Source organism: Copadichromis virginalis, linkage group LG19 (assembly GCF_057382275.1).
Source record: "Copadichromis virginalis isolate Kocher_CV1m ecotype Utaka linkage group LG19, C_Virginalis_male_GT1.1, whole genome shotgun sequence".
Classification (NCBI taxonomy): Eukaryota; Metazoa; Chordata; class Actinopteri; order Cichliformes; family Cichlidae; genus Copadichromis; species Copadichromis virginalis.
The window spans coordinates 10443402-10549032 of record NC_140636.1 but is presented as its reverse complement, the minus strand read 5'-3'; the positions used below and the strand labels follow the sequence as shown (position 1 = coordinate 10549032).

The following is a 105631-nucleotide window of genomic DNA, read 5'->3' as shown; positions in this document are numbered from 1 at the left end:
TAACTGCAGGACGTGGGATGTCGCCTAGTCAGGGGGGAGGAGGTCACAGTAAAAAATTTCCCAATGAGAGGCAGAGGGAGTAAAGGAAAGCGAACTCATTAAAGGATCTAGTGATGAATTTGACTGGGAATAACCAGGCTGATAAGAAACTCCATGGTGCTTTCCTGCTATGACACTCTGACCTCCACAGTCTGTCAGTTTATTGTTTTATCAATATCTTTTGACCTTTTAACTTTTTCTGTTAAAAGGGCAAGATTTTTGAAAAAATAGAAGAGCGAGGGGGGATTTTTTTGCCCATGAAAATTAAGCAGGAACCTGCATGGGTCAATATACTCTGAAGCCTGTTACGGCCTGGGACAACAGCCTTGGTCCACAGCAGTTCGTGCTGTAAGATGCCGAAATAGAAGCTTCAGCTCTCGCCTTTGCAGGTGATGTAGATGATCAGGTATGATGGCTGACACTCAGTAAGAAGATGACCTGTTATGCTTTACTTATTTCTTAATCTTTCCCTCCTTTTTTTGTGGTCTTCTCTTTTCTTCTTGCTAATCTGCCCCTCTCTGCCTGTGAGTTCTGGCACTGTTACACTGCAGCACATCTGGAAAGTATTCACAGCCTTATGATTTCGTCACAGCCTTATTCCAAAATGGATGAATTCTACACACACTATCCAATAATGACAAAGTGAAATAAGTTTGCTTGAAATTTAGGGTTTGATTAATAAAATAGCCCGATATCCTTCATCACCTGTACATGTTCCTGTCTGTCATCATCTCCAAATCTGGACCTGTATGCCTGCATGGACAGTATACACATGGCTTTAAAGGGCTGGGTTTATAGCTGAAGAAGAGAAATATCCATAGTGTTGCAAAACATAATAAACTTACTGTTTGTTTTGTCTAAAGATTCGTCAGATTTTTCTCCCTATGAAAACTAGAACATGGGACCAGCTAGTCTCATTTTACCATGGTGATGTTGGTCTCCATCTAGTGGTGTTTGCTGGTGGCGCAAAGACTATACTGCCATTTGTTTTTAAATTGAAGTTTATTCATCACAGTCAGTCTTTAGCAACAGAACGATCGTGGGAATGTACAGAATCATTTCTTTCACGAAGAAAAGTCATTGAACAGAGAGGCTTAAAACGAAAAACCATAAACCAGAGCTGATGGAGGAGGTTCACGCAAAGTAGCAGGTAAAGATTAAAGCAATTTCAGAACGTTGAGATTTTGTGTAGAAGGCACATAATCTGAAGAACAGTACACAGTTCAAAGAAAATTCAGAATTACTAAGGACAACAAAAGTCAGGTTTCTTCAACAGAAATAGAACAAAGAAACTGCATCAAAACCATACATTCCCATGTCCTGGAAACAGTATAAGACACATTTGAGACATTACAGGAACCTATCAGCTAGTCTGCTGACTGCTTACTCTATGGATCATGGCTTTCTAGCAACAGACTCAGGTATTTCCTTGGAGATTGTTTTTCCATCGTGTCTGTCAGAGAAGCCAGGGTCAAAGGTTACAACTGAAAGAAAGCTACAATTTTTCTAGATGCCCAAAGATTACATCTAAGCAACACGTTCGTTTAAGGGAATAACACAGCTGCAGTTATGCCTTCACTGTTCCATTAACCTGCACATGCACACTCTTACAGCTTTGTGGTAACTTTACTTCACAGCCTGGACTGTAGCAACTGTGTTGCATTCAGCCTGTGTTATATTTTTACACTCATCATATCTATTTTTAATTATTCCTTGTTTTTCTTGTTCAAAATTAGCAGTTTAGGAAGTGTGTGTGTGTGTGTTGTAAGTAGTTGTCAACAGCAGAAAAATGAGGCCAAAGCTGAAGTGGCAAAAATTGCAGTTCAGGCTGGGGAAGTGAGTCCCCATCAGGGGGCAGTGATGACTTACACAGGCAGCTCATGCTCATCTGACTCATCTGCTACTTCGGGTCATTAAACGGGACCTGTGTGTGAGCATTTGTCGCCTTTTTTGAGAATTTTTAATGGAATTTGTAATATTACAGCTTGCTAGGCAGTAGAAATAATCCCAGGAGCTTGTGCTTCATTATCAGACAATGAGGTTTTGCATGTTTATTAACAAGGCAGGAGCAGTCTCAGTGTAGATAACGGAATAATAGGTGGGCTTTTAAATCGCCTCACTCTGTAGAAATGTATGTTTGTACCTTCATAAATAAAATGTAATAAATATTAAAATATTTTTTAAAAACATGATCTAAACATTTCTTTCACTAACTTCAGTAAACAAAGCAAATTCAAGTACATAAACAACCATTACTGTTGTTTACTGTAATACAGAGTAAGAGTAAAAAACACACATTTTGCTGCTACTAAATGTCACTAAAAAGCTCTTTCACCAAAACTTTTTTGTGCCATTTGAAATTGCACAGCTTATAATGCTCCCGCAGCCAAACTCCACCTGCTGTCTTTTTTATGTTTCATAAACAAACATGTAACAATCAGCATTGATCTTTTTGTTGCGCTTCATCCCGTGTTGCCCAACTAAGCCGTCACCAGCAGGTAAGGCAGGAGAAACAGGACCTGCAAATAGGTCTGGATTCACTGCCGGGAAGAGCGTCCAGCACCTCGTTGACATCGCCATTAGAAAGACCCTTCCACTTCAGCAACTTGTTCAGGAACTTGAAGTCCTCACTGTAGTCAAAGAAGAAACCCCACAGAGTTAGTAACACATAAATTATTCTGTTAGACAGGTCTATTCATTTAAAAGAGTTTTTCTTTTCTTTTATACAGCGAAGAACAATATTTACAAGATTAAAAGTATAAAATAAGGCATCTAGAAAAGATGTTTTCCTTGATGACCTCTTTGCACACTGTCATCTGGAAGGATGAGCTAAACTGCGCACAACTGTTTTGTGCCAAGTGTTTGCATCCAGAAAATAGACATGAGGGATGTTTGACGAATTGAGAATATAGCTGCTCTGCTGGGGAAGTGTGTTTTACACGTGCAAGCTGGTAAGACGTTACTAAAAACGACTGAATGAAGCACAAATTTGTGTGCATTTTCAAGGGGAGTGTAGCAATGAGACTGTTGACTGCTCGATCAAATAGGTTATCTATGGAAGCTCCTAATTATGATCTATAGTTATATTTACATTTGTTTTACAGCAGTGAAATAGTCATATCAAGAAAAATCCTTAGGGCTCTTAGTGATCCCATGGTCTCTTGGTGAAAATGGGTTTCACAACCAGTTGGTCAGGGATGTTGCTTCCTGTCCTTGCAATTGCTTTGGTTGCAAGCAGATTGCTGTGGTTGCCCATAGTTTGCTCATAACATGGAAGAAGCGTACTTTGACTTACATTTCCAGCATGTGTCAAATTGCACTACAGTTTGAAAATAAGTCTGTGTCTCTGAAGGAAACTACAGAAATCTGCTGGTCAGAGCAGTCAGAAGGAGGCTATCGATGCAGCACCCTCTTTCCTATCAGCGAGAGGCTGAGGCCTTTACTGAGAAGGTGTGTAAACATGTTTGTATTGATACAGGTAAGAGATCATTTTACCTCTTTCTGAAATAGTCCTGCTGTAGACGTGCCATTATTATCTTCAGTGCATCAATGGATGTGCAGTCCAACACCTCTTGGATGCCCAGCATCATCTTGCGCCACTCGTGGACACCGGGAGCCTGATAAATCACAAAAAAGTATGACAGGAATTCATGTCAAGGTTAAGATTTTTTTCCAGTTGCTCTTTTGGTAAAACGTCATTCACATAACAATAAGCAGACTGTTTGCAACTTGTTGATCTCACCAAGAGTGAAATGCTCTTGTGAAGATGGTTTGCATCTTCATGTATTTGTTCACCAATATTAGGAGCCCATCGGCCCTTCAGGGTTCTCCGCTTGTTTGTTATAAGATGTTCGACATAAGTGCGGGCGATGATCTTATAGGCCTCATCCACCACCTCCTGAGACACATAAAGACAATATGAATGCAGTTTGACTGAATCGGTTTAAAAAAACAACTACAGGTAAATTTGTGTATATTTGACATCTGGGAATTTTCTTACTTTTTTCTCATCCATAACATAGGGCAGTGTGGGGAAATGACTGTAAACACTGTAAACAAAGTGGTTCAAGTTGCTGCCCGATCTGAAGAAATCTTTAAAGTGGTTCTGCCGGACAGAAAATGTCGTATTAATAGAAGAAAATATATTTACCTATATATATATTTTTTAATCTGTGGTTAGGATGGATAGATACCTCTGCAATAACAGTTATAATTTCCATCAGGAATGTTAAAGTAGACTGCTCCAGGTTCTCCAGTGTTTCCACAGTTTCTTTGACAAGAGAAGGTGTGACTCCCGTACCAATCGTCTGAGCATACTTCCTGAAAGAAACAGCATAAAATATTTATAAAACAGGCATCAGCTTTGATCATCATGTTCTACAGCATGTTAAGCCTTCAAGTAGATATCCAGTAGTGAATAAGTATTTTGATTCAATTATAGGGCTCAAAGAAACTGAATTAACATTTGCCACAGAAACACAGAAACCACTCACCTGAGTTCCTTACATGTTTTCAGTGTTTTGAGGAAGTGTATTGTTTCTGGGTTGTCAGTTTGTGCCCGTTTTTTAAGATCGACATACTGCTCTTCACTGTACCTACAAACCAAAGAGAATACACAGTGAAAAAAAAACATGAGTTTCATCAAATCTCAAAATCTCAGACGTGATGAATCACCTATTTCTGAAGAAAAGATAAAGACTCACCTCTTGACAAATGTTCGAAACTCTTGGAAACAAATTTCTTGCACTTCATCGTGCAGTTCTGGAAGGAGTTTTTGTGCTTCTCTGGGTACGGCATTAATACACTTCAAGAGGGACAAATGATATGATAGGTCACTAACAGTTTTTCACTATTTACAACAGAAATTTCAAATAAACTTTCTTTGCAATGATCTACCAGAACATTTTCTATAATTTCACAGAAAACTTTTAGCATTCCTGTCATTTACTACAACAGCATTTCTCTGTCATGCAGAAAAACTGAGACATACTGTTAACATTGTATTTTCAGCTAACTCATGGACTAAATGCATAAACTTCATTAGACTGACAAAAAGTGCCCTGTATGTGACCTATGATATAAAACTCATCTGACGCTCCTGCTGAAGAGCATTTTTCCTACCTGAATAGTGTCCACATAAAGTTTAACATAATCTTCTTCTATGCAGTTTGGAGCTATACCGGTCTCATTCTGCAGGATTTTGTCCAGCGACTCTCTGATCTCTTTCTGTGGACAAAAACGACACAGAAGTAGACTGTAAGCTTACTTTCTATCAGGCATACAATCTGAGATTCTACCGGGGAAACTCCATGTCCCAAACTAGAAATGTAACTTTGCATATTTTTAATGAAGTGAGCCCTGAGGCCAATTTTGCTCATGTCAGTTGAGGTTAACTCTAGTGGCCATTTTGGTTCAGAGTAGTTTGGTTTCTATTTTGTACATTTGTACTGCTGAGAGGATGGACGTTGTTGCTTTCATTTAAATGTGTCATTGAGGGATCTGACAGACTTACTGAGTGACACTTTCTCCCAGCAGGCTGTTGATATCAGATTACTGTCTGGCCTGTTTTTCTTACAGATGATTGTAACAGTGTTTCTGTTCCTTTTCTTCTTGTGACATCTGATTGGGCTGAAGTTTCAGAAAGTCAAGTCAACTTTGAGCACTTTTAGTACCTGCATGACTCCTACAGATACTTAAAATGTATAAACCACTTTGCTTACTAACTCATATTCAAAGAAGACTCAATGAAGTAATGCAAATACTGCGTTTAGAAACATTTTCATTTCCAGTTCATTTATATGGCGATCATGAGCCAGTCTACTTGTGAACAGGGGCTGAGATTGTGGCTTTTTTTTTTCTCAACTACTTCTATGCATCTGTTCTTTGATCTGGTTAAGGCCTGAGGTTGATCACACCTTTCAAACCAAAGAGCAACACTGCCACCAAAGGGATTGTGGGGAAAGTGTTACACTTCCAGGAAATAACTTGGTCCCACAGCTGTGGTTTACACTGGCACACAATAACAACCTCTGCGTGAGAAGTGTTGAGAGAGGTGGGACAGATAGAGACTGAAGTCCCACTGGCTTACCTCTCACTACATCTGAGAAAAGGCTAAACATCCGGAAACAGAGTTTGTGTGCGTTTGCTAATCATCATTATTTTTAATCAAACATAACTCAAAATACAAGTTGGGTCAATATGTTAAATGAGAAATGTGATTTGTGTAGTGAAAAGGTTTTGATTTTGTGTCTGTAGACATGATCTAGCTTTGACCTTGGCATAATAGTGTCAGGAATGTGAAGCATTAGAAATGTGTCACCAACACATGATTATACATGTTTTTGAACAAGACTTGGAAAAACACAAAATCATAATTTATTTGTGATTTTGCTGATGGTTAATTATGCTTAATGCTGATGCTTATATTGAATATACCTGATATTTGGGTATTTTAAAAAAAACAAAAAAAACAAATAGTATTTGTAAAGACACACCTAACTACACAGAGGCTGTGTAGAAAACAACCTTGAATGATATCAGTGTGTGTGTGTGTGTGTGTATGTGTGTGTGTGTGTGTGTGTGTGTGTGTGTGTGTGTGTGTGTGTGTGTGTGTGTGTGTGTGTGTGTGTGTGTGTGTCACCAAAGATTGTCTGGCTCATAAAATGTATGATAAGTTATATTGGTATTCTTACCTGCACACTTTGAAGCAGCTTCTCCTTTGCCTTGTCTTTCCATTCACAGAACAGCTTTTGGTCAGACTCCCTGCTTGGAAAGTACCAGAAAATACCCACATCAGAAGTGAGCACCAGCATGTGTTAACAGCTAACATTCAGACAAGAGACAAATGCTTTCAATCCTAATTCCCTATTGATATGATGAAACCTGCTTTAACATTTTAATTCCCTGTTTTTGAAATAACAGGTTGAAGATATTGTGAATAACAATGAATAAAAGCAGACTGAACCAGTTTGCTATATGCCAGGATTTTATAGCAAATCTCTGTATTTATGCTTAAATTTTGAACACATAAAACAGAAATAACACACTGAATTAATCCGAGAGCTCTAGACGTGATGATCATAGTTCATATTTTTTCTTACCTTTTGTGCTTAACTATAAATTTGAACGCTAGTTTTCATAGATGTATGTGAATGGTGACTAGATTGGTTGTTATATAGTTACTTAGGTCTTACTGACCATTCAAAATGCTCATTTGGGCTGGAAGACACACCCAACAACCAGCTTAACATCCAAGTGCGTCATTGGTTTGATCTTCACCAAATCTATATTTAAAGGTACAAATGCACACAACAGCACTGAGCTGATGTGGCTAGTTAAACAAAAAAAGGTAAGCTGGCACATAAATACCTCGGATATTTATGTTGGACCCAGTCCATCAGTTGCAGGCATTGCTTGACAGATTTGATCTCCTGGAGCATTTTGTTCAGGATATTGAATGTCTGAGGGTTGGACCATTCAATGACACTCTGTTGTCCCAAATTAGCCTCTATGAGGTTGTAAAGGCTTTCAGAGGACACCCCAAGACACTGAATGAGATCCATAAGTGAGCTGCTTTGTTGTCTCTGCATGGATTGCTCCTCTGCAGAGTTAAAGGAGTTCTGGGCCAAAGGGTTCTCACACCCATGACCTGCACAGTCATGTCCTATGAAAGAGCCAGAAAGAACAAACAAACATGTGAACTCTACATTTGTTTCATGTTTTGACTTGATCCAAGCCAAATGAAGGGGTTATATTTTATTTATTTTTTTTCTGATAAAAAGGGGCGATGTAAAATTCTTGCTGTGACTCGGCCAAGATCTGTGACAATGAGCCTGTCAGAGTTTGCCAGCTTCTAAAAGCCTGGGTGATGTAATTGTGAATGAATGAAATGCCAGAGACTAAGCAATTTATCAAGCTCATCCTTACTCCTGATGCTCTTTCCATTTGAGCTCAGGTGATTTTTTTTTTCCATCAAGACAACAGTGTCTACCACTGAGTTGGTCCCTTTGAGAAGGACTAATAGGTGTCAGTTTTAACCCTCTCAGGCTCAAATTAAGTTTTTTGTTGCTGATGCACAACCAAGTCCTGCAGTGGTACTTCTGAGTAAAAAAAACTCATAAAATATTTATGTGGGGTAATCAGGTTGTTAGTTTTTAACTGTCGCAAATCGGCAACGCCTGCCTCAAGAGTGTTAACATTGGTGATAGTCACCTGATGCCATTGGTTATGAGTCTTATTGTCTACTTCTTTTAATCTTGACATTCCACTTGTAGCTTGTGGCTAGTTTCTGGCTACAGTGCATGTTTTTTCACTTAATCATATCCAAACATAAAATTCGCTTTGTTTTCGGATAGGAGGAAGTAAAACCAGCACTTATGATGAAATTTAAGTGTGCACTTGGAAGCCTCGACACTTATCGATATTAACTTGGGAATGCATGTTGGGACATATTTGTTCTGGTTTGTTTGGGAATACCCTGCATACCTGAGGCTAAGCTGCGCTGATGTGCAAATATTGCAACGTTACTTTGTTGCCGCTTCAGCAACAGCTTGTGCTGCTCGTGTGTTAAACTAGTTTTTATTTCTGAGTTAATGGCCTATCAGTAACAATCAATCAATAAATAGCAATTATTTCAAACAAATATAAAATAGCCAGTCCGTGGATGATTCCAGTTATTATTCCTTGCTACATATAAACTATACAGATGAAGGATTCCCACAGTAATAATAGTAAAGCGCTCTTACCGTCTTGTATGTTGTTGTTATTTTCTATTAAGGGTTTCTTGCCCTCACTCATCCGAATCTTCTTCTTTCTGCTGAAAATCTTCTTCATATCGACTTTTAACTGCTCGCTCTTTTAGCAAAGACGATGCTTGAACACATGCAGTGTCACGTTTCAGTAATGCACTCCTGGCAGCGCTGTGTGGTGTGGAGCTTATAAAGCAGTCGAAGGGATTTTCCCGTAGCATCACTGCGACTGTACAAAATGCTTTCGTTTCTGCATCATTTGACATCATCCTAACAGCAATGATGCAATGTGTAATAATAATAACAACAATAATACCTACAACTCGCCGAAGAAAGCCTGTTGTCCTAACTTTTGTGAAATTTGTGAAAACATCCTAACATTTAAATAATATATCGCTTTGGGGGGTTAAAGTGTGAACACTGTGGTTACACATTGCTGAATGAGTCGTTGTACTACAGTGTAAAACGAGTCCCACTTTAACTTGCACACATGAAAACTACATGAAATCTGTTCATTAAGAATCAGTCAAAGAATACTGTGTGTACTTATTACATATGCAACCTACAATTATGTAGTAACCTTAAAAAAGCAACAGCAGGAAAGTGAGTTGGAGACATTCTTTGGCTCTGCCCTTAGGACTTTGTCTATAAATAACTATCAATGCCAATGTAATGAGTCAGAGTGAAAAGAAAAAAAAGAAATGTGTGTATGTGTAGGCATGCAAAGTAAAGTAAAACTGCAGTACTGATTTATGTTGAACATAACAGACATTTTTAATCTGTAAAGTAGCTGACAAAATATGGCAACAGGTACACTATATGTACAAAAGTACTGGGTCACACCTCTTTGAATTCAGGTGTTTTTGGCCCTAAAACTGTATAAAATCACCTGGCTTGCAATCTGCTTTTACAAATATTTGTGAAAGACTATAGAGCTCAGTGAATTTGAGTGCGTTCTATAATGTGTCACCATTACAACAAGTGAGTTTGTGAAATTTCTGTGGGTGATATTATTGCAAACGTGGAAGTTTTTGGGAACCACAGCAAATGGCAGTCCACACAAAGCTACAGATAAATTGCTTAGTGCGTCTGGCATTAACATCAGCATGAAAACGGTGCACCAATAGCTTCTTCCCACACCGGGTCATCCCGGGACACTTCCTCACTTTTAAGCCGAACAACGTACACGAAATACATACATACATACATACGTACGTACGTACATACGTACGTACACGGAATTTACATGTAACGTCAACAAGGTAAGTGCACCTGTAATGTAGACATAACATAGACATAATGTACACTTAGATGAAATATACATACATGTACATGTAACATACAGGTAGAAGATAATGTACATGTAATGTCAACGAGATACACGAAAGTGCAACGAAGACATGTCACTGTTCAATTTCAAAATAAAATAAAAACTTAAATCAATTGTTAAGTGGTAACTGTAGCCCTGTCTCAGATCTTTATTTTCTCAGCATTCAAAGGTTTCATGATTTAGTTGGTTTAACAGATCAGGTTCTTAACTGATTTTTATCACAATGAGGATAGATGTGTTTGTATTTCAGTAGTTTTAGATCTGCAGAAATCAAAATTCGAACAGTGGATCCTTGAGGATGTGTTCTTTGTTACTCTTTACCTATCTTTAATACAAATGCAGCTCTTTTAAACCAGAATTAGTGCATTGGTGCTTTCAGTTACTGTGCTTCTGTCCTTTGGAACGAGCTGTCTGCTGACGTGAGGTCAAACAGAGCCGTGTCTACATTCAAAAGCAAACTCAGAACCTCTTTATTCTCACAGGCTGATATTTAATCACTGTGTGCCTTTTGTTGATTCCATTGCCTTGAGGCATAGTAGACCTACATAGGTTTTTAGGTTTTATGTTAAGTGTAATGAAATGCGCTATATTAAAAAATTACTGTTGTCACTGTCATTGTTTGCAACAAAGTACAACTCCTCAGTGCTGTATCTCATTTTGACGATGAATTGAAAGTCAGCAACTGGATGAGAGGTGTGTGAGAGAGAGACTAGGAGTGGACTTGGGAGTGGAATTTCCCCAGGAAAACCGTCTCCCAACAGTACAACAAATACAACAGTTTTAACTAGTTGTTGTGAGTCAAAGGAACATCCACAGGAATGGTTTCCAAAAGAACAATGCCTGTTAACGAGATGATCAGTGTTATTTTTAATATTCGCTAAAAATTGCTTTGAAAGGGCTTAATTATGAATCAATAAAGGAATTCAATTTATAGAGAAGCAGTAGTTATAGTTAATCATATCAGTCTTGCATGAATATAGGTATTTTAAAAGGTATTTTATTTACTTTATACATACCATACATTATTTACTTTCTTTATGGCAGCCCTCCTTGTCCAGGAGGATATTTAATGTGTTTACTCTGTATCTACATTGGACACGAGGCTGAATTTTCTTTAGCTTACTCTATAATGTGCAAATAATCTTGTAAAATATTAGCTCCCTTTATTTATTTTTCAGTCACCCAATTGATGGTGCTCAGTCTTTCTGTTACGCCATCACACTTTACAGTTGCCTCTGTGAGCCAATGAAACTGCCTGCATTCAAATTTTAAAATTTTCCTGCAGTTGTTGATGCTGCTTGCTGCAAACCGTTTACCTCAACTAATTACAGTCGGCGTGTCTAATTCTGCAAACCTTGAGGAAATTTCCATTACAAATATTTTATGGAGAGAAAGCTGTTATGAACATGGCGGGGATTATCCCTACATGGGCGTGCACAACAGCAAGCAGACGATCTGGATAATCCCCTCACTGCCGGCAAACTTGAAAGGTAAATGGTAAAACAGTCACAAGTAGTCTGCATTTTTATTTGATGCATGCTTTAATAGAATCAATCTGATTGTTTGGGTAAAAGATTATTGCATGGACTGAAAATACAATTTAACACCCACTGACTCTCTGGAGTATGAGGTGTATTTTTACAACTTGAAATTTGTTTACACAAATATCTAACTAGGAGCTGAGTCGTCAAGAGATAAAAGAGCTCCAATAGTTACATGAAAGTACCGAAAATACTGTACAAAGCTTCGCTGTGGGGACAAGAGCTCACCTTATTTATGGCCCTCTCAGAGTCTGATAGCTTCAAATGTATGCAGAAGATTTTATTTTTCAAAAGAATTATGATTGTTTAAAAATGTTGGATCTTTCCAGGAAAGAAAACTGCAAAAACAGGACAAATGAACAAACAAAGAAATCATTAAACATAGACATACAAAGGGGGGAGGCCCTGAGAGTACCATGGGAGTGATTCACAGGGACTGATTTGCTTTTAGAGCAAGCCTCCAGTAGCCACTAGAGTAGTGCATGCGTAAAACAATATAATAACCACAGCCCAACGCGGCTGCTTTTTTCCAAGGATCTCAGTGTACTCTTTGTCCATGTTGAGCATTACAGGACATCTTTAAGTTAACGTTACCAATATTAATTTAAACATATCTTTCTTTCAGTTTATAATTGCAACATCTTTGAAAGGACACGCCCACTGTTCAAAGTCCTTAGATCAGACCGCCTCTTTTCTTTAATTATCTAGACTGGCCTCAGCGTGGACGATATGTGTTAAAGGTAAGGTAAACTGGCTGCTGCTGCTTGTGCACGGACTATTTGGCTTTGTGTGCCGTTTCATACTGAAAAAGCAAGTGAAATCTGCAGAAAACCAGGTGTTGCATGGGATCAATCATAATGAGGCTATGCCAAGGTAAAGTAATGTTTGAAATTTAATCCATGCCAAAGTGAACATGCCATCTTTATTGCATTTATTTTATTTTTATGTTAATATAACTCATACATTTCTGTTGCAGGTTTATTTTGATGCATCAGTGAAAATGGGTATGTGTAAATTTTTGCATATCATTAAAAATGAACACGTGAGCAGTAAAGTAAAAAAAAATGAGCAGATTTATGAAGAAACTCACACGGTGACGCCACTCTACTGAACCCTTCTGCATATTGAATCCATTGTATCGTGTCTATTTCAGTCTTTTTCCTTGGGTTAGATTTCAGATATGCATGTGCTACTTCCATGGTTAAATAAACCAAACATCTTACATCTTGTCTGCACTGAAACTTGAGAGGAAGGTTTTTGTTATTGAGGACAAGTGGAAACCAGGTGAAATCCCACACCTGAATCTGACCAGGGTCAGGCCTGATAGGTAACAGGAAGAAAGCTCACTTGTGCTGATTTTTAATTAGAAGTCCTTTTGGTTTGACAGTGTAACTGAGCCCATGTGCAAATCTCTGGGTTCTTGCAGACTATATAGACTATATTCCAGATGACCTAATATGACCCTGGTCAATTTGACCTACTGCAAAAATTTCCCTTAATTAATGTTCATATCAAATTTTGAACTACAGATCTATTTAGAATGTATAAATACCTGACATTAATACATGGATGAAGAATGCTTAATTAATAAGAATTAATGAGGTTTCTCTTTACTATAAACCACTTTATAATCTTATAGTAAATGTATTTTGGGTCACTTAAGGAAAAGTCATCAAATTTCAGGTTAAAAAAAGAAAATTTATGTCATTTTTACAGCTGTCAAACATCAAAATGGGTCAAATTTGTGTGCAAGAATTCCAGAAAACTCCAGAAGTCTTTGAGTGGATTTTAAGCTTTTAAAATCTTTTATTTATTTGAGAGTCCTTCATGGCACAAAATCCAACAGGAAATCATCTGAAGAACCGAACCCAACATCCATTAGTTAACCAGTGTTACATTAGTTAAATAAGTCAATATGGCATAAAAATTGTCATCTTTTTGTCTTCCGTTTTAAATTTTCATTTTTGAAATTACAGACACGATTATTTTGCATCTCCTATTGGTCAATGTGGAGTCGCTTTGAGTATCTTTGTAGCTATTTTGCATCTCTTTGTGGTAACGTTGCCTTTTGTCACAGTCACAGAGGGGCGGGTCAGTACCTGTGCATTATTTCCTGCTTGATTTATTCAGTCTCTCTGTTTCACCTGAAGCTCCATAGTTCCTCACATCCTGCCTCTAAGTAAAAATGTCAATTAGCCTCAAATGCAAGTTTTTCCAAATGTCTGTTTTCTATTTACTAACAGAATTTCAAAATAGTGCTGGAAACGTCAACAGCGGTTTGAAAATCAGCAGACCAGCTGATCAACGCCTAACAGCTATACAAATCCCCACAAGTGTGACTACAGCCTCATTTCTGAAGGTAAACTGTTGATCGTATGGGCTATAGACCATTTTTGTCCACTATCATCAGCAAATAATGTGCCCTCATCATAGTCAGAGGACTTTAGAAGCACTGGCAAAAGCATACATTTCTGTTTCTTCTGTAACTTCTGTAACATCCACACCTAAATGTGTTTGCACGTGTGGATTCATATGTTCGGTGTGGATCCCAGTGAAAAGTGATCTCTGCCTGCCTCTTAGCATGCAGCACTAACACCAGCTCAGAGGAAGTATCTGTACAGCATTGCAGCTTCCTATAGCACTGAGCATGTCCGGCGCCTCGTCACCCAGCACTACATGAACGTGCAGTACAGGTGTATACGAGCAGGTGAGAAGAACCAAAACAAAATAAAATAAATACAATTCAGATGTAACTTGTTGTTGTGTGCTATCTCTCTGTTTTTCTAAACTGTTTGTAAACCACTTTCACTGATAAGCATCTGACTTATCCTGTTACAGTCCTTTACAGTGAGTCATTGAGCAACGGCTGAGTAACGGCTTTCACACTGTGGTTTGTTTTGTATATTTGTTTTGTCTTTGTGTAGTCATAGACTACAACCACAAAAGAGACATACTTTTTGAGGCTTCTGTGGCCTCACCTGAGAATGACAGAGAGGATCATCTATCAAAAACACAATCGGAAGTTTCTTCAGGGTCAAAAAACAAGAGCAAGACCAGTGCAAAACATTCTAGAAAACCGTCCCAAAGAACAGAGAAGCCAGGTGAGACGTGAGCTATCAAGTGATAGCTGAAGTTACAATATTTTAAATATCCTAAGGATCATCGCTTTATTTTATCCCACCTTATTTCCCTTTTTAATATGTCCTTCTAACACCCTTACGCCTTACGCATCTGAACTAGTCTGCACATGTAGATAATTATAGTTGTCACGTATGGAGATTTTGAAAGCACTTAACGAGCAGCTCATTTCCATGTTTACTTTTCAGACTTGCAAAGAGTTAAAATGAAAACTTTTTGCCACAATATTTAGCTCATCTTTATATTTTTTAAAATGTAAAATATAAGAACCATCATTTCATGGTAATTTATACTGTAAAGTTCCCAATACATTATAGATAGGAACTCGAGAATCCCAAGCAAACAACTGGCAACAGTGTGGAGAAGAAAAAAAAGAAAATTCCCCTTGGGTTGGAAAGTACCGACTAAGGAAAGCAAAGAGAGAAAAACACTGAGAAAGGGAAAACAAAAAAAGAAAAAACTATTAATTTAAAAAAACATAAATAATATTATTTAATGATAAAGAATTCTCAATTCAATTCAGTTTTATTTATATGGTGCAAAATCACAACAGCAGTTGCATCAAAGTGCTTCATATTGTAAGGTTAAGATCTTACAATACAGAGAACTTAAGAAGACTTTATTCAAAATGAGAACATTGAAAATGTTTTTTAAAAAGAAAGAGAAGTCAAAACTTTTAATGTAACATATTTGAAATTGCAGGTCCTTTAATGCATCTGCATCAACACATAGAAAGGCTAAGAAGTGCACATGGTCACAAACACAGAGAAGGAAAAGTCCGAGGAGCAAGTCAGCAAAACATTTGGAATTATTTGGAACTTTCTTCAAAAATGTTATATTTTAGTTTAATTACACCTGTTCAACTGCTCATAAACACAAATACATGGGAATATGCACGCATAAACACGCAAACGGTGCCAAGTCACTGCATTAAGGCACATGGTTAAATAACCTGCTGAAGTTCACACTGAGGCTCAGAATGAGGAAGGAAGGATACTTTTGTAACTTTGAACATGGCATAGTTGTTGGTGACAGATAGGCTGGTATTTCAGAAATGGCTGATCTACTGGGATTTTCCCACACAGGCATCTCTAGGCTTTACAGAGAACGTTTGAAAACGAAAGTCTTCAGTGAGAGGCAAAATGAAAATGCCTTGTTAATGTCAGAGGAGAATGGCCAGACCGATTTAAGCTGATAGGAAGGCAACAGTAACTCACAAATCAGCTTATTTCAATCCAGATATGCAGAAGAGCATCTCTAAATATACAACACATCAAACTTTGAGGCACATGGGCTACAGCAGCAGACTGGGTGACACTCCTGTAGCTAAGAACGGGAAACTGATGGCTCACCAAAATTGGACAATAGAAGACTGACAGATTTTGGAGTATTCAACATGAAAGCATGGCTCCATTCTGCCTTGGATCAACAGTACAGGTAGATGCTAGTGCGAGGATATCATTTTTTCATGTTTTTCTTGGCACACTTTTGGTCTTTAGTACTAGCCAAGCATTGTGTAAATGCCACAGCCTACCTGGGTGCTGCGCATGTCTGACCCTTTATGAGCGCTACATCTCCATGATAGGGTATCATGTTATAAATCATGTCAAACTGGTTTCTTGAACATGAAGATGAGTTCACTCTACTCAAACGGCCTTCACAGTCACCAGATCTCAGTCAAGTAGAGCAATTTTTGTAGTGAGATGGGAGATTTACATCATGGATGTTTAGCAACATGAACCAAAGCTTCTGAGCAATGTTTCCTGCACTTTGTTGAATCTTTGCCACAGAGAATCAACATAATAAGGCAGCCAGTGAGAGTATGCCAGTTACCAAGAATATTATCAACTATCTTATAAATATTCACTTTCTTCTGTAGAGTTAAACATTTCATTTTTCGCCAGGAGCCAGGATCAGACTGTCGGATGAGGAAGAAGAGCAGGGAGGACCAAATGATTCTCTGAGTGAATGTCTGAGCTCCCTCTCTGTGGGAGGATGGGACGGTGACAGCTTATCTGATTTGTGATTCTTTTATAATAATATAGTGACGCTTTCTGCTACTTAAATGCCACAAAATGCAGTTTCCAGTATATATACTGTATATACTGATCAGACACTACTGGTGTTTAAAGGAAAGCTTCAGGAATTTTGAATTGAGATTTTCACTTGCATCTAGAAATTGTTTACAGTTATCTGGATCATGCATTATTTGTATTTGTTGAAATAAATACTCTGTATGTGAGCTTCTAAATGTACAGCTGTGTCTTAGTTTTGTGTTAAGTTAGAATTCCTCCTTATCAGAATGTGTAACTGTTTTTCTTTTTTCTTTTTTTTAAAGCCTATTTAAGCTTTAAACGATGTTTTATGCATCTGCAAGATCAGTTTTTGTAAGACGTAAAGATGAAGTTAATGTAGCGCCCTCTGTGACTGGGGGAAATCCTTTGGAAGACTTGATTTCCATGAAGTCACGTGATCGCTACCGTTAAAGAGAGGAATAATGGGAAGTGCGTGCCTGTGCTGGCGTGCTTAGCGCTTGGTGCTGGCCACAGGCTCATCACGAGCAGATACTGTTTCTTTGGCTGCTTTAAAGAAGAGTTTGCTTTCATTTTTCATTTCCTTGGCTAAATGAAGCCGACTTGGATGTTTTTTTCTTAGTGTTAACGGAAAAAGTAAAGCCTTTTTCCCCCCTTTTTTGCTGCTAACACAGGTTTCCCATTGTTGATATGAAACAGATGTTTTGGGATGCATTAGTTGCATAAGTACCTCTGGAATTCAGGAAAGTTTAAAATCTTCAAATTCTTCACGTGAACTAGTATGGATGAAAACTCTCTGAGAGAGGCATTGATGATATGCTGAGGTCTGATAACTGTATTATTTTTTTTATTTTCACTTAGAATAAAGTCATTGACATCTATGTTCTGCATGTGCAATTCTTAAATGTATATGTTTATAGTTGTGTGTGACTGTCTCTTTTGTTTTATCTGTTTAGGAACTTGTATTTTCACTTTAATAGTCACTGCTATTAATTTCTACTCATCTGTTTTACAGTCCTGTGCAAAAGTCTTTAGCCACCCCATCATTTCTTGATATTTTGCAAGAAAAGGCAGCTTTCCTGTCATTTCTTTGGTGTTCAGGAATAGTTCTCCGGGCTTCTTCAAGGACATTCAACTCTCGTCTTTGGATGTTGGCTGTTGTTTCTTCTGTTCTCTGCCAAGATGATCTCACACTGCTTCAGTAATGTTCTGGTCTGGGGTTTGGGAAAGGCCAGTCAATGACTGATGGGGGTTTTCTGTCCGGGTATGCTTTTACTGAATTGGCAGCGTTTAGGATTATTGTCCTGCTGAAAAATGAAAGTGCTGCCAATCAGATGCTTTCTAGATTGTTTTAAATGGTGGATTAAAGTCTGATGATACTTTTCTGCTTTCACATTTCTGTTAATTTTCACAAGCGGCTGATTAGAACCAAAAATTTCAGATTTCGACTCACCACACCTTAAGACCTGTTGCCACTGATTTTCAGTCCACTTATTCATCAACTGAAGAGTCTCTAGCCCCGTGTCAGGTCTTTGCTGGATTTTTTTTTTTTTTTAATTTCTAAAAGATGAGTCATATCCAAAAAATGTATGCTGTAAATAGATTTTTTTAGACCTGCCACTTCTTCTTTTGTCCTCTACTGGTCCAGTTTCCCCAAATTTGTGAAGGCCACACTGCACACTGTGCTGAGATATGCCAAGTTTTTAGCTGATAGCTTTTTACGAATCACATTCTTTCGTGCAAAAATACTATTTCATGTCTGTCAGACTGCTTTCTTGGGCATTTTTCATAGATTTGCCAAGTTGTCTGTTATGTGCAGAGACAACACTGGTTCATCACTTGAGTTAGGGGCCTTTTTTAAACTATTATTTAAGGTAACCTGAAACCTAATGTATCCTGCTTATGTTTGCCATGGCCCCGCCAATAATGTTATTATGTGGTTCAAAGACATTTTAATAATCATTTCCACCTTTTTGTAATCATGATTTGTACCAGGTGTGTTATTTAATGGGGGCATAACTATTTTTATTTAGACAATACTATAATATATGCAAAGATGATCATAATTCCCTCATGGCAAAAAATCAATGCTTTGCAATTTTCAGAGAAGCAAACAGCTTTGAGTATAAAAGAGCGATGTACACCAAGTCAGACCGAGGCTTAAACATTTCAGTAGCCTGAAATCAGGAACAGGGAGGCTTTTTCTGTCTGTGTGGTATCACAAAGCTCCAGTATTATGTGCATTGATACTTAGGGGGATTTCTTTTTCAAATAAGCACGTTGCGTTATCCTCAAATTTTTCAAGACAGAAGAGTAAAAGTATAAATAAATTTGAATTTCCCAAATGAAATATCAAAACACTATTTACGCACAGCTATTACTGCTGTCAATATAATTTAACACACAGCAACAGATGGAGTGAAATTACATCTTTATTGTGGGAAAGAAATGAATAAAAGGAGGCTAACTACAGGAAGCAATGGCCTGTTACATGTACAGGATGTGAGGAGGGTGTTTATTAAAACAACAACAAAAAAACCCAAAGGAAAAAAAAATGGCACCCAATATTATTGCATTCTCTACAGTTACCAAAAGACAGCTCAGGTATAAGCAAATGCTGATGACATATAAACAATATAATACACAGGTCTTTTAGAGTTAACTTACAGAAGTCATAGCATTAACACTGTGGTGACTCTGAGGGAGCTGTCACCCCCTGGTGGACAGGAATGAAATATAATCTGAGGCTTGTTAATGCAAATTTTTCTCCATCTCTTTGTGCTCTCCTTTAAGATTTCTTGTACTCAATTCGCTCCACCTTGACGTCATCGCCGATCAGCTGATAAACGTACGTGACCACTGTAGATGCCTGGATGTCCATTAATACAAAAGAGGGGATGATGTTGCTGTGAGAGAGAAAAAAAACAGATGCATTTCTTTAATTACACCCAGTTTAATGAAAAAACCTTTAACTGCAAACACCTCAGTATTAAAAACATCCACAACAGTGTTTCTTTCCTAGAAGATCTGTGTTAAACGTAAATGCTTTGAGCGGGATTTACAGAATTTCAGTTGCTGCCATTACGTCTGTGTGGATGAGAAAATTCAGAGACAAATATCTAAAGACCTCAAACATCAATCCAGAACTATCTGCATGGAGATCTATTATGCGACATGAGCAAAAATCTGTTTTTGTTATAATGTGGGAAAACTAGTTCATGTTAAAAGATGCCATAATTTGGCTTGAAGCAATCAGTTTTCTTAGTTGCTGATGATCAGTTCTCCAATTAGAATCAGTTATCAAAATATGAAATTGTTCCAAATATTCTACTACTTTGTCTATAAGTGTATCTTATACAGTGCTCTTTTACTCTACTTGAGCACTCAAGTAGAAATGTAACTGCTTTCTATCTAATATTCACATTTCAATAAGAGAAACTCTGGGTTCAGTATCTTGCACCTAGATACTGATACTTTCGCTGAAGCAGCCAGGGTTCAAACCACCAACCTTCCAATGTCAAAATCATGAAAACATGGCTAACTCGCCTCCTAAATAGAGCTCAATTCATGGTTTATATTGGCTCCCACCTTTCCAGGGCGCTGTAGGCTCCAGTTGCAGAACCAGGGTTTATGTAAAACTTATTTTCATTCTCAAATGCCTCAAACTTGTGTGTGTGCCCAGAGATAAGGATGTCAACGTCAAGTTGTCTCTGGAGGAGTGCCAGGCTGGCCATGTCGCCCCAGGGGATCACTTGATGGCCGTGGATGAGTCCAATCTTAAACTGGCCCACTGTGACCACCTTCTGCTCTGGGTAGTTCAGGTTCTGAGAAAATATCAGGAGGACAAATGAGAGATGGGAAAAACATGGAGTAAAGTAAGTTTTATACACTGCTTTTATCTGACAAGTCCAATTATGGAATAAAGTACTAATTATACACACATTTAAAACAGACAGCAAATGGCAGAATGAGCTATATTTAAAAGATGTCGTGTCCTCAATGGGATCATTTTTGAAAATCATGATCTACATGGATAAATCTCAGTTTGAGAGAACAGCAATTACAATTTAATTACAGAGCAATCAGTCTTTAGGAACAGCAAATGATGTTCTTCATCAGTGCTATTAATATGCAGAAACACAATTTGTAGACATAATTTGAACCCTGTTTTTGAACATTCTTTGAAATAAAATTGTTTTATGGTGATTAGTATGTTCTACGTGGTTTATTTTATTGTTCACACACACAGACGCAAACCTCATCAAAGTCTCCTCTGACGATGTGGACGTCCCCAGCGAGGGTTTTCAGGTAGTCATAGCTCTCCTTGGTGCAGAGGTTCCCTGTGCAGAGAATGTGCTGGATCTTCCCCGGCACTAACAGTTTTTTGAACTTGGCTGGCAACGTGTTGCATCGGTGAGGGATGTGCAGGTCACCTAACACCAGGACCAACTGATATCATCGCACAGACACACACAGACAGGTTAGTTACCCACCGATGAGCTCTCTGCCATAGCTGAGCATTTCATTTTCCCAGTGGGCCAGATTAGAAAATGGGACAGCTGAGAAGGGGCGCACCAATAAGCTTATAAAGAGATAAAATTCATATTGAGCAGAGCCGAGTTCAGCTTATTGGTGTGGCACAACAATCCCAATTTCTCATGTGGTCCCTTGAAAAGAAATTTATGCCCCATCCCTGCTACAGCCTGCATGCTGCAGCATAAGAATACAGAAAGGGGAAGTGGGCCGAGGACAGAGCCCTGCGGGACGCCACTGGTCAATTCTGCAGGAGAGAATAATGCAAACAGATTCCACCATAACCGCTACACTCCTCTGTTAGTTATTGTTAAATTCTCCTGTACTTTTTTCAGAACAGTTTAATATTATTGCACAGATTAATTTAGTACAGTGGATAAACAGGTTTCACTCAAAAAGCTCAAATCTGGGGAAAAAAAGCAACAGTTGTGAGTAAAGATCTGACTAAATTGAGTGTCTGAGTCCAAACTGGGCATTGTCCAGATTGAAAACCTATTTTTATTCCCTGGCTTTTAACTCTGTAGGAAACTGACACCTTCTTATTTATTTTATTGTATGTAATGATTTTAAGGTATTTTTAATTTGGTAGTTGTTTTGATCTGTGTTGTTCAGCACTTTGGTCTGCCTGGTGTGTTCTTAAAGTGCTATACAAATAAACGACGATGATGATGATGATTGTGAAAGTAACTTTCGACACAACTGGAAGACAGCCCACGGCAGAAAAATATGGTTTGAATTGGCACAGCTGGATTTCAGACGCTCAATGGCAGATAAAAGAGGTAGTTATGTTTTTACACTGCACCAAGAGTCTATGAGAAACAAACACCATTAAAACCGGGAGTTTATATTAAACATTAAACCTACAAATATTTTTAACTACTAGCCAGCACAGAAATTCTGAGCAATGGCTGTGATCGTATGTGATGACTTGGGTAGAAAAAAAAGAAAAGTCTGAATTCAACTGGTGAACATTAAGACAAACCAGGACTGATGCACAAAAGTATGTTAGACCATGTTCAAAATTTTATATTACAATATAACACTTGATCTGAATTTGTGCAATCATGTTATCTTCTGTCCTAGTAAAGACCAGTTTACCCTCTCTAAAAACAGATGAATCCCCCCCCCCCCCCCCCCCCCGCCCAAAAAAAGAAAAGATAATATAATTTAGTAGTTTAGACTTTGAAACATCTTTAGCTTCCTGCTGTGTTACGTTTAGTGGATTTCTTGTAACTGATTAGTGTCTTATTAATATTGCTTAGGCAACAGTTCAGTGCACTGCAGTTGCTATAGGAGCAGCAGCTACTTGTGCAAGAGATGCAGAAACAGCAGACCTCTGGGGCCGTGCAATCCCAGTCCCATGTTAGTGAGCCAGGCAGAGGAGCGATCAGAAAACAGGGATCCAGGACAGAGCGGGAACACTTACCCGGTGACCAGCCTGGTTGTTTGGAGACAGGCAAAAAAGGCAGAGTGCGGTGGTGGGGTGAGATAGAGAGGAAGGCATGATGTGCGTGGAGAGATCAACATGAGGCGTGATCAGAGATTGGGGTAAAGAAATACAAAAACAAAATTTTAAAAATGAAAATAAAGACAAGAAACAGTGGGGACAAGAAGGGGAAACTGAAATTAGAAATTAAAAAGTGAATGGATTAAGTAGACAGATATTAATCATTCAAACAAACCAAAAAAAAAAAAAGGTTAAAACAACAATGTGGTTGAAACAGTTGTTAATGGTCGATGGTTAGTGATAATCATTAAGCAAAACATATTGTAGTCGCCTGACAGTGAGCAAATGAAAAATAATGCGGTGAAGCAAATTAAATAGATGGCTGCAATTAAGCTCTGATGAATCGTCTAGTGTCGAAGTATTTGTGTTTATAAATATGTCGAACTACAGAACCTGGAAATTATAAAACATAACAAAATGAATGTAGTCCTATGAGTTGTAGTTCCAAAGTAGCAACAGTCTTGTTTAGCTGGGTTATTAAATAAATAAATTTTAAAAATGACTGCTCATGTGCGGGCTGCTAGCTGGATGATAAACATTAAAGCAGACCAGGAAAGTGCTTCGTAAAATCGTAAGATGAAGTGCTAGCTCTATTAGCTCCGGAAGCTAACTCATTGACAAAAAGGGAAAAGTAAAAGAAGTCGTTATATCCATCAAACACATAACAAAATGATTCACGAACAAGCAAGACACACTGGGAGCCCGCTGTGCAATGGAAATGTGTGACTTTATGGGTGTTTGCAGTTTGTTCCGGTGAATTTTGGAGACTAAATTGCTCAACTGTCATGTGATCCGTTGATCCATCTCGGAACTGAGCTTTAATGCAACACAGCCTGAAACTGAAGCCATGATCACGGTCCCTTTACGTCGACAGCTAGTTTCATAAAAAGTCGAGCGCTCGATACACCGAATGAAAACGTGAGAACCCGTGGCCTTTTCGCCATTTCATACTCACCATCTTCAATGTTTCGGCTTGCAGGCAGTCAAGTTGAGGAAGCGCCTACGCACGTACAGCGTCACGACGTCAGCCAATGGGGAACGAGGATGTGTCAATAGAAGCTTATTGTTTCCTTTTCCTTTCAAAATAAAACAGCTAAAGTATGGAGGAATTGAGAGAAGTAACAGTTGCAGTCTGGCATTGAAAGAAAAATCAGGTGGCTAAAACGATTTTATGCCTCTATTTCTAATTCGTTTGTTTAAAACCTAATGGATGGGGTTTTCCCCTAAATTTTCTAAGTTCATGTTTCGCATACACATGGAGTGCGACTTCAGCAGACTTTTAATTTAAAATTAATGCTGAGACCCGGATATTGCTAAACTTATTGCAGCTGTTAGCTTGACGTTCGTTGGTAAAAGCGACGAGTGTAGCAGCATTTCGCAGAACATTCGAGAGGTAGGTCCGAAATTATTTCATCACATTTACATGGTCTCATCCTAACGACGATTTCACAGCGATGACTGTAATTTTACAAAGAAATAGCTGCTAGCTACCACCGAGGACAATTTTAATCACGTTATCTTCCGTCAACCGCGTTGATTGGACTTGGCTAATAACTGCGTTAGCTGTGTGACGTCCACTCGTTTCATTTTAACGCATGGGATCTGACTATTTACTGGCCCTCAAGCTACTGTTTTCGCATCGGATAATGCTAACAATGAAGGTCAATTTGAAGGTACAAATTAGTGGATTAACTCTAATTGTCCCGCTTTCATTGTTATATCTATAAGATAATTTATGGGGAATTTTACTGCGTAACACGTGCAATGTTAACCATAGCCAGTTAGCTGGCTGACGTTATCTTTTCACGGTGTGGCACTATCGCTAACGGGGGTAATGGAGCGTTTAATCCTCGTGGCAGTTATGCTGTACGTGACTATTCAAATACCCACCCAGTGAACACAGATGGCTGTCTCGCTCGACATAAACAGTTTACTTCGCAGTTTGTGTGAATAACGAAACTATCTCCCCCCCACCCCCCACCCACAGGTCCCCAAAGCCCGAGGACGTTCCAGATAACCTCCTTCTGCCTGTAAGGAAGAGCAGCCGCACTTTGGATATTTATGGTCTTTAATCGTGCCTCTTTGAGAGCATCAAAATCATTAAGAAACCCTGTTGCAGTCAATAACATCAACCAGCACCAGGCATCGACCACCGTTCACTGCGGCTCTTGGAAGATCAGCGTTGTGTTTATGTCTTTGTTTTGCGAAAACGGTAAGTTTTTGGACGCAATCTACGATTTATTTCAACTTTCTTGCGCGATATTTGGTGTCGTGTTATGTGTTTGTCAAAGCTAACGCTTTAGTCAGCGTTATTGAGCAATATGACACGATTTCTGTGCCACTGTATCAAAATGGCGTCTTCCAGTCCGTCACTCGTGTGCAGTGACTGTATGACGCACTCTGCACCAAGCTGCTAAGCTAGTTAGCTAGCCTCCTCCTGAAATAGGCTCGACCTCTGCCCTTCTCAAAGATCTTAAAATCGGACACCACTGTGTCAGTCGCAAACAAGTTGGGAGGCATTTCATTGAGACTCGCACTTGCGTGTGTGAGACAATAACTGCTGCAGACTTTGTTGTTGATATTAAAACCATCAGCGGGGGGAGTTGTTTGGCAGCTGCTAGGCCTCCCTGTTTGTGACCTAGTAAAAAAGTGCCTTATATGACTAAAGCCAGGGGCCCTCATGTAAGACAAAGGGTGTCCACAAAGCTCTTTTTTTGTGCATTATATGGCAACAAAAGGTGGGAGAAACATCCAGATTTGTGGCAGAGCTTTTATTTTTCTTTGGGCCCACGTCATGCTTGCTCACTGTTGGATCACATGATTATGATTTGGATTTGCTGGGATATTTTCAGTCTTGACCCATTTTTGTGGGAATTCCTGTTAAATTGAGAAAATGATTTGAATAAGTCGTCTCTGGGAGCCACTGGGTCCTCGATTGCCTCTCCCTCTGGCTTGGATCTGTGTCGTAATGGAGTCTGGTCTTTCTTAATAGTGGCAGTCACTCAAGAGCAGGCCTGCACCACAGGAATCTTTAACTGTTTTCTTGTGGATTAGATGCTACCAAGGCTACAAACCACTGGGTTCACAAAATGAACTAGGCTGCATCTTATTGTTGTCATCATGGTACCTTTTCTCAGTTGGATGGTATATAAACTGACAGTGGTGAAAAGATGTTTATTTTACATGATAAGTCATCTGAAATGTAATATTTGCACTGCTGTCTTTATGCAATTGCAGCAGTCATCAAGTTGTTACTTTGTAGAACTAGAATATAAACAAACTCCTCCAGAGACTAGATGGTTAACCAAGTTCTGTAAAGACAGACTAGAAGTGTAACATGAGTGCATGTCTACAAATCTGGGGGGGGGGGGGGCAAAACCCTGTATTTGCACCCAATGTAGGATTGCAACACCCACATGAACTGTGGGGTTTCCTTATTAAATATTGATGTTTGTCCCTCTCGTCTTTCAGAGCTGTTGCGCAGCCGTTGGAACCTGTGTGGTGGAAATCTAGACTTCAAGCAAGGAGCTTGCAGCCACAGCGGCACAGCGTTTTTCATGTCAGAGACCGAGCACGCTTGCAGTCGTTTATGTCATCCCCTCTTTTCCAGACAGAAGATCCCGAAAAATCCCCAACCAAGATCCTTTTATCTTACTGATAGTGCTAACATCCAGCCAAAATGTCTGTCAACGTCAACCGCAGCGTGTCAGACCAGTTCTATCGCTACAAGATGCCCCGTCTGATTGCCAAGGTAACCACTCATTATTGTTTTTTTTAGATTTGTCCATTGGGGAGAGAAAAACAGCATCAGAATAGTGGTTGGAATTGGTCTAAAGTTTCCTGAGTCCTGTAGGAAGAAATGTTTGGGTGTGAATATAACATGTGGGTTTTTCCTTTCAATCCAGGTTGAAGGCAAAGGGAATGGAATCAAGACGGTCATTGTCAACATGGTTGATGTTGCAAAGGCTCTGAACAGGCCTCCAACATGTGAGTAACAACATGTAAATCTTAGTGTTTAGCTGGAATTGAACTAGAGCTTGTTAAAGTCTGTTTATTTTCACAATGACATTTTTGACGTTTTGACTGTCACTTTTATATTCTCTCATTTTTCTCTTTTGAATTCATCGTTGTAATATTCACCCCAGGTGAAGGAGAGATGTTTTGTTTATAGAATTCTTTAAACATGATGATGTGGCAATTACTCAAATGAAATGACCCCGTTCGATTGAGACTGTAAGATGTGCCGGCACGTTAGGGGGGGGAAAGGCTGTTTGGCTTGGTCGACAAGTTTGTGTACTCTTGACATTTTTCGTTTACACAATTTTGTAGTTGGAGTATTTGATGATCAAGCTTAAATGTCTGTCATGTTCATTACCAGTTTCAAAGCAAACAAACACCTAATGTTTAACATCTTCCTTTAAAGATAAAAAAACAGTAACGTTCTTCAAAATCAATAATTACCAGGGCAAAGTCTCCTCGTTTTGTTTTTTTTTTTTGCTGGGTCATGGTGGCCTCATGTGCTGCTTTTCCTCTCCTCCGCAGACCCGACCAAGTTTTTTGGTTGTGAACTCGGCGCTCAGACCCAGTTTGATACCAAAAACGATCGTTACATCGTCAACGGATCCCACGAGGCGAACAAGTTGCAGGACATGCTTGATGGGTTCATCAGAAAATTTGTGCTGTGTGCCGAGTGTGACAACCCTGAAACTGATCTGGTAAATATTTCACAGCATCTCCGGGGCAGGTGCAGAGTATTTATTTGTTTTTTTGTGGGTGGGCGACAGAAAGGGAAAGAACAAAGTAATAATTTAATACAACTATATGACTTAATGATGATAATGTGTCCCCTTTTATTGGCTATTATGACCCGAAATTTTTTTCATTTATTTCCTTTGTGTTTACAGCACCTTGTGACTATGAAAATCACGTGGTTAATAAATAAATATTAAATTACTAAATAAAGATACTTCCCACTTTAGATTCAGTATAAGAAAAGTTGCCTGTGTAAAGAAGAGTACTAGATTGTGTGGCAGTTTTTTAGGTACAAAATAATTTATTTTTTTGTCCTTGCAGCATGTCAATCCCAAGAAACAAACTATTGGTACTTCCTGTAAGGCCTGTGGATACCGCGGCATGCTAGACACCAGACACAAACTCTGCACATTCATCCTCAAAAACCCACCTGGTGAGACTTTTTTTTTTGTTTTGTTTTTTTTTTTCTCTGTGGTGAATCCAGAAAAGGGAACTGCAGCCAAAACCCCAAGACAGACTTGCTAATGAAGACTTTTGTCTTTCCTAACACAGAGAGCAATGATAGTGGATCTGCATCTGTGAAGAAAGAGAAGGAGAAGAAGAACCGCAAGAAGGACAAGGAGAACGGCTCTGGCAGTGGCGAGGCTGGAAACCATGACAACTTTGATGCTCCCGAGGCTGTGGTGCGTCTGCTGTGCTCCCAGACACCCGCTGGGCTTCTACAGCCACGGGACACTAGCACAAAACGTTTCTCTTCACTTCACACACGGTTTTCTCAGACACCATTGAAGTCAGTAGTAGTCAGCAAAGTGCCAGCTTTTATTTTAGACACTAATGCCACACAGTCTAGTGGCTTTTGAGTAGAGATTCAGGGGTCTTCTCGTGCTCGTATGCTGTTTTTATTTTGGTGTAAATTGTAACTTTTCCCCGATGACCCTTACTCTGAAAAGTTCTCAGCAACCAACCCCGTCAAAATAAGAAGCTCAGAGTTGACAGTTTGCTCAGGTTTGATGCTTGGTAGTGATTTGTGGTGCAGATTTCCTAGTGAAGCATCAGTGTTGTAGAACTGTTCAAACTCCTTAGTATTCACAATTCATGATATGTATCCCACATTTCCCCCTTCACAGGAATGGTAATAATGATTAAGGTCCACACTGACACATGTGTTGTGAAACATTCTTTGTAATGGATTTTTCACTGAAAGGGTGGGGCCGTCACCCAAAGACCTCCAAAAAGAGTTTGCGTTTGCATAAAAAGGGAGTCTAGCAACTTCCACGTTTGCAGTATACGTGTCCTCGAAGCTCTCAACCGGAACCACTTCCTCCAGTTCAAATGAAAGAGTTTCTCTTTAGACTGAGTTTACATCAGCAATTTCTTTTTTTTTTTTCTTTTTTTTTTTTTAATGCAATTTTTTTTTGGGGGGGGGGGTGTTCTGGTTGAATTTAATTTTCTTTTTCTATTATTATTATTATTACTATTATTGGCTGCACAGCCCTCTTTTGCATTTCACCATAATATGACCCACTAAGATGCAAAATCCAAGCAAGCCCGAGTGTTTCTGCACCATCTCGCTTTGCCTGAATCCTCTGTGGTTTCCTGTTTAGGATCGAGATGACGATGATGAAGACTGGGCAGAGGAGACTACAGAGGAGGCACAGAGGCGGAGGATGGAGGAGATCAGCGATCACGCCAAGAACCTGACGCTCAGCGAGGACCTGGAGAAACCCCTGGAGGATAGGGTCAACCTCTTCTACAGCTTTGTGAAAGTAAGGGTCCCCCGATTGTCCTGAATTTTTCTCGGCAGGAGTTTGTGAAACATCAAAAGTACACTTTAAAAATGAAGAACCGGTGTTCGGTGCTTGGCCTTTACGCATAGATTTTATTTGCACACACAAGAATTGGAGATACTTTAGTTCCTCCCCTGTAACCATTTGTTCTTTAAATGTGCAGAACAAAAAGGAAAGTGGAACGATTGACGCAGCTGATAAAGAGATCTTGGCGGAGGCAGAGCGCCTGGATGTGAAGGCCATGGGCCCGCTCATCCTGAGCGAACTGCTGTTCAACGAAAACATCCGTGACCAGATCAAGAAGTACAAACGTCACTTCCTGCGTGTAAGTCATTTTCAAGTCTGTGCTGCGTGTCCTTATGGTGCTGTCTTGTCCTCTTCCTCACATTAGGGTGTGTTTCACATGTCTCATGGCTTTCCTAACCTTTTCCTTAGTTCTGCCACAACAACAAGAAAGCCCAGAAGTATCTGCTGGGAGGTTTTGAGTGTGTCGTGAAGCTGCATCAGGTCCAGCTCCTGCCACGTGTTCCCATCATCCTCAAAGACCTGTACGACGCTGACCTGCTGGAGGAGGATGTGATTTTCGCCTGGGCAGAGAAGGTGAGGGACTTAACTACTAATGTCAAGTTAAACTCTGTGTTCTGAATCACAAAAAGAAATGCCTGCTGAACTTGATCCCATTTTGCCCAGAAATTAAAAGCCTAAAGGTGATCTGGGAGCAGATGGTAGTTAATCGTTACCCCATGAATCGGTTATGAGCACTCACTGATAGATCTTTAAAAGGGAAATGGCAAATTAAATTAGATTTAGGCTTATTCTTTGCAGCACAGAGCCTTCATTAGAGTAACAAACAATAAAAATCTAAACTGTATTCTACTGAAAGCTGGTATTTGTTAAATTGGTGAAATTAGAGCTTGTCTTATACCCTGACTCTGAAAGACTGAAATGCTTCAAGGGACACTTGGATAAACCTCCAACCTCAGAAACTGTAGCACTGAGCCACTAAAAACACCTAACAGACTGCAGTATGCAGAGGTGTCAGTCGTCATATCAAACCTCTCTGGTAATATTGATGATTGGAGTAGCGTGAGGAAGAGGTGGTTGGAATCTGTTTGAACAGATTCATTCTGCAAATGAAACAACATGAGCTCTAATATGTGTCTGGTTCCAGGTCCTTAGCTGCAGGAGTACAACTATATTAAGCTGAAAGTATAATGCTGCCAAAAAGTTGAGGTCAAGAGCTTTTAGGACATTAATACATCAAACAGCAGGAAGTGCAGTGGACTAGGGCCGCCTTTGACAAAGAATGAATTCACACTTCCCGTGTGTGTGTGTGTGTGTGTGTGTGTGTGTGTGAGCCCAAACTAGTCTGTTTTGTTACACCAGTCTGACCATACATTGACTCCCCATCTCCCACCACAAGTGGGGAGTGAGAGTGACACACCTAACCTGCACTGCTTAACAAAAGCAGAGTGTTGGGCTCAACACATCCTTTCAGACAGTGTTACACCAAAGAAAGCCTAAAAAGGCCACTAACAAAGAAATGTAAGACCTGGTCTTTTTAAAGGGGCTTTGTGTGTGGGCTGAGATTCGGGTGCACTATTGAGGCCCCTAATAGTTGTAAGTTTTGTGTGTGGCATATTTTAAATGCAATCAAGCTGGTTTAGGAATGAATAGACACAGCTGAGAGCAAATTGAATTGTAATCAATTCAAAATGTGTGAATTAAATATATTAAACAAAGAAGTGGAGGAATAGGTATAAAGATAAAAAGTGCTATTAATAAATACAGAATTACTTGAGTTTTGCTAAGTCTTTACGTCCTGAAAATTTGAGCTAGATTTCCCTTAACTGTGACTTTTGTTACGGTATTTTATTTACTTTGGATACACATTAACTGTTAGATGCTAAATACTGCAACAGCAGCATGAAGACTACAGTTCAAATAACCCCAAGGGCTTGTTTATTTGAGGTCTTTTACACTGAAATCAGTCATTGCATTAAATCCATTTTCTTCTTCATCAGGTTTCTAAGAAGTACGTCTCCAAGGAACTTGCCAAAGAGATCCATGCCAAGGCCGCTCCTTTTGTCAAATGGCTGAAGGAGGCAGAGGAGGAGAGCGAGGGTAGCGAAGAAGAGGAGGAGGAAGATGATGAGAATGTTGAGGTAGAGTTATCTGAAGTGGTCACTTGGCTGTGTGCCGTGAAGGACAGTTAAAAAAAAAAAAACAGCTGTAGTTCAGGAGTTACTGAGAACGTCCAGATTAAAGCAAAAATTAATCGCGTCATTGTCACAACTGCTTCCAGCTGCCACATGTAGTCAGAGTGTGCATTATGGATATAGGTGTGTATATAAGTGAGTGCATTTACTTGTATACTTATATCCATATATGCATGCATGCACTCACACCAGTCTGTCAGCCTGCTCAGGTGTGCTGCATCATTAACTGGGTCAGCTCCACCCACTAGTTCCTGGAAGAATTAGGAATAACATTTCTAACAAGGAAGCTGCACCCCGAAAGGAGGAAGCACAAAGAGGCCAGTCCTGTGACTATTGCGTCACTCAGTTTAAAATGGATGCCGACTTTTAGTGGCTTTTTGTTTGTTTTTTGTTTTGCTCCGTACGAATATAAAAACTGCAATTTAGTATGAAAATCAAATCACTTTAATACCTGTAGACTATACTTGGAGACTGAGTATGAAACCTGCATAAAATTCCAATATTCCGTTTCACCGGCTGACCACCGGGTGACTCCGGTCTACTGACACCTCGCTCGTTAGCAGCTTGAAAGTCAATTTTTAAAAATGACAGTAAGCATGAAGGTTAGAGTTGCACTAATTTTTAAAATGCGACAGATTTGTTTCTGTTGTGAGAGGACTGATGCTGATGCAGTCGGGTGTTTATTGAGCAGCTGCATGTTTTCCTGTCCTCAGGTGGTGTACTCGTCCTCTGCCCGCGAGCTCAAAGTGGAGACTGTGAAACCAGACACGCCAGAGAAAGAAGAGGACGACATTGACATCGATGCGATCTGAGAGACTCGAGTGATGATGCTTTTCCTGACTTGCGGCTTTGACTCACGATGCCCTGCACTAGCTAAATGGCTGGCCTTTTCCCTCCTTTACTACCTGTCCCACCACCAGCCCTCTCTGCGATCCCTTCTCCGCTTAGTGGCATGATTTAACATAGCGCTTTATCTGCTGCACATTAACGCTGTCATTTTGAAGTGTATTCAGTTGATGAAATGAAGTCTCTTTTGGGGGTTTTAATCACGGGTGATTTGGGAATTTTGTTTTGACTGCACTTTTTTTTTTTTTTTTTTTTTCTTTTGGTCCTTGTATTTTTCCAGTCAATAAAGAATGAATGTTTTGCTATCCAGCACATTTGACTGTTTCATCTGTGAGATTGGACAGTTTTTCTCTGGTAGGTGATTAACAGAGAATCTGAGGGGAAACCTCTTCCCTTAAATGTTGTGCTGTGAAGCCAGATGTTTTCTATATCATAAATAAAATAACATAATTGTTAAATCATTAAAAAAAAAAAAAAAGGTGATCAGATTCATCTTCAGAGCATGATGGTGTGTTTTTAAAAATCTGCACTGCAGCTCTGTGAGGGAGGGAAAATATGCATGTGTCCATGTTTTGTAATAGGAAACCAAAGTTCAAACAACACTAGATCAACTATCTGTAACGCCACTGGTCGTACTAAACTAAACATACACGTTCGCCTCATGTTACAGAAAGAGACCTGGAAACTGACTGAGAATTAATTTGCAAAGTAAGGAACCCAAATGGCAGTTTCACATAAAACTTAGTCTATTTTTGAGATAAAAAGCCAGAATGTAACTAATGTGGTTTTTAATCCAGTTATACTGAGCTTTGTTTTATACCACTCTTCCTCATCTCACATTGAAATAGAACTTTGAATAAGGTGACATTGGTGATGGTGTTATATTTGCGACTGGTTTACTTAAAACACTGGTAAGAACAACTGTTGCTAGGCTGAAAAACCTGCAGACGGATGCTTTGTAAAACGAAAACTCCTTCATTACACTTGGCAGCTCTACTGTTTATTCAGTTTTACTGATTTAGAGCTGCATGTCACGGACAAACTTATTATATTGCACTTTTCCAGCAGTGGAAACGGTGAACTTATTAGCTCAAACTTAAACTGTGGTGTAGAAATTCACAGCCTAGAAATCCAAAAGGTATATCTACGACCTGTAAATGTTGTATCCTGTATGAAACCTATAAGACTTTGTGTTTAAAAAAAAAACAAAAAACAAAAAGATACTAGCGACCTTTAAAGCTCTCATTTATTCGAATTGAATTCGAAGAATAAAAGGATGGTGTTGATATTCTTTTCTGTCTCGCTAATATTTGACAAAGGCGCACAACTGTTTTCCTTTGAAGCTCACTAAATTCCCATTTCCTCCCGACTGATGACAGGCCTCTCTGTACTTGTGGTCCTGTGGGACTGAGGTCAGTCGGTTTCCTCACTTCCTCCACCCGTTCAACTGGACACAGTCGTGCTGCCTTCAGGTGCTTTGGGAAATAAGATACTCACATTCCATCACAAACAAATCTCTGAATTCGACATTAAACCCAAAACGGGGAACTTGGCGTCGTCTTAGTGTATGGAATCAAACATGAAAATAAGCAAGGCTTAGAAAAACAACTCCTTATTGTCTAAGGCATTTAACCCTAAATCCCTCCGCAGTTTAGTTTTGAAACATCCAGTCCGACCTACAAAAATATAACTAAGCAGTAACACCTACCATATGTAATGTGTCTATTTGTAGAATGTAAACTGATTCTAATGTTTTTAAACTACCACACACACAAACACGTCAGAAACATTTATAAATGTAGCTGTTATATAACTTTATCCCACACTGTTATGGTTTTAATTTAATTCAGATAATGTGGGGTTTAAAAAACAACAACTAGTATTTGTAACGCAATTTCTGATTGCTACAGTTGAGTTGTAGTACTAGAAAACACACTGTGTTTTATAAGGATAATTAATACATTTTGATGTTGGTCAAATAATAATAACTTTGCAGAGAGACTGAAAATAATCAACAAAATATTCATTAATAAAAGCAATTTAACTGCAGGCTAAATCCTATGACAATCTCTTACTTTTTATTAAGGTTGTTAAGTAGTATATTGCACACAAAAGCTTCAATCTTATTCCTAAGAGAAAAAATATTTTCTTTGATCTTTCTTGAATCACCCAGTCGAACAAAGAAATGCCATTATTAGGTCGGTTGACCGACATTTTAGAATAATTTCTAATGTCGGAGCTCAGTTGGTGTCCGTGAAGGCAGCATAATCCAGCCCAGCCGCTGAGTAGCCATTTTGGTCCCACCTAAAACAGACAGACCCGCTTCACTTTGGGCCGCCGGAGATGGAAGAAACCGAGCCGACGACGAGTATTTCAGCTACCTGAATCTTTTGAATCACTCCGAGAATTATCCAGAGGTGACACTCGACGCCATGGCACGGTTCTAGACAGAGTGGTTTTGTGGAAGAAAAGCCTGTGGCGATTTTTGGAAGTGGCGACCGACAGCGCCTTAACGTTATTATAGTTAGCTCCAGTGACTCAAACCTAAACGGACAGACGGACACTGATTTCGTTTCCCTGCCGAGTTTAGCACAGGCCATGCACGGTTTGTACACGCCGTGTAAATGCTGTAAGAGGGATTGTTATGCTCTTTAGTGAGGGTTTTTCCTGCCCATAGCTGTTCAGGTGCTCGACTCTAACACGTCCGGTCTCGTTTGAAAATTGTCACGATCCATGCTGAGACTGTTTCTCCGGAGGAAGCCGAAAAGCAAAGCAATAATTTCATTCTTCGGCTGTCGGGCTGAAGACTGTGTATTTTGGACTTAAAACGGCGACTGGCTGAGGAAGAAGGAATAAAAGATGTCAACAAAAACTCCTTTACCTACAGTCAACGAGAAGGTGACGGAAAGTGTAAGTAGAAGGGGGCTGTTTTTTCTTGGGTTGTTTTCTTTAAGTACATGTAAAAATATCACGGGATTGCCAAAAAAACGTAATCCTCAATAGCTTTTTGCTGCCTTGTTAGACCGGATGATAGATGGTTGTTTCACACTTGGTTGGTAAATCGTAAACAAGCATATCTTCTACGTCAAACACGCCTCTGTTAATGAGTGTTAGTAATGGGCTTTATTTGCGCCTTGGTGTGTATTTTTTGTTGGTGTGTGAGAAGTATCGATATGACTGTAGGTAATTAGACTGTACTAAGAATATTCAGGCCCAACGGTGAACAAAACTACAGTACTTTGCTTGCTGGTTCTGGCAGGCAACAGTAGTTTGTCTTCAGCCTGTCTATTGGCTCCCCCAGCTGTCGCTCAGAGGTTTCACCCGTTCAGCTTCCAAATAAGGGCCTCGTGAGTCCGCCCCTCGTGACTAACAGAACCTCCGGTGTGAAGGTAGTGACAATGTAGCCATTTGAGCTTCCGGTCGGGATTTTCAAAATTAGAATTGAACTAAAATGGAGAACTTAAGCGTACTTAATCATAAAAGCTGCAAAATGAGCATAATGTATATGCAGGATTGGTCAATTTGACTCTCCGCTATTTTTCTTAATTTCAAATTTATTTATATAGTACATTTAAATAAACAGAAATCACCAAAGGGCTGTTTTTTTTTTGTTTTTGTTTTTTTTTGTTTTTTGTTTTGTTTTTTTTTTTGTTTTGTTTGTTTGTTGTTGTTTTTTTTTTAAAGTATACCTATAGTTCTCTCCTTTTTAAAGTGGAAGTGACTATAGTGGAAATTTTTAGGCACTCTTTAATAGACCTCAAGCCTTGTTCCACTGAAAATCAAATCTTTACTACAAAATTTAATGTCCTGAATATTTTAGCTGCAAAGTTTTTATTTGTATTTATTCATTTTATTTTATTTTTTTTATGGAAGACTGTGTGTATCCTGGAGGTCTTTTGCAACTTATCTCCCCTACGCTTTTTCTCTGTCACACATTTACCCCCCATATTCCATGGGTACAAATATGCAAGAACTACCACCAGATTCTTATGACTCATCTGAGTTGCAGTATAGAGCGGGATGGTGATAAGGGTTATACTGCACGAGAGAAGCATGTGGGTGATAAGACGCCAGAGAATTCTGGTGATCTATTACTGACCAGCAGGCACTGAAATACTAAATCAGTAGAGGCAACAGTAAATACAAGGGCTCATTTCACGTCACAGGGATTAAAAGGGAATTAATCAGCATTTTACAACATTTTTGTTGTAAAGTGCTGATAATTTGTTTTTGTTTTTTTTGGGGGGGGGGGGTCTAAGACCTTTTTTTTAATATTTGTATATGTGGACAGAAATAAACACCTCATATCATTTGTACTATGTGGTACTGTGATTGGCATTTTTCTAATATCTTCATAGGCGCTGACGTTGATTGGCAAAAGATTAAGCAGTACCAAATAAAGTGTTAGGGGCAGCTCTGGAAGCGTTAAAGGTTTGTACGAAATTCGATACTGGCGTTTTCCTCCGTTTTGGCAACAATGAGAACGGAGCCGACAGGAAGCCTTTATTATGAAAGCCTATCGTCTGGTTTCCGGTTTGGGTGTGTCTGGCTGTCGCAGGCTTGACTGGGATCAGTGGCTTCCCCCTCCTGCCGTCTCCCTCTCTGTGTCTCTGCGGTTATCGGGGCTCTGAGTTGGGAAAAATCTGGTGTTGTGGGAATCTCTGTGGGCATCGTCAGCGGGGCGCAGTGCTTTCCTGTCGAAACATGACTGGCTCCCAGGCAGCCAGGAGACACCGCAGCTTTGTGAGTAACCAATAAAAAGGGACTTTTTGTTGTTGTTGTTGTTCTTGTTTTAATTCTTACAAGTTGTTAGCTGGAAAAATAACACGATGGTAACACAGGTGGATGTTTTCTGTGTGGTTCAAAGATAATGAAAACTTCATCTGAGTGTTTCCACTGCATTTGTTCCCAGTCTGTCTCTGGTATCCAACAGTGACCTTATCCTAGTTGATGGTATTTTTATCTCCTCTGCTATCGCTGTAGAAGTCCTAAAATATTCCTGTAGTGACTTAAAAGTATGTCTGTGCTGTTAAAGTGACCTTATAGACTAGAATAGAATAGCACTTTATTGTCATTGTACATGTATAACCAAATTATGGGTTTCTTACTGAGAGTTGCTGTGTTGTAACTGCTCTGATACTTTTTAATACTCTGCAGTGTTAATTAAGTTTTAACTGACCTTGCCTTGATATGAGGTGCAATCTGTGCACAGTTTCTTAAATGTTTAATTTTGCAGCAACTACACGTCTGTTTAATTTCCCACTTTATCAGTGTCTCTTTCTTTTGTCTGCTTAGTGAATGGGGTCAGCCAGGTTAGGGACTGTAGGGGATGGGGAGAACCGGGTGGGGCAGAGTGCATCACTACCCTTAATGAGGCTTTGGTAAGGTGGTCGATACTGAGGCCACACTTAGTATCTGCCAGATTGTTGTTCCAGTTTTTGGGCACAGCACCCAAGAATTGATCCATCTATCAGCTGTGCTGTCAGAGTACACCACCTCAAAATCACAAGGCTGTGCAGTTTCTCTTTGATTACATGATAACGATGCGGGGGAGAGTGTGTTAGGTTTTCTGTTTGTTTGCTGCGTTCCAGAAGTATCCCGAGCAGAAATGTGGTTATCCAAAGTTTTACTGTTGCAAAATCTTAAAAGCTTGGTGCAGTGTAGTCCAGTTAGCCACTACATGCTACTACAACCTGAATAATTAAAACAAAGTTTAATCTGCCAATCTCAACAAAAACAGGAAGTCACCGCTTCATAAAAGCAGAATTTCGATTTGGCTAGATTATTTTATATTTCACAAGTGTACCTTATAAAGTGGCCTGTGATTACTTATTCCTGCAAGACTGATGAGATTATTTTGTTTAAAAAGTATTGTAGAATTTTTTTAAATTGCTGTCATAACATTGTCTGTTTGTGATACATACAGCGGCTCTGCTTTAAAATGAGCAATGTGAATAAAATAATTTAAATTTTCTTTTTCATTAAGACTATAAATTGTTTGTGGAACACTTACAATTTGCCCTGTAATCCTAATGCTTACAGGGCACACATCATGATGCTGCCGCATGTGTAATCTGGTGTAGCCTCTAACCAAGGAGAAGGTCCCATCTCTGCAATTAATGTCATTATTGTGTTTTATCACCACTTTTTTTTAAATCTAACACTGAACCCCTCTCCACTTTGTACTCGACAGCTCAGCGTGCTCATACAGAATCAGGAAATGTGTGTAGAGGCACGTTTCTCCATCACCTCACTTCTGTTTTTAAAGTGGCAGTTCGCAGGTTTGAGATGGCACCTTGTTAACCCAAAACATTTATTAGAATGAAAATGTATGAAGAAAGAAGTCGACTGGAATTAAATGACTAGTTGATCAATTGCGCTCAGAGCATATGCAGAGCTTTGTGTGGTTGTTGTATGTAATCGCCAGCAGACTGAGCGGTAGAAACCACCATTGTTGCCTCCCCCCACCCACATGTGCTGTGTTTTCCATGACATCTCTCTTTTGCTAGCCTCAAAGTCCTGACATGAAACTTTGACCAGGTGAAAACATTGGCAAGAAAAAGGAACACTTTTCAAGGTATCAAGGGTTAGCTTCAGCTAGTTAGCAGAAAACGCCAAATATTGGTGTGCATATTGTTTAAACTGTTTTAAAAAGAAGTTGCAAGGAGACGTTGTTGGTTTGCAGATTCCTCTCTGTAGTTTCTACCACTGGTGCTGTGGTAGCACTGTGAGAAAGACCCTTATGTTAATGGAACTGTTGTATGCCCATCAAAGGATATGCTACTTTTTTCAGTTTTAGTTGATTGATAAGGACATTCTGTAAGCATGTGACAAAGCACTGCATTGGAACAATATCTCTAACAGTGAATTAATGGGTAGTTTAGCAGCTTCTACCCCTTGCCCACCCTCCCCAAAACAATAACAAATAAATCTGTGTCCAAGGACTTGATTAAGTGGCCCTGAAATTCTTGGCCACATAAACAAGAAGCCAAGTGACTGTTATGTTCATCTCTTAATACCAAATTATAACTAACAGCCTTGTCATGCTCACAATTTACAAACTTTACATGAATCTAATTATGATTTCAACATATTCTATCCATATTGACATTATTTAAAACTGATCATGATGTTCATATTTCATAGTTTTGGAGAAAATGCAATAATTAAGTTGGTTTAAAGAAGCATCTAAAAGGAAAGCAAGTAGTGGTGTTTGCTATGCACCAGTGGAAAAATGTGGGGGAAGGCAGGTTTGCTGCAACCAGAAAATGAAAATAGGCTTTTCGAATAAACGTAGCATGCAAGCACTCAAACATGGTGATGCATAAACCTGTTCAGTGCACTTATGTGGACTTAAACCTGTAAGGAGAGACCGTTAGTGGTGCTGGCATTATCCACATTTGGCTTTGTGCATGGTCCATAATATTACACATTTCAGTGACGGTTGAAATTGATTTCTTTTTTGAAAAATGCGATTAATGGGTTCTAATGTCACTTCAATATAAACAGTATTTAGTGGGACAATATTTGACTAACATTATTTAGCTGGATCTTGTTCAGCTAATATAATAATAATAATAATAATAATAATAATAATAATAATAATAATAATAATAATATTATTCATGGGAATATCTGTACTTTTGGATGTTTGGTTGATGAAACTCTGAAACTGCTGGGATAAGCACAGAGTTTATCAGCCATCTGTGGCCGCTGGAAGAAAAGCTTACTTTCTTTGTGTGCATCAGAACTATAAATATCAGTAGTGTTTTTTTCCTGCTGAGCCGAGGTGCCACAGCAGGTCAACATGAGTCACCATTGATTACAAGTAGATGTTGCAACACATAAGAGCCATTCAACAGCCAGTGCTTGTCTAACATTGTGCCTTTTCCACAGCACACCTCTCACAGCAATGGCCGTCAGGAGATCAGCACACGCTCAGGCCGGACGGGCGTGCGTCCGGCCCGCAGCTCCGAGGAGCCGCAGCAGCCCCACGTAGGCAACTACCGGCTGCTCAAAACCATTGGCAAGGGCAACTTTGCCAAGGTCAAACTGGCCCGACACATGCTCACCGGCAGAGAGGTAAGATGTACAGTGATGCTGACTATTTTTGTTCTCTCTCTTTAAGAAAGGATCCAAAACAGTACAAAGCTTTACAGATAAAAAAGTTTTTATCACTGTTTGCTTCTCCCTCACGCTGCGAAATAGCTGCGGTTAAGGAGCTGGATGTCTTTGCTGAGCTCACACCTAATTTGTATCTCAGTTCCTCTTTGATGGTGACCTGTGTGTGTGTTTGTGTGTGGCAGTGTCTCACAAACTGTCAAGCACTAACATTGAATGTCTGGTCAGATTTGTAATTTTGCTTGCCTGTTTTTCAGTTAGATTGATCCTGATTTATAATACTGCTTTTAGCTTTAGTTTTTACAATTTAGAGCCTTGAAATGCATTTTTCATAAATGTGTATGTTATTGGAACATAAAAACAGTGCTGCCAGCTTTGTACACCAACCCATTCATCGCTGTAAATCTTGTAGGCAGTAATGGTTGTTTTCAGTGCAGTGTGTAGCAGCTGAACATTTGATTTGTTCATAATTGATGAGGAGAAAGGGCAAGCGTCTTCTTAATGCAGCCTGTGACATTTAAGGAAAGGAAGCGTCTCTGCTGCCTTTGTCCTCTCTGTTCTGTAGATAATAATTTGGCAGGTGCATTTAGACATATTTTTAACTCAAAGAGGATGTTGAAACTATTTTATAACCCTCCCTGTTTAGTTTTCAAGTCTTAAAACGGCAGTTTGGAAAAACATCAGCATCACGTTCCTTTTCTCAGCTCTTTTCTTTCTCGTTTTTGTTTTCGGTGCCATGTTCCTCTTCCTCTGTGCCACACTTCTCCTCTGCTATTATTTGCCACTTAGCTAACTTTCTATTTTTTCCCTCTCTACAGGTGGCAATTAAAATAATAGACAAGACACAGCTGAACCCAAACAGCCTTCAGAAGGTAATTTACCCCTCCTTCCCTTTCTCTCTCTCTCTCTCTCCTGTTATAATGTGGCAGAACTCATTTACTAATTCATGAAGCACAACAGATTGCGTATTAATTGTGTAAATGGGAAGCAGGGCATTCTGAGACTGAGCTATGTTCTCCATAGAGCTTCCTGGGGTGAATTAGGAGCTTCTTTTTATGATTAGGTATAAGGCTTTTGCTGCAGTAAAGATCACTTTGTTCCAAGTTGCCTGATACATGTTTCAGACTGAGGCCTTTAAAAAGGATTGTATGGTTTGTTGAGGCTTGTTTTCTTTGATTTTGAATTTGCTTGAAGAATTCTTAGTGGAACTGTTTTAACAGGCTTATAAGATATAGCTGTAGATTTGTCCCATTTGAAGGTTTTTAGATGGTGGTTTTCCTGATGTGTTGGAAACAAAAATAGTTTGGTCTTTTTTGTTTGTTTGTTTGTTTGTTTTTTCCTCCCGCTACCTTTTCCCAGTTCATGTTGCATGGTTGTCATGGAACTTGGGAGCCACGGTTTGGTTTTCCTTGTTAAATCAACCAAATCAGGAAGTGGGCTTTCTTTTAAAATGCAAATTTCACAGACTGAGGGTGAATGCCTTTTTTTTTTTTTTTTTTTTTTTTTTTTTTTTTTTTTTTTTTGCAGTTTAGTGAATGGCAGTCTAACTTTACAGTTTGAAGTCAGCGAGTTGAGAGTGAGCTGCCCGTTGCAGTGTTTGTCCTTTTCCTTTTTTGTTTCTAATCGTTAGCAGTAGAAATGTGTGTGCGTGGTCGTTTTGATCTGTGCCGCCGTGAGTTTTGGTTCTGTCTCTGGGCCTGGAAGTGGTTTCGTGGAAGTCGGAACGATATCGACTCTGCTGCAGCTCCCGAGGCCCTTTTTTCTTTTTTCTCCCCCATCGTTAGACAGATAAGAGGGGATGAAGCGGAGCAATGCGGCTGCAGCTGGTGGTGACGCTTATGATGTCGTGTGTTGATGTTGAGCTGGACCCTGCTGCTCAGCTCCTCTCTCCCTCATCCCTCTCAGCAATCGGCCAGTGGTTTTCCATCAGTTTTTCCAAAGCTCCATTGATTGCGGCCTTTGTATCTCAGAGGCCCGGGCCCTTTGGCGTTGGCTGTGACACTACGTTGACAGAAAAACACTGAGTCATGACAGCGCTGTTCACAGAAACACAAAGCGTGAGGCTTTTGTTGGCAATCCTTGTTGTTTTTAGGTTACTGCTTTGTCACACTCAAGAATAAAAACTCTTTTAGGTGCTTGTCAAGTTATTTTTCCTACTGTTCCACAAGAGATTTAGATTTATTTATTTTTTTACTGTTTATTTTAAGCAATTGGAACGAGCTGGGAAAAGAAGCCACATTTAAAGGCTTTTTAAAGTCTTTTCATGACTGACACATTAAATGTTCTCATTCCTGTCACCTGATGCCATTTATAGGCCAACTATCTCTTTTTTCCCACTTTTTTTTGTTGTTGTTGATTTTGAGTTTTAGAGTTAAAGGAAATCCTGACTTGGCCTAGATAATTGGAGCAGTAATTGCGTGAGAAATGAATCCAGCAAGATTCATAATAAGGAGGACCACTCCTGTTAAAGGAGTCATTTTTGGCCTAACCCTAACTCTTTTGGCAAACTTGAAGCTCAGCCATTTATACAATAACTTAGCATAAAGAATGAGGATGGGGGAGATGCTGGTTCCTGCCAGCTCCATGCTAACAGGACCTTTTTTTTTTCTTTTAATGTATTAGACAATTAGAATATATTTAATTGAGCCATAGCAGGCCTGGTAGTTGCAAGGGTAGCTGTTTTCTCCTTTTGGTCCTTAAGCTAAACTAAGCCACTGTGTTGTAACCACACTTGTAAACCAGCTCACAACTGCATAAGATGAGGGCTTTGAAAAGGTAATTATTGTATTTTTTTTGTTTGTTTGTTTGTTTTAACCAATCCTTCAAAAACAGTAAAACCTAGTGGATCATTAGACTTAACACCACCTACAGAAACAGATGGCTGTTTCTTTGGCAGCAAGCGAGCAGGGATCTAGGTGAGCACTAAGAAACGCAGTACATGTTTATGTCACTGGCCAGTGTGTGTGTCATCAAGGTGTTATTGTTTTTTTTGTTTGTTTTGTTTTTTAATAAATATATCTGGCTTTCATAAGAGCCAGAATATCCTCTGTTGTATAGTCGTACTACACAACTAATTTGTTAACTTTAATTATAAGTACTGTGCTCTGTTGGAGGTTGCTGAAGTAGTTCATTTTTAGGAGCTAAAAGTCATCCTAGGCTGATGCCCAGATCTTCCTGTCAGACATGCCTGGGCTTGTCTGGTCATGTACTGTAGGGAGTGTAATTACATGCCATTGTTATGGTAATGATATTCACTATAACACTTTTATATCACACAAAAAAATCATACCGATGTTTTAAGGAACAACGCTGGGAAAAGGGTGGAAAAGGCACATGACCCTGACTTGTTTGGATTATTGCCTACACCATGGGTGTCGAACTCCAGACCTCAAGAGCCGGTGTCCTGCAGGTTTTAGATCTCACCCTGGATCACCACACCTGAATCAAATGATTAGTTCATTACCAGGCCTCTGGAGAACTTCAAGACATGTTGAGGAGGTAATTTAGCCTTTTAAATCAGCTGTGTTGGATGAAGGACACATCTAAAACCTGCAGGACACCGGCCCTTGAGGCCTGGAGTTGCCCACCCCTGCCCTGCACTGTGCCTGCATTTGCACAGAAGGACATCACAAAGAGTAGAATATGGTGTCAACTTTGTAGCTGATTTGTTGCACTTTGCTCCAGAAATTTGCATTTAAAATGCACCTCTGTTGGAGGTATCTGTAAAAGTTCACAGTGGTATTTCTTTAAAAATCCAGAGGATGATTTAAATGGAGCATCATCATTAATCTCAGAACTGACTCGGTCCATCTGACAGGAACCTGAAGACTATCCATCTAAAAGTACTGTTACATCCTCATCACCTGTGCTGTAGTCCAGCAGTTTTATTTCGCAGCTCCTTCTTTTCAGTAGATGAGTCATAAGTGAGTTTCTTTCAAGAACTGCTAACATCCGATAACTTAATCAAATACACGGACTGAAAAATAAAGTTCCTGAATGTGAGAGCATGTTATCAATGACATTACAAAATGCCACAAAGACGAATCCACTGCTAAAGAGATGCATTTTAGTTGTGAAAATGAGTGTTATTTAATGTCATTTGTTATGGTTTTTGTGGACTTGCTTATTAGAGTAAAGTTATGTGTTTTTTAAGTGTTTACTTCTGCAGTAGTAACCAATGGGCACAGAGCCACAGACAGCCTGGATGAAGATTAAAGGGGGTGGGTCTTTTCATTGGCTTTGTTGATCATGAGAAAAATATCCAAAAATGCCAGCTGAATCTCTTGAGTATTTTAACAGCCGACTGTCATCGCACAGCTCCAAGTTTGTCAATGTGATGACGTTTTTCGGTTCAGATGGGTTTTGAATGTCTGGATCTCTTCTATTTTTCTTTGCACAAGTCTTACCTTTGAGCTGGTGCTGGTGAAACAGCCAACCTGCATCAGAGCCAGCACCGCTGTGTCCTGACCTCTTATGTAACTGAAAGACTTGGCGAGAGGCTGATAGCGGTGGGGGTGGAGGGGGTGTATCGTCTCTGAAGCCTAAATGTTTATTTTCAGCCTCTGTTCTTAATAGTTTGGCGGAGATGAGTCGACATTCACATCTGTCACCGGCTCCTGGCAAACTGCTTCCAGCTTCCCGCTCTGTTCTTGTCTTTCTGTCCTGATTCAACCTGCTGTGGTGGTCTTGTTATCCTTGTCAGGGGTCAGGGTGGGAGTATGATGCTTGGAAGTCTTGATTAAATGTAAACAGTGTTGGTAAGAAGCTTAGTCTGTGACAACGTCCAGTGTCAGGTTTGTTTTTGCCTTTAGTGGTTGGAGGATTGTTATTAAAAGCTTTTAACATGACGTTTTTTCCATGAAATTTTTCCTGAGCTGTCAGTAAGACTTAGTTACTGGCACTGAAGAAGAATCAGTTGGATGTAAAAGAATTTGAGCCAAATGTATGAATCAAACTGGTTCACATAAGACATTGACAACAAAACCTCATAATATCAAAAAAGTAAGAAATGTCATTTTTTTAAGAGAAAGAAGTGCCTTCAAAAAGTTACTGGGGAGAAAGTTTTTTTTTTTTTTTCCCCAGTATTGTTTTATTTGTAGGTTTTCAATCCTCAAGAAAACTATCTTAGTCACTTAAGTGTTTACATAGTTTTAGATGTTGGGAGCTGTTAAAATGGGGCAATCGTGGCTCAAGAGTTGGCAGTTTGTCTTGTAATCGGAAGGTTTCTGGTTCCGGTCTTGTCCTTGGGCAGGACACTTCACCCGTTGCCTACTGGTGGTGGTCAGAGGGCCCGGTGGCGCCAGTGTCCGACAGCCTCGCCTCTGTCAGTGCGCCCCAGGGCAGCTGTGGCTACAATGTAGCTTGCCATCACCAGTGTGTGAATGTGTGGATGACTGAATGTAGTGTAAAGCACTTTGGGGTCATTTACCATTTAAAATGGAAACAAAAAGTAAAACAAAGTTTTTCAAAAGTAGCTCCAAAATTGAACCAAAAGACTCCCATGTTAAAACATAGTTTTAAGGGCGAAGCTAGACTTATCAACCATTTTTTTGTAGATCCAAACTTGATCTACAGATACAGCTCATTTTAATAATAACCTAACACTATACACTCATGTCCAAATATGGTCACACGTGGCTCCAGGAACCAACATGGTGACGACCAAAATGCTGACTTTAAATCTTTAAAAAATGGCACTTAGCCACCGCAACATAAGCCACTGGTTTGTTACGTCCTTCTTTTATATGGAGACTAAGGAAAGAGAATTGGAGAAGCCAGCGTTCAAGTTTGTTTTTACCACTGGTGACTTCTCTGAATCTCATAAACATGGTGTGATAGTAGCCATTAATTTGAACCATAGTGTTATTCCTTCAGGTTGATTTGTTTGCCCGGATGAAAACAATAACCGTGGAGCTTTGAAGGGACAAAATAAGCCCACTGAGGAGGTGAACTTAACAAAACACAGTAAAGTAAAACTGCCGTCGGGATATATTTTCTCTTAGCTGAAGTAAACAGCCGGGGTCGATTACCTCAAAAAGTGCACAGACATCCATCGTTCTTAGCTGAAGTTGCAGGGGCTGTAATCTGATTTGATATGACTCAGCTCAAAGCGTCTAACCTGGTGGGATGAGAGTTTATAAAGAAAACATCCAGTAAATGATCTAATGTAGCACCCGTGAGATTTTGTTTACAGGCCTCAGATCTGTTTTAATTGAGGCTGTTTCAATCTAAACAGAAAAATGCAGCAACTAAAAATGTAGTCTGACAAAAACTAGTTTTAGGTGTGACTTCACCCTCGAATTGTGTGTCATGTGGCCTAAAGGTTCCTTGTATAGATCATAAGATGGATTGCGTAATCAGGACAGCTGTGCATTATTGCAGCGGCATGACTGGATCACCAGCAGGTTTGAGTCCTCGACCCAATAGCTGTATTATGTGGTGAATCAGCCCTGTCTCTCCAGAGTTTTTCCACTAATTCTGTTTACTGCGTAACATACCTGACAAAGTATTCCCATGTACTTGTTGGCGTGTTGTGTTTAGAACCCACCCAAGTTTCAGAAGGCTTGTATATGCTATATAGGACAGCACAGTTTGTACCGAAGTCTTCACAAAGTTACACAGAAAAGATAAGGTTGTTCAAAGCTGCAGCAGCTTCTCTTCAGTAAGAAGGAAAGAGTTCCTCTCTGAGCTGCAGTGAAGAGGTTTCCACTGTCACACAGAAAACCAGCTTAGATTTATTCCCCTGTACTTTCAGAGAGCTCAGGAGAGTATTTTGAGTATAATGACGGGCAGATCAGGGTGTAATGACAGTGAGGAGACCTCAAGCTCACTCCAGTGCTCCTCTTCCTCTCGTCATCTTTGTCAGAGGCCAGACAACTCCTGCATCAGTTCGTTTTTCTGTCTTTTAATTTTTTTATTTTTGGGGGGCTTCTCAAAAAATAAAAAAACTCCTTAAGGCCTCACTAACTGGAGTTCATAATATTCCCTTCAGTCTCTGAGCAAGGAATTACATGAAACTTATTATCCAAGTCAACAACTGCCCACAGCTGGAATTCTCTACATGATCTGAACATTTAAAATTACTGTTAATCGTTTGTTTTTGTTTGTTTGTTTTGTTTTTAAGTATAGGGGATGCAGAGTTGATAATAGAATGTATTCTTTCTGAAATCTGACAAAAAAGAGTGAATCCTTTTAGATGTAAATAATTAGTGAACCTACTCTGTAGTCACCTGTGAGAAACCTTTATTAATATTTCAGATCTTATTATCCAAGGTATGAAAGGAAAACCAAGAAATCTTGTAGGGGAAGTTCTAACAAAGCCGTACTTGGAGCGTTTACATTTTCTGTGAACTAAGAGGATTAATAATAGTCAATTATTCAACAACTGGATAAATATTAGACTTGTGATGCAGAAGTGATCATCTGTGGCAGAAACTGTAATGACTGAATGATGTATTTTTACAGTCACAATTTCTGCTGCTGTGGGTAACTATGCAATAGGTGTCATTGATACAGTGCACCATGTTTTGCCACCTTACAGTTTTCAAACTGGACTTCCTGGTTCATATTTCATGTTTCATTGCCTCTCTGAATTTTCAGCAAAAGTGATGCTATAAAGGATCCTTTATGGTGCTGCTGAAACATTTCTTCATTTATGGAAAAGATGACAGTTTTATGTATTGAATGTTTTATAGGTTTCCACTTTTTAGCCAAAAAATCTAAACGCAGTGGATAAATCTTTCCTGAAACATGTACTTCTTCATTTGATTGAAGACTTTTTGTGTTTTCGGGCTGTCCAAGATCTGTTTGTCAGCAAGCGAACCAGCACATTGGGACTTCTCCTGCCTCATGAAAGATTGATACCTTGTTTTATATTTTTATGGAAGAGAAGAAAGTGAGGTGTAGTTTTCAGCAGCTCAATAATAAATCCCATGTGGTGCTCTTTATGCCTCCTAAAGCGAAACACTAAAAAGGATTTTTGGCCACTAAAGATCTCCTTGTCTGATCACTCTGAAGCATAATGAGGAAGCATGTCAGCTAAGTGTCTTCCTTTTCTGAGGGATGGAGATCTGACACCACATGTTGAACTTAGTTTAGATTACCTTTGCCCGTCAGTGGCTCTGAAACCACCACTATGTTGCAGAATTTCCTGTAATCCTGTCACTGTGTCAGCAGCAGCGACATAATGACCACATTTCTTTGACAAATATGCTGAGGATGTTTAGTAGAGACCAGAGCTTGAAATGCCATGTTAGCACTCAGGAAAGCAGTGTTAATAATAGTTTTAAAAAGTCTTAATATATTAAGAATGGTCACACATTTTGAGAATGTGTTCTTAAAAATGTATTAATGCACAGTTTGGGGGGGCTTTCGGAGTTTTTCACCCCTCACTATATGAACAAAACCAGTGAGCCACATCTCTTAAACCTATGCCCAAATAATCATGTAGTTGCACTAGTTTGTCGTCATGATTTAACTCTAATGCTGTTGTCGTGTGTGTGTGTGTGTGTGTGTGTGTGTGTGTGTGTGTGTGTCGGGGGGGTGGAGCATTGCACACAGCATAACGTTGAGTAAAGACTGGTAGAAGACAAGATGGCTTACTTGTGTTGTTGAGAACTCCTTAGCCTACTGCAAGTGTAGCAAAAGCTCCCAAACAAGTGCTACGCTCTCTGAAATAAGACAGGCAGTCTGTGACTGCAGTTGGACAGGTTGCATGGAAGCTTTTGATTGGTTCATGTAAAACCTCCTGCCTCCCCAAAGCAATCAGCCGAGGAAAAACATTGCAAATGTTTTTCAAAGTTTATTCAGAATGTGTTTATCTCCTGCGCCTGTGTAATGACATGGCATGTCTGTAGCCTGCTATCTAAAAATATTTCTTAAAAAAAGCATTTGCACTGAAACACTTTGACATGAAGCCTCTGTTTTCTTTGCTTTGAAGTTGTTTTGTCATGAAGAAAAGGGACAGGTTAACTCACACAGTCCACTGGGATAGTCTGACTTCATGCTGACTCCCTCATGAAAGTGCTCAGTGCTCAAAGACATACAGCAGCTTTTATTATTGTGGTTTTTATCTTCTGAGGTTGAATAATGTGCTTTGTTGCTCAGTAGACTATATGCTGAAGTCTAAACTCTGAATTTTTCTAATTTTCAGCTCTTCAGAGAAGTTAGAATAATGAAGATCTTGAATCATCCCAATATAGGTAAGTGCATCTTGTTTAGAAATAAGAATTTTAAGTATATGAGCTTTATAATGACGAGGACGACTGACATGCAGGTTCAACCTTTGGACCTTTCTGTTGGTGGACATGAAACAACAAGTTCCTGCTATGCATTTTGTCATTGCTTTAATTTCCCTTGTAGGATCAATAAAGTATCTATCTAACTAGATATGACTCGTTAAACTTTTTACTTCTACATGAACTGAAACATAAAAGAAGTCAGGAGATTTGAGCAGATGGATTTGTAGCATACATGTAACAAGCCATCTAAAGTACCAGGAACATTTTCAGTAACAAGGTCGAAGCCTGCATTCTTGGCATTTTATAAAATGCTTGTGAAAGAGAAACTATAAAACAGGAAGCTGTCCCAGATGACATTCAGACTTTACTACCTTCATCTGCTGTTAACTGCCGGTAATTGAGGCTGAAACTGGAGGACCGTTCGTCCCGCTTTGTTTTGGAATCGGAGTATGATCGGTAAACAAGAGAGCGCATGCTGCTCGGAGCCATAACGAACGCTGGAAACACTGAGTCGTCTGCGAGAGCCAAAAATGCCAACAAACGCCAAACCACAGCAACAACAAGGAACCTACATTACAAACAAACCTTAGCTGTGGAGCGCCTGACTATGGAATGTGTAGCCACAGGAAAGCTTTTGTGCTGAAATGAATAATTAATATTATATTTTATCTTCATGAATTATTATTCCAAAAAAATGTAAGAAAAATATTTTATCCTCAGGTATTATAAAGCTTACCAAAAGTCCTATTGATGATGACTTTATTTATATGTACGTTTTAGAGGAAATACAGATGTTGCCAGTGTAGCAGATGATTTTTAATGGGGGGAAATTTAAGTTTTTGGATTTCTTTTTTTTTTCTTTTCTTTTTTTTTTCCTTCCTCTCCTTTCTTTGTATTCCCCTCAACTCTGGTAATGTTTCTAGGCATGAAAGTGCACTTATATGTACTATGACCATATAAGTATATACTAGTAAAATCTGACAAATTTATTTGTCATGAAACAGATTAGAGAAGTCTGCCACAGTGCATTTTGTTCTTGAAATGTGAATTTCCTGTTTGTTTGGTTTTTTTGTTTTGTTTTTTCCCCATGTCCTCTCTGCTTGAGTTCCTCTACAAAAGTATAATAGTAATTATCAGAGTGATAGTAAATGCTATCACCAGCCCATAAACTCTCTCTCCCCTCCTGCATTCCCTTTGTTTTTCATCCCACCTTGTCTATATTTAGCAGTGCAGCTCTCAGCTGCTCGTCACAGTCCTTTATATCGGTGAGCTACTGCAGTAAAAGAAGGAAGGGAGGGGGAAAAAGAAAGAAAAAAGAATTTGGACTGTACAGTAAATACCGAGTGCTGCTCAGCTCAACTATGATGTGCTTACATGGTCACGACACGCACAGTTCCACGTGACTTCACTTTTTCTTCGACTCACTCGGGGTGTGTGTTTGGAAACAATTTTTCCGTGTTCATGAGCATGAATTCATTACTGCCTCTGTCTGGATCTCTTTCGTCTTTTGACATAATTGAATTTATAATTCCTCTCTCTCTCTCTCTTTCTCTCCCTCCTGCAGTCAAGCTTTTTGAAGTTATTGAGACCGAGAGGACGCTCTACCTGGTAATGGAGTACGCCAGTGGAGGTGAGACATAGATGCAGTGGTTAGCAAAGTATCTCCAACATGTCAAACTTGTGAATTACAACCATTAGGATTGTAACAGTAGCTGTAAGTGCAACATTTGGTTCAAGAGTTTGGCTGCAGAAGTCCCTTTATGTTGCCGTGCTCGAACTCCTGGATGATATTTGCCTGAAGTCGAGGTTCTGTCTTGACAGCTGGCAGATGCTGTGTGGTTTTTATTCTGCACGACACTTTAACTCACAACATGGTGAAATGGAAATGCCAGAACTTGCAAGTTCTGTGCTCACACTCTACGGCTCAGTCGACTGGTCGCCATGTGGTGCTCACTCTGAACACGAGCAACGAGCCCCCACTCACTTTGTCCACCGGCAATTCCAATAAAGTTTCTCTGTGATAGCGAAGAAAGTGCGAGGTCCTGTGACTTTGTGCTGTGTTAAAGCTGACATTGCAGTTCTGGTTTTAATGGATTCTTTGAAGTTGATTAAGAGTTTGTTATGGTTGTTGTAATTTATTTTATACTTCGAACTGGTCAGATTTGAACGCATCCTCAAAATGTAAGTAAATATGAACCATGTACTATTACACCCCCAGGCAGCCATTTAGTAAATATAATTGCATAATAAATTTTGGTTTTAAACAAATGTTATGGTTTTATAATGCCAAGAACTTTAAGAATTTCCTAGACCCCCATGAAAATAAATAATGTGAAAAACAACTCCACTAACAGCTGCTGCACTCAAGACCACATAGTTGGTAGAAATCTGCTCTCTGTGCTGCTCCCGAGAATAATTTATTAATGCCCAATGTGATAAATGTGCATGTTAATAATTAATATATCTTTGGAGCAGCATATCATCTGCAAACTGCACTTGTAGCTGAAAGGGGAAAAAAGGAACAAGATTACTTGTACAAAGAGCTCAACAACAGTTTTATACCATAGCCTGAGCTTTAACCTGACTTCTGCACGAAGTATACAGTAATGTGGAAAAAGTCTTGAACCCTCATTCATGTCTATATATTTTGCTTCCAAGGACTTTTTTTGTAATTTGTTTTAAAGGTTGTCTTCAGGAATAGTTCTCTAAGCTTTCTATTGGTCTTTTATTTTCAGGCACTTTGTTACTAGCAGCCTGTCACCAAAACACTCTTTTGCTGAATCTATGAAAAATGACAATCATAACACAGTTGGATCAGCATAAAATAGAGCTATCAGACAAATGTGGCATATCTCGGCATGGTGTGCATTGTGCCTTTTTTGTCATGTATAAAACACGGCGGAGGCTGTGTCATGATTTGGGGCTGCATTTCAGCCAGTGGTGTTAAGGATCTTGTAAAATTGATGTAATTATGAATTCAAAAGAATACTGTCAGATTTTAATCCACCACATAGTGCCATCTGGAAAGCATCTGATTGGCAATGGCTTCATTTTTTAGGATGACAGTGATCATAAGAACTGTGCCAGTGCAGTAAAAGCACATCTGGATAGAAAAACACACAGTGGGACACGATCAGTCATGGATTGGCCTCCCCAGAGCCAGAAAAGCAACATTTTTGAAGAATTGTGGCACAACAAAAAGGCAGCCAACATCTAAAGTAGAGCTTTGAATGTCCTTCAAGAAGCCTGAACACTACTTGATAAGAAAGCTGCCTTAGAGAGTTCAAGCTGTACTGAAGATTAAAGGTGTTCACACCAAATATTCACTTTCGAGCACATTGGAATTGTACAAACTCTGTTTTATATGTTTGCATGTTTTATTAACGCAATGAACCTATTTTCCTACCGCAATGTATAGAAATGAGCGGTGACTCAAGACTTTTGTGCAGCGCTGTATGATAGGCATTGACATATTTTTATTCTCAGAAAATTTACTATAATTTATAAACTACCAAATTTAAGTTAAACATAAGTTAATTAGACGTAGAGTTCAAACACATTCTTTTATACTTATTACCAAAATTACAAAATGCTTATATGAAAGCTCTCATGAAACTATTGCCACATTCTGAGACATTTGTATCCCACATGCAGTATATATGAAAAGGAATGTAAAGTTTAAAGCTACTCCCCAAACATTGAAACATAGTGACATAAGTATTAATCCATGCGGAAAATGAACAAATCCACTCAACACACAGGAGACGAGTCAGAGCAGGAAAAACATGTTGGTCAGCTACCATCAGCTCTGTGGGACACTGCATGTCTGAAAGTTCCTACAGTGTTGCATGTTTGCGATTTGAACATTTTGTCTTCCACTAAAGTAAACATTAGTTTCAGTTGTTCACTGGATAAATGACTTTGTTGGAAAAGCATCCTTTAAAAGCTAAGACTAACTTGCTCTTAGATTAGCTTCAGCTAAGACAAGAGAAAAAACCTTAGTGAACAAGATTTATCAAGAATGAAGGAGATTAAAATGTTTCTGTAGGTGAATTTGGGATTATGGTCTTGTTCACACGGTCAGCTGCTACAGTTCCTCATGCCTTACCTTATCAAAGTCTCAGTCATACTACCTTTTAGGGCGTGCAAACTGTCACTCAGAGCCTTGAAACAATCCTTCAATACATACTTTTGCGAACACTGACATCCAAATACATTTGCCTGTGGGTGCCGTGGTCACAGGATAGCTGAGGGTTTCTCTCCCAGTCTGCTTGAGGCAGCTTGTGAAAGAGGTGAGGTAGGTTTTGTGCTGCAGTAAATGAAGAGGAGTGAAGGGGAGCACGCAACAGCTACAATAAACTATGCCTACCCTCCAACTTGAGATATATGTAGCTGTAAGACCCCCAAAGAGTTTTCTCTTGGAAGTCTTCAGCTGGGGGAAATTTTCTTTTTCTGAATTCTCATTTCATGTCATGTCATGCCACATCTTTCCATCGATTGCTTGAGCTGTTCATTATTGGACTGCTGAGCTGAGCAGAGACGACAAATTGTGAAGACATGCTTGTTGGGTACCAAATCACATTATCACTGAGATGGGAACTCTGATCACTGGCCAATTGCATTAGCTCTTAGTGACGTAAATCGAATACTTGTTTCAGTTCGTCATTGATTTTTCTCAGAAGTCATGCAGGATCTTAAGGTGACCCTGTCAGGTTGCTTGAAAAAAAAGTGCAGCTTAACTAATGTTGTCATGATAGAATACCTGCTTAGTGTCAGAATATTAGTGTTACCATTGGCAGTAAGTTGCTGTGTGATGTTTAAGAGCAGAAAACTCGGTGCAAAGAGGTGGCGTGTAATAACTAACCAAACTGCCCACTCCAGTATATATGCACATGAGACTGTATTTAGGGCAGTGCAATTTCATACCTGGAATGCTGTTATTGCTGTGCAATATCATTATGTCCTGATATTTTGTACATTTTTTCCATAATGTATACAGCTCATTTCTCTTAGATTCTTACATGTGTATATCCTAGATCCTTTTTTTTATTTTTAGATTTATTAGTAAATTTGTAAAACTGTATGTGCTGAATGACAAAGTGACAAGTTTATTCTATTCGTCTTTTCTAACTGTGGCTGAGTCCGACTTGATAAGTTGCCCCAGGATTATTTGATAGTGCAGAAAAGTGATGGCAGAATTTAAGAAGCCTTACAGTCTTGTGCCTCAAATTAATTTAAGACAACAAAATTATAGTTTTGTTCTGCATGCAGTTTTTATTAAAGCTCATCTTTATGTACAACATACAACATGCTGTTTACCTCTGACATGCAGAGTTTCAGCACGCTCATTCTGTCTTTAGCGGTTGAGTCAGAGACCGCTGATGAATTGATGCTTATAAGTACAGAATCGCACACTCTGGCTGCCTCTGCAGGTCAGCGCCGAGAGCGCGGAAGGGTTTTGAGGATTCAAGAGAAGTGGGGGAGGTTTTTTCTGTTTTGTTTTGTTTTTTTTTTCTCTCTTTTTCCTATCACCCGAGTATGGGTGTGCACATGCACGCACCAGCAACTCGAGTTCAATTAACACACGAGGGAGTGTAGTCACGTTTTGGTTGTGCGTGTGGGCCGAGGGAAGGGTCTGCTGCTGTGGAGCTCAGCTCGGCGGCAGCTTTGTGCCTCCAGGAGAGGCTCAGTGTGGAGGAAGCGTTGCCGAGCTCAACTCAATATGGTCAAGAAACGCCCTCGAACCATGCACATGGGCGATGGTGCAGGCCAGCTGCGTATAAGTTATTTTTATCTGCAGATTTTTAGAAGCTGCGATTCACTTTGTGTTTGTCTACTTTTTTCGTATCCGTTTTCCTCACTGCTTATTCTCTACTTTTAGTGTTTTCCTCAATTTCTCTCTTTCTGCTCTTTTGCAGGAGAGGTGTTTGACTACCTGGTTGCACACGGAAGAATGAAGGAAAAAGAGGCCAGAGCTAAATTTAGACAGGTACCCAGCTTTCTCCCCCTGCAGTGTTCTGGTTTCACACCTCTGCTCCTGGCTGTGCTTCAGACAGGACGCTGTCCTCTGTGTGTCCTCGGAGGACAGAAGCGTCTCTGTTGTGTTGAGACTGATGAAATGTCTAAACCGACTTGCTTCCCCATCACTTACCTCTTCATGACTGTCACAAACAAGCCATCGACTGTTGTGTGAAGTGCTAAGAAGCTGGTCCAAAACACCTGGCTGTTATGTATTCATGTTCAACACTCAGACTCTCTGTATCTTTTTGCCCGTGTTGGTATTGGTTTAATTAGTAGTGAACGACAGTGATCTGGCATCATAAATGAAACAGCCTCTGGTGTGATCAGATTTTAGATTAAAACTATCTTAAATTGTGTAATGAGAAACAATCCCTTGATAATCAGATCTAGCTGCAATTTCAGTTGAAGAAGTTTATCCTGTTACCATTCTACTTTATGAACTGTTTTGATAATGCTCATAAAAGTGACACAACCTTGATGCAGTTTGAAAACATGCAAAAAACTCAGTTTGGTGGTGTTTTTTGCCAGTGTTTAAGTTATAAACTCTGTGCATCTGAGTTGGTGGATATACTAACATTTTGCGTTTTGTAGTGTTGGTTTCTCAAGACAACACAAATAAAATTCTGTGCAAATCTTGAAGCCTTAAAAATGAAGGGAACTGAAGACTCAAAAATGATCATTTTAAAAGCTCTAAAATGTGTCACTCAAAGGAACTCCTTGTGCCCTGATACTAGCAATACTCGTACGTGCCTCACGAGTCAGACGAATGTACGACAGAGCTACTGCACAAACCTGTTTTCTCACCGCTCTGGTGTCGTCAGCCCCACCTTAGCTGAGTTGTATCTTTCCTGTTAGTTTCAACCACATCTCCTCCTACACCACATCCTTTATCACAGTCTGAGAACATTTAACTAAGCTGTACTTGTGTTTCGTTCGGCACAGATTGTATCGGCGGTGCAGTACTGCCACCAGAAGCACATTGTTCACAGAGACCTCAAGGTGAGTGGTTAAAAATGCAAACACAGCAAATAAAAAAAGATCGAACTTGAATTTTCAGTATTTATCCAAAAGCCTTTATAGGTCACACTGTGGTGTGCATCATGCATCATTCAGTTGAAAGTCATTAATTCAGATTAAAAGGGATCACTGTTATTTTTGTATCCAGCTGGTATTTGTATTGTATGTATTTCTACTTCAACTTGAAGTATTTGAGGAACTTGATCCCCATCTGAACTCCTCTTTCTGTCCTCAGAATCTTCACATTTAAGAAGCTGATATACTGTACATATTATATTAGGGTCAGTAGATTTTAAAGAGTTTGCTGTCCATCATGAATTAAAGGTCACATCAGTCCCTGTTTTATGATTCCCGTCTTAACTCCCATGTTCCCACAGATGAATCCAACACACACACAGCTAGTGAGGCTCATCTTTTCCCTTTTCCGACAGTGTCCTTGGCCACTATGGCCACCATGAAACAAATCTTTGCACCATAGAGGTGGGAGGAGTGTTAAAAAAAAAAGAAAAAGTAGGTGGCCCTATAAATTGTCTACATGTTCTCCCGCCTCTTCTGTTTCACAGCCGTGATGCTCTCCATTTTAGTTCTCCAACTATAAATATTGATGCCTCTGTATTTTTATCTCGGCATCAGTGGGAGTAGCTAAGAGAAGAGAGGCCCGTGTATCTGCTCTGCCAGCAGCTGCACATCCAAAGTGTTTCCTCTGCGAAGCTTCATCAATGATCAATGAGTAGGGAGATGACAGAGCAGCACGGAGCTGCTCAGCGCGCGTCCAAATGTCACACTCGATGTAGAAGAGGTATACAAGCCACATTTTAACCAAACACTGTCCCTCGGGCTTGTAGGCCATTTTGTGCCTCTGAGGAATTCTGGGCTTTTTGTGGCTTCAGCAGCAACACCTGCTGAGATTTTGACGGTCAGACATGTTGTGATGAGTGCTGTTTGCATGCAGCTGCAAGCCTCTCAGGATGTCAGTTCAGTGTTTCAGCTGGAAGGATGAGTCCTCTGTGTACTCATCTCAGCTTTCTAATTAGTCTTTCGCCTACAGCTACATGTCAGCAAAGAGCAGATGGCTGGGTTGAAATCTTCATTCATTCACAAAGGAGAAATTATGTGTTTTTTAAAGCCTTATAATCCTGGATTTTTGGACTCATAAATAAATAAACAGGTTTTTTGATTTTTGGCACTTTTCTTGACACTTTATGGACAAAATGATTAATCAAGCGACTGCAGAAAAAGTGCTTATCGTGTTTGGCTTTGTCTAAAAAATAATCACTAATAAAGTCTATCAATAATATCATCAAAAACAAACTTCATGCTGCTGAATGACAGCAATACAGAAGAAATAATTATTTAAACATTTTGGCCTTCATGTGGCTGCCTCTCCAACACTGACCAGTGTTCAGTGCTCAGCAGATTGCCTAAAAGTTACTGGTTTGTCTGTTCAAAGGCTGAGAACCTGCTCCTCGACGCAGACATGAATATCAAGATCGCAGATTTCGGCTTCAGCAACGAGTTCACTCTGGGCAACAAGCTGGATACGTTTTGCGGCTCTCCGCCGTACGCAGCACCGGAGCTTTTCCAGGGAAAGAAGTACGACGGGCCAGAGGTGGACGTTTGGAGTCTGGGGGTGATACTGTACACGCTGGTCAGCGGCTCGCTGCCATTTGACGGACAGAATCTTAAGGTAGCGTGTGGATGACATGATGCTGCAGCTTCTTTCTCATAGCAGAAGGAGAGAGATGATGCTCTTTCTCCATATTTTCTATAAATAAAAGTGACTACCTTATTATATTGGATCCTAGGTTACACAATACAAGATGTTTTTACATTTAGCAGTCCAATTAGAGCAACTGAGAAAGCGATAATAAAAACAATCATAGTTGTCATTTAAATGCTGTTATATATAACTGTTGGTACTGTCTAGTGTCACATGTACCATGGGTTTATATGGTGCAAATCCTGTGGAAGCTGTTCCAGGTTCTCTTAAATGATTAAAGTAAAGCTTATGCACGATGTTACAGTCTACAAACCAGCCCCTACATTTCTTCTAGCAATGATCTGAGATCAGTCCGTTCATCCTTCTCTGCAGGAGCTGCGGGAGCGTGTGCTCAGAGGGAAGTACCGCATCCCTTTCTACATGTCCACAGACTGCGAGAACCTCCTCAAACGCTTCCTGGTGCTCAACCCGGCCAAGCGGGGTACTCTCGAGGTGAGGGAGGACGCAGAAAATGTAAATATACCTCTTAGTTCTTAACGCACTCCCAGAGCACGTCTGCACCATTGGAGAATGCCATCCATCCTCAAACCCCTCCTCTCAGTCCCTGCATCTCCCCACTGCATCATCTCCTCTGACGCCGACGGCGTCCTGTTTTGTGCGTGTGTGCCCGGCCCACGCTCTACTCCTCCTCTTATGATGTTGTAACCATGAATAATGCATCGACGTTTTTGTGTTTGTGCCAAAATTGGCTTCTGTGATCACTTCTCTGCCTTCATTTGTGCCTCGAGTATACATCAGTTTTCAAGAGGGTGCATATAACCTACTTATTTAAGTCTGCGTCATTATGAGCACAAAGTACAGCTGCGTTTTTAATGCATTTTATTTATCTCCCGGTTTTAGCAAGATCAAAACGTGCAGTGTGCTAGCGAACACTTCAGTTCGCTTTGAGTAGAAACAGCACACAGTCCTCACGAGTACATTTCATTTTGCTTTAACTTAACAGGAACATTGCTGAAAACAATCCATCTGTTATCAGTAAATCTGGTGTCCAGAAATGTGCTCACACCTAAAATCCATCGAGCATCATGGATGTGAGGATTAGCTGGTTAATAGATGACATGTGAAATATCTTTGGCTTTTAATCAGCACATGATTCTAAAGTGAACATAATAGGAGTTCAAAACTCTTCTGTTAGCAAAATATAATATGAAATTGCCCGTTTGACTGTAAATGAGTTTCATTACATTGTTTTTGTAATTGTGCATTGCCTTTTGAGCAGCATATAATGTTGTTTGATCAAATATTTGGGGTCCAAGAAATCCTCCAGTTATTGTTAAGGAAACATTTGTGCTTTTTGTCACAGTATTAAATAATAGATGAGCAGCAAAAGCTACAAAACTGTAAATGCAAACATGTTAAAAAAAAACATTCATGTATAAGTAGAAATGTGTCTGTAGTACATTTCAAAGTTCCAGCAGAAGTAGGAGGATAACGAACAGCGGTGTTGTACGATCAGACTTCAGCATGTTCTCTGATGAGCCAAATGAAATTTTGACCTCTTGACCAAAAGCATTAAAGGTCCTCAGAGTCCACATACTAAGTTAAATATTACTGGACAAAAATAAATCAGTTTTCCAAAGTTGATTGACAGAAAATGGCAGAAATACCTGGACTTTTTATTTCCGTCAGAACATCTGCGGTGGTTGGAATAATCCAAGTGTTAAATGTAAGAGGAAGAGAGGACAGAGAGAATTGTTCCACAGATCAATGTGTGAATGATCATCTTTTAGCTGTTCACACTCCGCAGTAAATCATTCACACAAAGAAAAATCATTCTTTTCACAGTTTATTTTTGGCATGTAAGCTCTGAACTTGCTATTTAATCTCAAAGCTGATTTTCGCCTTTCATTTCAAGGAAATGGCTTGATTGCATTTTGCTGAATTCTTTAGAGCAGACAGTACGTGAGTTAAAATAAATAGTGCTGGCTCGAATGTCGGGGTCACATCTGTTGGCGTTTGATGCCACACGATTGACCTGGATTATGGCAGCCACAGCAGAGCGTGATAATTAGTTTGGCTCTGTCCTCAGTAAAACCCCAGGGACCAATTGATCAGCTGATGATTGATTAGCGAAATAAAATAAGGGTGCACGCAAATGTGATGGAGCACAGTTCAATGTGTAGTGTTTCTGGGAAAGGACTGAATTGTAATTAAACCTGAGTGGAATGCCTCATGCACTCGACTTACTGTTTGATCTGTTATTACAGTGGATGTTAAATGCATTGTTAGAAATATAAATCTGTCAAGTTTAGACTTGAACTAAAATTTCATTTCAATATTGTTAAACTGTAACATCTGTCCACACCAGTTATTTTGGACTAAGCCTTTTCTGATAACACCAGATAATATTTGAAGATGCACCTTAAGAGCTACTAAAGGTTTAACCTCATGAGCTGTGGTGCCCCCAATATATGTTGATTTGATTCACTTTTTTTTTTTTTTTTTTTTAAAGCTGAGACAAAGGTTATAGTTCTAGTATCATAGAACTACTTAGCAATTTCAGTGGGAGTGACTTCCTCAGTCTCAGCTGACTGCAGGTTTCTACAACCTTAGAAACAGTACATTTGCATAATGACTGAAACCAGCCCACTGAATAACAATGGACTGTGGCCTCACAGCCCATTGTTCGCCAGTTTCTCCCATTGAAAAGGTGTCCAGATGAATGGATCACCTTTTTTGGGATTTCCTTACCTGGAGGATTGAGCACTCTCAAACGTTTCAAACTATTAGTTTCTCACAGTTTATTCAGGTTTGCCTGTTTTGCCTACAAAACCCTGTAAACTTCTGTGCTGGGAAAAAAGAAAAGGCCACTTTTTATTCGGTGGTATGCATGTGTGCCGTCGGCGTTTGTTTTTTGTTTGTTTCTCTTACGTATGTGTAGCCACATCTGTTCTAATTGTCTGTCTTTATTTTTACAGCAAATTATGAAGGATCGATGGATCAATGCAGGATTTGATGATGACGAGCTCAAACCTTACACTGAACCAGAGCTGGACATCACAGATCAGAAGAGAATAGGTAAGGCTGATGTTACTATTAATATCGTAACTGCTTTTTTGCTTGTTTGTTTTCCCCTTTTGAAGGATGGATTGCTTCATCATTGAAGTTCTTTTTAAGTCAGTTTTCTGACTTTCAGGCCTGTCATATACACTGTTCTATAATCAAAAGAAAAAAGTACACACCCCCTCCTTCTCCATTATTACTGTAAAAGCTCAGTCGGTAATTTTCGTCAGTAGTGAGGAGACGTGAGATGTCGAACGTTAGTGGGGTTACGGCTCCACAGTGCAGAGGCAGTCTCATTATTTCAGTGCTGAAGAGCTTGAAAAGGAAAAAAGATGAAACGTGACGATGAATAAATAAATTCGAGCAGCGCTGCTGCACGCAGAGAAGAGAACCAGAGAAGCCTCCCCATCATGCCCTGGATGAAAGCTCTTACATAACTGCAGCTGGGGTCGGCCGTTGGTGCACATGTGTCGGTGCGAACTCCCAATCACCCAGGAAAACGGAAAAAAGAAAGATGGAGGAGGGGAGAGAATGAGGTCTTGAAGTTGCCGACTAGTCTCTGGATTCTAAACAATGCCTGCAAAAGTTTACCTAAAATTATTACTGAATGAAAACAATGCATTGTGGAGCAGATGCTGTCTTACACAGGAAAAGGCTTCGAATTTTCAGTGTGGATGACATCTAATTTATCTAAAGGCTTCAGCAGCACAAGGGCCAATAGAGAGAGCATTTATTTTCTTAACACCAGGAAACACTGTGAACAGGCCAGCTTAAAGGTGAAACTATTAGCTGATCAATTTAAAGGAAATCCTCAACCTCGAAGGCCCCAAATCCTCAAATGCCTGTTACATTATTGAATTCATAACTGATATATTTATTTATTGGGGTAGGGGATGGGTGGACTCTTGGATAAACATTTTTCACCATTTAGTTTTTAAATGTCTGATTTTATGTGATGCGTGTAAGGAAGTAGTAGACCTGGAGGACATTCTCCATAATTCTTCCACAGTGACATGAGTCTTGATATTTTTAGTTTTGATTCATGCCAGCTGCATAGATGAATGAATGCATATGTGGCTTTAAACCTGAGCACATAAGAATTACATGCCTCTCTAGATTAATTTTCTGTGCTTGTAGTATACCGTGTTGATTAACTGTGAAAAGCAATGAGCTCAGTGGGAATTATTTAGGGGAAAAAAGGAAAAGCACAATCTATCACTGACAGCGTGATCAGCTCATAGCTAAATATCAGGAGGCAACCAAGGCGCTCTTATTCCTTTAAAGGTCCTGGTGTATCTGAATATAGCCACACAGAACTTTTACATAACTGACCTAACCTGTGTAGCCTATGTCAGAATAACTAAAAAAAAGTAGCGTTAACAGATGAATAAAGCCAGTAATGTTACATAATTCAAGCCTAGAAAGTAATCCTTTTTTCTTCTTAGGTAGAGTGTTACCAGATAAGTGTTAAAATGTCCTTTCTTCTTTCAGCTATGAGCATTTTGTCAAAGATTGCAGCCATAAACCATCTAATGAGCCGAGAATCAAAGAGGGAAACACAAGTGTTGGGACGCAGGAGTGTGAAAGTGAGAAAGATGAGCTTGATCCAACAAAGGACGGGAAAAGATGGCAGATCAGTGGTTCTGCCTGGTTACAGAGGCGCAGCTCGTTTTTTGCTCGCTTTCTCTCTTCCCACGCGTGAAACCTGGTGTTAGACTCAAAGTGTTCGTGCCCAGGTGAAGTAGATACTTAGCAATTAACAAAGGAATGAAGATATTTTAAAATTATTGTGCTGAGCTTTTTGTTTCAAAAACTAAAATCATTAAAGCACAAAGAAACCCTCGAGTGGTGCTGAAAATTATACATTTTAAGCCTTTAGAAGTGTAGTAGAAAGAGAAGCCATGAAAATATTTAGTAGTAATAGGTAACATTTTAAAATCGATTCATAAACCCCTGAGGTTGCCGGGTAAAGAGTCTGAAATGATGATGAAGCGGTCACACCTCTCTCTTGTTGTCAAGTCTGGCAGCTGAGTTTGTGGTTGAGAAATACATTTTTGGCTACGGCAGCACATCATCTGCACTAAAAAGAGTGTGATTTTAAAAAACGATCTCCTGTCGGACACAAACAGCCTGCACTGACAGAACGGTTACTGGCAGGAAGTCAGAGCCCATCACAGGTCACTGCGAAGCCGGTGACTCATTTCTACACCTTTCCTTGGAGACCAGACGCTCCATCTCTGAAGATGGAATCTGCATAAAAAAGCTCTCCAACGTGTCTCAGATAGAAGAGCGTTTTCAAAGATTTATAGACTGCACAGCGTGTAAAAAGCTTTCATGTGATGCATGGTACACACACAGCACAAATATATTTACAAATCATGTTGGATCTGTACAGCTTTACCTGGTGTGCTGCCACACATGTGACCTGGACAATGAGGAAGCTTAATGTCAAAGCTGTGCATGTCTTTCTCTGTAAATCTGTCTCCTGGGGACAAATTTGAGTTTCATACATTGCGAGTGGAGACAATTCTCTTGTGTCTTCGCTGCTTGACCAACATTGAAAGGGTAGGTAAGGGTTAGAAACAGATTCAAGTTTGGCTTAAGACTAGATCAAACTATACCCACAAATCACAGATGGACGATGATCTCTCCTTTGTTGGGACTCTTTTTCTCGTTTTTCACGCAGCTTTGATGTGTGGACATTCATTAAAAACTTGTTAGGTGTCTATTTGTTCAGATGAAACACAGCAGATTACATACCTGACTGCTCTGAACCCAACTACAGCTGTGATTTGGAATTTAAAAGTAGTCTGAGTTTAACTTTCGGATTAGACTTTCAGGAAAAAAATGTTGTCCTCCCACTCCAAACCCCTTTCCAGTCAGCATTGCTTTGCTTCAAAGGTGAACCAGAAAGGCAGGAAGTTGATTAGCTGAACTTCACTGCCTGAAGCTTCTGACATTGCGTGTCTAGCTTGACTAAATTACAAACTTCTAGTGTAATGTAGTCGATCCTGTGATATCCGCTGTAGCGCCACCGCATATCACGGGATCATAAACCTGCACGGCTCAGTCACCAGAATAAACACACACAATTCTTGAATGTGCAAAATCACATTAAGAGAAGTCAGTTTAATAACATAGATTTGACATAAAGTTGATAACCACATAACTTTAAAACAAGTTTTTTAAAAGAAATAGTCATGTTTTGGTTTTGTGCTGTAATCGCCAGAGATCACTGTGAAAGGGTCTAAAATTAAGCACTCTCTCACTCACTTTGTGGTGAATGTAGACCCCAATGAACTGTCAATGATCGCAGTTATCTACAGTGTCCCTTTTAGTTTCAGTGGTGTCGTGAAAAGTGGTTATTAAATTGAGCCTTTGATCATTTTTGCTTGTGCAGACGTGATGGTCGGGATGGGCTACAACTTGGAGGAAATCCAGGAGTCTCTGGCCAAGATGAAGTATGATGAGATCACAGCCACCTACCTGCTCTTGGGCAGGAAGGCCTCTGAGGTACAAACATAACAAACGTCTTAGTTCTTCAGTCGTTCAGCTATCAGTGGTTCGTAAACCAGTGTGTGACTCGGCTATTTATAGACTTCTACCTTGTTTGCAGACTCTCGCCACATATTAAAGTGCATTAAAATAATTGATTTGAAGCATTTGGGGGCTTTTTTCCGTTTGTTAAGCCTAATGGTTTTAAATTTGATCATGTGAAATAGTTCGTTGTCAAAGATTTGGCATTTGGGGCATTTTTTTCAGACGGCTAATTGAGCAGTCATGTAAGTCCCCTTACTGTCCATGAGGGCTTGGTTCTGATATAAATAAAGGTGCAGGAATTGAAACAAAGTGGGTCTGAAGTCGCCATCTGAAGCTCTAAGCTCACAAATGACAGCTTTCTCACTCATCAGAAATAATAGTTTTAAAATGATCCTTTGTACACAAAAATTCTTTTGATCGCGTATCATGTGCCCTAGATTTTTGGTCTGTCTTGACTCATAAATCACATTCACTGTAGTAAAACTGTAGAAACTGAGGGTTTTTGTATGTTCTGTATGTGTCCTTTGTCTCTCAGCTGGAGCCCGGCGACTCGGCCTCCAGCAGCAACTTGTCTCTGGCCAAACCGAGGCCAAGCAGTGAGCTCAACGGCCAGTCGCCCTCCCACCTCAAAGTCCAGAGGAGCGTCTCCTCCAACCACAAACAGAGACGTTACAGCGAGCAAGGTGTGTTGTTTTCTTCATTGTGTGAAACACAGTGTCGTGGTCCTAGCTTTCCTTTTCAATGTCACGTGAAAAGGAACAGACTTGAAACTCTGCTGTACGTCACCTCTAATAATAAAAGTACTTTTCTGTCAGTTGCTTGTTTTCAGCTGATAAAAGAAGCCAAATCGAAACCTGTCACATGGTAGAGGCACTTTAGCCTTTCCTTTGTTTGCACAGCTCTGTGTTGTCCACTGTGATATAATGCTTTGTCAGTAACCTCAGTTTGCGATGCTTCCTGTCTGTGAGATCTGCAGCTTAAGTGGCAACGCTGAGAACCTTTTTATACTCCAGCAGAAACCCAACATTCAAACATTGTTAACTGTGATTTCAAAAACTGCTGTGGCATTTTCAGCCTTGTGTTTCTGATATTTTGGGAATTTAAGAAGACGACTTTATTCATTTAGTAAATGGTGAAACCTGATTCAAGGCCACCATGGATTAAAAGAAAAACAAACATTAATGTGATGATGATTATATTGTAAATTGTAACTATAATTATGTTTGACTAAGTCTGGGTCATTTTTTTTTTTTTTTTTCAAAATGTAGGTTAGATAGAACTTCTTTAAAAATTGTATTTGCTGACAGAGGTAGACGTATTCTTGAGTCATCCCGCAAACGTTACTCTGATAATTATACTTTCTCTTTCTATAGTTGGTCAGAACCTCCCTCCAGGGATGGCTCATCCGAAGAGGAGTCAGACAACTACTGCTGAGAACAGCGTGAAAGAGGAAGGTGGAGTCCAGCTCCGTAAACCGAGCATCCCAGGAACCCGCGGGGCACCACCCTCCAGCCCTCTGCTGGGCAACGCCAACAACCCCAACAAGGCTGACATTCCTGACCGCAGGAAAGGAGCCACCACGGCCCCGAGCGTGAGTGTTTCAGCAGTTGGCTTAAAAGTTAAACTTGATTGTTTGCTCTGTTTTTGTATGAGAGTTTTGGGGAGGGGGAGTTAAGCTAAATGAGAGTGTTTAGTGACAGTGGCTGTCATGGTTACTTAAAAGGAAATTCCAATTTTACACATCAGTGTGTACTTCCTGGCGTTGGGGAAGTCCACTGCATTTAAGGGGAAATAATGGTGTAAAGACTTTATTGTGTTCAGATGCATCTGTGAGAAAATGATGCATAAATGGGTAAAGCTTCCTCTAACAGGTGACATCACATGTGATCCCACCTTGTAAGGAAAAAAAACAAAAGATCAAAGAAGTGAGCAATCGACTCCTGAGCTCTGGTTTTGTGTGTCGATGTAGTTGTCCAGATTTACACAACGAACAATGCCCGAGTATTGTTTAACAATGTGATTCAGTCTCATGGTCTGGAGATTAGGAAATGTTTTTAAGCTGCACTCTATCACTTTAAAGCCACCAAACCATGACGTGGCAGTCTCTGTGTGAGTCACTTCCGATTAATCCACCTGTCCACATCGACCACAGTGAGCCTCTGTGGCGATACAAAATGTGACAGACGAGTACTACTAATATACAATCGAGTAATGCAAATGTTTAAGAGATCAAAGACACGAGGGACATATCAGTACAGTACAAAGGAAACAAGTTTTACTTCTAAAGTCTGCCGCATTGTTTCCAAGTTTAAACAAAACTCATTCGAATTTGGTGAGATTGGCAGCATGATAGACTGAATTTAAGTGCACTGTGCTTTAATTGCTGTAACACATGTTTCTTTGAGCCTTTCATTTAAAAAAAAGGTCATCCACTGAAGCAATGCATTTGTCTGTTTGCAGAATAACACTGCATCTGCAGGTATGACCAGGAGGAACACGTATGTCTGCAGTGACAGAAACAACACAGACCGCCTCTCCGTCATTCCTAACGGGAAAGAGAACAGGTGAGAGGAGGATGATTGTACATCTTAATCAGTACAGGGAGCAGAATTTGAGTTTTCCCACTTGTCAGTAAACTGTTGTTAGTGAGATCATTGTTGTGGGTCCTGAAGTCTGTATGTAGTTCTTTAGATTTAGATAAATACTGTTTTAGAGACTCTTCTACTCAACCTGTGTGAAAATGTATATTTGTATGGTATTTCAAACTCACACTGGTCGAAGTTATTTAAACCCCTTTTTCTTGTTAATAGAGGAAAAAAGGACCTACATGGGATCCCTAGAAAAGATTTCCTTTGTCTCAGTCCCTGATTTTTCTACTCCTTTCTTTCTGTTTACTTCCCCTTTTCTCATCAACTTATCTTCCATTTCTGCCTGTGTGTTTGTGATTCGGGGTGGGGTTTTTGTTTTTTGTCCCCCCCCCTGTTACGGCATGACCAGCATGACTGAGATGGCTTGTGCCACTAGCCCCCCGTCTGCCTTTGCAGCCGCTGCATTCGGTGCCTCGTCCAGTTCGGTGCGGCTGAGGTATCAAACTGTCGGCCCTTTGTACGCTTGCCAGGCAGGCTGGGCCACACTGCCCCACTCCTACTACGCTCTGGACTACTGCTCGCCCAAGTAAGACGACAGGGTCTCCAAACCCCCCTGTCTGTCTCCTCTCATGTCTCAGCCCCTGTTTGGCCCCTTGCTAACCCACACATCCAGCCAGCTTCACACTCTGTAACCCTACAACTAAACCATGGACACCATTTCCTGCAACAAACAGTAAGCAAAGTGGTTTTTGGTGCCAGAGTCTGAAATGTATGCTCATCAGCAGGAGCAGGTAAAATGAATTGCTCTAATGACTGGTATACCTCAATAAAATATGTCCTCCTTCTTTTTATTGTTACTCTACCAAAGTCTAGCCGGTCTAACGTGCTGATTCATGGTCAGAATGAAGACCTTTTTAGATATAAACACGAGCCTTAGTGCTACTGTTTGGTTTACCTGATGTTTGGTAACACTGCTGAGGTGGTGTTGATAGGAAGAAGCATTTGTATACTCGGATCTGCAAAACACCTCAGTACGTATTATCTGTATGCTAGTGTTACTGAATCAAAAGAATCATTAGTTTTCCACAACATAAACAGACTTAAAAATGAGGCTTAGTCAAGGTGCTTGTAGTCAATCTGACATGTAACTGCACTGCTATAAAGTCAGACACATAGACTAGGACTAGCCACTTTCTTTTTCAGGAGGTGGCTAAATAAAGACATTTTTTTTCCAGATTTAATTTCCACAAAACTGTCCAAAATCCAGATGATAAATGAAGCAGGGAGACCAAGCAGGTCAGTTAGACAGATAAATTTCTGAGTGTTTATTTCAGACGCTGATCAAACCAGAGGAGAAGTGGAGAAAAATATGCATCTACACACTGAAATCGAGCGATAGGTTAAACTCAGTGTGTGATAATATTTTTCCATGTTTCCATCATCCCTCTGCCAGCCATAAACCAGAGGACCGCTTGGGCCCCCCCCCCTCCTTGCGACATTGCAGTAACGCACTCACACAGCTCTGCTCCTGATCTCTCCTCCATCCTCTGCTGTGAACTTTGACCCCTGATTTTCTCTGTCTGGGTCCTGCACCTGTTGGTCTCCGAAATGATGGAAAAGCCCCCACTGCTCACGGCTCCCCTGCTGTCCCAGCTTCCTCAGACCCTCGTCTGTTTCTGTTTAGACTCTTAAGTGATCAGGCTCACAACTCACTGTTTCATTGTACATATCAACAGCTTGACATCTGGGGTGTGAAATTAACAGCTCATTGCTGGTGAATTTTGGTTCCAGCTGCTTTATATACGTTTCCTGTTCTAAAATTGCTCCGAATTTAATGAAATAAATCTCACACACTGGCCTTAAATATTATCATAAAGATGTTTTGGTCATGTGACCTCACTTATACTATTTTTCTTGCCCTGCCGCCATTTTAATAGGTTAACCTAATTTTGTTTCTGCTCCCAGAAAGTCCCAACTCTTCAGTTTGGTCTCAAACAATGTAATGATCTTATAAAGATTTCTCCTGTTATTTTTCTGCTTTGAAGAATCTTCAAATGACTCACAGACACATGAGGACAGAAGTCCTTGTGGCGCATTAGTCGTTTAATCCAAAGGGAGGCACTAAAGCTGGGTTCTTAGACCAGATCTGTGCTGGAGCTCAGTTTGCACAAAATACTTGCACATCTGTGGGTATGAAATGCATAAAATTAATCTTCCAGCTGTATTTGTTTACTGATAATCTCTCTATCATAAATCTGCCTCTTGTTGGTACTACCAGACACTGCTTTATGGATTCAGTTTAAATAAACACTTATGCTCTAATCAAGGGGTCTCAAACATAAGGCCCAGGGGCTAGAAATGGCCCAGCAAAGATGCCAATCTGGCCCACTGGCGGTCTTTGGTAAATGTGAAGGAGGACCATACGTTTTAGACTTTTAACTGTATTTTCATAACTTTCACAGCTTGTCTTACTGATGAAAACCTCCCACAACCATCCATAATACACCAAAGTAATAGATAAACTAAGATTTCTTTCATTAAATAGAGCAACATTTCTTTATCACTTAGTAAAACTGAGATGTGCTGTTGAAATTGCACTTCTTCTTCTTGAGATACCTCAGAGATTAAATGTGCACTTCTTTAGACTGACAGAAAGGGGAGTTTCATTGGTCCGGTCCACTTAAGATCAAAGTGGGCTGTATGTGTCCCCTAAGGTAACGGACGTTTGACATCTCTGTTCTAATCTGTTAGTTATGGCTACAACTGCTCAGCAGTTTATAGGGAATGATGATCTTACTCTGTGCTACATGCAGCTTCTGCTTGTGGTTGGTCAGCTGTGTGAGGCCAGTGGTCGCAAGACTAAAACATTCGCTGTAATTTAAAAAAAATGTATTGCAAATTAGTTATTCACAGACTGGCTGTTGCGTCTAAATCCACCAGCTGATGTGCGGCTTTGTCCTGTTGTGATTTTAATTTCCTACCCTGCTGATGTCTAACCTGCAGTATTTGAAACCCATGGCAGTTTTAGAAGTCCACGTAGAATAACCAGACCACACATTTTAGGAATGCAGAGGCACGTGCAGTGACTCTGCACAAACATTTTTCCATTGCAGAAGTGTACTCGAGTATGTTGCACAGTCACAGCTTCTGTGACTGTGTATAATCTGGCTCCATCACACTCTACCTGCACAAATACGTGGAAATGTTCAGTGTGTTGAAGTACACGTCTGCTCTGGAAAAACGGAGTGTAAAACCTGCTTTAATTGTAACTTCCCCCTCCGTCCACTTCAGCAACGTTGCCGTGTCTCCCGGCAGTCAGAGGAACCCGGTGGCGTCCACCCACAGCGTCGCCAACACCACTACGCCCGACCGTCTCCGCTTCCCCCGAGGCACAGCCAGCCGCAGCACCTTCCACGGTGGCCAGCTGAGAGACCGCCGCACGGCCACGTACAACGGGCCGCCGGCCTCCCCTACTCTCTCCCACGATGCCACGCCTCTGTCTCAGACCCGGAGCCGTGGAACCAGCAACCTTTTCTCCAAACTCACCTCTAAACTCACCCGCAGGTAGGCGAGGAAAAGCGTCTGCGCACATTTTGTAGAGAAGTGTGACGGGTTGATGTTTAGCTCCTTTCTGTTCAGTCAGTTTAAAGGTTTAATTTGTTCTAAAGCAAATTTTTTTTTTTAAGTGATTAAAAACATTAAAGCTTGAATATAAAGAGGAAAGACTCCAGCGCTGCTCTGCTCTGTGCCTTATAATCTACTGTGACTCTGTTCAGATTTGAAGCCAATCAGCACAGTGCCATGTAGAGTTAAGATAAATAATTACATGCTGGAGGAACACTTCACTGTCCTGTACAATGTGATTTATGCTCAAGTCTACATTTGTTGTGTGTCGCTGCCTGGTTGCTGCCAGAAAACCTACAAACACCGTAAAGAAACTGATTGGATATTCAAACATTTTATTCATTACACACAGCAGACCATTTTAGATCATTTCACTTCCATGATTCTTTAAAGATCTTGGGTGGTAATGTTTTTATACGGTAATCATTTCCTGCACTATGCGTGCTTTAGGGCTGTATGTGTTACTATTATACTTGTAGTTTGATATAGTCCATTTAAAAACAAAACAAAGTGAAAGCATACATTTTGAATCGAGGTTAGTCTTGTATAGCTTTTCTTTAAATTGCATTTTCAGGGCTCCCTGAAATCTCGACATCAGATTCTTGTGCACTTCTTATTGTGGTTAATATTGTCACAGTGAGAGTCTCGAGTTCAGGTACTGAAAGCAGCAGCCAAGCCAGTGACATCCCACCTGCAATGACTGACCTAAAATGAGGAATTGAAATCATTTAATACTGAATTTTTAAAAAAAAATTACAAATGAATCTTTACCTTTCACTGTTAATGATTCCAATCACCCCATTTTTGTTCACTCATTCGATCTCCCCCTCCCCTTTCCTTCACTTCTCTTTCACCATTTTCACTGTTTCTTTGTCTGATTCTGTTGTAGAAACATGTCATTCAGGTTTACCAAAAGGTAGGACTCTTGTACTGCCTTTCACTCTGTACCAAAACAATGACAACAGTCTCACAGAACAACTTCCTCTGAAACTCTTTAGACGTGTGGGGCTGCTGGCACTGAACTAACACATTGCTTAGCAGAACAGTAACGCTCTCTGGGTGCATTTACACACACTGCTTACAATCAGATTAACGTGACAGATTTCTGTTCTCACATATTAGGTCTACTGACGTGACTCTAAGTAACCCACAGTAACATAATTTAATGTCTAGGTAAGATTGTCCTTAAAGGAATAGTTTGGTTTTATGTGTTATGTATTAGAGGACTTGTGCGTGCAGTCCTCCCTTCATGAAGGTTATACTTTTAGATGGTGGAGATGGATGATGATCTCATAGGTCAGTGATGGCGGTGATATTTCACTTCCTGATTACTAGATTCATTTTAAATGTAACCAGACTCACTGTTGTCTCATTATGTTTCACTATTGTAAATGACACTTAGGACGTGGGCTTGTTTTGTCATTTGTGTGCATGAGCACAAGTTCCTGTTCAGATTGAGAGGGTTTCTGTCTCTGGTTTGACTCTTCTTGGGTTTTTTTTGTCTTTTAAATTTGAGTTTAAGATAAGTGTGCGTATGTGGAAACAACCAAACTCATTTTACACACATACAAACAGCTTACATGAGTCAGCAGAACTGTTGGCTTAAAGCAGGGGAAGCAAAAAAGACCTGGGCAGACATTAGGTCTCAGTACTGTTTTAGCTGTTCGGCTGATATCCGCCCATTTATGGTCATTAAGTGCAGTCAGATGATTAGACTAAATCTGTCACCTTTTGTATGCGAAGGAGGCTGTGATGCAGGTGTAGCCCACTTTCTTTCTCTTAATCTTTCAAGTGGAAATTAAACTCCCCGTCCTGCCCTGGATACTGGATCGCCCAACGCTATCTGTGCTGTTTTGTGTATAAACAGTTTTATGGAGGTGTTTGTTCTGGAGGAGCTATGTTGTGGACCTTTTTAAGCTCCTCCTCCTCAAGCTCAACATCCTGCAGAACGAATATACAGAAGAATCAGAAGCTCTGAATTTTAAGCTTTCACGAGGACAGGAGGATTTACTGTGGGACGATTAGACTTCGTAGCCAGGTGTAGTAAAAAACTAGCAACTGAGTATTGGTGGTAGGTTGTATCAGTTAGCTTTTGTTGACAGCGTTGTCTGAGATGTGTTGGTTTTTTATTTTTAATACACGTATATATCTATTGTACATAAGGGAGCTGTCAATCATTTCATCTTTTTTTATTTAAAAAAGTGACTTAATTGAAATTTATCACAATGGCAAACTATTCCTTTAAGATGAATGCATTGCAATTTAAATAAAAATTGAAACTTCCTTTTGCTTTGATTGGGTTTTACCTGGTCTCTGTGTGTAAATGTGCTCGGGGTGGCCACGGTTGGTCTGGGTGGATAAAGGCTGATTGGGAAAGCAGACCGGACTCCTTGAACAATCAGTCAATTACCCATACAGCAAAAACAAAGCAGCTTGCTACTAATCAGTCGTCATTGCATGCATGAGGTTGCTTCTTACAGCTGCCATTGATTCTTGATTTTAATGACTGAACTCATCGTAGGTTATTCTGCTGCTGCATTATTCACCAAAATATATATTTTCTTACTTTCTTTGACCCAGTTGTGTCAGTAAGAAACCACCAAGGATTATATTTTTATCTGTTTCTAAGCCGTTTAGTACATTTATAAATGCAACTTTGTATACACTGATGTTTTTTGTAGACTTGGTTCATTCCCTTGGTGGGTACAAACATCATGTTCAGAGAAAGGGTCTTCTAAAAGGCACGTCGCTCAGCTTTTGTCTCGTTGCCCTTTATTTTCGCTTTGAAGGTTTTCTGGGCTTTAGTTTTTTACTTTCAGTTTAAGTCAGAAGAACAAAAAAAAGGGGGGGATCACACAGGTATATAATACAGCATTTATTTACTGACAATTTTTGGCTATTTTTATTAAATTTTTTGTAATGTACTAATTAGTGCTGTCAGCATGACGTTAACGTCATTCTAACGAGGTTAACACTGACAGCACTAGTACTAATACAAATCACAGATTAGGATTTTAACTTAGAAATCAACATAAAAACTCCACAGTTCCTAAACTTAACATGGAAATGACCTTATTTAAAATGCTCTGTTAAATATTTTCTAATTTTGTGATTCTTTTTAAATCAGCAAGGTTGTTTTTACTGAAGAAAATGAAAACTTCTTCTGTAACATGTTTTGCTTTCAGTGCACTTCATTTGTCTCACGGTTATCTGTCAGGCAAGCAAAAGCTGCAGAGAATGTTTGAAGACACAAAAATACTAATTCTCAAAGTATTTTTGTGTCTTCAGAAAGTTGTTTTAGACGCAGGTGCTGGAAATAGTCTCCCCTCGTTGCTTTCCGTTTAGTGTCTTCCAGCATTTGGGCCCATACTAAACAATGTGTAAGACTTTTTCACTACGACAAGGTGTTTTTTGTTTTAAAATGGGTGTGTGGTGACACGATAGTGTAAATGGGTCTCTTCAGACATTTTCTTAACTTTTCTTAATGTCCCACTTTATAAAAGGAGGCCTTATTTTGTTTGGACATGCTGATGGTTTCCTGCGGACGTTCCAAGTAGTCGGATCAGCCATTCCAATAGGGGTTGGGATTTAAGAGAGGAGGCTATTAAACACTGAATTCCTCAAACGGATCTTGTGAAACAGCATGGTAGCTGTGGCCAAACTGAACCAGTCATTGATGTACATATCAAAAGATCAGAGGAGCTTTGCGGCCTTCTCAGGGAGCTGTCTTGAGGCCCATGGCTCCCTCTGGTGGCTGATTTGTAAACTGTCATCTTCCTTTGGCAGCATCATCGTCATCCAGAGCCTCCTGTCGGTTCTGCTCAGGTGTCATCACCATCCTGCATTCCCACTCATGGCGTCTCACTAGGGTTTTTGTGTTTGTCCTCATTTCTGTGGAGCACTCACTGTGACAAAATAGAGCAAAAGACTATAAGATGAGTCGAAAATAAAACCGAATACAGTAATAAATTGTGTAGTTGGTTAAATGAATATAATGGAGTATTCAAATAAGAGTTGAGCTTAATTTCTTTTTAGTTTAAAGTTATCTTTATTGTCCTGTGAAATAGTGACTGCACCAGGGTTCAATCTTGGTCTGCGACATCAATTTTAAGATCTTGCTGTTAAGTAAAAATAACTGAAAATATCAATTGCAAAAGTTCACAACAAAGAGCAAAAATAGTAAGTTCACTAGCTTAAAAATGAGTCCAATTATATTAATTATCTAAATAAGGATTAATCAGAAAATGTGGAACAATTGCATGATTATTTTTTTTCATGCTACAAAGAACAGACATAAAAATAACAAACTGAAAAGTGGAGTTATTAAACTGTCTTATGTTCAATTTCCTCTGAAGATGAAAAGTCTTAGCTACACTTTTTTTAAAAAATCTCCATTTTAACCAACAATATTATTTATTTACTTGGTTCCATTTTTGACTCGTCTTATAGGCATTAACTTCATTTTGTCCGGTTTGGGCCGCCGTACATTTCTGCTAAAAACTCATCTCTGATCTTAACGAGTTTTCTTTATTTTCCTCGTCCTCGGGACATTTTAGGTTCACTCACATTCTCCTCCCGGTGTGTTTTTTTTGTCTTCCTTACCTTCTTGTGTCCTTTAACCTTGACCTCTTGCTGCTCTTCCTCTCTGCCTAGGGTCAGTATTGACCCGGCCAAACGGCAGTCGGCCAAAACAGGGCCTGCCAACCCTTCTACCCAGGGAGGAAAGACCCTTAGTAAGTCTTCTGCCCTCCAGTCTCTTTCAGCCTTTCCTTCTTTCCTTCCTTCTCATTATCTTCCATGTTTTTCTTTCTTTTCTTTTTTTTCTTTTCAGCCTGTCCTCATGCCATTCATTTAAATATTCTTTCCTTCTCTTTCTTTTCTTGTCATGAGTCCACTGAGATTTCCGGCACATCCTCAGATTCACGTTTTTTCTTTCAGATTCAGGAGCGGAAGATATAGAGAGTTGTAGGAAGATGAAGATCTAGAGTAAGGGGCTGTTTCCATCCCTCAATTTCTCCTGAGATTAAAGTCTGAGTTTCAGACTTCCCTTCCTACATTGCCTCACCCCGCCTTGCCTCACCCTCCCCCCTCGGTCTTGTGATTTTTCACAGCCTCTCTGGCCGACCCAGGACCTGCTGTCAGTCCTGTCTGTTCGCTCGTCTTCTTGTTGTCGAGTCCCTCAAGCTGTCAGGAGTTTGGACTCTGTCCCTCCTCCACAACCCCGTCCTGTTTTCTGTTCTGCAGGCTGCAATGCATGCTGGGAGCCTGACACAGTACACCCATCCTGTCCGAGAAACGGGGAGATTACTAACTATTCGCTTTTAATCTAATCTTGTCTTACAGTACAGACTTTTTTTTTCTTGTTTGTAGTCGTTCAGCATCCTCCCAAAAAGTCTTTTCTGGCAGTCAAGACTTTGAGCGAAAGATCTTGCAGGAGGTCTAAATTTTTATTGCAATCCAGTAAATTTTCCTGTGAAATCAACCTGGTTAGTAGGAAGGAATCCCCTGCTTTATCTCGAGTCTTTGTTTGAGTCTTTGTCTTGAGTCTAGTGAGGCTAGGAAATTAATTTTTCCTGTGTATAAGATGCACAGGAACAGTAAAGGATTCAGAATGAATCCAGCGGTAAGCCAAAGAGGTCATTTTTGCTTTATGGAGGGGAAAAACTGCACATGAAACACATTATGTAAAGAATTTTCTTCATTATGCCTGCCATAGAAATACTTGTACGAGGACAAACAAGGAAGGCAAATTACTTCTGACTAATGCAGAAGATTTCATCGTGCTTTCCTTAAAATGTCCCGCATGTCATCTCACTGCCCAGTTTGTCAGCTTGTCTTCTAGCTGGTAGGAGAGCCATTACAGAACTGCACATATACACAAAGTCCTGTCTACGGCTCACGTTTGTGACTTAAAAATAGTTGGTGAGCTTTTTGTTCTGTCGATCAGAGCGAGCGCGCTTCTGCAGCGCGGCTGAACGTGCTGCAGCTTCGGTCACAGGGACAAACTGTGAACATTTGGTTTGGTTTTTAGAGCCTGAGCTTCATGTTGGAGGGAGCTTTTCTCTAAACGGTGTCTGTTTTCATGTGCGTCACACACACGGCTCAAATCAGGATTTAATCATCAGTTGCCTTTTAAAAAAATAATAATAATTACTGTTAATATTAGGAAAGGTAAGCATTTCAGAAGCTGTTTTAAATGTAATATTTAAAGTGATCAAATAATTCTGATAATTAGTCCAAATGCAAGTAGACGTCTTTAAAATGTCACGTGTCAAATTGTTAAATAGAAAGAATAGATGGGTCACGTGTTCACTAACAGTGTATTTAAAAGGCTTAAACTGGGATTTTATATACATTTACTGTACGATACATCGTCAAAGGACGTGTTTGCAGAGCAATAATCAGCTTTCTTGTAATTTTTTACTTTTTTATTTTATTTTTTTACCCCCCTATTATCTCCTGTCATCCTATAGGCCAGTGGAAGGATCTGCTTTTTTATTATTTTAGCTGTGTGCTGTTCAGATGTAGATTAAAATCTTTTTTTCTTTTTGAGAGGCGATAAAGTCCAGTCAAGTAGCGCTGCATCACTGCCTTCACTTCCTACCTCACCTGAATGTGGCCTGCAGGCTGCATCTCCTCTTATTTTGCTGCTGTTTTGCGTCGACACACCGCTGTCAAGCTTTTCTTTGTGTGTGCTCCTGTTGGCTTCAGTCTGGGACATGAACAGTCATCACTTCTTTGTTTGATTTCTTTATTTATTCTCCTCTCTCTCTCTCACGACTCTTTGTTGATTTCAATGGAAGTCAAAGCTTCCATTTCTTTTTCTGTTTTTTGGTGGTGGCTCTCGTCGTCGTTCAAGTATTCGTCACGTTCTCTCATTTTTAAATATGATTTTTCACTGGAAATGATAAAAAAAAAATGATTGTCATGCAAGACCCACATCTTTTTTTTGTTTCTTCTTTTTTCCCCCCCGCCCTGACTCCTCCTCCCCGTCTGATCTTCTTGTACGCCCCAGAGTCTCCACCGAGTTTGAGAGAAACGGGAGACTTGAGGGCTCAAGGTGAGGTTACCTCCCCCACGTTCAGTGTGTCTTCCCTTCCGAACGTAGGCTTCAGTTTGTCTCCGTCTGCACCATCATCCAATTTGCTCAATCCCCTTCCCCCTGCATAGGAACCACTTTGTGCTTACTCCCTTCAGGGACGTTTGAATGTACTGTTGCATCTTTAAAGCCTCGTCTTTGAGTGTTTTTTGACATAATGTTTTTTTTGTTTGTTTTTTTTTTGCATGGCACTGTATTTGTGAGCTACTTTTGTTAGCATGGCATGCTTGTTTATTTTGTCACTCCTGAAGCTCAAAGACTGCCGCCATGTGTCTAGCTCCAGTTTACATACAAGTTAATTTCCAGAGAATAAAAATTTATATGTGGAAAAACCCAGAAACGTTTTAATCCTCTGAATGATCATATTGGTTACAATGTAAATGAATTTGAAACTAATGAACATAAGAAATGAAAATTAAATTCAAAATGAAGTGATGGGAGGAGCAAAAACAGGTCAAAATATAGACGAGGACTAGAACAGAACCATTTCTAATGCGTACTGGATAATTTTGCTTTTCATTGTTACCCAGTACTTACATTACTAACCCTAATATCTTTGAATTACAGATAATTTACAAGACTATGGTGGATGATGGTGATGGTCTTTTAATCACAGCTTCATCCAGTGATTACTGTCCTTTATTGCTTAATCTGTTCCACTAGAGTCTTTTAATTAATACTCTCAAAAATATTTGACTGCTGTAGTGTATAAATATCGTAGGGGCTTAATTTGTCCAATATGCCAGACTGGTTATCTTTTATATGATTATAAAACTAAATAAATGACATTCAGTCACAGTTTGCGCACCTCATCTTGACTCAATATTAAGTCAACACACTGGATATAAAACTGCAAAAAGATGGGATCCCAGATTTAGAAGTAATGTAAAGCGGACAAAAGTGTGACTAATCTAAGTGTCTAATATAATAAAAACAACGAGATGTAGGTCCTGAAGAAATGAGTCAAACGTGGGCTCAGATTTAAGTTGCTTGCAGAAAGTGCAGCGGTCTTCTGGGTTTTTCAGACTTGCTGCTCACTATCAAACAACTGACAAAATGTAGTAAACGTGAAATATTTGAGTTCAAAATGCAAACAAATGGTGAGTAAAGAATGATGATAAAAGTTGTGTAGAAAGAAATCTAAACCTTTGAGGTTTGCTTCTTTAAATAAAGTGCAATCTTAAGTTTTTACTGCATTTTGTCAGTTTCACTGCTTTTCAGCTTCATGCTGAGACTTAAATGATTTTTTTTTTTCATGTTGCTTGTTTCCCTCATATGAAAATAAACAAACTGGGGCTAGAAAATCTCATGTGGAAATGCATCAGAGCTGTGTAAAACATGATTTAATTCAAACTAATTCCTGCTGCTTCTGCCTGTTTAAAACATATTTTTTTTCAAAATAAAATGTTTTTCTTTCAAATATATTCACAGATCCTGCTTTGTAAAATGCAGGAGGAATACTGTGTGAGGCTAAAACCTCTCCTCCGTGTCTCTTTCTCCCAACAGTCGCCATGTACCTGGGGATCAAAAAGGGGAAAATAAAGACAGTAAACCCCGCTCCCTCAGATTCACTTGGAGTATGAGGACCACCAGCTCCATGGAGCCCTGTGATATCATGCGGGAGATTCGCAAGGTGCTTGACGCCAACAACTGCGACTACGAACAGCAAGAGAGTTTCCTGCTTCTTTGCGTCCATGGAGACGGGCGAGCTGAAAACCTGGTGCAGTGGGAGATGGAGGTTTGCAAGCTTCCCCGTCTCTCCCTCAATGGCGTCAGGTTCAAAAGGATATCCGGCTCATCCATCGCTTTCAAAAACATTGCTTCCAAAGTTGCCAATGAGTTAAAGCTATGAACAAAAGGGTTTAAAGTATACATATATATATATATATATATATATCTAGAAGTATTTAAGCTGTACAATCATCCAAGTAGCAGTTTCCAAATGTCTCCTTTTTCTAAACAAAACACAGAGTATGTATTGAATATTATAATGTATAGATTAAGGCTTTTGGCAATAATCACCGAATTACCTACTAATATCTCAGTCTGTTCTGACCGCACAGGGTCGACATTAATGAGTTGAATATGATTTGTCATGCTGTGAATGTGGACAAAAAAGCATTTCTGGTCTTATTTATTTCACCTTTATTTTTCTCTCTCCTGGAAAAAGGAAAATGACGTAGCGTTCTGTTTTCAGTGTAAATAATGTATCTTACTTTGAAGATGGCTTCTCTGCAATACTCATTTTGTTTTTTCTTCTCCTTTTGTATTTTGTTAAAAAGTAGAGATGGGGAGTCCATGTAAATGCCCACATGGTTAAGGGTCACTCATGTCTCAATTAAAGTGTCTGTCAACCTAAACCTCGAGTCTGATCAGTGTTGGGCTTTTGTTTCCAGCTTCATCTAAATTACATTTGATGTCAGTGCATGTTGGGACATCTGCTTGTTTATTCATTCAGGTCTCTTAAACAAAGTTTCCCAACTTTGCCTCAAAGGTTTGAGGGGAAAAAAAAAAAAAAAAAATTACCTGCAAGTTGCTTCTATCACCAACTTCACTGAATTCAACGGTGCTATCTGAGACATTTGCATCAGTGTTTCCCAAAACAAAGAGCAAAGTCTCATGATTCCAGTCTAATACTAGCTGAGGAGAGTCAGTGGAAACTTAGCTGTATTTAAGGACACTGGCTGATGCATAATGGGTGCTGGAGTTATTAGGAAATGCATTTAAGGAAATTTGCAGCTTGTTTAATGTCTTAAGTTCATTTTGTAGGGAGTAAGTGCAACCAGAGTCACTTGGAAGCTTCGGGCACCTAATCTTCCACTGCATTGATTTTTATTTTTTTTTCCCCTCATCTTGTGCAGCATTTAAAATGAATGTGGTGGTGGCTCTCGTCGTAGTTCAGACTGATGTAAAGAGATCAGCAGCTCCCCTTAAAATGTGGCATTTATCTGCATTTGCCTTAAATTAGCTACAGGCCTTTCCACAGCTACCAGGACTAGTATTAAATATTCCAAATATTTCATCAGTTTCACTGCAATGAATTACAAGCAGGCTTTGCTTTGAACAGAACAGTTTATTTGATGTCAGAACTTACAGGAACAGTTTCAACTTAAATACAAATCCCAGCTGTAATAGAGTGCATTCAAGGATGGAGTCAACCAGAGTAGACTGTGGGTGAGGAATGGAGGAGAATGGGAGTTTGGGAGGGATTTACTTCTGGGCGGGCATCAGGTCATCGATGGACTGTCCTTTCTCTAGCCTCTTTTCCATGTCCACCAGCAGTTTGACTCCGTCAACCACCATCTGCACCAGCTCCACCTCAGAGAAGCCCAGCCTGTCCGCATTGGAAATGTCAAAGACACCACCCACAGCAGCAGTGTCCACTCCACCTGATGGTAAAGCAAAAGGGTTTTTAAATGCAACTCAACACACCTCACAGAAACTGACATTTGGAGCATTTCTAAACAAGGCTTTGTCATGTACTGCTCAGGAAAATGCAACTAGTCGTGAAATATGAAAATGTGCTCAATGTAGTTTTAAATTTGGAGAACACTCAAACCAGTTCCAGCAGTAGGAACTAAAATAATAAAGCTCACCAGTTCCACGTTTCTGGAGCCTCAGCTTCTTGAGAACTTCCTCAAACTTGGTATTTTTGCTCAAGTTTGGCAGCTTCACATGTACACCTGCACGCAGGCCAGTGCCCAGGTTAGACGGGCAGGTGAGGACGTAACCCAGGTGCTCATTCCACATGAATTCATGGCTCCTCTCCTTGAACAGGCTCTCAATCTGCACAGATAAGAATATGCTCTTAGAGTCTTGCTAATGTGAACAGAAACTCTGCTAAAGATCAGTGATTAGAAACTTAAGGCTTTTCTAGCAACCTTTGTGAGCCCGGTACAGAAGCGGGTAAACACTTCCTTCATGTTGCCTCCTTTCTGCATCGAGATCACACGCAAGTGGTCCTCTTCATTCACCCACACCAGGAAGGTCTTGTTATCATTGTGCCTGTAGACAGGAAATACAATTTTAAGTCAAAATACCAGTGGAGAGATTTACATATACATATGTACAACGCATCCACTTAACACACTGTTTGCTGCTACAACTACACATGTTTCTTTTCCAAATATTTATTTATAAGTGACTTATGTATGTATGTATGTATGTATATATTGTACTATTCTTAGTTAGCGTATTGTCTGTCTTGTCTTAATGTTGGTTTAAAATGGAGCACTGTAACAAAAAATAATTTCCCCCAGGGATCAATAAAGTATTCTGATTCTGATATTCCTGGCAGACAAACTGCATTAAAGACTAGACATTACCAGATGCCTCTGGCATCGGGCCAGTCGCGGGCCATCCCTGAGGCCAGCAGCAGAGGAGACACTGGCTTGTCAAACAGGAAGTGGTCATCAATGAGCTGCTGCTGCTCTGCGTCAGTCATGTTCTTCAGGGCATAATATTTCCCCTTCAGATCTCCAGACAGAGAGGCCAGAGCTGCAGGGACAAGAGCCGTGATTTATGACAGATCTGAGACATGAAAAATCCACTATGACATTTGTGGACAAATTACTCTTAGGCTGCAGTTCCGGTCTGTGATGAACAGTTTGGGGGAAAAAAAATGCTGAACTGATCCAATTCCACACTGAGCTTTGGAAAATCAAATTAAGATAAAAAGATTTACTAGTGTTTTTAGCATCAGAATAAATTGGTCATAAGAGTCTAATCCACCTTTGTTTCTGTGCTGCATTTTAACAAACACTAGGGGGCATCTACTGCCTCACAAACGAGTCCACAAGCATGAGCAACGTGAATCACTGGTTTCAGGGCATAGAGTTGTGTTGCTTTTATATAACAATCATCTGGCGGCAGGCCGTCTCCATCTGTGTAGATCAGCTTAGTGATTTGCAGCAGAGTACAATCACTGTCACTAACCATCTTCTTTCAGTACAGAGGCCTCCTTACCTTCAATGGAAAGCTTTTCCACAGCGCGTCTCTCTCCTCTGCTGCAGTGTGGTGGCAGACTGAAGCCGCGGATGCTGCGGCCTGTTCGGACCCTGGAGCTGAGCACGTAGTTGGGATCGAGATCATCACCACCCTTAGAGAGCAGAGTCACATTAGGCTTGGCTGAGATTCCAGAGTTAAATTCGGCTTTGTTAAGCGATGGCAGAGCTGCGGTACCTTCAGGTTGCCTGAGTTGAGGTCAGTCTTGTGCTTGTCTGTGGGTTTGTATCCTCCATGTCGGTCCTCGATCACAGGGTCCAACAGGTCTTTGAAGACTTCGTATGTCTCCTCATCCCCAGCAACACAGCCCACAGTCATAATGAAGGGGTGGCCTGCACGTGAAGCCAACAGGGTCACAAGAGACCGCGGACAGCAATATACAAACAAACATCCTCACAAATTAAATGTGCTCTGTGTCGTCAGGGCTCAGACTGGGACTGTTACTGTACCAGGATTGTCAACCCCTGTCTGAATGACACCATCTATGGTGAAGCCGCTGGGTGTAGCCCTCTCTCTCAGTTTCTTGTACATGTCCTGGGTTAAAACCTTGGCCATGTAGTTGTTGTGCTGACTGAGATCTGGGTACTCATCCTCAGCTGACAGCCTCTTCAGGGTCAGCTTGACCATTTTGTCAGAGCTAAACAGAAACAGTCTACAGGGTGAGGAGAGTTACCTGCCATACAGTTTACAGCTACCAGGTCATCCCAACCTGAAGGGTTATAACATCAACTTCATTTGTGTTGTAGTCTTCAATACAGTAGAGAATATCGCACATAATAAATTGAAAGCAGCAGGGACTATCAGCTGCATACATTATGTAACTCTGGTAATCTTTACACTTTGCTTTTAAGTTGTGCAATACTGGCCTGAAAATGGAAACCCATTTAGAGGAGAGTGGCAGGTTCGAATAGAATCAGTACTCCATATGTTTGTAAAAATTGGTTGACTTTATCCCCTTAACAAGGTCACAGTGCAAAAAGCCTCCCCCTCACACAAACAGGGACACAAAGCACCGCTGAGACCATTACAGGCAGTGGATCAGACCGAACAGATGGTAGTTTGGCTGAAAAGCTGCTTGGGATTTTTTTTTTTTTTTTTTTTTAATAAATACCTGGGTTATCAACCCCAGTCTGAATGACATCATCCAGAGTAAATCCACTGGGTGTTTGTTTGCTCCTCAGCCGCTCATACATAGCAGGAGTCAGAACCTTGGCCATATGATTGTTGTGTTTGCTGAGGTCCGGGTACTCCTGCTCGGAGGAGTATTTCATCTTCGTCTGGTTGTGCGTGTTACCGAAAGGCATGGCTGATCCCTGGTCGGAGGACGGAAGGGAGAGACGGTGAAAAAAACCCCAAACAAACCGCAAAATACCGATAGAGTCAGGACTGAGTCTACAGCTGACATGCACATACAAATGGGTGTTAGTTTCGGGGGGGGGGGGGGGGGGGGTTTAGCAGATAAACGATTCATCCCGCTGTGCAGCGCGTTTAGCAGGTGACAACACATGCACCACATCAGTTTTGTTAAGCATAATTGATCGTATTTCTTTTTTTTTTTTTTAAATCACCTTAAAAAACTACTCAAATGTTAACATTAGTTCCTGTAGTAAAAAGCGCCTTTAATTTCATCGTAAAAGCTAGAGAGATTTTGCCAGTGCGACCTAATTCTAAATTAAACTGAGCGAAAATCTTACCTGTTGTAGAATTTGCGGATTATTACTATTACTACTGCCACCAGGGCTTGATACAAAGATCCCTATTTTTTCCTGACCGAGGAGCTCACAAGGCACCAGCAGCGTCCCAGCAGCTCTCCAACCGGACTAAAGACTTGAGATGGTGATTTATAGCAGACGATCCTCCGCTCCCATTGGTCAGTATTTGTAGTCCATTCATTCAATTGGACGCGCTCCAGCGAGGATTCCTTTTGTTCGCTGGTATTTCACTCCCATTTCTGTTTTTTGTGGTCTTTATTGCATTTTTGCAGCAGTGCATTAAATTACTTATTACACGTTCAGCTTTCTGGTTTCTAGTTTTAGACAAATTATCAGCACCTTTAAAAAACAGAATGCAACTTAAAGTGCAAACGAATACATAGTAGCATATATTTCTTTTTTCTCCTACTACGGTAAAACTACAATCTTACATCCACTAGTTTAACTTACTGGTGATAACTGTTTTTGTTGTTGTTGTTGTTGTTGTATTATTATTATTTTTTTACAATTATCCTATTTAATGTTCAGGAAATAATCGTACAGATGGTAAAAAAAAATATTTGCCAAAGGCGAAATTTGGAAATTCGCAAACCAACTGCACAAAATAAACATATGAATCTGCAGGTTTTCGGCAAAAGAGGTTTTTACTGATTGTTGCTGCTTTGTACACCGGGTTATCTTCCGGTTTCATCGATTCAACTTCCTCTGAAAACAACGCCACATGTGTGAGTGAGGAATGAATGGATGTCACTGCTGAACATAGAGCCGCATTAAGAACAGAATTGGTCCTCTTAAGTCTATTTTTTGCTTGTTTTGTCCAGCAGTCAAAGAACACTACTTCTGAAGGAGGTAGGTGGAGAGCTTCCAACGGCTGCTTTTTTCCCCCCGCTAATAGCCGTTAGCCGGTGTTCTAACAGGTGCTAGCATCGCTAACGTTAGCATGTAAACGTTGAAACGAAAACTTCGTAAGTTGACTTATGTTTTCAGACGTTTTGCACTGTGGCCTTTTGCCGGTTTTGTGGAGTTACAATTTTTGCCACTTTAAACACAAAACCAGTCAAACACGCAAAAACATTTACAGTAAATGCGACCCAAACATGAACGTTAGTTTGCTCAGGTAACTAACGTTAGCATCATTTACACAAAACGTATTCTCTATTGACTTGTTTTTCTTTATTTTACTATAAACAGAAATTAAATTTAAGCGAAGAGGTAATATAACACGATCTACTGCCCCTAATAGGCAAAGCCATCACAGTTTGCTTGACTTCAATACCAGAGAAAAAAAAGTTGTCTTTAAAACTAACAAACAAATAGAAATATAACTGTAAAGTCATCTCACTGACATCTTCTCCATGTTTCTCCGATATAAATTTGTCCTTTTTTCACTTGAAGGAGAAGCTGGTTAAAGTAGATCCGTCGTTCAGATGAACTAAAACAGTCGTTGGTCCTGAGGTTGAACGATACTGGATTTAATAAGCAACGTTCAGTGCGCGTGACAATTCACGAGCAGCTCCGTCAATTAACGTGTGACAGTGGCACAGTTGTTACCAAAGCAACAAGGAGCCTGCATCAGCAGCAGACTACCTTTTCCGCTTGTTTGTAATGTGCAAAAATGAAAATACAATTGAAAACAAAGTTAAAAAGATATTGTTTGCAAAACGATCAACCAGAATCTACAATGTCAAAATGGGAAGATATTAAGATTTGGTAAAACATATTAGTTTATACATCCTTTCCCCTCATGAGATGCTTGCAAACTAAATTGAACTGTAGATTGTAGGTAAAAAGAAATTGTTATAAAAAAAAAATCCCTTCACAGTGATGGCTTGTCCCAGTGGTGGGCAACTCCAGGCCTCGAGGGCCGGTGTCCCTGCAGGTTTTAGATGTTTCCTTGAACCAACACAGCAGATTTAAATGGCTAAATTAGCTCCCTAACATGTCCTGAAGTTCTCCAGAGGCCCAGTAACAAACTAATCATGTGATTCAGGTGTGTTGACCCAAGGTGAGATCTAAAACCTGCAGAACACCGGCCCTCGTGGCCTGGAATTGCCCACCCCTGGCTTATCCTGATTTTAAAGTTGTAAGTTGAGTGAAATATGTCAAATTAGTGATCAACCAACTACATCAGTGTAATTAAAATAGTAAAAAGAAAAAATGCCCTTTAAGTAGGCCCGTCTTCTTTTTCCAGAGTGGCCGTGCTCACGATGAGTTTTGTGGAGTACTCGGACTTCATTCAAGATGGGGATGTTGCCATCATTTACCTGAGCCACAACAATGTGATGCCTGTCAAGGTGCAGCAGGGTGCCCAAACGCAGACACGCTATGGAGTCATTCGCCACTCCACAGACCTGATTGGTCAGCGTTACGGGTCAAAGGTGACCTGCAGCAAAGGATGGTTCCATGTGCTCCACCCAACGCCGGAGCTGTGGACAGTTGCCCTGCCGCACCGCACACAAATCCTCTACACCACAGACATCGCCTTCATTACCATGATGCTGGAGCTGAAGCCAGGCTCCATCGTGTGCGAGTCAGGTGAGGGTGGCATCATGGTGATGTCTCGTGGATGGAAACCGTTCTAGAAAGGAAGGGTTATCAGTGTGTGTGTTTGCTTTAACAATATATTCCAAATACATAGAAAATCATAAAGAAATGTGATCTCAATTGATGTGAAAGGTTTCAGTGCACTATGTTATTGGATTGCTATTTTAATCTGTTTTAAAACAAACTTTATGTATACTGGGTGTTTTATTGATGCTGGGACAAACTGGTCTATTTGAATTAGCAAGCGATTATCAAGCTGAAGCTCACTCACAGGTCTGTTCACTGCAGCTGTCAGCTCAGTTATATTGGGTAGATTATGACCATCATCCCTCTTTAGGGTCTGTGTGGCTTTTTATAGGGTCACTGCTGACTAAAAAGGTATCAGTGCTCCTGCTTGAGCATAAAGTCAAGTCTTAAAGGTGGATGCTGCTGATGCTGCACCAGTCTCTGTCATCAAATATTCAGCTGTTTTCTGTCATGATTTTGTTAGCAAGTCAACCTATGTTCAACCCTTAACCTATGATTTGGGATGTGCATGTCACTCCAAAATATTATTCTGCATTCACAAGGGACTAATCAGCTGTTCTTTGAAGCTCCACTTGTTCTGTGTGGGTTTTTTAGTAACATGATTCCCTAGTTTTGCTGACAGATTTAGCATTGATTCTTTTTTTTGTTTGTTTGTTTTGTTTATTTGTAAACAGATTTATTGAGAACTTTAGTAGTCCCTCTTTGAGCTCTGCATGTCTCTCCTGTTAGTGTAGTAGCATCTAATCTTACCACACCTCATGTTAGGCAATCAGATGACTTGGGTACTAATATTTTCTTCCTAGTATTTAGCAAACAGACGACTGAATCCTCGCAGTAATTTGCTGTACAGACAGGTTTTACATGTTTACAAGGTTGACTTGTCAAGCACATGCTTATTATCCAACCTGTAGCTGGAGTGGGGTAACGCATGTGTCTTCTGTCAGACATTCATGAAATGGATGTAGAGATGTCATCCATTAGTAAGATCCAACATTCATCAGCTGAATTTTTATTTTTTTAAAGTAAGTGACCTGTGCAGCTTTGCTTGTTGTGGAAGTCATTAGAAAATGTTAAATGAAGCTCCAAGAAACTCTTAAATATTAAAATGTTACATTGTTCAGGTAAGCTGTAAATCCTCTTTTTAGAATGTCTCACCTGAGGATTTATAACAAATGTTTTTTTACTCTTAAAGTGGCAAAGTTTGATTTGTTACGTCCTGCATTTTTTAATTTAGTTTGCCCTCAAATCTTTTCTGTTGCAGCTTTTAAGTATCGCCTCATTTGAATCACCCTGTTTACACCTTGGAGTTCTAGCCAGATGTTGTCACGTAATGAAACTCAGCTGTTCGTATTGAACATTATGGGATTGTTACAGATGTGTCTCTGAACATTCAGACATTATGTAACCTGCAGTTTTAGTGTCATTCCCATTTTTTTTGTCCTCGGGGATTCCTCCAATCACTGCTTGGCCATCATTTCCATTTGTCTAATTGCAATCACCCAGAGTGTGTTATTGTGTTTGGCTATGGATTGCACTTTATCTTAGTCTGAAAGCAGAAAGGAGGGTAGGAGAAGATGTGTGCGTGTGGTGCAGTGCTTCATCATGCCAAGATAGAATACAACAAAAGTCTTCCCTTTAATTATTAAACAAATAAAGTTAGAATAGCAGATAAAACACATGGTTAAGTAAACTCCTGAATGATTATAGTTTTTTATTTGGGGCGCTTGAGCATCATTTTTGTCAATGAGGTACAAATCAGCATTTCAGTGGTGACTCACAAATTTCAGCCTTACAGTCAACAACAACAGCGAGTATGTGCTGTGGAGACTTTTTGCCAGTGAGCTGTGTAAACAAGCAGAGATTGGATGTGATAATTTTGCTGTTCTTGTGCTGACATGCTAAACCTGCTGAAGGAGCATTTATTCCTGTAGAGGAGTCACCTTGAAGGCAAGTTGGTCTCCAAGGTTTGTAGGTAATGATTTCCTGCTGGCTTCATTTTCTTCACAGCTTTATCAGGCGTCATCAATCAGGTCCAGAGCAAATGAAGTTGTCAAATATTTGCTAAGGGTAACACCGTACATGTCAGAAGGTGGAACATCAAGTCAGGATAACATTTAGCGCTTGGGCAAGTGTGAGCCGAAGCCTTTACTCCTTTTTTTAGTATTTATAAAGAGAGCACAGTGACATGATCGTGTGTAAGACGTGGAAACCCTGTTGCATATGCATTCTTTTTGTTAAATTTCCTAAATATAGGTTTCAGAATATTTAAGTCAAGCGCTTCAAATAAATGTTTGCAACATGCAATTTATTTTCAGTTAATTGCAGTGACGCCAAAAAAAGCATGTCTTATTTTTTGCTCTTGATATTGAAATTAATCGACTGCCCATGTCTTTAGAAAACCGCAAAACCTCTGTAAATCACCCATAAATCTAACCACACCTATGAGGGCTGTTTGGGGATTGCACTTACATGCCACTTTCTGGCCCTAAATGTTAGCAATAAGTGCCAGTTAGCTCTGCACCTTGACGTTAGCCTGAAATTTTAGCCCGATGCTCAGTTGTAGCGCCCAGAATACACTAAACTGGGATGCTGGTGGTTGCTCCCTTCATGTCCTTCCAAACCATTTCTGTTGGATTAATCCCAAGACTCAACTTGGCCTTTGCAAAGCACAATATTTATTCATGTTTGCCCATTCTTTAGCAGAACAACATTTGTTGTTTAGAAGTTAACGTTTAAGAAATCCCAGAGTGGATCTGACACCTTGCTTATACAGTGCTTTTGTTGGTTGGTAACAGTGTGTCTGACTGTGGAGTGGAAAGTATTTCTAGATGATTTTTCCAGGCTGCATAAACAGCATTTTTCCAGAGGACCTCAGAAATGCGTCATCAAAAATATTTTTTGAGGATAAGTCTTTAAAAGATACATTTTCTTTACAACAGGGCATTCACTTATCCCTTTCACTGAAAATATCCAGCTCTGATTTTACCTTTCAGTTTACTGCTAATCGTTGATGTTTATATTATCTTCGTTACAGATGTGTATTATCAGATCATTTACCTCAATAATTAAATCTGAAAGTACAATAAATACCTTTCCGTTGTATAACTGGGTTCTCTTTAGCTACTTGAAAGTCTGATTCAGTTTTAAGCTACATTTGTGCGCTTATATCTTGTATAAGACGACTCAAAGGGACCAATGGAAGCTGGCCATTTTTAAACTTTACTCCTTTGTAATGATCACTCTCAACATTAGCCACAACATCCTCTTACAGCTGGCTCTCAAGCAGCTTAACTAAAACATTTGGAATTGAGGATCATTCACACATCACAAGTTAATGATCAGATGACATTTTGCTGTTGCTTTCACTTTCTAAATTGCTGGGAAGTTAAATTATGTGACCTCTGTCAGGGTTTTGCATTTCATCTGGCCAGTAACCATGTTGTACTCGATGTAGGAACAAGATGAGGAACAGTAAGCACGAATGACCTTCAGTTCAGGTCAGTTGTATTCCCATTCTCAGCCCCCTCCCCCACTCTGGCTTTATCACTACTTCCTCTTGTACAGTGGCTACCAGCTGACTTGACGCCTTGTTGTGGGAGGAGATTAGAAACATTGATATGATTCATTTCTTAAACTCATGCATTGAAGCAAAGCTCTCAGTTGGTAGCATGTACAGTCATGTAGGTATTTTTTGTTTGTTTTCCCCAGTGGAGAAAAGATGGATGTGGTTGATTCTTACATGTTGCGTTGTAAAACATGTCTGAATCTAAAACACTAAGGTTTAAGATTCCGAAAATTTAAAAGCGACACGCACCATGTGACAGTCTCCCACGTCCTAACGAGGACAAGAGCTACATGTTTGATGTAGTACAGAGCATCTGGAAAGTATTTACAGCGTTTTACTTGTCCCACAATTTGTCAGCCTTAATCCAAATAGATTAATTTCATTTTACCTTCAAAACTCCTCCTCAAACAAATACCCCATATTGACAAAGTGACATTTATTAAAAATGAAAAACAAAAATCGATAAATCTGCATTGGAGGGTTTTTTGTTTTGTCTGTATTATTGTAGGGTTTTTACCTTACCATATAAATTGCCTTGAGGCATCTGTTGTTGTGAGTTGGTATTGTATAAATAAAATTTAAGCACAAACCAAGCCATGAAATCCAAGGAATTCTCTGTAAACCTCAGAGACAGGATTGTATCAAGGGACAGATCTAAGGAAAAAGAAAGGCAGCACATTGGCCTCCATCATTAGTAAATGGAAGACGTTTCGAACCATTAGGACCCCTCCTACAGCTGGCCACCTGGCCAATCTGAGCAATCGTGGTAGAGCAGCCTTAGTAAGTGAGAAGACCAAGAACCCAATGGCTACATTGACAGAGCTCCAGTGTTACTCTGTGGAGAGCAGAAGGATAACCAATCAGGCCTGTATGGTAGAAGGGTTAGATGAAAGCAACTCCTCAGTAAAAGGCACATGACAGCCCACAAAGAGTTTGCCAAAGGCACCTGCAGGACTCTGAGACCATGAAAAATAAAAAAAATCTCTGGTCTGTCTAAAACAAAAATAAAACTCTTTGGTCTGAATGCAAAGGAAAAAAAGTGTCATGCTCATCACCTGGCCAATATCATCCCTGTAGTGAAGCACGGTGGTGGAACCATCATGCTGTTTTGTACAGAGACATCTTTGCTCCAGATGAGCTGCCCCAGAGTGCGCTGGACTCTGAACTGGGCTGAAGGTTTATCTTCCAACAGGAAAATGACCCTAAGCAATCAGCCAAGATTAGAAAGGAGTGGCTTTGGGACCACTCTTTGAACGTCCTTGAGTGACGCTGCCGGTAGCGAGGCTTGAACCTGATTGAACATCTCTGGGGAGTTCTGAAAATGGCTGTGCACCGACAGCCCCCTTCCAACCTGATGATGTTTAAGAAGAATGGAGGAAACCTAAAAAGAAAGTTTGCCAAAAGTTTTGCGTCATACTCAAAAAGACTTGTGGTTGTTATTGCTGCTGCACTGAGCAAAGGTTGTGAATACTAATTTAATATTAATTGCTATAAGTATCTAGTGTTTTTAGTTTGATTTATTTTTAATACATCATAGAATACCCATGATCCTTTTTGTCTCGTTAGCAGTGCTGCTCATGAACCGCAGGGAAATAACTCAACTTGTCTAAAACTTTGAAAAAACATTCAGAAAAGGAAGTCTGATGAATTTCCTTTTGGGGTTTTTGGGAGGAATGTCAGTTTCAAACACTACACCCTTAGTACTAAAGAGCAGGTTTAGCATGATAAACCTGAAATGCAACAATAAACATTGTAACCACTAAAATCAGTGTAACACTGTGTGCAAATTAGAAATGTTGATAGAGGCTTTTTAAAATCATTGAAATGCACTTTCTCGACTTATAGTAAAGGTCAACTGTTCGTGTCCCAACACTTAGTCAGAACATGACTCTTTGTTGTAACGTCATTACTCAGAATGGGTGTGAAAGCCTCACATTGGAAGGGTATCTCACAGTTTTCACAGCATATGTCTCCTGTAAATGCGTCGCACTGCTTACACCTTTTTTTTCGTCTTGTTGTTGCTAAAATTTGATCATCATCATTTCAATGATGCCTATTTTTTTCTGTTGTTCTGTGTAAAACCAGCTGCTTCTATATGTCCTGTTTTTAGATGTTTGTCCTGTTTTAGTGTGGTATCACATCATAACCGAGTTTCCCTTTTTCAGTTTTTGGCTCATACTGAAACCAGTATTCCATAGTCACTATCGTATTAAGTCCTAAAGTGAGAAATAAGTGCACTCGGATGTTAAGTGGAGCAGTCCTCATCTCTGCAGTACCAGCACTCTCTCATTCTCAGTGTTTTAATTTGTCTCCATTTAGAGAGACACTTGTTATCAATTGTGGTCCTTTTCCAGATTTTCCAGACTTTGCACTCAGACGCTGCACTGATGATGAACGGTAATGCCAGTTTGTAATTAAAAACTCATTTTCTGGGTTTAATTTAAAATTTCGAAAGTTCCCGTTAGTATGTGTGTATGCCAGACTTTGCTATCATTCTTCCCTTTTAATCAGGGTAACTATAATGGAAACTGAGCATGTCACTATCCTGGCATGACGCCTGAGGTCCAGAGACTTTTAGTCATTGGCTGATGGTCTGAGTATGCAAGTAGCATTTAGGTACTGTCTGAGCCTCCACTGTAAACTCTGGTTTATAAACAAGTGTCTTACCAAAATTCTCTGCAGTGTTACAGTGCGGTGCATCATATCACCACCTAGATTTCTCATTGTTTTAGCATCTGCAAGGTTTCCATCAGTAATGTTCTTGATACTGTAGTCATTATATCAGTGTGTGCTTTTTTTTTTTTCCCCCTTTGACCAAAGTCTAACCTTAATTTAGTGCAGTGACTCAGAATTTCCAGTTCAGTCTTTCTACAGAAACAATGACTAAGTTTTCATTTTCTGTAAATGAGGCAATGTAAGTCGAAAACATTTCTAAACGACGTGCTCTGTCAGCCCTGTACAGGGCTCGTTATTAAAGTATCCCCAGCTTCTAATGTGGTCCAGTGTTTCCTGCTGCAGCCATTCCAGTTTTTCAATGTTCTGTGTTTGCAGGCACAGACCATCCAATCCAGCAGTTTGAGCTTTGAGCAAGTCAAAGCGCTGCCGTGTATTAAACACTGCCTTCTTTGTCACTACAATAACAAAGGCCGTGGTGATGTAATGTCGAGAGAAGAAGGAGGAGGGGATCTGCTGGCCTCTGGCTGTGTTCCCGACACTCCTTGCCCGAACAAGTCACATGAAGAGTGGTGTCCTCCCTTCCACCCCCCCAACTTTCCCTGTAAAATCACAATCACTTGTGTCATTTGTTCACAAGCTGTAAATTAGTGGGCTTTGTTTAGGGCACAGCACGGGGCTGCTTCAGGGTGAAAAAGGCCTGCTCGGAAATGTAGCGTCCACTTATCGTCCAGAGTAGACAGCAGAGCAGTGTGAAAATGTGGGTGTGTGTTGTAGTCGGATCTGTGATCTGGCTCTACTGACTGAGGACAGCGTTTACTGTCTATTCTAAAATACAACAGCACCTCATTTTGAGGTTTTGTGAGATTGCGTTGTTCCGTAGAATACTTAACCCGAAAATTTGTATCTGTATCTAGACTGGTCATTTAAGGGAAGTCAGTGAGATTGCTATACATGCAACATAATGTGAAGTGTTGTCCAAGACCAGTTCTTTAGCAGTGCTTTGTCCACACACAGAGATGAGGTTTGATAATACCTTAAGTCTGAATCTTTCTTGGTTATTTAGTTTGTGCTTGCTGACTTTTATTTTGAAATGGCCGTTTCGTGTAGACTAAAGCGTTCTTCTCAGATGTTCTGTGTTTCACTACGTGACCCTTGTTGTCTGTGGTTTTCTAGGTACAGGTAGTGGTTCCCTCTCCCACGCCATCCTGCGCACCATTGCCCCAACAGGTCACCTCCACACAGTGGAGTTCCACCAGCAGCGCGCAGAGAAGGTGGCCGAGGAGTTTAAGGAGCATCGCGTGGATCATCTGGTCACCGTCAGGAACCAGGATGTGTGCAAGGATGGCTTTGGAGTGACAGGGGTGGCAGATGCAGTCTTCCTTGACATCCCCAGACCCTGGGATGCAGTGGGACACGCCAAAGTTGCTATGAAGAAGCACGGTAAGAGTGAGTGTGCATGTGAGGGAGGGGGAGAGCTCTAATGAGCGTGTAGCAAGATGACTATCAAGTCAGGGTGTTTCAGCTAGCTCAGTCTACAAATTGCAAGGTCGAGCAATGATGGTTTGCATCATGGCTGACTGTAGGCTCATGCTCTATTTTTGACCTGTTGTGTTTCTGTAACCGGGCATCAGCAGGAGACAGAGGTCTTCCCAGATAGCACACAGAAAGATTACAGGTGGAAAAGTAAAAGGTTTTGGGATCAATTCCAGCTGGAGATACAGATTCCTCCAAACTGCGAGCTGTGCTGCAGCTCATGTTTACCTGTTCTTCACATAAATGTGTAAGAAATATTTTTCCACTAAGTCTGACTGCGATCTAACTATATGCAGAAATTAGGAAAGAGAATCTGGATCCTGATAGTTAAGTACTTTGCTTTGTGTGTACGTGTACTTAGTGTGTGTTGTCAGACAAATAATCAGCACCACCTGATGATGACTTTGGCGTGACTCGTCCTGGTGTTTCAGGAACATGACTGTGAACGGGCACATTTTAAAATACCAGTCCATGAGTTTATCTCCCCCCGGCCGTGTCGCCACACTCTGCACTCCCAGAACAACCATCGATCCTGCTCTTCGGCTCTCATTAACCTTGCCCTTGTGGTATTTCATAGTAACAGGAGCACAATCCAAACTCTGCTAGTGAGCTACAAAGCACGTAGGCGTCGTTGACAACCAGGATCTGCAGCATGCCCGGGCATGTTGGCAGTTCACTGGGGGGACCAGTGGTTAGCGATAAATTCAGACTGCATGAGCTGTGTAGAGCTCACAAGATCTGCACCTTTAGCCCAATGACTATTTAATTTATTTATTTTTAAAGGGGTGGGGGTTATTTGAGAAGTTTCACATTAATCTGAGAACACATTGGCCACATTCCTACCATGTGTCCTATTTATCTGTTTCAGAATCAGTGGGGTTCATGCATGAATTGGCTCTGAAAATGAGGAAATGACAGTAGGCTATACTGTTACTGTAGAACTCTACCGCCCTGCAGTTAAACCCCACAATAGATTACCTTTTATTTCAGAAGAAGAAGAAAGATGCTTGTTTAGTTCAGTCTGTCGTGGTTATTTTGGTTTGCATGGCCTTTTGCTTCCATGCAGAGTCACAGCTGTTGTGATCAGCATCACGACCTGATGGTTACATTTGTAGAGGTTCACGTCAGGATGCGGCAGGTCAACACAGAATCCGTTACATCTGATGGGTCGGCCCTGGTCCGAACAGGAAAAACTTTCCATCGTGGTCACCGGCCACTCTCAAAATAATCCATTAGCACAGCCCAACACTAGATGAGTAACACGGTGAGAAAGTATATTCTTTGCTTTATTGTTAATGTGCACAAATACTGCCACAGAAATTATATAAACAAAGATCTGCTTTTGTGGACATGAGAGTTCATATTTTGTTTACTGTAAAACACTTTAAGCCAAAAACCATGGCTCTGTCCTCTGTAATGAGAATCTGCTGAGCTCTACATAGTTGCCCTGAGAAAGTCACCTTGGCCAAAATACTGGAATACACTTGTGTAGGTGAACACTTGCTTAGCTTAGCTGCTACATCCTGGGTTTAAATTTCATCTGTGCATTGAAAACACAAACTGGAGTTGGTGTCAATATTTATTCTGCCACGACAAGCACTGAAGTTTTCTTTCACAGTCACATTTAATTTAACATCTCAATCCAAGTCAGAGTTAATATGCAGAAGATTAGTATTTTATGAATCTTAAAGCCAGAGTTCATGAATGATTTTACAAAGTAAGCCGAGTATGAGCAGGAATGCAGAGGGGACGAGGATGCTGCCCTGAAACTCTCCCACCACCTCTTTGACTCCCTTTTATGGTGCCACAGCTACATATTCCATCCATGAGCTGTTGGCCCTTGCATGCATATACGTGCATGCGCGCGCACACACACACACAAAGATAGAGATAAATAGAGTGCAGCCTTGTTGCAGAAGCAGTCCCATGACCATACAGGGTTATGCTGCAGGCCGAGAGCTGCTTGATGAGGCTCCACGAGGAAAGGTTTGGTTTACTGCCCACTGTTCAAACTGGTTTTCCCCAGAACATCAATGCCCCAATATGTTCCAGCTAAACACAAAAAGATGTAATAGTAAACAAACTAACAAAGATAGAAGTAGAATGGGGTGTTGTGTGCTTGGTGATAGGGATGCAGTCCCCAGGAGTGGGGTTTACACACTCTCAGGCTCCCACATGAAGTGAAAGAGATGTGCTTTCTGCTGAGGCCATATCATAATCAATTAAAACACCAGGGTTCTGGTGGGATTATCATCTACAGCTTCTGTCATGATTAAAAACTCATACATCTTATTCTGTTGAAAAGAAATTCTCCATCTTCAGAACCTGCCTGAGAACTGCAGAGACTGGAGGAATAAAATAGCTGAGAGCGCGTTTTCTTTAGTCAACAGAGTGTGAGACAAGGGGCAGGGAAATATTTCTCTTTCTCTCTCAAAGTTGTAATTCTCCTAATGTTTTGGCAAGCAGCCCGGCCCTGTGTTCGGCTGTTCCCTGAGAAGGATCCTGAATCCTATCAGAGCTCCCCCTCGCAGACTTATGGGTGGTATTATGCAAGTATAAAGCAAACATGTCCCATGGTCTCAGACACTCAAGAACCTTAAACTTTACAACTAGGAATCAGAGTTTCGTGCATATATTAAAGCCATTTGTGCGGCTGATATTCGGGGCCCCTAATAACCATTTGAAACACCCTTGTATAATCATCAACCCAGCCCCTCCCTGTGTATTCACCGTGGTTTCCAGGAGACCGCTGTTGAATGTGTTGAATGTGTTTAATGCTGTCTCGAGGGAGACCGCTGGTTCTGTTGGCCAAAGGAACGACCAGTATCTCAATAATCCCGCCGTCTCCTTCAGTGTTTACAGACACAATGGACTGCAGATGTGATCCTTTTATTGTCAGCCGTGCCACATGAGTCAAAATGCAGTATTTTTTCCACTTCTGGGTGTTAAGTGATTTTTAAAACCCGGCAACAGTGGCAAGTAAGAGCTGCAGAGGACGGCTGTAATCTTCTGGGCTACAAGTTATATTTAGGGACACAGCGTAGGGTCACTCCTGTATCTGTAGCATGAAACAACAAGCCAGTAATCAAAGACGAAAATGTAAACATCTTATTCTTTTGCTCTTTTTTTTGTTGTGACATCTGCATTCAGTGCAACCATCAGGTCAGACTTTAGGTTTGTAACCAGAGCAGGTACTCTGCTAGTAGTGTATGTGGTGGTGGACCTGCCTGTTCTTTCTGTGCTACAATAAATGCTGTATAATGTGGTGCAAGAGCAGGTCTATGAGTAGAATGTGACTGAACAACGACAGGTTACAGATGACAGAGAGCCACACGGCAGCCTTCTGATTACATAAGCAGCTCAATCAGAGACATCCAAACAGAAAATCCACAGATTTAGACTGAGTGTGTTTCACTTGCTTGTCTTGGTGTCACCATATTCATATTTTGAAACATTAGTTGGTGTTGGTTTTAGAAAAGTTTATATTCTCCATATTAAACCCCTATTAAGGCACTTAAGATTTTCACTCTAAGATGTTTAAATTTGTTAACCCTAACCCCTGACCAATGCAGCTGCATCGCTCAGAGTCACATTCTTTGGGCTTCAGGACAGCCAGTGAGAGTTCGCTCCAGCCTCACGCTGCGATCACAGCAAGGATTCATTTGGAGACGAAAAGCCGTGGCCAGTAGGTGATCTGTGTTCATTAAAGCACCGGCTTATCCCCTGATGAGCCGCAAGCTGCAGTCTGGACTCAGCAGGTCACAGGACTGCTTTGTTAGGAAGGAAATATGCCTGGAAAGTGCTACAGGGTGTTTGGAAAGAAACAAATTATTAATAGAAGGTGTAGTATCGTAGGGATCCCAGGGGTGATACTTCAATGTCTTCTCGGTCCATATCAGGTCTACAAATCTGGTTTATGTTATGAATCTTCATTCAGGGATGTTTTTGAGGAGAATTGTTTTCAGACTATAAACGTGGAACACTTTCTATACTTGGATGCTTTGAGAAAGAGTGATGAAAATAACTCTAAAGATGATACTGTGTAATGATTAGCAGATAAACTCAGATTAAACAGATTAAGATGTGCAGAGATGTCTCGTACTGACATTAAACAGAAGGGTTGGGAGTCAATACAACCTGGCAGTCTGACGGTAATTATTGTTCAGTTTGCACAGTAACAGGTCAAAGATCTTACTTCAGACTATTGAAAATATGGATAAAAAACAGACTTTGTACCAGGACACTGAGGCGACGACAGCTCATTCCTGTTACTGCAACACTTTTTGAGACGCAAACCTGAATCTGGTGACGGTAACAAGAATGCTTTCCGCTGTCCTGATGATAACGTTACAGCTGATTACACGTGCCAAAAACTAGAACTCACACCCTGCTTTGAAATATTGGTTTTTGTCTTTTTAAAGACAAATACAAACCTTGTTTGGCCGTGACATTGACAAAATAAGGTTTTCGGGCTCAATTTAATGGTCATGAACACTGGATATCTTTCAAGAGCAGGAATTCTGACAGGACCGTAGAAGAGAGCTTTGAGTTTTATATATATCGGGAAAAACAAGATACGGTAGCAGACGCACTTGTTCAGCTGCACAGGAGACTCCAGTTGGTTACTGAAAGTAGTGTTTTAGAAGCTAGACAGGAAGTGATGTCATGATTATTTTCAAAGCAGCGATTATGTTGCATTACCTCTCTAAATAACATGAGCTGACCAATACTGGGATAAGTTGACAACAAAGGGCGCTTAAACGATTGTGGTCACACATGGTCTTGATACTTTTTTGGGAGCTTCGTGTTTACTTGTGGTTTGTTTTCTGTTCTGCGTCTCCTGCAGGTGGTCGGCTGTGCTCCTTCTCTCCATGCATAGAGCAAGTTCAGAAAACATGCGAGGCGTTGCAGGATCAGGGCTTCGAAGACATCAGCACCACGGAGGTGCTGCTGAGAGAGTACGATGTCCGAACTGTCTCTCTACCGCTGCCAGATTTCGGCCCTGATCCCGAAACCACAGAGGAGGCGACTCCCGCTGCTCCTCCGAACCACGCCTCCATCTCACTGAAGACCACCACGCTGCCCAGAGAAATGCCCGGCCACACGGGGTACCTTACTTTTGCTACCAAACCAAGAACCTAAAGCTTGGAGTGAGAGGGATTTCTCTGGAACAGAGTTTATAATCCACCTCACTCTGGTGTCATTCCTAAGGCTCGGGTAATCCAGCAGGAGCACCAGGCTCCTCCCGTCCCTGCCTGGTACTGCAGCGCCGGGAGGATTTACAGTTTTGCGCGTTACATAATTTTGTGCTTTGTCAGTTGGCACCGGTTCGATGCTTTCATCAAGCAGCACTGAAAATGAATTGAAGAGCAATTTCATTTGAGAAGATTAAGATTTATAACTCTGAGATTATAGCTGATTATTTGGCTCTCCCTTTCATAAGAGTTACAGATAACCTCTGCTTTTATTTGTTGGGGAAGAAGGAGCTTTATTATTTTCAATAAATACAATGATTGTGGGACAATATTTGTGTCATATTTCTGTTTTGAAGCACAGAAGCTTTGAAGTTTGATTTAACAGCATGAAACCACACATTTGTTACATTTCAAACATAAACCGTGTATGTTCCTGTTAAACTGCAGATTCCATCTGTTTGTTAAGTCTCCTATACAAGGAAAAAAATCTGTCTGCAGTCCTTCCTCCACACAGACACCTCCACCTGTCATAAACACCCTGAGTGATTGCTCCGTCAAATGCATCCATTGAGGTTTCCCCCTCCCCTGTTTGAAAGGAGAGATCCGGTGTAGCAGGAAATCATTACTGCTGTATTTAATTTGAGCTCTGGGTGTTCTCATTTATCATCTCATAAAGGGCTTTTTGGGGTTTTTTGCAAAGCATTAGCCGAATAGTGTCTCCAAACAAATGCTCTGTGCAGAAGGTACAGCCCCACTTACAAAAACGTTAGAATGCTAAAATGTGAACTAAACATTTTACCTTTTCCTGAAAAATACTAGCTCATTTTGAATTAGACAGCAACTCATCTTTAAATTGGGATGGGGCAACAAAAACCTGGACAACTAAGGGATACTAAAAGGAAACGGTTAGAGAAACAGGTCAGTAATATGATTAGTATGAAAAGAGCACCTTGGAGGCAGAGGTTCACCAATATTCCAAAAAGTGCATCTACATTTTGTGGAACCACAGCAGAATGAAGTTTGTCAGCATAAAATCTTAAACAGTTTCAATATGTCATTATCTGCAGTACAGTACACAATATTTACGGATTCAGAGACTCTGGGGAAATCTGTGTGCAAGGCTTGGGGCCAAAAACCAGTGAATGCCCTGCAGGCCCGGCGGCACTGAAGTAAAAGCAGTCATGATTCTGTCACGGTTCACTGTGCTATCCACAAGTGCAGGTTAAAGCTTCGTCATGCAAAGAATAAGCCATATGTGAAGATGATCAGGAAATGACTCGGCTCATTAAAATGTGGAAAACATTTCTGGGGACTTTACACAGTGGTAAACATGTCCCTATCCAACTTTTTTGGGACATTGCTGCCATCAAATTCAAATTACCCAATCCTTTTCTGAAAGCGGTTTAGTAAAAACTTCAGTCGTTTATGTTTTCTATGTGCCAGAATTGGTGGTGTAGATCTTGATGATCATTCTTGAAATCGAAAGCCACTTCATTTTGTAATCAGTGATTCAAAAAGTTGGTGTGACAGAATGTTAACAGTATAAACTTGTGCTTTATTAAAAGCACTGGATGTTATAGTTTGATAAGTTAAGGTACCACTATATAGACAACAGCATGTGGCCCCCTGCACATTACACCTATCAGTCCTTTTATGACATCCTGTTCTAAATTCATTGGCATTTATACAGGTTCCTTTCCCATTTGCAGTTAAAATAGCTTCCACTCTTCTGGGAAGGCTTTCTACAAGATTTTGGAGTACGTCTGTGGGGAGTTTACCATTCATCCAGAATCAGGTCAGACACTGATATTGGATAACAGGGCCTGGCTCACAATCTCCATTCTAGTTCATCCCAGAGGTGTTCAATGAGGTTGAGGTCGGGGCTCTTTGTGGGCCAGTCAAGTTCTTCCACACCAAACTCATCCACCCACGCTTTTATGGACCTTGCTTTGTACACGAGGACACAATCATGCTGGCACAGGAAAGGGCTTTCTTCAAACTCTTCCCACAAGGCCGGAGCATCGAATTATCAAAAGTCTTTTTAAGGTCGAGTATTAAGATTTCCCGTACAGGTTGCCTGCTTTATACCGCTGCATCTGACGCCTGGCATTGCACTTGGTGATATAAGGTTTACATGCCACATCAGATGGGAGTGTGAAGGTAGAGGAAGTGAGTAATGCTGCCTGCTGAAAAGGTGGGTGTTAGAAGCTGATTCATTCTGTAAAATGTGATGGAGTCTGAGAAGGGAAGCTGCTTGGTGCTGATGGTGCAGTGTTGTCTTTTTTTTAACTTACTATTTCTCAGTTTTCTGTCTTTAGATGCAAATTCAAGATCTAACATTTGTTCCCAAGTCCTTGCAAACAGTTGGTATCTAAGATGCCAAAAAGAGAGTTTCATTCTCAGGTGCACAGGGGTGAATCTTTCTAAGTCACCACTTTATTTTCTTTTATAAGTTCGGGTTCTTAGGCGTGTTTCTCCAAGGACAGCTGGACTCACTGAACTGGACATGACTCGTTCTTGTGCGTTTTCAGGTGAATTGTCTGGCAAAGATTGACTTGATTAAACGTCCTAGTGTTGGTCGGTGAAATTCTGATATCGTATTTGTATGTTTCTTGATACTAATGTATACTTGAGGCTTGCTTGCACATCACTGTATTCCAAACTCTTGAGATTTTTTTGGCTTTCAGAGTTGAAAATTTGTCTCAAAAGATGATGTATGTGTTTGTAGCAGCAAGGGTGAAGCCTCTGTTTACCAAAGTCAGCATACTTTTATGATTTCTATACATTTAAACCATCATATTAATGAATGAACTGTGCTAAACTTTTCTTTTCAGAGCTGTTCTTATGGAAATAGAACCAGTTGAAAACCACGACATTAGCCTTCTTCTTTACATCCATAATATTGTGAAAATGTTTTTCCCGTTTAAAGCTAAAACATTTTATAAAATACTTATTAATTATTTTGGGTATGTGCTTAATTTTGTTCTCAAATGGGGAAAAAATTGGGGTTTTTTACTCAGCTTTCAGAGCACTGGCTCATGTAATCGAAGCTGAAATGATGCCTCAATATTCAGCCGATCGACCCAGCTGCAGACCAGCAGCAGCAGCTGCTCCAGAGGGTCTAATTCTCAGCTGAGACCGGGAATAGCAGCTCTGAGCTGCTGGAAATCCGCCCGATAATCAGCTTGTCTTCTGCCCTCCTGAGCCGGCAAATATCCAGGCCCGAATCCTTGCTGCCAGAGAGCGGGGGAAGCTGCACGAGACGAGGCGTCACGCATCACGATCAGAGTGAGACGAGAGGGCGTTTCAGGCCTCTGATTAGGCAGGATAACGATGGCCAAGGAAGCCAAGTCAGGGTTTGCATTTTCAAGACTAAAATAACTGAGATTTTGTTTACTTTAAACAGGTTTTTGTTAAATTAAAGGACAAATGAGACGAGCAATGACTTAATTGCTCGTCTCATTTCATGATTCTCATTAGGTAAAATTTAAAGCTGTTTTTTGTGTAAGATTAATGTAAAAATTAAACGTAAGTATAGACTTGATTTTTAGAAAGCTGCTGTATAACTGACAGAATAAATCAAAAATAAAGAACTGATGCTTTTTTTCTGAAACTTCACTCCATCCCCATGTAGGTGGTGAAGTACTTCTTCACCACCTACAGAACTTCAACATCAGACTGTATTTCTATATACAAATACAGTCTGATATATTTGTTATGATGTTTTACTTGTATGTCAACACTAAACTGCTTGTATTTGAGTGTATTTGCTCTGAAGAAGCCTCTGTTCTCTTCTTTTAACCCTTTAATCCTGGTGGGACTAAAACAGAACGAGAGGGAGTGGACAAAAGTAGCGATGATTAGATTAGAGGCTGAAAAGAGTAAAGCTGTGCTGTCGCTCATTGGTGCAAATAAACCTCTTACACAAAGGCTGCTGTCAAAACAGCAGCACAAATGGATTTAATCTGATCAGTAACTGCATTTGTCGATGTCTGAGCCGTTTCTACGGTAGATGTGTTTCAAGATTTATTTCAGAAAGATGAAAAGATAATGGATCGGTTTCCAGTAATGAAATTAGTAGCAGATAATTCAGGTGCTAAAGGTCAGAGGTCAGCAGAGCTGCAGTCCTGCCAGGAGGGACTGCACAAAGATGCACTAGAACATGATCTGCAGACTTGTGAGCTTTTATACACACAAAAACACAGGATCAAGTGGAATCTACTGTAGAGGAGTTTGCATTAATGGAGAAAAATGTACTCAAATGTGTTTATAAAGCAAGATTTTAAAGTTACAATATTTAAAATTTTAGATTTTTTGTATATTTTTAAAAAAAACATCATTTGTGTAGCTGCATAGAAACCTGTTTTGGACCTACTACTTATATTTATTTAATTATTAACTCATGAAATCAGTGGAAACAGGTTTTAGTGATAAATCCAAATTAGAAAAATGTGAGAGTTTCTGTTCGAGTTGTCGTGACCTGTCGTCTCGGTCTCACCTGACCGCGGAGATACAACAGTGAGTGTCCACAGCCGTCTGTAAAGCACAGCAGGGGCTGAAGATCGGCCTCCCCAGAGCCTGAACCTGAACAATATTTGAAGCAGTGTGATTATCCTCACAGAGAACAGAACAAAAGACAGCCAGCAAAGAAGAGCTTTGACTGCCTGAAGAAGCCTGGAGAACTATTCCTGAAGACTACTTAAAGAAAAGCCCTTGATTGTGTCATGCAGCAGTGATAAAGGTCTGTGACCCATTTTCTCACACAGTGACGGTCAGCGAGGGACAAATGTTTCCATCCCGGCCTCCTCTGTGATCTAATTACTGTATGAAATATTGATGCAGAGCTTGTTCCAGTCATTTCCTACATAACA

The 105631-nt window shown here is 40.2% G+C and overlaps 7 protein-coding genes across 29 annotated transcripts; 4 read left to right on the top strand and 3 right to left on the bottom strand.

Moving 5' to 3' along the window:
* Window positions 1–1034: 1034 nt before the first annotated feature.
* LOC146685554 (uncharacterized) lies at window positions 1035–8934 on the bottom strand. 2 transcript variants are annotated; one of them, XM_085442287.1, is made up of 11 exons: window positions 8784–8934; window positions 7408–7702; window positions 6732–6804; window positions 5161–5265; window positions 4743–4843; window positions 4533–4634; window positions 4233–4359; window positions 4040–4144; window positions 3782–3937; window positions 3535–3656; window positions 1035–2669 (listed from the first exon to the last, which is right to left on the bottom strand). In XM_085442287.1, the coding sequence occupies exons 1-11, from the start codon at window positions 8869–8871 to the stop codon at window positions 2528–2530; spliced, it is 1416 nt and encodes a 471-aa protein (XP_085298413.1). In that variant the 5' UTR covers window positions 8872–8934; the 3' UTR covers window positions 1035–2527. The 2 variants fall into 2 exon arrangements, with proteins under 2 accessions (XP_085298413.1, XP_085298414.1); XM_085442288.1 differs by having other exon boundaries at window positions 6732–6801.
* Window positions 8935–12231: 3297 nt separating this feature from the next.
* fam216a (family with sequence similarity 216 member A) lies at window positions 12232–17747 on the top strand. 2 transcript variants are annotated; one of them, XR_014916828.1, is made up of 7 exons: window positions 12232–12530; window positions 12634–12661; window positions 13901–14016; window positions 14238–14364; window positions 14582–14758; window positions 16035–16232; window positions 16700–16758. XR_014916828.1 is itself a non-coding variant. In XM_085442094.1 (6 exons), exons 2-6 carry the CDS (start codon window positions 12658–12660, stop codon window positions 16819–16821), a joined length of 546 nt encoding a protein of 181 aa, XP_085298220.1. In that variant the 5' UTR covers window positions 12238–12530; window positions 12634–12657; the 3' UTR covers window positions 16822–17747. The 2 variants fall into 2 exon arrangements, 1 of the variants encoding a protein (XP_085298220.1); XM_085442094.1 differs by lacking the exon at window positions 16035–16232 and having other exon boundaries at window positions 12238–12530; window positions 16700–17747.
* Window positions 17748–19242: 1495 nt separating this feature from the next.
* vps29 (VPS29 retromer complex component) lies at window positions 19243–23922 on the bottom strand. 3 transcript variants are annotated; one of them, XM_085440797.1, is made up of 5 exons: window positions 23824–23922; window positions 22788–22799; window positions 21086–21277; window positions 20417–20652; window positions 19243–19734 (listed from the first exon to the last, which is right to left on the bottom strand). In XM_085440797.1, exons 1-5 carry the CDS (start codon window positions 23824–23826, stop codon window positions 19617–19619), a joined length of 561 nt encoding a protein of 186 aa, XP_085296923.1. In that variant the 5' UTR covers window positions 23827–23922; the 3' UTR covers window positions 19243–19616. The 3 variants fall into 3 exon arrangements, with proteins under 3 accessions (XP_085296923.1, XP_085296924.1, XP_085296922.1); XM_085440798.1 differs by lacking the exon at window positions 22788–22799 and having other exon boundaries at window positions 23824–23920; XM_085440796.1 differs by lacking the exon at window positions 23824–23922 and having other exon boundaries at window positions 22788–23044.
* A 181-nt stretch (window positions 23923–24103) lies between these two features.
* eif5 (eukaryotic translation initiation factor 5) lies at window positions 24104–32784 on the top strand. 2 transcript variants are annotated; one of them, XM_085440794.1, is made up of 12 exons: window positions 24104–24261; window positions 24856–25080; window positions 26340–26619; window positions 26774–26855; window positions 27411–27583; window positions 27942–28053; window positions 28173–28303; window positions 29225–29386; window positions 29571–29732; window positions 29843–30007; window positions 31432–31572; window positions 32340–32784. In XM_085440794.1, the coding sequence occupies exons 3-12, from the start codon at window positions 26548–26550 to the stop codon at window positions 32436–32438; spliced, it is 1299 nt and encodes a 432-aa protein (XP_085296920.1). In that variant the 5' UTR covers window positions 24104–24261; window positions 24856–25080; window positions 26340–26547; the 3' UTR covers window positions 32439–32784. The 2 variants fall into 2 exon arrangements, with proteins under 2 accessions (XP_085296920.1, XP_085296921.1); XM_085440795.1 differs by lacking the exon at window positions 24104–24261 and adding an exon at window positions 24281–24541.
* A 1962-nt stretch (window positions 32785–34746) lies between these two features.
* Window positions 34747–80393, top strand: mark3a (MAP/microtubule affinity-regulating kinase 3a). 15 transcript variants are annotated; one of them, XM_085440729.1, is made up of 21 exons: window positions 34747–35382; window positions 40369–40554; window positions 41412–41465; window positions 49745–49793; window positions 51397–51462; window positions 55751–55821; window positions 56796–56852; window positions 58321–58557; window positions 58963–59103; window positions 61569–61668; window positions 65054–65166; window positions 65729–65876; window positions 66567–66784; window positions 67654–67757; window positions 68191–68367; window positions 71073–71345; window positions 72295–72321; window positions 76059–76138; window positions 76344–76391; window positions 78421–78465; window positions 80011–80030. In XM_085440729.1, the coding sequence occupies exons 1-19, from the start codon at window positions 35332–35334 to the stop codon at window positions 76388–76390; spliced, it is 2199 nt and encodes a 732-aa protein (XP_085296855.1). In that variant the 5' UTR covers window positions 34747–35331; the 3' UTR covers window position 76391; window positions 78421–78465; window positions 80011–80030. The 15 variants fall into 15 exon arrangements, with proteins under 15 accessions (XP_085296855.1, XP_085296849.1, XP_085296844.1 ...); XM_085440723.1 differs by lacking the exon at window positions 76344–76391 and having other exon boundaries at window positions 80011–80158; XM_085440718.1 differs by lacking the exons at window positions 76059–76138; window positions 76344–76391 and having other exon boundaries at window positions 58963–59082; window positions 80011–80393.
* A 1164-nt stretch (window positions 80394–81557) lies between these two features.
* Window positions 81558–86744, bottom strand: ckba (creatine kinase, brain a). Of its 4 annotated transcripts, none has more exons than XM_085440734.1 (8): window positions 86567–86744; window positions 84620–84821; window positions 83686–83840; window positions 83470–83602; window positions 82830–83001; window positions 82386–82509; window positions 82101–82290; window positions 81558–81893 (listed from the first exon to the last, which is right to left on the bottom strand). In XM_085440734.1, exons 2-8 carry the CDS (start codon window positions 84810–84812, stop codon window positions 81715–81717), a joined length of 1146 nt encoding a protein of 381 aa, XP_085296860.1. In that variant the 5' UTR covers window positions 84813–84821; window positions 86567–86744; the 3' UTR covers window positions 81558–81714. The 4 variants fall into 4 exon arrangements, with proteins under 4 accessions (XP_085296860.1, XP_085296858.1, XP_085296859.1 ...); XM_085440732.1 differs by lacking the exon at window positions 84620–84821 and adding an exon at window positions 83958–84145 and having other exon boundaries at window positions 86567–86740; XM_085440733.1 differs by lacking the exon at window positions 86567–86744 and adding an exon at window positions 85203–85278.
* trmt61a (tRNA methyltransferase 61A) lies at window positions 85405–101091 on the top strand. The gene is made up of 4 exons (XM_085440736.1): window positions 85405–86069; window positions 87412–87755; window positions 95206–95472; window positions 100412–101091. Exons 2-4 carry the CDS (start codon window positions 87428–87430, stop codon window positions 100705–100707), a joined length of 891 nt encoding a protein of 296 aa, XP_085296862.1. The 5' UTR covers window positions 85405–86069; window positions 87412–87427; the 3' UTR covers window positions 100708–101091.
* The last annotated feature ends 4540 nt before the right edge of the window (window positions 101092–105631 follow it).

Bases quoted from the DNA above. Each gene is read 5' to 3' on its own strand.
- LOC146685554 (XM_085442287.1), bottom strand. From the start codon at position 8,871: ATGAAGAAGATTTTCAGCAGAAAGAAGAAGATTCGGATGAGTGAGGGC. The intron at 4,145-4,232 runs GTATCTATCCAT...TCTGTCCGGCAG, and splicing joins TTATAACTGTTATTGCAGAG to AACCACTTTAAAGATTTCTT. The intron at 3,938-4,039 runs GTAAGAAAATTC...TATGTGTCTCAG, and splicing joins ATGTTATGGATGAGAAAAAA to GAGGTGGTGGATGAGGCCTA.
- eif5 (XM_085440794.1), top strand. From the start codon at position 26,548: ATGTCTGTCAACGTCAACCGCAGCGTGTCAGACCAGTTCTATCGCTAC. The intron at 28,304-29,224 runs GTGCGTCTGCTG...TTTCCTGTTTAG, and splicing joins TTGATGCTCCCGAGGCTGTG to GATCGAGATGACGATGATGA. The intron at 29,733-29,842 runs GTAAGTCATTTT...CCTTTTCCTTAG, and splicing joins ACAAACGTCACTTCCTGCGT to TTCTGCCACAACAACAAGAA.
- vps29 (XM_085440796.1), bottom strand. From the start codon at position 22,865: ATGCCTTCCTCTCTATCTCACCCCACCACCGCACTCTGCCTTTTTTGC. The intron at 21,278-22,787 runs GTAAGTGTTCCC...CGATGATATCAG, and splicing joins ACAACCAGGCTGGTCACCGG to TTGGTCCTGGTGTTAGGTGA. The intron at 19,735-20,416 runs GTGGGAGCCAAT...TCTCTCTCACAG, and splicing joins GCCTACAGCGCCCTGGAAAG to CAACATCATCCCCTCTTTTG.
- trmt61a (XM_085440736.1), top strand. From the start codon at position 87,428: ATGAGTTTTGTGGAGTACTCGGACTTCATTCAAGATGGGGATGTTGCC. The intron at 87,756-95,205 runs GTGAGGGTGGCA...GTGGTTTTCTAG, and splicing joins CTCCATCGTGTGCGAGTCAG to GTACAGGTAGTGGTTCCCTC. The intron at 95,473-100,411 runs GTAAGAGTGAGT...CGTCTCCTGCAG, and splicing joins AGTTGCTATGAAGAAGCACG to GTGGTCGGCTGTGCTCCTTC.
- fam216a (XM_085442094.1), top strand. The intron at 14,365-14,581 runs GTGAGAAGAACC...GTCTTTGTGTAG, and splicing joins GTACAGGTGTATACGAGCAG to TCATAGACTACAACCACAAA. The intron at 14,759-16,699 runs GTGAGACGTGAG...ATTTTTCGCCAG, and splicing joins CCAAAGAACAGAGAAGCCAG to GAGCCAGGATCAGACTGTCG.
- ckba (XM_085440732.1), bottom strand. The intron at 83,002-83,469 runs GTAAGGAGGCCT...TTGTCCCTGCAG, and splicing joins GGAAAAGCTTTCCATTGAAG to CTCTGGCCTCTCTGTCTGGA. The intron at 81,894-82,100 runs GTGAGCTTTATT...CTTTACCATCAG, and splicing joins GCTCCAGAAACGTGGAACTG to GTGGAGTGGACACTGCTGCT.
- mark3a (XM_085440716.1), top strand. From the start codon at position 35,332: ATGTCAACAAAAACTCCTTTACCTACAGTCAACGAGAAGGTGACGGAA. The intron at 59,104-61,568 runs GTAAATATACCT...TTATTTTTACAG, and splicing joins TGAGGGAGGACGCAGAAAAT to CAAATTATGAAGGATCGATG. The intron at 68,368-71,072 runs GTAAGACGACAG...CGTCCACTTCAG, and splicing joins CTGGACTACTGCTCGCCCAA to CAACGTTGCCGTGTCTCCCG.